Genomic DNA, 144,179 nt, shown 5'->3' with positions numbered 1-144,179 from the left:
GCCGAATTCAGGTCACAGCTAGACCAGTGTACACAGTCATAGCGTTTCTCAACAACAAGGTTCCTTGGTTTCTGTTTCAGATGCATATGTTAATTTGATCCTCCTGTTGTTGCATGAATTTTACTGCAGAGCAAGAAATGCAGCCATGAAGTGTATTCAACGTTTAAAAAGCCATGTATAATTTTGAATCTACATAACAAGTCACATTTCCTGTTGCTGAGGGAATATTGTTGTGTTGTGAGAAACTGCTGCATCTGTTGTTACACAAGTACGTACCTAACGACAATATATTATTTCTCATACCGGGAATTGAAACCTGGCCACCTGGGTGAAACCAGGAATCCTTAACGCTAGACCATATGGGAAGAAACATACTTAAAATACACATCACAGTCAAATCTTTAAATGTTGACATTATGCCTGTTTGATTTAAAAGCTACATCTTTTTTTAATAGAGTATCATTCCCTGCTTGAAGTTTCAGTCAATTAAACAAAGTATTGAGACAGCCAGAGTCAAACCTAGAATCTTCTGATCCGTAGTCAGACACGTTATCCATTGCGCCAGTGGCACCACATCTAAGCTGAAGTCAGGTCACAGCTAGACCAGTGTACAGTCATAGCGTTTCTCAACAACAAGGTTCCTTGGTTTTGTTGTTTTCAGATGCATATGTTAATTTGATCCTCCTGTTGTACTTGAATTTTTACTGCAGAGCAAGAAATGCAGCCATGAAGTGTATTCAACGTTTAAAAAACGTTATATAATATGAATCTACATAACATGTCACATTTCCTGTTGCTGAGTGAATATTGTTGTGTTGTGTAGCACTGCATCTGTTGTTTACACAAGTGAGTACCTAATGACAGTTATTCTTTCCCATACCAGGAGTTGAACCCGGGCCACCTGGTGAAAACCAGGAATCCTAACCGCTAGACCATATGGAAGACATATACTTAAAATACACATCACAGACAAATCTTTAAATGTTGACATCATGCCTGTTGGATTTAAAAGCTACATCTTTTTCTCAGAGATGTTGGGGAATGTCCAGATGAAATCCATCTAAAATGTGTTTAAGTGAGAACAATTAGAAGCACTGAAAGGTATACAGTATCATTCCCAGCTTGATTTCAGTCAATTAAATAAACTATTGAGGCAGCCAGGAGTCCGAACCTTGAATGTTCTGCTCTGTAATTAGACACATTATCCATTATCCACAGCTAGACCAGTGTACACAGACATAGTGTCTGTCAACAACAAAAGGTTCCTTGGTTTTCAGTTTCAGATGCATATCTTAATTTGATCCTCCTGTTGTTGCATTAATTTTACTGCAGAGCAAGAAATGCAACCATTAAGTGAATTCAACGTTTAAAAGCCTTGTATAATTTGAATCTACATGACATGTCACATTTCCTGTTGCTGAGGAATATTGTTTTGTGAAACTGCTGCATCTGTTGTTACACAGGAGTGCGTACCTAACGACAAGTTATTCTTTCTGATACCGGGAGTTGAACCTAGGCCACCTGGGTGAAAACCAGGAATCCTATTCAACGTTTAAAAAGCCTTTGTATAATTTGAATCTACATAACTTGTCACATTTCCTGTTGCTGAGGGAATATTGTTGTGTTGTGAGAAACTGCTGCATCTGTTGTTACACAAGTGGGTACCTTACGAAAAGATATTCTTTCCCATACCACCTGGGTGAAAACCAGGAATCCTATTCAACGTTTAAAAACCCTTGTATAATTTGAATCTACATAAAATTTAACATTTCCTGAGGAATACTGTTGTGTTCTGAGAAACTGCTGCATCTGTTGGTACACAAGTGCGTACCAAACGAAAAGATATCCTTTCCCATACCGGGAGTTGAACCCGGGCCACCTGGGTGAAAACCAGGAATCCTAACCGCTAGACCATATGGGAAGACACATACTTATAATACACATCACAGACAAATCTTTAAATGTTGACATTATGCCTGTTTGATTTATAAGCTACATCTTTTTTTCATACAGTATCATTCCCAGCTTGATTTCAGTCAATTAAATAAAGTATTGAGCCAGCCAGGAGTTGAACCTAGAATCTTCTGATCCGTAGTCAGACACGTTATCCATTGCGCCACTGGCCCCACGTCTAAACTGAAGTCAGATCACAGCTAGACCAGTGTACACAGTCATGCCGTCTGTCAACATCAAGGTTCCTTGGTTTTCTGTTTCAGATGCATATCTTAATTTGATCCTCCTGTTGTTGCATGAATTTTACTGCAGAGCAAGAAATGCAGCCATGAAGTTTATTCAACGTTTAAAAAGCTTTGTATAATTTGAATCTACATAACATGTCACATTTCCTGTTGCTGAGGGAATATGGTTTTGTTGTGTGAAAATGCTGCATCTGTTGGTACACAAGTGCGTACCAAACGAAAAGATATCCTTTCCCATACCGGGAGTTGAACCCGGGCCACCTGGGTGAAAACCAGGAATCCTAACCGCTAGACCATATGGGAAGACACATACTTATAATACACATCACAGACAAATCTTTAAATGTTGACATTATGCCTGTTTGATTTATAAGCTACATCTTTTTTTCATACAGTATCATTCCCAGCTTGATTTCAGTCAATTAAATAAAGTATTGAGCCAGCCAGGAGTTGAACCTAGAATCTTCTGATCCGTAGTCAGACACGTTATCCATTGCGCCACTGGCCCCACGTCTAAACTGAAGTCAGGTCACAGCTAGACCAGTGTAGACAGTCATAGCGTCTGTCAACAACAAGGTTCCTGGTTTTCTGTTTCAGATGCATATCTTAATGATCCTCCTGTTGTTGCATGAATTTTACTGCAGAGCAAGAAATGCAGCCATGAAGTGCATTCAAGTTTAAAAGCCTTATATAATTTGAATCTACATAACAAGTCACATTTCCTGTTGCTGAGGGAATATTGTTGTGTTGTGAGAAACTGCTGCATCTGTTGTTACACAAGTGGGTCCAAAACTATTGTTTCCATACACAGTTGAACCTAGTCTACCTGGGGAAAAACCAGGAATCCTAACCGCTAGACCATATGGGAAGACAAATATATATGAATGAGTGATGGTACAGAGCTGCATACAGTAGATGGTATCGAGTACAGTATATACATATGAGATGAGTGTAGACAAAGTAAACAAAGTGGCATAGTTAAAGTGGCTAGTGATACATGTGTTACATAAGGATGCAGTCGATGATGTAGAGTACAGTATATACATATGCATATGAGATGAATAATGTAGGGTAAGTAACATTATATAAGGTAGCATTGTTTAAAGTGGCTAGTGATATATTTACATCATTTCCCATCAATTCCCATTATTAAAATGGCTGGAGTTGGGTCAGTGTCAATGACAGTGTGTTGGCAGCAGCCACTCAATGTTAGTGGTGGCTGTTTAACAGTCTGATGGCCTTGAGATAGAAGCTGTTTTTCAGTCTCTCGGTCCCAGCTTTGATGCACCTGTACTGACCTCGCCTTCTGGATGATAGCGGGGTGAACAGGCAGTGGTTCGGTGGTTGATGTCCTTGATGATCTTTATGGCCTTCCTGTAACAACGGGTGGTGTAGGTGTCCTGGAGGGCAGGTAGTTTGCCCCGGTGATGCGTTGTGCAGTCCTCACTACCCTCTGGAGAGCCTTACGGTTGAGGGCGGAGCAGTTGCCGTACCAGGCGGTGATACAGCCCGCCAGGATGCTCTCGATTGTGCATCTGTAGAAGTTTGTGAGTGCTTTTGGTGACAAGCCAAATTTCTTCAGCCTCCTGAGGTTGAATAGGCGCTGCTGCGCCTTCTTCACGACGCTGTCAGTGTGAGTGGACCAATTCAGTTTGTCTGTGATGTGTATGCCGAGGAACTTAAAACTAGCTACCCTCTCCACTACTGTTCCATCGATGTGGATAGGGGGGTGTTCCCTCTGCTGTTTCCTGAAGTCCACAATCATCTCCTTAGTTTTGTTGACGTTGAGTGTGAGGTTATTTTCCTGACACCACACTCCGAGGGCCCTCCCCTCCTCCCTGTAGGCCGTCTCGTCGTTGTTGGTAATCAAGCCTACCACTGTTGTGTCGTCCGCAAACTTGATGATTGAGTTGGAAGCGTGCGTGGCCACGCAGTCGTGGGTGAACAGGGAGTACAGGAGAGGGCTCAGAACGCACCCTTGTGGGGCCCCCGTGTTGAGGATCAGCGGGGAGGAGATGTTGTTGCCTACCCTCACTGGCACCACGTCTAAGCTGAAGTTAGGTCACAGCTAGACAAATGTACACAGTCATAGCGTCTGTCAACAACAAGGTTCCTTGGTTTCTGTTTCAGATGCATATCTTAATTTGATCCTCCTGTTGTTGCATGAATTTTACTGCAGAGCAAGAAATGCAGCCATGAAGTGTATTCATCGTTTAAAAAGCCTTGTATAATTTGAATCTACATAACATGTCACATTTCCTGTTGATGAGGGAATATTGTTGTGTTGTGTGAAACTGCTGCATCTGTTGTTACACAAGTGGGTACCTAACGAAAAGATATTCTTTCCCATACCGGGAGTCGAACCCAGGCCACCTGGGTGAAAACCAGGAATCCTAACACTTAGACCATATGGGAAGACATATACTTAAAATACACATCACAGACAAATCTTTAAATGTTGACATTATGCCTGTTGGATTCAAAAACTACATCTTTCTTCTCAGAGATGTTGGGGAATGTCCAGATGAAATCCGTCTAAAATGTGTTTGAAGTGAGAACAGCCAGAAGCACTGAAAGTTATACAGTATCATTCCCAGCTTGATTTCAGTCAATTAAATAAAGTATTGAGCCAGCCAGGAGTCGAACCTAGAATCTTCTGATCCGTAGTCAGACACGTTATCCATTGCGCCACTGGCCCCACGTATAAGCTGAAGTCAGGTCACAGCTAGACCAGTGTACACAGTCTTGGCGTCTGTCAACAACAAGGTTCCTCGGTTTTCTGTTTCAGATGCATATCTTAATTTGATCCTCCTGTTGTTGCATGAATTTTACTGCAGAGCAAGAAATGCAGCCATGAAGTTTATTCAACGTTTAAAAAGCTTTGTATAATTTGAATATACATAACATGTCACATTTCCTGTTGCTGAGGGAATATTGTTGTGTTGTGAAACTGCTGCATCTGTTGTTACACAAGTGGTTACCTAACGAAAATATATTCTTTCCCATATCAGGAGTTGAACCCAGGCCACCTGGGTGAAAACCAGGAATCCTAACCGCTAGACCATATGGGAAGACACATACTTAAAATACACATCACAGACAAATCTTTAAATGTTGACATCATGCCTGTTGGATTTAAAAGCTACATCTTTTTTTTCTCAGAGATGTTGGGGAATGTCCAGATGAAATCCGTCTAAAATGTGTTTGAAGTGAGAACAGCCAGAAGCACTGAAAGGCATACAGTATCATTCCCAGCTTGATTTCAGTAAATTAAACAAAGTATTGAGCCAGCCAGGAGTCGAACCTAGAATCTTCTGATCTGTAGTCAGACACGTTATCCATTGCGCCACTGGCCCCACGTCTAAGCTGAATTCAGGTCACAGCTAGACCAGTGTACACAGTCATAGCGTCTGTCAACAACAAGGTTCCTTGGTTTTCTGTTTCAGATGCATATCTTAATTTGATCCTCCTGTTGCATGAATTTTACTGCAGAGCAAGAAAGGCAGCCATGAAGTTTATTCAACGTTTAAAAAGCTTTGTATAATTTTGAATATACATAACATGTCACATTTCATGTTGCTGAGGGAATATTGTTGTGTTGTGAGAAACTGCTGCATCTGTTTGTTACACAAGTGGTACCTAATGACAAGATATTCTTTCCCATAACGGGAGTTGAACCCGGGCCACCTGGGTGAAAATAAGGAATCTAACCGCTAGACCATATGGGAAGACACATACTTATAATACACATCACAGACAAATCTTTAAATGTTGACATCATGCCTGTTGGATTTAAAAGCTAAATCTTTTTCTCAGAGATGTCGGGAATGTCCAGATGAAATCCGTCTAAAATGTGTTTGAAGTGAGAACAGCCAGAAGCACTGAAAGGTTTACAGTATCATTCCCAGCTTGATTTCAGTCAATTAAATAAAGTAATGAGCCAGCCAGGAGTCTAACCTAGAATCTTCTGATCCGTAGTCAGACACGTTATCCATTGCACCACTGGCCCCATGTCTAAGCTTAAGTCAGGTCACAGCTAGACCAGTGTACACAGTCATAGCGTCTGTCAACAACAAGGTTCCTTGGTTTTCTGTTTCAGATGCATATCTTAATTTGATCCTCCTGGTGTTGCATGAATTTTACTGCAGAGAAATAAATGCAGCCATGAAGTGTATTCAACGTTTAAAAACCCTTGTATAATTTGAATCTACATAACATGTCACATTTCCTGTTGCTGAGGAATATTGTTGTGTTGTGAGAAACTGCTGCATCTGTTGTTACACAAGTGGATACCCTACGAAAATATATTCTTTCCCATACCGGGAGTTGAACCCGGGTCACCTGGGTGAAAACCAGGAATCCTAACTGCTAGACCATATGGGAAGACACATACTTAAAATACACATCACAGACAATTCTTTAAATGTTGACATTATGCCTGTTTGATTTAAAAGCTACATCTTTTTTTAATACAGTATCATTCCCTGCTTGATTTCAGTCAATTAAACAAAGTATTGAGCCAGCCAGGAGTTGAACCTAGAATCTTCTGATCCGTAGTCAGACACGTTATCCATTGCACCACTGGCCCCACGTCTAAACTGAAGTCAGGTCACAGCTAGACCAGTGTACACAGTCATGGCGTCTGTCAACATCAAGGTTCCTTGGTTTTCTGTTTCAGATGCATATCTTAATTTGATCCTCCTGTTGTTGCATGAATTTTACTGCAGAGCAAGAAATGCAGCCATGAAGTGCATTCAACGTTTAAAAAGCCTTATATAATTTGAATTTACATAACAAGTCACATTTCCTGTTGCTGAGGGAATATTGTTGTGTTGTGAGAAACTGCTGCATCTGTTGTTACACAAGTGGGTACCTAACGAAAATATATTGTTTCCCATACTGGTAGTTGAACCCAGTCTACCTGGTGAAAACCAGGAATCCTAACAGCTAGACCATATGGGAAGACACATACTTAAAATACACATCACAGACAAATCTTTAAATGTTGACATCATGCCTGTTGGATTTAAAAACTACATCTTTTTTTCTCAGAGATGTTGGGGAATGTCAGATGAAAATCCGTCTAAAAATGTGTTTGAAGTGAGAACAGCCAGAAGCACTGAAAGGTATACAGTATCATTCCCAGCTTGATTTCAGTCAATTAAACAAATTATTGAGCCAGACAGGAGTCAAACCTAGAATCTTCTGATCCGTAGTCGAACCGTTCTCCATAGCACCACTGCCCCACGTCTAAGCTTAAGTCAGGTCACAGCTAGACCAGTGTACACAGTCATAGTGTCTGTCAAAACAAGGTTCCTTGGTTTTCTGTTTCAGATGCATATCTTAATTTGATCCTCCTGTTGTTGCATGAATTTTACTGCAGAGCAAGAAATCCAGCCATGAAGTTTATTCAACGTTTAAAAAAGCTTTGTATATACATAACATGTCACATTTCCTGTTGCTGAGAGAATATTGTTTTGTTGTGTGAAACTGCTGCATCTCTTGTTACACAAGTGGGTACCTAACGATAAGATGATCTTTACCATACTGGTAGTTGAACCCAGGCCACCTGTGTGAAAACCAGGAATCCTAACCACTAGACTGACATATATGAAGCCAATCCATCATCAAGAGTTATAGTACCTGCAATGAGTAGCTGGGTGTCCTACCTGTCTTTTGTGATATAGAGGGATGTCATGAGGAAGAAGAGGCCCCCTAGGACCTCTACGAAGCAGCATAGCCTGTCTGTGGCCTGTCTGTTAGCTTGCACAATCCTTGCCATTCTCCTTCAACCTCTCATCAACAAGATTTTTTCGCCCAGGATTGCAACGGGATGTTTTTTGTTTGTCGCACCATTTTCGGTAAATCCTAGACACTGTCGTATGTGAAAAGCCCAGGAGGGAGGCCGTTTCGGGGAAACTGGAACATACCATGCTCAAAGTCGCTTAGGTCAGTCGTTTTGCACACTTGTTCAATTGAACTGTAACTGAATGCCTTGATGGCTCCTCTGCCTGCTTTATACAGCAAGCCATGGAACAAACAGTTTTCGTGATGGCAGATCACGAAATGCTCAATCACGGCATGCTCAACAATTTTTGGGGGGTGCAGGGTTGGAAAGGCAGATCAACTTTGTTACACAAGAACACAGGGGCGCAACTTTGGTTTTAGAAGTGTGGTGGGGGGGGCATAACTATATATTTGTAGATATCCAGTTATATAAACACACCAAACAGCCTACCTGGCCGCTCGGAGGCATCGTTTGGTGTCACATTCCAATGATAAAACTGGGTGGGGGGCCAAAAATACTATTTCAAAATGTGGCCCCTGCAAGAACTTATGGCTAACTCACTGAAACTGACTGGTTAATGCATTTTGATATCGTGTGACTCTTCAAATTGCAGTGAATCAAACTCACCAGGAGGATATCAGCTAGAATGGCCCAGTTCAGTGATAATATAGGCTCTCCCAATGACCCCCCGAACAATATTAGACATTTCAGGCATCAAAAACAACATATGGTCAACATAATGCTTGTTCAAATGTGTTTTACTAAGCAGCTCCTCTAATGAGAGCAAGATGAGAGCATCAATCAATCAAATGAAGAACCCAAAGAGCAAACGAAAAAACACATTTCATACATAAGTGGCAGTAATCAAATCAAATCAAATTTTATTGGTCACATGGTTAGCAGATGTTAATGCGAGTGTAGCGAAATGCTTGTGCTTCTAGTTCCGACGTGCAGTAATATCTAACAAGTAATCTAACAATTTCACAACAACTACCTTATACACACAAGTGTAAAGGAATGAAAAAGAATATGTACATACTGTATACATATATGGATGGTCGTGCGGCATAGGCAAGATGCAGTAGATGGTATAGAGTACAGTATATGTATATGAGATGAGTAATGTAGGGTATGTAAACATTATATAAAGTGGCATTGTTTAAAGTGACTAGTGTGGGGCCCCAGTGCTGAGGATCAGCAGCGTGGAGATGTTGTTTCCTACTCTCACCATCTGGGGGCGGCCTGTCAGAAAGTTCAGGACCCAGTTGCACGGGGCAGGGTCGAGACCCAGGGTCTCTAGCTTAATGATGAGTTTAGAGGGTACAATGGTGTTAAATACTGAGCTGTAATCGATGAACAGCATTCTTACATAGTTATTCCTCTTGTCCAGATGGGTTAGGGCAGTGTGCAGTGTTATTGCGATTGCATCGTCTGTGAACCTATTGGGATGGTAATCAAATTGGAGTGGGTCTAGGGTGTCAGGTAGGGTGGAGGTAATATGATCCTTGACCAGTCTCTCAAAGCACTTCATGATGATGGAAGTGAGTGCTACAGGGAAATAGTCGTTTAGCTCAGTTACCTTAGCTTTCTTGGGAACAGGAACAATGGTGGCCCTCTTGGAGCATGTGGGAACAGCAGACTGGGATAGGGATTGATTGAATATGTCTGTAAACACACCAGCCAGCTGGTCTGTGCATGCTCTGAGGACGTGGCTAGGGATGCTATCTGGGCCGGCAGCCTTGCGAGGGTTAACACGTTTGCTGCGGTGAAGGAGAGCCCTCAGTGGTACTGTATTGTCCTCAAAGCGACAAAGCAGTTGTTTAGTTTGTCTGGGAGCAAGACGTCGATGTCCGTGACGGGGCCGCTTTTCTTTTTGTGAGTAGTAATTGACTGTAGACCCTGCCACATACGTCTCGTACCTGAGCCGTTGAATTGCAACTCTACTTTGTCTCCATACTGACGCCTAGCTTGTTTGATTGCCTTGCGGAGGGAATAGCTACACTGTTTGTATTTGGTCATGTTTCTGGTCACCTTGCCATGATTAAAAGCAGTGGTTCGCGCTTTCAGTATTACGCGAATGCTGCCATCAATCCACAGTTTCTGTTTGGGGAAGGTTTTAATAGTCACCGTGGGTACAACATCACCGATGCACTTGCTAATAAACTCGCTCACTGAATCAGCATATACATCAATGTTGTTGTCTGAGGCTATCCGGAACATATCCCAGTCCATGTGATCGAAGCAATCTTGAAGCGTGGAATCAGAATGGTCGGATCAGCATTGAACAGACCTGAGCACAGGCGTTTCCTGTTTTAGTTTCTGTCTATAGGCGGGGAGCAACAAAATGGACTCGTGGTCAGATTTGCCGAAAGGAGGGAGAGGGAGGGCTTTGTATGCTTCGCGGAAGTTAGAGTAACAATGATCCAGAATGCTGCCAGCCTGGGTCGCGCATTCGATATGCTGATAAAATTAAGGGAGCCTTGTTTTCAGATTAGTTTTGTTGAAATCCCCAGCTACAATAAATGGAGCCTCGGGATATGTGGTTTCCAGTTTACATTGAGTCCAAGGGCCGTTGAGGTGTCTGCTTGGGGGGGATATACACGGCTGTGATTATAATCTAAGATAATTATCTTGGTAGATAGCACACATGACCAATATCCACAAACATCTTACCAGTTGTGCCACAAGAATAGCTAGCTATTAGGCAGCATAAGTGGGAACCCTTCAGGCTGGTTCCTTGGAAGTTGTGGGAATGTATGTTTTTGGTTTGACATTGTTTGTGGGAATGAAGCCATACCGGTATAACAGAACGTTTTTTTAAAACATTATGAAAACAGAAAGGAACATTTAGCCTGTTCTGGAAGTGCTTGTTTTTAGTTTGCAGGGAGGTTCTGCGAATGTTTTAGTCTGGTTCCTTGAAAGTTTTCCTGGGAGGTTTTATTAATGCTGAGAACGGAAATCATAGGTTATTTGGAGGTTTTTGAATAACTTCCTGAAAACGTTCACTGAATATTTCAGTAAGACTTTTATTAACATGGCTAGCTGTTTTGAGGTTAACTTTACAGAAAGGAAACAAGCACTCATTAGATCAGGTGTGGCCAATTAGTGATAGCTGCCGACAAACATGAACACACTTAACAAGATAGAGAATAAAAGGAGTTTTGTTGATGCTGAGAAAAGAATGTATATGTTTTTAAATAACATTCTTAGAACGTTCTCTGAACGTTACTAAAGTTTTGTTGTGGTTTTTACAGAACGTTTTCTTAATGTTCTGAGAACAGAATTTAAAGAACTTACTGATGTAATGTGTAATTTAAAAAAATATTTTTACATTCCTAGAATGCCAGAAACTGGAAGTTCTGAGAACATTGTTTTCAGTCACACCTTTTTTTAAAACTTTCCCAGAATGTAGAAAAATATCAAATGAAATCAAATTTTATGTCACATGCACCGAATACAACTGTGAAATGCTTCCTTACGAGACTTTCCCAATAATGCAGAGTTTAAAAATAATAATAAAATAGTAACACGACGAGGAATAAAATAAAATACTCAAGAACAGATTAATGTGCAGAGGAATGAGGTATTTGAGGTAGATATGTCCATGAAGGGAAGGTAAAGTGACTAGGCATCAGGATAGATAATAATAAGAGTAAAATAAAGAACAGAGTAGCAGCAGCAAATGATGAGTGTAAAAGTGTGTGTGCATGTAGTCTATGTGAATGTGTGTGGGTTTTGTGTGGGAGTGTCAATGTAGTATGTGTAAGTGAGTGTGCATATAGTGTAGTCTAGTGAGTGTGCGTAGGGTCAGTGCATGATAGAGTCAATGCAGATAGTTCGGGTACCATTAATTGACTATTTAGCAGCCTGGCTTTTTAGCGGTCTTATGGCTTGAGGGTAGAAGCTGTCTCGGAGTCTGTTGTTCCGAGAGCAAATGCTCCTTTGGCTGGATGGTAGGAGAGTGAACAATCTATGGATTGGTTGGCTGAAGTCTTTGGCAATTTTTCGGGCCTTCCTCTGACGCCGTCTGATATAGAGGCTCTGGATGGCAGAGAGCTCAGCCCCACCACCCTCTGTCCACACCACCCTCTGTAGTGGTCGAGGACGATGCATTTGCTATACCAAGCGGTGATGCAGCTAGTCAAGATGCCAACTATGGTGCAGCTGCAGAACTTTATGAGGATCCAAGAGCCAATGCCAAATCTTTTCAGCCTCCCGCCCACTTCACGACTGTGTGGGTGTGTGTGGAACATGTGTCCTAAATACAAATGCACCCCCCTCCCCAACATATTTTTTTCTCTCTTCACATTACCCTCCCCTTGTACTGTAAAAACAATTGCCTAACCTTCCTCTCACAGAATTAACTCTAAATAATGTTCACAACCACAAATAACAATAACTGTAGCAACCCTGTGTTTATAAACATGAATATCGACTTTGCCACTTCAACATGCTTTTGTAGCACTGTCGATGCCACGCAGGGCTACGGGCCAGAACGTTGAGGGTTTGCTGACCACCACGAACAAGCACACTTTTCCTGCCTTTTTCATTAGTTCAAAGTTGGAAATCAGATTTTTTTTACATTTTCATAACATATTTATAATTCTTTAACATTTTTGCAACAAATTTTCCACCAACAGGCTTCTGTGCCAGTGCACCACACAACCAATAAACAAGCATTCCAACTTTTGGCACCTCAATATCATGGTTTGTGTTTTTAACACCACCCTAAATAGACCATGTCAATCTTGACAGACAGAAAATACATCCCTCCCTACCTTATAGGCCTACCCAGTAATGAAGGCTTGAAGGCTCTCTGAATGTCATTAACGTTTTTGGTATTTTGCAACAGATGTCTCCTTCCATTCATCCAATGGCCGCTGCACAGTTTGGATTGATTGATTGATTGATTTGTCAGTTAAAAAACATACATTTACACACAGCACAAAATATTATTTTAAGTGACTAGGATTCCACAATAAAGGCGGGGACTTAATCACTGCACAGTTGCATCACAACATAGTTGAAAAATACATGGCAAAAATAAATCCAAAATGGATGATGTTGAGAGATAGATGGGAGGGGTTGAATGGAGCTGAAGGGTGGGACTAATAACAAGATAACCAATGTAAAACATACGGGGTCTGTAAAATGTTTATAGGTTCAGAAATGTTGTGAAATAGCACAGTTATAAATAGAAATCAAACTTGATGGACATCAGAAATAGAGGAAGGACTAAAAACAAACAAAATATAACTATTGTCAAATAGATTGTGTCTGTAAATGTGTATAAAATGTGTAAACTAAAGTTAGAACCCTAAGTGTTTATTAGTTTACTCCAATTGGGGGAAGGGTGGTAGGGTTTGCAGGAGGAATAATAAAGGTATATTCTTTTAAAAGTATGTATATCTATATGGGTATGTATATGTATATATGTGTATAAGTATGCATACGTGTAGGTATAAGGATATATATATATTTACCCCCAAAATATATGGGGGTTTGGAAATGATGTAGACAATTGCATTGATGGAAGCAACCATCTTTCTGCAATATTAAGCTGATCCACCCCTTAAAAGAAGTAAACTAAATAATGAAATGCAATTAAAATTAAATTAAATAAAGGCTGGGACTTATTTTCATTGTGGCCCCTATTTTTTACATTAGAAAAGAAGTGGCTTCCATCTGGCCACTAACATAAAGGCATGATTGGTGGAGTGCTGCAGAGATGGTTGTCCTTCCAGTAGGGCAGTTCTCGATCAGGGGCATACACAGACCTTTCAGGGGGCAGGTGCTCAAACTGAAAAAACGTTCATAATTCACATCTCAAAATGTACAACATATACACTGCCTCTAGTGAGCATTTTTACTTTTTTGAGCATTGAAGTGTTGCAACTGTGGTGAAAATGAGGTTGTCAAAGTCAGGGCCGTCCAGAGGATTTTATATGCAGAGGCTGTCAAAATTCCACCTGAAGAAGAAGGTGATGTCACAAGTGCTGTTGCTTGTACTGATAATTGCCTTCACGCGGCTTTACTGGTTTTTTTTAGTGCGCATGTGCCCCAAAATGAGAATGTTGAGCAAAACAGACTAGAAAAAAAGCACTGGCATTATTTATTGAAAGTTGCTAGCTAATTCTCTCACCTCGCAATATTAGCTAGCTAACATTTTAAAATCCAAATTGTAAAACATGACGGAGCCTCAGGCAGCACTGTTACTCAGGAGACAGCTGGCAGGTAATTTATAAACTGGTGGCTAACGTAGCCGGCTAACGCGCTGATTGCATGTCGGGTTGCTATGCTAGCGAGCGAACATTAACTAACTAATCTTTGTTTCGGGTTTTATATACTGTCATGTATGGACTATGGTGTGAAATGTCATCTTTTGATTACTTAATTTTGATAGTTTAATACATAAAGTAAGCCCACCAGTGGCAGCGAGCGAGGCAGTTACGAAGCTAGCTACAGACAGTTGATATAGGACATTTTTGTAGCTATGTTTCCACAAAGTTTCGGTTGATAAAATAGTTCAATGGCTAGCCATCTAACGCTAGATGTATGTTTTGGTCATGTTTTAGGAACGTCTACATTGGTTTTGTTCTGTGGACGCGAAACGATTCACCGGTAGCTTACTAATTACACGTTTGTTACCCCTTTGTTTTGAACGTCATTTAGACGTCTAGCTAACATAAGCGGACACATGTCAACTGTAGCCATTGATGCACAATTGTCAGGTCTTTATATTAACATTGGCGAAGACGGAGCGGTGAGTTTAGTTAACGGCTGGTTCAGTTAAGTGTGTTCAATCTGTTAAGTAACGTTATTTGACTTGTGCTACGATAGTCCATCTTTTTTACGAAATTGAATCCATACAGGGGACCTTTGGAGGAAGGACTTTGAAATATGACGGTTGAATCGCAAATCACAATTGAGAAAAATAATTAAATATAGTTGGAACATTTGTGCTCCCGAGAGGCGCAGTGGTCTAAGACACTGCATCTCAGTGCAAGACGCGTCACTGCAGTACCTGGTTCGAATCCAGGCTGCATCACATCCGGCTGTGATTGAGTCCCGTAGGGTGGCACCGGGGTAGGCCGTCATTGTGAATAAAAATGTGTTCTGAACTGGCTTGCCTAATTAAATAAAAGTTACATTTGTGGCATTTTGGCTTTACCCAGATCTAGATTATACCCACATCTAGATGATGGCCAGAGTTTACCCATGACGTTGCACAACCATTTAAATTAGTAAATCGTCGTTTTAGTCAAAGTATGATATTTGGGCTTGAAGTGACAAATCCGAACTGCCCACTTCGTGAAAATCAGTGTGTGATATCTTTTCCTATGATATGACATACAAATTATTTTCAACCTGTTTTGTTTAAGGGCTGGGTTTTATTTGAATGTTACCACCTGCATTGGTAAAGGCAATTAGACATTGTTAATGTTGTAAATAACTATTGTAGCTGGAAATGGCTGATTTTGTACACTTATGTAGATGTTCAATTCAGAGGCCCATTATCAGCAACCATCACTCCTGTGTTCCAATGGCATGTTGTGTTAGCTAATCCAAGTTTATCATTTGAAAAGGCTAATTGATCATTACAAAACCCTTTTGCATTTATGTTTGTAAAGCTGAAAACTGTTGTTGTGATTAAAGAAGCAATAAAACTGGCCTACTTTAGACTAGTTGAGTATATGGAGCATCAGCATTTGTGGGTTTCATTACAGACTCAAAATGGCCAGAAACAAATAACTTTCCTCGGAAACTTGTCAGTCTATTCTTGTTCTGATAAATGAATGCTATTCCGTGCGAGAAATTGCCAAGTGAAGATCTCGTACACCATGGTACTACTCCCTTCACAGCGCAAACTGTCAGAATAGACTAGAATGAGGAGTGTGAGGCCAAGTACATTAGTCTAGTTTGAGAAACAGACACCTCACAAGTCTTCAACTGGCAGCTTCATTAAATAGTACCCGCAAAACGCCAGTCTCAACATCAACAGTGCAGAGGCGACTCCGGGATGCTGGCCTTCTAGGCGGAGTTACTCTGTGTCTGTGTTCTTTTGCCCATCTTAATATATATATTTTTTGGCCAGTCTGAGATATGGATTTTTCTAAATCAATTTCTCCAGACATCTCCTGATGTGGTTTAAATGTTGTTGCGGACTTAGAACATCCCATTTAGTTTGGTTTTCTATTATACCAGGTGTAATGCTGAGAGTGAAAACCGGAAAAATAGAAGGAAATGAAAACTTAGAAAAGCAAAACGGAATCAGGCAGAAAATAACAGATTTTACAGGACCCTAATACTGCGGCTCCTTGCCAAGTTCTCAGCGGAGGGAGAACACCTCCTTCTAAAGCCCTATGTGGCTGTGCAAAATAATGAAACATTTGCTTGAATAAATCCGTTGATATGATTTTAAAAGTAACTATGAAAACCTAAACGCACTCTTCAGGGTTGCTTTTGAAAGGGTGTGTAACCTACTACTGCAGTAGCCATTTAACTCCTCACTCACCTCCATCAGCAGCATTAGTGGTCACTGCTCCTGTGCTTTGAGTTGGAGGTTGAGTTGCACAAGGCCTGATCAAGTTAGTGAATATTTGCTTCCCAATGCTTCACCAATTACTTATACAGTTAGAGGTGCATTATTGGGACCATTCACATGTCTCTTTTAGTAGACTTCATTTTTTAAATGGTTGTTTCGAGAGGAAATTAAATGGTTGGAAACCACACGCAGTTGATTCTTTTAGGACCAGAGCCCATGGTGTGACAGATGGGTGCAGTCCTTTGACTGTGCTGCTGTTTTAGCACATCAGGGGACTGGCTGCCAGAGTGACAGCACATTTAAACCTCATTGCACTTTTGAGTTAGCAGTTTGAGTTGTTTAAATTGCTACTTAATAATAGGGAAACAAATGATTTAAAGGTTAACAGATTTATGTTCACAGAGAGGAACATTTAAATCTGAGTACTGAATCCAGCATTCCAACACAACTGATTTGAGAGATGTACTTCTTACTTTATTGACTGGATGAAGTTCAAGAGTCAAATATCACAAAGAGCCATTTATTTTTGTATATTTATTTCTGATGAAAACCAAATTATGTTAAAATGTTTTCTCTTTATTTACCAGAGCTGAATAAGAACCCAGTGGAAGGATTCTCAGCAGGCTTGATAGACGATAATGACCTCTACAGATGGGAAGTCTTAATCATCGGCCCACCAGACACATGCTAGTAAGTCTGCCAGCACAGTTCCACTCTGATTTTGCTGTGTGGGTGGGTTGATAAGCCAGCTGGGGAGTATGTGGATGTGAGGAGGAATTTTCTATTTGTCATATACAGCAGTTGTCCGTTCATGTAAATATTTTGGGATCTTTTCAACTATTTTAAAATTGAACGTTTAAATGAAATTGTGATCTGAAAAAAAATACTATTTTTTGCTACTTTATTAACTGGAACTGTGCGGTATGCATCTGTGAATGATGAGGGGAGCAGGGAGGGGGAGAGAGGGCAACCAAGTTGATTTGTGCTGGTAGACGACCTTATTGCTAGTTATTTATCATCTCATCTGATTACATAGTATTTTGTGTTGACTGCATCAAACTGAGAGAAACTAGCTAGCTAACGTCAGCTAGACTAATTAAAACGACAACTATAACTGTCCTCTTCCAACTCCAGCATAGATAATAAAATTTTCTCTAGAACATCTGCAATGTTCTTTATTTTTTATTTCACCTTTATTTAACCATGTAGTCCAGTTTAGAACAAGTTCTCATTTACAACTGCGACCTGGCCAAGATAAAGCAAAGCAGTGCGACAAAAACAACAACACAGAGTTACACATGGGATAAACGAACGTACAGTCAATAACACAATAGAAAAAAATCTGTATACATTGTGTGCCTGTAAAGTAAGGCAATAAATAGGCCATAGTGGTGAAGTAATTACAATTTAGCAATTAACACTGGAGTGATAGATATGCAGATGAGAATGTGCAAGTAGAAATACTGGTGTGCAAAAGAGATGGGAAAAAGAAATATGGGGATTAGGTAGGTAGTTGGTTGGATGGGCTATTTACAGATGGGCTGTGTACAGCTGCAGCGATCGGTAAACTGCTCTGACAGCCGATGCTTGAAGTTAGTGAGAGATATATAGGTCTCCAACTTCAATGATTTTGGTGATTCGTTCCAGTCATTGCCAGCAGAGAACTGGAAAGAAAGAGGCCAAAGAGGTGTTGGCTTTGGGGATGACCAGTGAAATATACCTGCTGGAGCGTGTGCTACGGGTGGGTGTTGCTATGCTGTCCAGTGAGCTGAGATAAGGCGGAGCATTACCTAGCAAAGACTTATAGAGCCAGTAGGTTTGGCGACAAATATGTAGCAAGGACCAGCCAACGAGAGCATTCGGGTCGCAATGGTGGATAGTATATGGGGCTTTGGTGACAAAACGGATGGCACTGTGATGGACTGCATCCAGTTTGCTGAGTAGAGTGTTGGAGGCTTTTGTAAATGACATCGCCAAAGTCAAGGATCAGCAGCATAGTCAGTTTTACGAGGGTATGTTTGGTAGCATGAGTGAAGGAGGCTTTGTTGTGAAATAGGAAGCTGACTCCAGATTTAATTTTGGAATGGAGATGCTTAATATGAGTCTGGAAGGAGAGTTTAGTCTTGCCAGACACCTAGGTATTTATAGTTGTCCACATTCTAAGTCGGAACCATCCAGAGTAGTGATGCTAGGCGGGCAGGCAGGTGCGGGCAGCGATCGGTTGAAGAGCATGCATTTAGTTTTACTAGCGTTTAAGAGCAGTTGGAAGCCATTGAAACTTGTTTAGAGGTTTGTTAACATTGTCCAAAGAAGGGCCAGATGTATACAGAATGGTGTCGTCTGCATAGAGGTGGATCAAATCAACCCTCAGCAAGTGCGACATCATTGATATATACAGAGAAAAGAGTTGGTCCGAGAATTGAACCCTGTGGCACCCCCATAGAGGCTGCCAGAGGTCCGGACAAAATGTGATCATCACGTGGAATTATAAATGTTCTTATTGTTTTAACAGAAAAATATATATTTTTAATTGCTGTTTAAACGTTAGACTTTTTCCATTTGTCACATATTCCAACCCCTGATATTTGACTATAATGAACCATATTTCTCTCTGCTACAGTGAAGGCGGTGTGTTTAAAGCACATCTCACGTTTCCCAAGGACTACCCTCTCAGGCCCCCTAAAATGAAATTTATCACAGATTTATGGCACCCTAATGGTAAGTATGAGTGTATTGCACTGGGTTTGTTTTCTCTTGAAATTATTTGCACTATTTTTGTCTGTTTACTTTTGGGGAAATGTAGGCTATCCCTCAGGAGGATCAGTAGTGTTTCTCAGTAAAGTAATACTTTTTTGGAACCCACCAAAATCCTTTACTCTGGCAGTTATTTTCACACAGTTACATGCATGCACACAGAAATAAGAATATAAATCTGTTCTAATTTCATGTCTCTTATCCTGTTTGCAGTTGACAAGAACGGGGACGTATGTATATCTATTTTGCACGAGCCTGGTGAAGATAAGTATGGCTATGAGAAGCCTGAGGAGCGCTGGCTGCCCATCCACACAGTGGAAACCATTATGATTAGTGTTATTTCCATGTTGGCGGACCCTAACGGAGACTCTCCTGCCAATGTAGACGCTGCAGTAAGTCTCATTTTCACCTGAGGGGCCAAATCAGGGGTTTGAGCTCACTCTGATTATGGTTCTTTATATATCGACAATCTGTGGATGGTTAATTAGGACAAAAGGAGTTCAAGGCCCAGTGCAGTCAACATGATTTCCTGTGTTTTATATAAATTTCCACACTGACGTTATAATAATATTGTGAAAATGCTGATGATGCCCTTTTCGTGTAAGAGCTGTTTGAAAAGACCACCTGAAATTTCAACCTGTTTTGGTGGGATGGAGTTTGGTACTTAATTGTGACCCAGAAATAATTTGATATTGAGTTTAAAACGACTGAATTGGACCTTTTAATGGTATATTTCATCCTATAGTGCACATAATTCTGAATGTTCCATGTTCCCAAGCCGAATATTTGCCTTTGGAGAGCAAGAATCTGTCATCTTTCAACTAAAATGTTTTCCCCCGTCATTGTTCCCCCTGCAGAAAGAGTGGAGGGAAGACCGACATGGGGAGTTCAAAAGGAAAGTGGCCCGTTGTGTAAGAAAGAGCCAAGAGACTGCCTTTGAGTGATTACTTATCAAGAGGCATCTTGCTTCACTTTTTCAGGGTAAGTGTAGTGGACTTTTGCCCCTTGGATCTTTTATAAACCAAGTGTTGTGATTTTGAGGAGGTCTCAATGCTATTATATGGCATCTGAGTAACTTACTATACTGTTCACACTTCAAATGAAATATGTAGATGGTTCATTCATACCTGTTGAAGTCTCTGAAAGTCTATGCCGGAAGTTTATTACAGTATATCCAATATGTGCTAAGTTGCCTGTTCTTGTCTTACACAGGTCTCCAATTGAGAAACAACAAAGCTATGTTTTCCTGCACTCTACCACCCTATTGCATGGCTGGTCTTCATTGACTGTCAGAAACCGTCTGGCAACAATAGGCTGCAATAGAACATAACAGCTGTTACCAGATCCTGACTGAAAACCGCCAAGCAAGTGCCAACAACAAAGCAAAAGATGAATAACCAAGTTTTTTTTTAAAAGTCTATGAACTGGATTTCAGGAAGATATTGTAAAGACCTGTATATAGCACAGACATAAAACTGGATAATATATCAATTGTCCCTATCCCATCCAGCAAGACACTTAGTACCAAATAAATAGTGTTTCTGTAGGTAGAATCTGAGTCCTATAGATTCGTATGTTTTTATTCCACTTCTTCAACATCTGCTCTAGTGTGCATGAGTTCAGTTCTGTTACAGGTTGCTTTACGAACAGGAGGCCTTGTAGGGAGCAGAATGGTAAGAATGCAATGCTGTTGTAGAATCCCTCTATTGGAGGAGAGCTGCTTTGGTTCTAGAATGACCGAAATATCAGGCCGGATTTGCATTTATGGCAGATGGACATAAGGGTGCATTACACATACTGTAGCTTGCTTGTCATGTTGGGTTCATTCACCTCAGCACTTCAGGAAAAGTTGCTGTAAGTCAACATTTAACATATGATCCAATTTGTCAAGTTCAGGTGTGTTTCTTCGGAGATGGACATAACCATTACAAGTCATGCATGCACAAATTGAAGTCATACGTGTAAGTTTTTAATTATAATTTTTTTCTCAAAAAAGTGCCTCCTATTAAATTGCTTGGCAATTGCCCCCTGTATTGAACCAGAGTTTCAGAAAAATATGAGAAATTGCTTAACACCCTGTAAGTTTGTACAACATCAGCACAATGTGTAATTCAAATATTGGTTAAATTTGGTTTTGCAATAACTTTCCCCTCTGTGTGGTAAACCGACTTATTTATAAAAATAAAAAAAAATCTGATTAGGGTGATGTGGAGACCTATTTCTCTTGTATTCACCATGATAAAGGAGATAAATTGTGTTGTGTCCTAGGTAGGATTTGTTATGCATGCTTTTAACTTGAGGTTTTCTTGCTGGTAGTTTTGGGGTTTTGATTTAAAATGTGTGAAAGAGTGTGTGCCCGTGCCCTTTTTTCTTTACCCTCTATTCCCCTGATCCCTGATTTTTCCCATGGTTTATTATTTTATTCTGTCTGATGGACTATTGCAGTTTACTTGCCTAATGTACAAAGACAAAATACTTATGTATATTTTCTGTGTTATGTAGTGAGTTCTTCTAAAATAAGATCTATGTTCCCAATAATTGCTGGTGTTTTTTATTTTTAATGAAATTCATATCCGCAGTGTTTTCTCATAGAATCAGGCATGATTGATACACACATTATCTTCTTTCCTAGCATGTCATTACCTGGTCCTGACCAAAGCTCCCTGCCTTTTATCATGTGGTGTCTGACCCCTAGGTGAAACATATCATGTACTTGTCATGCAATACATTACGCTAGATTTAACAAGTGTTAGTGATAGGATACTGTCATTTGGCACAAAGGTGAGAATATTATATGGGTCAAGTGTATTCTGTGTACAGTAGTGCCCCATATTCAGAAGAAAGCCATGTAACAACATTACACCAAGTGAGGTGTTGGTGCTTTGATTGCCACAGATTTATGCCGCGTTCAAGAATACTCTGAAATTACTGACTTGGAAACTCATGGAAAAATTTGTTCAGTTTCAGAATCAATCAATAGGAAGCTCTATGTAAAAAAAAAAAAAAAAAGTACATTTTAACTGAGTTTCTGAGTTGTCTCGCAATATCCCTATCTCCCGTGAACAATTGGCCAGGCAGAGATCTTTGGAGAGCAGATTTGTCTATTTTTGGATGGGTTTCAGGGAGCTGTGCCAAGAACAGGCTCCAGTCTAGACTTGGCAAGACCTGCAAATGTCTCCCCCTCTGCAACCAACCATGTATTATTACGAAGATCATTTATAACATGTACGAGTCAAAAGTTTGGACACCTACTCATTCAATGGAACTCCTTCAAGACTGTTGGAAAAGCATTCTTCCTGAAGCTGGTTGAGAGAATGCCAAGAGTGCTGTCATCAAGGCAAAGGGTGGCTACTTTGAAGAATCTAAAATGTATTTTGATTTGTAAAACACTTTTTTTGGTTGCTACATGATTCCATACGTGTTATGTGGTCCTTCTGTAGCTCAGTTGGTAGAGCATGGCGCTTGTAACGCCAGGGTAGTGGGTTCGATCCCTGGGACCACCCATACGTAGAATGTATGCACACATGACTGTAAGTCGCTTTGGATAAAAGCGTCTGCTAAATGGCATTTTATTATTATGTCATAGTTGTCTTTACTTATTCTACAATGTAGAAAATAGTACAAATAAAAATCCTGGAATGAGTAGGTGTGTCCAAATGTTTGACTTGCACTATCGCTAAACTCCAAATGTGTGTATTTCTATAACTCTGAACAAGTGGAACTGATCTGAAACAATATTCAGGGTGGAGTATTAATATTTCCGTTTTGAGTCTTTAAAAAAAAAAATACTATCTTTATCCATCCATTCAATATCAACCCCTCTATCAATGTTGATAACCACTTTTATTCTCACACACAGCCAATGAAGATTAGGCACCTGTGTATTTCACAATGCATTTCAGCCAAACAGGGCTCCAGGCCTAAGCAACATCAGCGGTTGCTTTGGGCCCCTGGCTGCTAGGGAGCTTGTCATGCCAAATAATGTCCCTCTACGTCACAATGGGATTCGATAAACTATTCGTGTCTGTTACTATAGCAATGGTGTGATGACCTAATGATTAGAATTTTAGATATCATTACAGCCTAAATTATGTCATTTTCATCATCGCTACAAGTTGTTTCAATAAAATGAAAACATTTCTAACTACTTTTTGGTACCTTGTTAACATTACAACATGAAATCCATGTTTTAAAAGTTGCTGTTTCGGAAATTGCAATATTTTGCCCGCGCACCACAACCAAATCTGACCCTGCATTCAAAGATGCCAGTCACTTTTTAGAGAAGCCCTGACCCCGCCCAGCACACGTTTTTTTATTTGTGGATGCTTTCCAGACAGACAAGTGATGGGCAGAGGGGAGATCGTATTGCTCAGTGGGTTCGCCTAGGCATGTTGAATTTTAAAACATTACATATAGAAATTCCATGAATATAACTGACATGATTCCTTAGAATCAGAGAGGCATGTTTGTTCTACGTCAATCTTTTCTATCTGAACTTTGGTCCGTCCTCCTGCTGAACGCGGCCCTGGTATCCGCTCTTCCCTATGTATGTGAAGGTAGCCACAATAACGATTAGCAGTAGTAGTGGAATTTGCGGTTCGCCTTCTAAATAAAAGTCTGTCAAATAGTGGAGTCGTGCCATATATGGACTAGATAATAACACACAGGTCAGAATATTGTTACATAATTTAAGATTAAATACAATAATGAATTAGTTTGACAATAAACAGAAAAAAACTGTTGAAATCCTACTGTGGATGTATTTGACTGCATAATTCCATACATATTTTGTGTTGCAGCCTGAATTTAAAATGGCTTAAATTGAACATTTTTGTCACTGGCCTTCACACAATACCCGATATGCTCAAAGTGGAATTATGTTTTTTATGTTTACAAATTAATTAAAAATTAAAAGCCAAAATGTCTTCAGTCAATAAGTATTCAACCCCTTTTAATGGGGTTGATTGTCCTGGTACCACACTGACAGGTCTCTGACCTCCTCCCTATAGGCTGTCTCATCGTTGGCTGTGATCAGGCCTACCACTGTTGTGTCGTCAGCAAACTTAAAGATGGTGATGGAGTCGTGCTTGGCCATGCAGTCGTGGGTGAACAGGGAGTACAGGAGAATAAATAAAGCACGCACCCACTGTATTGAGGATCAGCATGGCAGATGTGTTGTTGCCAACCCTTACCACCTGGGGACGGCCCACCAGGAAGTCCAGGATCCAGTTGCAGAGGGAGGTGTTTAGTCCCAGGATCCTTAGCTTAGTGATGGGCCTTGTGGGCACTATGGTGTTGAATGCTGAGCTGTAGTCAATGAACAGTATTTTCACATAGATGGTCCTCTTGTCCAGATGGAAGAGGGCAGTGTGGAGTGCGATTGAGATTGCGTCATCTGTGGGTCTGTTGGGGCGGTATGAAAATTGGAGTGTGTCTAAGGTTTCTGGGATGATGGTGTTGATGTGAGCCATGATCAGCCTTTCAAAGCACTCTATGGCTACTGACGCGAGTGCTATCGGGTCTGTATTAATTTAGGCAGGTTATCTTCGCTTTCTTGGGCACAGGGACTATGGTGGTCTACTCGAAACATGTAGGTATTACAGACTCGGTCAGGAAGAGGTTGAAAATGTCACTGAAGACACATGCCAGTTGTCCCGCTATGTTCTGAATACACGTCCTGGTAATCCGTCTGGCCCCGCGGCCTTGTGAATGTTCAATTGTTTAAAGGTCTTGCTCACATTGGCTACAGAGAGCGTGATCACAGTCGTCCGGAACAGCTGGTGCTCTCATGCATGCTTCAGTGTTGCTTGCTTTGACACCGCACATTCATGAACTCAGGATTTCTGAATAGGCCTTGAAACCATTCCAGGACAATCAGAAGCACCAGCCCCAACATTAGGTTCACTTACTACAGGTACATCCATGTAATCTCCATCAGTCCGCACTGTACTTCTACCAATCTGTTTTAAGGCCTCTGCATATGATACATCATGACTGATCCTATATTTCTGAGCCTCTCTAGCCTCTCTCTGTACCTGACATCCACCAAATGCGTCACTGTATTATCTCCCACAATTACAGCACTTAACCATCACATTGCTTCCACATTCACCGTAATCATGTGCCCCTCCACACTTGGCGTATATTTTCATTCCTTTACACTGAGCAGCTACATGTCCCATTCTTTGGCATTTAAAACACTGCAGTGGAAATGGGATAAATTCTCTAACAATGAAGCTAAGGAATCCTATCTGTACTTTTTCCAGCAAGCCTGGACACTGATAAGCCTTCACTTCTTTGACCCTCTCGCATACTGATCAACCTTTTGGCCTCAATCACTCTGCCTCCCTTCACATTTTCTTTAATATCATCTATGGACATATTGGAACCACAGTGATGACTCCCCTCAATCTGGCGCCGACAGAGATGGCCGCCTCGCTTTGCGTTCTCAGCAAACTATGCAATATTTTTTTAAATGTATTATTTCTGACATTGTTACCCCAGGAAATCTTAAGTTTTATACATACAGCCGGGAGGAACTATTGGATATAAGAGCAACGTCAACTTACCAACATTATGACCAGGAATACGACTTTCCCGAAGCAGATCCTCTGTTTGGTCTACCACCCAGGACAATGGATCGGAGCCCAGCCGCAGAAGGGGAAGAAGAAGCGGTCTTCTGGTCAGGCTCAGTAGATGGGCACATCGCACACTGCTCCTGAGTTTACAACTCGCCAACGTCCAGTCTCTTGACAACAAGGTAGATGAAATCCGAGCAAGGGTTGCCTTCCAGAGAGACATCAGCGATGGTAACGTTCTTTGTTTCACAGAAACATGGCTCACTTGAGACACGCTATCGGAGTCGGTACAGCCACCTGGTTTCTTCACGCATCGCGCTGACAGAAACAAATATCTCTCTGGTAAGAAGAAGGGCGGGGGGATATGCCATACAGGAACTCAAGTCCTTTTGCTCACCTGACCTAGAATTCCTTACGATCAAATGTCGACCGCATTATCTGCCAAGATAATTTTCTTCGATTATAATCACAGCCGTATATATCCCCCCCCCAAGCAGACACATCGATGAAAACTAGAAACCACATATCCTGAGGCTGCATTCATTGTAGCTGTGGATTTTAACAAGGCTAAACTGAAAACAAGACTCCCTAAATTTTAGCAGCATATCGAATGCGCTACCCATGCGGAAAAGATCCTGGACCATTGTTTCTCTAACTTCCGCGACGCATACAAAGCCATGCCCCGCCCTCCTTTCGGAAAATCTGACCATGACTCCATTTTATTGCTCTCAGCCTATAGATTGAAACTAAAACAGGAAATGCCAGTGCTCAGGTCTGTTCAACGCTGGTCCGACCAATCTGATTCCACGCTTCAAGATTGCTTCGATCACTTGGACTGGGATTTGTTCCACATAGTTTCGGATAATAACATTGATGAATACTCTGATTCGGTGAGTGAGATTATTAGCAAGTGCATCTGTGATGTTGTACCCACAGCAACTATTAAAACCTTCCCCAACCAGAAACCGTGGATTGATGGCAGCATTCATGCAAATTGAAAGCCTGAATCACTGCTTTTAATCAGGGCAAGGTGACCGGAAACATGACCGAATACAAACAGTGTAGCTATTCCCTCCGCAAGGCAATCAAACAAGCTAAGCGTCAGTATGGAGACAAAGTAGAGTCGCAATTCAACGGCTCAGGTACGAGACGTATGTGGCAGGGTCTACAGTCAATTACTACTCACAAAAAGAAAAGTGGCCCCGTCACGGACATCGACGTCTTGCTCCCAGACAAACTAAACAACTTCTTTGCTCTCTTTGAGACACGACACGGCCCGCTAACAAAACCTGCGGGCTCCCCTTCACCGCAGCCAACGTGAGTAAAGCATTTAAACGTGTTAACCCTCGCAAGGCTGCCGGCCCAGACGGCATCCCTAGCCGTGTCCTCAGAGCATGCGCAGTCCAGCTGGCTGTTGTGTTTACGGACATATTCAATCAATCCCTATCCCAGTCTGCTGTTCCCACATGCTTCAAGAGGGCCACCATTGTTCCTGTTCCCAAGAAAGCTAAGGTAACTGAGCTAAATTACTATTGCCCCGTAGCAATCACCTCCGTCATCATGAAGTGCTTTGAGAGACTAGTCAATGATCATATCACCTCCACCCTACCTGACACCCTAGACCCACTCCAATTTGCTTACCGCCCCAATAGGTCCACAGACGACGCAATCGCAACCACACTGCACACTGCCCTAACCCATCTGGACAAGAGGAATACCTATGTAAGAATGCTGTTTATCAATGACAGCTCAGTATTTAGCACCATTTTACCCTCCAAACTCATCATTAAGCTCAAGACCCTGGGTCTCGACCCCGCTCTGTGCAACTGGGTCCTGAACTTCTTGACGGGCCCTCCCCAGGTGGTGTGGGTAGGAACCCCGCTGATCCTCAACACTGGGGCCCCACAACAGTGTGTTCTCAGCCCTCTCCTGTACTCACTGTTCACCCATGACTGCGTGGTCATGCACGCCTCCAACTCAATCATCAAGTTTGTAGATGACACTACAGTGGTAGGCTTGATTACCAACTACGACGAGACTGCCTACAGGGAGGAGGTGAGGGCCCTCGGAGTGTGGTGGGAGGAAAATAACCTCACACTTAACATCAATAAAACAAAGGAGATGATTGTGGACTTCAGGAAACAGCAGAGGGAGCACCCCCCTATCCTCATCGACGGGACAGTAGTGGAGAGGGTAGTAAGTTTTAAGTTCCTCGGCATACACATCATGGACAAACTGAAATGGTCCACCCACACAGACAGCGTGGTGAAGAAGGCGCAACAGCGCCTCTTCAACCTCAGGAGGCTGATTTAATTCAGCTGGTCACCAAAAGCACACAAACTTCTACAGATGCACAATCGAGAGCATCCTGTCGGGCTGTATCACTGCCTGGTACGGCAACTGCTTCGCCCACAACCGTAAGGCTCTCCAGAGGGTAGTGAGGTCTGCACAACGCATCACTGGGGGCAAACTACCTGCTCTCCAGGACACCTACACCACCCGATGTCACAGGAAGGCCAAAAATATCATCAAGGACAACAACCACCCAAGCCACTGCCTGTTCACCCAGCTGTTTCCTCACCAACTTTTTTTTCCATTTCCTCCATTTCGTCCGCACTACTCGCTGTCATTTCCCCCGCCTTTGGGGGGGTGCTTATGTGAAACATAGCATTTAAATGTTGAACACCGTTCTGTCAAACTGAACGCAGCCCAGGCAAATGCAATCGATCAACGCGCTATGTGGCATTGACAACGATAATTCTGGCCAAGTGGGAGTGAGACTTTTGGAGAGAATGGATCCTTGCAGTCTGGAGGATCCATATGTGGTGTCAGATACGGTGGAGAAGAGGTTGGGGACTGTTGAGTTGGTGAAAGTAACTCGAAGTGAACTAGTGATGATGTTTTGTGGTTATACCAGCCAGAGGGAGTGGGCGATTCATACCAAGTGCCTAGGGACAAGTCCTGTTACTTGCTTTGCTCTCCGGAGCAGGGCGCCGTTGAAAGGAGTGATAACTGGAATGGTATTACGTGTTGAGGAGGAGCAATTGAAATGGAAGATTCCCAGTGTCTGTGATGTCCCCAGTTTGCTGTGACGTAAACCTGGTATAGATTGTGGTGAAAAAGAGAAGACATTGTCTGTTTTGCTGATTTTTGTATGCAGTCTTTACCCGGCAAAGTTGAGTTAGGATGTGCCTTGAGAGATTTTGTCCCAAACCCATTACAGTGTTTTAGGTGCCAAGCTTATGGTCATGTTGCAGCAGTTTGTAGGAGGGAGATTCATACATGTGAGAAGTGTGCAGGAGGGCATGAGACAAATGATTATGTAGTACCAGTGGAAGAGATTGTGTGTGTTAAGTGTATACAGTTGCAGTCAGGAAGTTTACAAACACTTAGGTTGGAGTCATTAAAACTTGTTTTTCAACCACTCCACAAATTTCTTGTTAACAAACTATAGTTTTCGCAAGTTGGTTAGGACATCTTCTTTGTGAATTATACAAGTAATTTTTCTAACAATTGTTTACAGACAGATTATTTCACTTATAAATTACTGAATAACAATTCCAGTGGGTCAGAAGTTTACATACACTAAATTGACTGTGCCTTTAAACAGCTTGGAAAATTCCAGAAAATAATGTCATGGCTTTAGAAGCTTCTGATAGGCTAATTGGCATCATTTGATTAAATTGGAGGTATACCTGTGGATGTATTTTAAGGCATACCTTCAGACACAGTGCATCTTTGTTTGACATCATGGGAAAATCCAAAGAAATCAGCCAAGACCTCAGAAAATGAATTGTAGACCTCCACAAGTCTTGTTCATCCTTGGGAGCAATTTCCAAACGCCTGAAGGTACCACGTTCATCTGTACAAACAATAGTATGCAAGTATAAACACCATGGCACCACACAGCCCTCAGCAAGGAGGGCATTCTGTCTCCTAGAGATGAAACGTACTTTGGTGCGAAAAGCGCAAATCAATCCAAGAACAACAGCAAAGGACCTTGTGAAGATGCTGGAGGAAACAGGTACAAAAGTATCTATATCCACAGTAAAACGAGTCCTATATCGACATAAACTGAAAGGCCACTCAGCAAGGAAGAAGCCACTGCTCCAAAACTGCCATAAAAAAGCCAGACTACGGTTTGCAACTGCATATGGGGAAAAATATTGTACTTTTTGGAGAAATGGCCTCTGACAAAAATATAACAAAAATATAACTGTTTGGCCACAATGACCATTGTTATGTTTGGAGGAAAAAGGGAGAGGCTTGCAAGTCGAAGAACACCATCCCAAACGTACAGGGGTGACACGGGGGTGGCAGCATCATGTGGTGGGGGTGCTTTGCTGCAGGATGGACTGGTGTACTTCACAAACTCGATGGCATCATGAGGAAAGAAAGTGATATGAATATATTGAAGCAACATCTCAAGACATCAGTCAGGAAGCTAAAGCTGGTTTGCAAATGGGTCTTCCAAAATGACCCCAAGCATACTTCCAAAGTTGTTGCAAAATGGCTTAAGGACAACAAAGTCAAGGTATTGGAGTGGCCATCACAAAGCCCTGACCTCAATCCTATAGAACATTTGCGGGCAGAACTGAAAAAGTGTGTGCGAGCAAGAAGGCCTTCAAACCTGAACAGTTACACCAGCTCTGTCATGAGGAATGAGACTAAATTCACCCAACTTATTGTGGGAAGCTTGTGGAAGGCTACCTGAAACGTTTGACCCAAGTTAAGTAATTTAAAGGCAATGCTAACAAACACTAATTGAGTGTATGTAAACTTCTGACCCACTGGGAATGTGCTAAAATAAATAAAATATGAAATAAATAATTATCTCTACTATTATTCTGACATTTCACATTCTTAAAATAAAGTGGTGATCCTAACTGACTTATGACGGGGAATTTTTACTTGGATTAAATGTCAGGAATTGAGTTTAAATGTATTTGGCTAAGGTGTATGTAAACTTCCGACTTCAACCTTAAATGCATGAATAGGGAGGAAGTAACCGGCCTCACAGTCTACTACAGTAGGTGGCGGTGTGGGCAACTCACTGTTAATTTCCTCCAATATATATTTTATGAAGAAGTTATTGAGCTAGAATTTGGTGTCCCATCCAACTTTCGGATCTTTAATATCCACCCGCACAGTAGGTGGCGGTATTCACATATTCTTGTTGCGATCGTAATTATACCAAAGAAGAATAAAAGGCTAGCGAACCAAAAGCAACAGAACCAACATGGCAGAAGGTATCTGTATTTTTACGCCCTTTCGTTATTAGCTAGCTAGATGCGAATTAAATGTATTACAGGAGTAGCTGAATGTCTATACGATATTAGATTTAATGGGGATTTGCAGTGTTTAACAAAGATAAACGACTCTCTTTTTCTTGTGCATTTAGCGGCTAATTTTTATTTGCAGCTAGCTAGGGGTCGTAACTAGTTACTACAGTCACAAAGTTGTACACCCCGCCCATTTCTACAATGTATCTTCTTAACATGCTATTTGAAATTGAACCTTAACCACACTGCTAACCAAAACCTTAAATTAAGACCCAAATGCTAAGTTTATGTTTCATGAATTGTTACGATATAACCAATTATAACATAGTACTTGTGCTATCTAGTGGAAACCCTAGCTAGCTGGTAAGGTGTGTGGTGTGATTTGGGCGAAGAAAGCATCTTGCCAGCAATACTTGTGAAGCTAGACACTAAGTCGCGGAGTGTTTGAACACAATTAACTGGATTGGTATATCTAAAGAAAGCCGAATTTGCTATGGGAAGTGATTATACACTTCCTACGTTAGTTTTTCGTCAATATTGTAGTTAAAACTAACGTTAACTGTACAACTCGACCCCCACAAAGAGTACATTTATGTCGAGAATAACGTTAATGTAGCTAGCTAGTTGGTTACTTAACTTGAGTTGCTCAATTTGGTGTTGCATTATTGAACGGTTTTCTTTTTATTGTAGCTAGTGAGCTAAAATTATAGCTGCCTCTATTGTATGAGTGTGGGATAGATGGCAATTAACGTTAATCTCGACTGAAGATAAATGTAACTCGAGTCGCCAACAAATTTACCCGGTTTGACACAGTACAGTGAAAATATTTTGAATAATGTGACTTCCGCCAGTTTTATTTTTTTGCTCATTCAATTGTGTGGCAGCCTTCTCGAAGAGTGCATGCATATACAGTAGGTCTACAGTACATGCTAACTAACTACTCCGTGTCAATTATAACGCTACACCAGCAGGTGTTTGTGTAGCTCTAGCACGTCATGGAGTTGAGTAAACTCAGCTAGTGTTTGTGCTGCCTAAAACTTGCATGGATTGATTTGGTTAAGTATTTCCCGTTTGTCATCCTAAACCAGCCAATATTTTTTTATGAGCAAACGTTAGATTGCATAAGCTTGTCACTCACTTGTAGTCCCAAGTGATGTGTACAGTTGGATAAGGCTGTAGTTTTATTGCCCCTAAAAAGTTTATTCTAATGATGCCTGTAAGTGCTGAGTTGAAGGTAACAAGCTTAAGACATCCTCTCTTTTCAAAATGAATGGAATCTTATGAATGAAGTGTGACAGGTATGAGTGGCACTTGGGCATGCATTTAGATTGTGACTCTGAACAGTTTTTTTGTTCAACAGCTCAGACTATCTTACTTATTACATCAGTGAACCTTTCCTGTGGTCGTTGATCAGTTGGTACCGCCTTACCCATGACTATAGCCAGCAAGCTAGTGTTAGCCTTACACTCTGACTCGAGGGAGGGCAAAGTTATGTGCCGCCTCAGCATTCTGTCGCCACTCAAATTTATGGAGAAAGGGGAAGTAAAGTGCAATGCTGGACTGAGTGGGCTCAGATGTGTACTAAACCCTAATGTGAAACATCCATAGCCTATATCCAGACAGGAAGCTGCCTTGCAAAATACTAGGTCTTCTTTAAACAATACAACCTCAATTAGGGATACTTTGGCAAGAGAAAATAACCATGTATCCATCAATTTTTTTAAGTGAGTAATGTGAGTAACCATATAAAGTGAGTAACCAGATAAATAAAATAAATCACAACCGCTATGATGGAAACAGGAAGTTTTGGTACACGTTTTATAAATGCTGACAGATCATTTGTTCGTTTGACATGGTGGGTTATATTTTTGTGTCTGTAAAATGTATTATGGGAGAAATGGTGACGGAAACTCTTTTATGCACAAATATTTATATAATAACCATCATATTGAATTATTAGGCTACAGATGAAATAAGTGATGATGAACTTCACATGGTGGTGAAAGTGCACGGTATTAACTTGACGCTCCTTTCAAATAAATGTTGAGGATCTTATTCTGGTAACTTGATGATCGACGCTTGACTGCCGCATGACAAATACAAATATTCTCCATAATTTCATTATGTCGGCTAACCTACCTGCAGAGCCTACCCACACTGTATCTGTGAGCTGTTAGCTAGAGCGCACATGCCACTACCAGAGTATGCACACTGCTATTTAACGCAACAGTTTTTGTGACTACTATCGGTAGAGTTTTAAAAAATGTGATGGAAACCCTTTCAACATTAGATTTTTATTCAGTACACTTAAGCAAAAAAAGTACATTTTGTGTACACTATGTCATCACACATTGATTTTTATCCTCAACACGTCAGTTTGTTGGAAACATACCACTTGTGGGAAAATTTGCATATTTGCATATTTGGAATATTCTCATGAAAATCTGTTGCCAATTGGATGGAAACCTAGCTAATGAGACTTTCTTTAATGTGCTGTTTGGTTGTATAACAATTCCTATTTGTCTTAATTTCCTTAACTGGCTAATTAAACAACACAAAGCATTGTGAGACAGAATGTGATCAATGCAACCTTGCTTTTAAGCAGCTTTCTTCTTCTCTTCCCCTCCTTTATCTCTTTACTCTCTCTGTGACAGAGGAGGTGGCCAAGCTGCAGAAGCACCTAGGCCTGCTGAGGCAGGAGTATGTGAAGATGCAGCAGAAGCTGGCTGACACAGAGAGGCGCTGTGCCATGCTTGCTGCTCAGGCCTCTGTCCAGGGCTCCACCAAGGCCTCCGTAGCCGGGTCAGAAGACACCTTCATCAGCCGCCTGCTGGAGATCGTGGCCGAGCTCTACCAGCAGGACCAGTACAGGTGAGGGGAGGTGTGTGTGGGGGCATGTAGTTTGTGATGTATGTAGCGACATACTGCCATGGTAACACCCGGTAAGAGGACCTGCTTTATCATTTCTCCTTTGCTTTCTTGAGGTGGAAAGCCAAGAACAAGAAAATAATTGCACTTGATGTGATGTCATTGTTCAAAATCGCATTGATTATACCAAGCCGGTTTTAGATTTCCTGATTCACAGCTATCTACAGAAATCCTGAGAAATTATGCAATACTTAACTAGTTATTTTAGCGATGAACATATTCTTTCTCACTTATGTTGTGTTTGTTTTCATGTTTGTAGTGATCTGAAGGTGACGGTTGGAGGGACGACGCTCAACGCTCACAAGTTTGTCCTGGCTGCTCGCAGTGATACCTGGAGCCTGACTAACCTGGCCTCAACCTCCAAACTGGACCTGTCTGGTGAGATACCCTCCCTGCTGTCACACTCACATCACTATAACCCAGAATGTAATCTCAGTAAACCCAGAAGTAAAATCTCACATTAATTTGGGTTGCTACGCCATGAACTTGCTGCACAAAAAAGAAGTCTCCACCCTCAAGTCTGTTGTGTTCACAGTTTTGGGAAAATTCACCACAAATGTTTCCTTCCAGCATCTGCATTAAAAGCATTTCATTCATAGTGTAGCTTTAGTTCATTGGCGTTATCTTTCATTCCACTCGGGATAGTTAACTCCGTTTCTCCCATGCTGGGTGTTCCAGATGCCAAGCCGGAGGTTGCCATGGCGATGTTGCGCTGGGCATACACAGATGATCTGGAGCTCAGTGAGAACGATGCCTTCCTCATCGACCTGATGAAGCTGGCCAACCGCTTCCAGCTGCAGCTGCTCCGAGAGAGGTAGGCAGGGGCTGAAACACATTGGCTGTGTTTGAGAGCATCAAATTCTGCTTAGTCACTGATCTGTTACCGACTGTCATCTCATTCACACGTGCAAACACTCTGGGGGTTGGAAGTTGTTCTAAAGCCAAATGGTGTTACTGGTGGTTTACTGCCTAAGGGCACATGTGCTCTTTGTGTTTTTCCTGTCTTCTAGGGCAGCTATAAATGCATTTTCCAATATTTCCAATTGACATCAGTGTTCTCAAACATTACTTTTGTTCTCTTGGAACAGGTGTGAGAAAGGGGTGATGTCATCTGTGAATGTGAGGAACTGTATCCGGTTCTACCAGACTGCTGAGGAGCTGGACGCCACAACACTCATGAACTACTGTGGAGAGATTATCGCCAGCCACTGGGTGAGTCTCAAAAATCAAATCAAATGTTATTTGACACATACACATGGTTAGCAGATGTTAATGCGAGTGTAGCGAAATGCTTGTGCTTCTAGTTCCGACAATGCAGTGATAACCAACAAGTAATCTAACTAACAATTCCAAAACTACTGTCTTATACACAGTGTAAGGGGATAAGGAACATGTACATAAGGATATATGAATGAGTGATGGTACAGAGCAGCATACAGTAGATGGTATCGAGTACAGTATATACATATGAGATGAGTGTGTAGACAAAGTAAACAAAGTGGCATAGTTAAAGTGGCTAGTGATACATGTGTTACATAAGGATGCAGTCGATGATGTAGAGTACAGTATATACATATGCATATGAGATGAATAATATAGGGTAAGTAACATTATATAAGGTAGCATTGTTTAAAGTGGCTAGTGATATATTTACATCATTTCCCATCAATTCCCATTATTAAAATGGCTGGAGTTGGGTCAGTGTCAATGACAGTGTGTTGGCAGCAGCCACTCAGTGTTAGTGGTGGCTGTTTAACAGTCTGATGGCCTTGAGATAGAAGCTGTTTTTCAGTCTCTCGGTCCCAGCTTTGATGCACCTGTACTGACCTCGCCTTCTGGATGATAGCGGGGTGAACAGGCAGTGGTTCGGGTGGTTGATGTCCTTGATGATCTTTATGGCCTTCCTGTAACAACGGGTGGTGTAGGTGTCCTGGAGGGCAGGTAGTTTGCCCCCGGTGATGCATTGTGCAGTCCTCACTACCCTCTGGAGAGCCTTACGGTTGAGGGCGGAGCAGTTGCCGTACCAGGCGGTGATACAGCCCGCCAGGATGCTCTCGATTGTGCATCTGTAGAAGTTTGTGAGTGCTTTTGGTGACAAGCCAAATTTCTTCAGCCTCCTGAGGTTGAATAGGCGCTGCTGCGCCTTCTTCACGACGCTGTCCGTGTGAGTGGACCAATTCAGTTTGTCTGTGATGTGTATGCCGAGGAACTTAAAACTAGCTACCCTCTCCACTACTGTTCCATCGATGTGGATAGGGGGGTGTTCCCTCTGCTGTTTCCTGAAGTCCACAATCATCTCCTTAGTTTTGTTGACGTTGAGTGTGAGGTTATTTTCCTGACACCACACTCCGAGGGCCCTCACCTCCTCCCTGTAGGCCGTCTCGTCGTTGTTGGTAATCAAGCCTACCACTGTTGTGTCGTCCGCAAACTTGATGATTGAGTTGGAGGCGTGCGTGGCCACGCAGTCGTGGGTGAACAGGGAGTACAGGAGAGGGCTCAGAACGCACCCTTGTGGGGCCCCCGTGTTGAGGATCAGCGGGGAGGAGATGTTGTTGCCTACCCTCACCACCTGGGGGCGGCCCGTCAGGAAGTCCAGTACCCAGTTGCACAGGGCAGGGTCGAGACCCAGGGTCTCGAGCTTGATGGTGAGTTTGGAGGGTACTATGGTGTTGAATGCCGAGCTGTAGTTGATGAACAGCATTCTCACATAGGTATTCCTCTTGTCCAGGTGGGTTAGGGCAGTGTGCAGTGTGGTTGAGATTGCATCGTCTGTGGACCTATTTGGGCGGTAAGCAAATTGGAGTGGGTCTAGGGTGTCAGGTAGGGTGGAGGTGATATGGTCCTTGACTAGTCTCTCAAAGCACTTCATGATGACGGAAGTGAGTGCTACGGGGCGGTAGTCGTTTAGCTCAGTTACCTTAGCTTTCTTGGGAACAGGAACAATGGTGGCCCTCTTGAAGCATGTGGGAACAGCAGACTGGTATAGGGATTGATTGAATATGTCCGTAAACACACCGGCCAGCTGGTCTGCGCATGCTCTGAGGGCGCGGCTGGGGATGCCGTCTGGGCCTGCAGCCTTGCGAGGGTTAACACGTTTAAATGTCTTACTCACTCGGCTGCAGTGAAGGAGAGTCCGCATGTTTTCGTTGCAGGCCGTGTCAGTGGCACTGTATTGTCCTCAAAGCGGGCAAAAAAGTTATTTAGTCTGCCTGGGAGCAAGACATCCTGGTCCGTGACTGGGCTGGATTTCATCTTGTAGTCCGTGATTGACTGTAGACCCTGCCACATGCCTCTTGTGTCTGAGCCATTGAATTGAGATTCCACTTTGTTTCTGTACTGACGCTTAGCTTGTTTGTTTCTCCACTGTCCAACTGACTGTTAAATGTTCCCCTGACTATCCAACTGTGGACAAGACTGTCTCCGGGTTCATGGGAAAGTCAGGCCTGGGATTGAAGGGGCTTGAATCAATACACAATTAATTTAATCTCTCAGATGACGTCCCGAAGTGCTCGGCCTGATCATGCATCACTATACTGTGATCTCAATTTACAGTGCTATTGATTATCCTCTAGCTCCCATCTGGATGATCTGTTACATACTTAACTCTCCTTAACCTCATCTAAAACTCTGTTTCAAAACACCTTTAAAGGGAAGATTCCAGGATTAGGTTGCTGTTAAACATTCTAATTGGTTTAATCCTTCAAACTAAAAGTTCCAATGTGACATATCACTTGACAATTGTATTTTTGGGAAAACCGTCTATTTTATGTGAATTTGACCAAAGCCACATCGGAAAATAGATTCGAAAAGTGACGTAAAGAGGAGCAATAAGCAGGAGTGACGCAAACCACTATCTACATAAGATGGTAAAGAATGAGTCCTATTGCTTTTGCAAAACTATTTCGGCACATTGAAAAAAGCCAATCTATCATCTGACCCTATCCTCTAATTTCATTATTCTGTATCGGGGGGGATTCTTACACAGCGCACAGGCTTTTAGCATAGACCCTTTTCCACCCCTGTTGGCTTACCCCCTGCTAGCTAACCACTAGCAGCCTGAAAACACATCACTTATTAGCAGTTCAGCACATCAGTGTTTATTGTACTGTTACAGAAAATCAAGATAAACCTTTACCATCATAGTAGACATTAAACATCTATAACCAAACTGGCTAAAACTCTGTAGTTGGCCAATGGTAGCTATTTCTAGCCACATGCCAACCTCAGTGCTACTACTAGCAGTAGTAAATCCAGGGATAATTACTGACACAAACATTGCCTTCCATGATATCCTGCATGTTATATCGGCCAATAATGACCAGGCAGTTCAGCAAAAGTAAAGACGTGAACAATGACATTGATCCGATTGGTATTTGACCATTATTTTCTGCAAAACGTGCAGTATTCTGATGTAGCTAGCTTTCTATCACCAAACACCATGCTGGATCTGTGTGAGTGGGCCAGTTAATTTTGCATGGTCAAGTGCCAAGTCCTTTTTTATCATCTACTAGTAACATGACAACTCTTTGGGCACTTTACAACCTACTTACCCGATTCAGCTTCATCACTGAAGCCACCCTGTTGTGCTGTAACATCATTGGTGTCAGTGGACTTGGATCCTACAGCTTCATGGGGAATCCACTCTTCCACTATTGGAAGCCCTCATAATCATTTGAGCCCAAACATTTTTTTTTCTCTCCCGATTTCATGGTATCCAATTGGTAGTTGGTCTTGTCCCATCGCTGCAACTCCCGTACAGACTTGGGAAAGGCGAAGGTCGAGAGCCCCGCGTCCTCCGAAAGACGGCCCCCGCCAAACCGCACTGCTTCTTGACACAATGCCCACTTAACCCGGAAGCCAGCCGCATCATTGTGTCGGAGGAAAAACCATACAACTGGCGACCATGTCAGCGTGCATGCGCTTGGCCCACCACAGGGGTCGCTAGAGTGCAATGGGACAAGGACATCCCGGCTGGCTCAACCCTCCACTAACTCGGACGACGCTGGGCCAATTGTGCGCCGGCTCATGGGTCTCCCAGTCGCGACCGCCTGCAACACAGCCTGGAATCTAACCAGGATCTGTAGTAACACAGGAAGCCCTGTGAGCCCCAACTATGACTGAAGGGCCAGGGATTCCCATGACCCAGTCTGCCTGAAGTGGTACAACTTTCTTCTCACATTTCGACCAAATGTGCATGCCGGTGAACAGTGTACTGCCGCCACCACCAGGCCTTTCTTCTCTTGAAGTCAAAGCTGCAATGTACAGTCGTGGCCAAAAGTTTTGAGAATGACACAAATATTAATGATCACAGTTTGCCTCAGTTTGTATGATGGCAATTTCCATATACTCCAGAATGTTATGAAGAGTGATCAGATTAATTGCAAAGTCCCTCTTTGCCATGCAAATGAACTGAATCCCCCCAAAAACATTTCCACTGTATTTCAGCCCTGCCACAAAAGGACCAGCTGACATGTCAGTGATTCTCTCGTTAACACAGGTGTGAGTGTTGACGAGGACAAGGTTGAAGATCACTCTGTCATGCTGATTGAGTTCGAATAACAGACTGGAAGCTTCAAAAGGAGGCTGGTGCTTGGAATCATTGTTCTTCCTCTGTCAACCATGGTTACCTGCAATTAAACACGTGCCGTCATCATTGCTTTGCACAAAAGGGCTTCACAGGCAAGCATATTGCAGCCAGTAAGATTGCACCTAAATCAACCATTTATCGGATCATCAAGAACTTCAAGGCGAGCGGTTCAATTGTTGTGAAGAAGGCTTCAGGGCCCCCAAGAATGTCCAGCACTGTCTCCTAAAGTTGATTCAGCAGCGGGATCGGGGCACCACCAGTACAGAGCTTGCTCCGGAATGGCAGCAGGCAGGTGTGAGGGCATCTGCACGCACAGTGAGGCGAAGACTTTTGGAGGATGGCCTGGTGTCAAGAAGGGCCGCAAAGAAGCCACTTCTCTCCAGGAAAAACATCAGGGACAGACTGATATTCTGAAAAAGGTACAGGGATTGGACTGCTGAGGACTGGGGTGAAGTCATTTTCTCTGATGAATCTCCTTTCAGATTGTTTGGGGCATCTGGAAAAAAGCTTGTCCGGAGAAGACAAGGTGAGCGCTACCATCTGTCCTGTGTCATGCCAACAGTAAAGCATCCTGAGACCATTCATGTGTGGGTTTGCTTCTCAGCCAAGGGAGTGGGCTAACTCACAATTTTGCCTAAGCCATGAATAAAGAATGGTACCAACACATTCTCAGAGAGCAACTTCTCCCAACCACCCAGGAACAATTTGGTGACGAGCAATGCCTTTTCCAGCATGATGAAGCACCTTGCCATAAGATAGCTAAGTGGCTTGGGGAACAAAACATCTATTTTGGGTCCATGGCCAGGAAACTCCCCAGACCTTATCCCATTGAGAACTTGTAGTCAATCCTCAAGAGGCGTGTGGACAAACAAAAATCCACAAATTCTGACAAACTCCAAGCATTGATTATGCAAGAATGGACTGCCATCAGTCAGGATGTGGCCCAGAAGTTAATTGACAGCATGCCAGTGCGGATTGCAGAGTTCTCGAAAAAGAAGGGTCAACACTGCAAATATTGACTCTTTGCATCAACTTCATGTAATTGTCAATAAAAGCCTTTGACACTTATCAAATGCTTGTAATTATACTTCAGTATTCCATAGTAATATCTGACAAAATTATCTCAAGACACTAAAGCAGAAAACTTTGTGGAAATTAATATTTGTCATTCTCAACTTTTGGCCACGACTGTATTGTTGGTATGAGTTTTTGATAAATGTAATTCATATTTCGAAAATAGAAGTGTGTAATATTTGTTGTTCATAAACTTTTGCATAAAGAGCATTTAAATAGAATATAATCTATCTACGCTTTTAGATTTTTGGAAATATATCGTGCAACCCTTTTTTTAAATTAAAATCAATCCAGTCAATAATCTAGCAGCCAAGTTGTACTCAAGAGCTGTTGTGTTTTTAAGTTACCCCGATAGCATTATAACACGGCATAAGCAATGGCAAAATGTCGCATTGCAGGAAATTAGCTTTGAAACTGCAATTTCTTCTCCCAGTCCCATGGCAAATGTGTAGAATTGCAGGAAACCTGCTTTAAAACTACTTTTCTCTGCCCATGGCAAAATGTGTTGAACAGAACATTTGCTTTTAAACAGCAACATTGAAATACTGCTGAAAAAAAAAATCGTAGGGGAAACACTGCAACTGGTCATCTGTTCTGTCTCCTTGTGTCCAGTCTGTGGGGTGTATCCCATATATTTGAAGTCCTGAGCCCATAACTGAGTTATATCTCTGCGTGTCAAGAAGCCCATTTTCTTATAACCTCATTAGTCCCGTGCCTAGTGGCCAGATCCCTGTGATTCTCAAGTTTCTGTTAATGACTAGGACCAAGGAAATTACTTGTCATCTTTCTTCAGTTGACTGACTCCTGCTGCTGCTGACTCTGTCTGACTGACTGCGGTGGGTCCTGAAGCCTCAATTTGCTGTTTCATTATACTTATATTACTCTGGTGTAGGCTTTGATTATAGGGTTGGACTTTTTTCATATTTAAAAAAATAAACTCCCATCTTTGTCTCAACAGGATGACCTAAGGAAAGAGGACTTCAGCACTATGAGTGCTCCGCTGCTCTTCAAGATGATCAAGTCTAAAACAGATTTCCCTCTTCACAAAGCCATCAAAGTTGAGAGGGAAGACGTGGTCTTCCTCTACCTCATTGAGATGGACTCGCAGGTGAGAGAGCTTCACATGTTTTCCTCTGAGAAGTAATTTAACTGAAGACCAATATGCTGTTATCTCAGCTGGAGCAGGACCTGTATTAGGGATGGGCGATATGGCCTAAAACTATGACAGACAAATTGAGAAAAAAATATCAAGAAAATCACACTGTAGGATTTTTAATGAATTTCTTTGCAAATTATGGTGGAAAATAAGTATTTGGTCACCTACAAACAAGCAAGATTTCTGGCTCTCACAGACCTGTAACTTCTTCTTTAAGAGTCTCCTCTGTCCTCCACTCGTTACCTGTATTAATGGCACCTGTTTGAACTTGTTATCAGTATAAAAGACACCTGTCCACAACCTCAAACAGTCACACTCCAAACTCCACTATGGCCAAGACCAAAGAGCTGTCAAAGGACACCACAAACAAAATTGTAGACCTGCACCAGGCTGGGAAGACTGAATCTGCAATAGCTAAGCACCTTGGTTTGAAGAAATCAACTGTGGGAGCAATTATTAGGAAATGGAAGACATACAAGACCACTGATAATATCCCTCGATCTGGGGCTCCACGCAAGATCTCACCCCGTGGGGTCAAAATTATCACAAGAACGGTGAGCAAAAATCCCAGAACCATACGGGGCACCTAGTGAATGACCTGCAGAGAGCTGGGACCAAAGTAACGGAGCCTATCATCAGTAACACACTACGCCGCCAGGGACTCAGTTTGCTAGAGAGCATTTGGATGATCCAGAAGAAGATTGGGAGAATGTCATATGGTCAGATGAAACCAAAATATAACTTTTTGGTAAAAACTCAACTTGTTGTGTTTGGAGGACAAAGAATGCTGAATTGCATCCAAAGAACACGATACCTACTGTGAAGCATGGGGGTGGAAACATGCTTTGGGGATATTTTTTTTGCAGAGGGACCAGGACGACTGATCCGTGTAAAGGAAAGAATGAATGGGGCCATGTATTGTGAGATTTTGAGTGAAAACCTCCTTCCATCAGCAAGGGCATTGAAGATGAAATGTGGCTGGGTCTTTCAGCCTGACAATGATCCCAAACACACCGCCCGGGCAACGAAGGAGTGGCTTCGTAAGAAGCATTTCAAAGTCCTGGAGTGGCCTAGCCAGTCTCCAGATCTCAACCCCATAGAAAATCTTTGGAGGGAGTTGAAAGTCCGTGTTGCCCAGCAACAGCCCCAAAACATCACTGCTCTAGAGGAGATCTGCATGGAGGAATGGGCCAAAATACCAGCAACGGTGTGTGAAAAACTTGTGAAGACTTACAGAAAACGTTTGACCTCTGTCATTGCCAACAAAGGGTATATAACAAAGTATTGAGATAAACTTTTGTTATTGACCAAATACTTATTTTCCACCATAATCCTACAATGTGATTTTCTGGATTTTTGTTTCTCATTTTGTACCTATGATGAAAATCACAGGCCTCTCATCTTTTTAAGTGGGAGAACTTGCACAATTGGTGGCCGACTAAATACCTTTTTGCCCCACTGTATGTGTGTATGTATATATATATATATATATATTAAACTATTTTAAACTATTTATTTAAATAAGCTTTGATTCGCAATTTAAAGGTCAATACGCTTTATTTCAAACAGTTAGGGATATTCTAATGAATTTAGGCCTTGTAAAAAAGACAAACATCTAGGCTAAATATAAGACTTAACCATAAGACCCACTAATAATGACATTATTTTATCAAAATAGTTTAACCTGCTTTTTTTCCCAATAGTCACTGATCTGACTTTCAAGTCTGTCTGTGAAAATGCCCTTTTTGTTCAATTTTTTGCCAGAACCATGCATAATGCACATTCACTAAGAATGACCATAAACAATCTCTCATCACAAGCCCACATGCTAGTCATTAGCCAGCTAATCTTTATATTTAAAGTGTAGCCAACTTGGATCTATTTGCTTGCTAACAAGGTAGAATAGTTGAATTGTTATACACCCTCCTGTCTGTCTCCAACCTCCAACTGTTAGAACAACAGCCTGTTCACTTTGTTTAGATGTTGAAATCAAGTGCCCTACCCGGATAAGAATGTCAATTCCTTATATAAATACATTTTATGCTGCTAGCAATGTGTGACAAACTGAGTGTCATTTTCCACAGTCATCAATACTCTCGTTTTAATAGGGTCTGCTCTGTGCTAAATTTTGGAAGTTGAGACATAAAAGGGTTAAGGGAAGGGAATTAACCGATTTCTGTTGGACCAAAACTCAAATGCAAATAGCGAGTTGAAACTGCTTGTTGTCAGAGTGAAATAAGTTATATTTTTTTGTTTTTCGAGTGGCAGGGGGAGGAGCTTAGTGTCTGCAAGTGGGAAGAAGTGAAGAAGAGACTAAAAATATAAAAACCTTGATTCTTGCGATACAGCAATTTGGAACATGGCGCTAAAAGATTAATTGGATATATCAGGAGTCTGTTGGAGTGCTGATAAAGGATCAGTTTACAGACCAGTGTTGAGAAGCCAACTATACCTTTTTCCCCCATTCTTTATATATATCTTGTATTCTCCACATTTGCAGTTGCCTGGGAAGCTGAATGAACTGGACAACAATGGTGACTTGGCCCTGGACCTGGCTCTGTCTCGTAAACTGGAGAGTATCGCCACCACGCTGGTCAACAACAAAGCAGACGTGGACATGGTGGACCAGAGTGGCTGGAACCTCCTTCACAAAGCCATCCAAAGAGGTAGGGGGTGCCGCACATTCTCTTTGCAGTATGTCACATACTCACGCACCGTATGGCTTCAGGCACATTGCATTATCCACAACACAGCCCTCCCTATGTAAGCTCAATGCTGGGCTAGAGATGAACCGTGTTGAATATTAAGGGTAAAGACACACTCCATTGTGCGTCCTAATTAGAGGTCGACAGATTATGATTTTTTTTTCAAGGCGATACCGATTATTATTTTTTTAAACATTTATTTGTAATTATGACAATTACAACGATACTGAATGAACACTTATTTTAACTTAATATAATACATCAATAAAATCAATTTAGCCTCAAATAAATAATGAAACATGTTCAATTTGGTTTAAATAATGCAAAAACAAAGTGTTGGAGAAGAAAGTAAGTGCAATATGTGCCATGTAAGAAAGCTAACGTTTAAGTTCCTTGCTCAGAACATGAGAACATATGAAAGCTGGTGGTTCCTTTTAACATGAGTCTTCAATATTCCCAGGTAAGAGGTTTTAGGTTGTAGTTAATATAGTATTTATAGGGCTATTTCTCTCTATACCATTTGTATTCCATATACCTTTTGACTATTGGATGTTCTTATAGGCACTTTAGTATTGCCAGTGTATCAGTATAGCTTCCGTCCCTCTCCTCGCTCCTACTTGTGCTCGAACCAGGAACACATCGACAACAGCCACCCTTGAAGCAGCGTTACCCATGCAGAGCATAGAAACAACTACTCCAAGTCTCAGAGCGAGTGACTTTTGAAACGCTATTAGCTCGCACCCGCTAACTAGCTAGCCATTTCACATCGGTTACACCAGCCTAATCTCGGGAGTTGATAGGCTTGATGTCATAAACAGCTCAATGCTTGAAGCACAGTGAAGAGCTGCTAGCAAAACGCACAATCGCTAAATATGCATCTTTAAAAATATATACTTCTTTGTATTGATTTAAGAAAGGCATTGATGTTTATGCTTAGGTACACATTGGAGCAATGACTGTCCTTTTTCCGCGAATGCGCACCGCATCGATTATATGCAATGCAGGACACGCTAGATAAACTAGTAATATCATCAACCATGTGTAGTTAACTAGTGATTATGATTGATTGATTGTTTTTTTATAAGATAAGTCTAATGATAGATAGCAACTTACCATGGCTTCTTACAGCATTCGCGTAACAGGTAGACTCCTCGTGGAGTGCAACAAGAGGCAGGTCGTTATTGCGTTGGACTAGTTAACTGTAAGGTTGCAAGATTGAATCCCCGAGCTGACAAGGTAAAAATCTGTCGTTCTGCCCCTGAACAAGGCAGTTAACCCGTGTTCTTAACTGACTTGCCTAGTTTAAATAAAGGTGTCTAAAAAAAATACATTAAAAAAAAGAAATGGCCAAAAATACAGATTTCCAATTGTTATGAAAACTTGAAATTGGCCCTAATTAATCGGCCATTCCGATTAATCGGTCAACCTCTAGTCCTAATTCTTCACACGTCTCCTGATGTGCGCACTACTACAGCATCTGTACACAGCCAGTCATGGAATGGAAAAGTTTGCAGAATGGAGAGACAGATCATGATTTTCCTGGCCCCTTCTCTCCCTCCGCCCCCGCAGGTGATGAATTTGCCTCCACCTTCCTGATCCGCCACTTGGCACAGGTGAACGCAGCCACGGTCGGGGCGGTAGAAACCCCCCTGCACCTGGTGTGTTCCTTTAGCCCCAAGAAGCACTCTGGGGAGGTGATGAGTGGCATGGCCCGCATCGCAGAGGCCCTGCTCAAGACAGGGGCCAACCCCAACATGCAGAACAGCAAGGGAAGGTGGGTAATACTATATGGCAATCCCTCTGATCCATTGAGCCCATCTGGTGTGATATAGCAACGGTCTATTCAAATGGGAGTTGATGTTTCGACTAATTGTTCTGACTTCAAATCAGCATCTGAACTTATTTAAAAAGAAAATATATATAATTTACCGCTTTTTTTCTCCCCAATTTTGTGGTATCCAATTGGTAGTAGTTACAGTCTTGTCTCATCGCTGCAACTCCCGTACGGACTCGGGAGAGGCGAAGGTCGAGAGCCATGCGTCCTCCGAAACACAACCCAACCTTGCCGCACTACTTCTTGACACAATGCACATCCAACCCGGAAGCCAGCCGCACCAATGTGTCGGAGTAATCACTTTGATCTGTTTGTGTTACATGACGTATTTTTGTCATGATCCCGATACTGTGACTTTATACGTTTTTTTATTTCCCAGAACTCCCCTACATGAAGCGGTGGTGTCGGGGAATGAGCCTGTGTTCAACCAGCTCCTACAGTGTAAAAAGTGAGTTAAAACAGAAAACCATTTACTAAACCAACGACCTGGGTCCTACTCCCCATTGACCTTATTGAAAACAGCCTGAGGAGTAGCCTCTATTTCCTGGTGTAATACTGTCATCTTTTCTCTCGCCCTCCCCCTCTTTCATCTGCTCTTTCTTCCTCACTTCCCTCATGTACCTCTCTCCCGAGGCTGGACCTGGAGCTTAAGGACCATGAGGGGAGCACAGCTCTGTGGCTGGCCCTGCAGTACATCACCGTGTCCTCTGACGCCAACATTAACCCCTTTGAGGACGATGCTCCGGTGGTGGAGAATGGAACACTGTTTGATGAAAACAGCTTTGCAGCCCAGCTCATCCAGAGAGGCAGTAACCCAGACGCACCAGACACAACCACAGGTAGAATTTCTCATTTGAAAGGAACATGCTAAAATGTATACATGTTTATGTATGATTTGTAACTTTGATGAATATGATGCAATAATATAAAGTATTAAACAATACGGAAGTCAGTGCACTTATGTTTTTAAATCTTACTTTCTTTTTCCCTTTCTTTCTCTCGCTTATTCCCTCCCTCCATTCCTCCTCAGAGAACTGTCTCATGCAGAGGGCAACGGGTGTAGGCAGTGAGGCTGCTGCCCTCTTCCTGGCCACACATGGGGCAAAGGTCAACCATGCCAACAAATGGGTATGCAATGATGCACTGCAGGATCACATGAAACATCATACCTCTGCCAGTTCATCACAAATGACTACTTCAGACACTACAGTACAATAGTGAATCATAAGTTATACTGCCTCACAAACCACTACGCCATACAAGCTAACCCCCCCCCCCCCCCCCCCCCCATCCTGTCTGTTTGTATGTCTGACGCTGTGTGTGTCTCCTCTCCTCCCCCATAGGGTGAGACCCCTCTCCACACGGCGTGTCGCTGTGGTTTGGCTGGCCTGACAGCAGAGCTTCTCCATCAGGGGGCTAACCCTAACCTGCAGACGCAGAAGGCCCTCCCCGACGAGGCCCTGGCCCAGGGGGTGTCCCTACAGAGCCCGCTCCACATGGCCATCGTACACAACCACCCCGACGTGGTGTCAGTCATCTTGGAGCAGAAAGGTTAGTGGACAGTGGGCAGCATCTCCATGTCAAGCAGCCCAGGGAGATGAATGAACATGATTGACACCCAGAGTGAAAATTGGAATTGTTACCTGCATACCAACAATTTAATTCCCTGGTCTTTCCAGCCAATGCTCTTCACGCCACCAACAACCTGCAGATCATCCCAGACTTCAGCCTCAAAGACTCCATGGACCAGACGGTGTTGGGCCTAGCCCTTTGGACAGGTAGGCTTCACCAACAACAAAAACCGCTACACTCATCAGATGGGTAGCTACCTAGCTATGTCAGTGTGAAAGAGCCTGCCGACGCTCTATCAATTTAAAATGCTTTTAAAGGGATACTGTGAGACTATGGCCTTTGTCTACATAACCAGAATCTGATTAATTTGTGGACATGATTTGTATCTCTCTGCGTGCATTATGAAGGAAGTTAAAGGTCATTTTGTGAGCCAATGTTAACAAGTGTAAGCGAAATGACTAACTCTACAGGTACGCTAGCATATGCTAATGTACCTGTAGACTTCCAGTCATAGGAAGACTACAGGTACTCCACCAGTTCAGTTCATGGGTAAGTAGAAAGATGACTTAATTGCCAGAATTGTGCCGTATCACTTTAAAAGCAGAGTAGTTTCATGTCCTTGTAGGGCTCACACCTTCACACTTCCTCCTCCTTTTCCAGTCTCGCATGCCATGGATAGCGAGACAAACAGAGGAGGTATGTGCAGCCAAACGTTTCTAGTCATGATAGTCCAACCTAAAACATCGTCCATAGACCAGTGGTTTTCAACCTGTGAGTCCGCACATTTTAAATGTAAAAAAAGAGATTTGTTTTCTTCCTAATTACTATTAATACTTCCTATAGTATTTTAAGCAATTTTTACATTTACTTTTCATAGTGCAAAATGTTAATAATAGGCCTTTCACTGCTAAAATGGACAAAATTTGACTGCCAAGAGATTTTGTTAAAATGATTTTCGACTCTGCAAATGGTGGTCCTCAAGCTTTTGACTAATTTGGTGGTCCCCGAAAGGAGAAGGTTGGGAACCGCTGCTATAGACGTAGTCCACGCTGGAGTCGAGCAGTAGTTCCCTTTACAGATTATCCCAGATTGAGTTCTGGTTCCTGCCATGTGCTCCACTGCTTTGCCTGTGCTTGGCACCTGCTCCTTTTGGGCTTTTCCCCCTCTTAGATAGAGATACAGAACAAATTAACAGTGGAGATGTGCAATTGACAGGATTTTTAAAGGGTAGTTTGGTCTCACGGAACAATGATCTGCATCAGATCATGTGTTCAACCTCACTGCCATTCGGGATCCACAGCTTTCAGTATGTCTGTGTCCTCTCATCTGTCCCTCAGGTATGCACACCATAGCAGCCCAACTCCTGGGCTCTGGGGCGTCCATCAACGACACCATGTCCAACGGTCAGACCCTGCTGCACATGGCCATCCGCAGACAGGACAGCAAGAGTGCCCTGTTCCTCCTGGAGCACCAGGCTGACATCAATGTCAAGTAGGAGGACTCGGATCAGGAGCTTCATAAACCAGCAGATGCATTTCTCAGTTCTTTATTTCCCCTCGAGGGGAATTTTAATTTGCCATCTTAAAAGTCAGATAACGTATCATAAAGAAACTGTGGAGCAGTCTCCCATTTTATACAACAATATATGATCTGTAGTGTTACACATTGGCTGAGTATCCCTGTGAGGTGTTTATGTAAGTAGGTATAAAAAGAAAATCTCTCCCTGCAGAACCCAGGAGGGTGAGACGGCGCTGCAGCTGGCCATCAGTAACCAACTCCCCCTGGTGGTGGACGCCATCTGTACACGGGGGGCCGACATGTCCGTGGTGGACGAGAGGGGACACCCCCCTCTGTGGCTGGCCCTGGAGAACGGTCTCGAGGACATCGCGTCCACACTGGTGAGATTGGAGGAGAGGGGAGGAAGAGGGGGGTAAAGGAGAAAGCGATGGGGGGAGGAAGAGGAAGGGGGTGGTTGTGGAAGTGGGAGCCCACAGATGAATGTAAATAAGAGACTGTTATCCCATGATGGTTGTATGTGAGAGCCTCAAGTGTTCTAGTCAATAACGTGCATGTCATGAGTAGGGCCAGGAGTCATCCAGGTCAGGAGAGGACTTCTGGCTGGTCCATGTTTTGAGTGGGATTGGTATGGGAATGTCTGCTTGTCTCTGCTACTGTAGGTCCGACACGGTTGTGATGCCACCAGTTGGAGCTCTGGTCCCTCAGGCTGTCAGCAGACCCTCCTCCACAGGGCTGTGGATGAGAACAACGAGGTCACTGCCTGCTTCCTCATCCGCAGGTCTGTCTGATCACACTCATCCCTCACAACGCACTCATTCCTTTTGATCAAATTAACACATTTATATATTGGAGCGAGTGTTGCCGACGCGCCTCACCTTCTAATGCACTCATCCCTCAACGGGTGGCTGCACTCAGCCCTTACTGTGGTCTCACAGCAAATTATACTCATCTTTCTTTATAGCAAATATATTAACTGCCTTTTTATATCTGAGAGTGGCACCTCACCTTTGAATGCCCTTATCCCTCAATGTGCCCATATTCCTTGCTTTGCAAGTGCTGTTCTCTACCAACTGAGCTACACAGAAGTGGTTTCCAACATTACATTTTTTTGTGGCATCTTGATGGCATATAAAATTCTGCGGCACACCTAAAAGTTCCCTATTAATTAATTTATTGGTAATGACCTTCTGATCGATACTGCAAATCATCTATTGTCTGAATGATGCTGTCACCCCCGTGCTTCGCAGTTGGGATGGTGTTCTTTGGCTTGCAAACCTCCCCCTTTTCCTCCAAACATAGCAATGGTCATTATGGCCAAAAAGTAATATTTTTGTTTCATCAGACCAGAGGACATTTCTCCAAAAAGTACAATCTTTGTCCCCATGTGCAGTTGCAAACCGTAGTCTGGCTTTTTTATGGCGGTTTTGGAGCAGTGGCTTCTTCCTTGCTGAGCGGCCTTTCAGGTTATTTCGATATAGGACTCATTTTACTGTGGACATAAGTACTTTTATACCCGTTTTTCCTCCAGCATCTTTGCAAGGTCCTTTGCTGCTGTTCTGGGATTGATTTGCACTTTTCGCATTTGTAAGTCGCTCTGGATAAGAGCGTCTGCTAAATGACTTAAATGTAAATGTAAATCTCTAGGAGACAGTGTGTCTCCTTCCTGAGCGGTATGACGGCTGCGTGGTCCCATGGTGTTTTTACTTGCGTACTATTGTTTGTACAGATGAAAGTGATATATCCTTCAGGCATTTGGAAATTGCTCCCAAGGATGAACCAGACTTGTGGAGGTCTACAATTTGGTCTTGGCTGATTTCTTTGGATTTTCCCATGATGTCAAGCAAAGAAGCACTGAGTTTGAAGGTTGACCTTGAAATACATCCAAAGGTACACCTCCAATTGACTCAAATTAGGTCAATTAGCCTATCAGAAGCTTCTAAAGCCATGACATAATTTTCTGGAATTTTCCAAGCTGTTTAAAGGCACAGTCAACTTGGTGTATGTAAAATGCTGACCCACTGGAATTGTCATACAGTGAAATGAATCTCTGTAAACAATTGTTGGAAAATGTATTGTGTCATGCGCAAAGTAGATGTCCTGACTTGCCAAAACTATAGTTTGTTAACAAGAAATTTGTGGAGTGGTTCAAAAACAAGTTTTAATGACTCCAGCCTAAGTGTATGTAAACTTCCGACTTCAACTGTCCATACAAATTATTAGACCAAAGGTGAATACACAACAGTTCACCTGACACAAGACTTAATCCAAACTTTACACTGTTGTGCCTTCTACATTTACTGTACTTTTTGCGACATTTGTTGTAACTAATTCTGAAAATACTCAGGATATGGCAGGGCAATAAGGCCCAAGTATAGTATCACAATATTTTTCAAATCTTTGATGCTATTTCATGTTTTTGAATAATAAAGAATTATACATTTTGCTTTATTAGTTGGGTGGCAACACATACATTCTAAAGGATTTCAATGGGTCTTTCTTCATTCTGATTATTTTATACTGTTCAACATCAATCAATTTCCCTCCCCCTGTATTTTAATCAATTTCTTAATTTCCTGCACTGATTTGAAAGAATTTTCACACTAGCACATAAGGCTGCACGATATGGGCAAAAAAGGCCTTATTTTTTTTAACCTAATGTTGCAATTGCTATTTGACTTGCAATTTAGATCAAAACACTTGGGTGAACTGTTGGAATCATGGAAATTCGTTAGTTAGAATATAAGTCATTGAGGGCACTTTGAATACAGTGTTTGCCATGACAACGAATGAAAATGCCAAGGAGGAGTTATTGTGACTGGGTAGGAACCAAAGTGTTGGTCAGTGGTTTTTCTAAGGGACTCTATAATCTGTAGCTACATTAAATGTTTCTTCATGTTGCCAACATATTCATGCATTGGCTATTCCTCTTTGATTTAGAAGAAACTGTTGCACAAACAATATGCTGATTTAGGCCTACGCCATAACGGGTATCAGGCTGTATAATTCTGATTCAGTAAATTTATTAGGGGGCTAGCAAACATAATTTAGCTAAACTTGCTAAGAAAATAACTATCTGTTTGCAGAAGTAAGAAACACAAACTATTTGTGCAATTATAGAACGCTTGTGGATTTATATTAATAAGCAAAGCCCTAAACATTGTTGCCATCAACATTGTTGCATGTGCTGCATTGACCATGCGGACTGAGCACAAGTCCCTCCCGGTCAAGCAACAACAAATGTGCTCCTTGAGTGACTGGGCAGGGTTAGGTCTGTGTGGAAAGTGGCATTGAGAGAGCGAGTGGAGAGGGATGACTCAAGTAGTGGTGTAAACTATAAAGGTGTACGTAAAACACGGCATATCACATTTTTACAAACCAAACATTCAAATTCCATAATACAAGGTAAAGTAAAAACCCAAACTGGTCCTTGCATCAATACCGGTATATAGTAAAATAAGGTACACCGCTCTGCCCTACCTCTGGATACATTCAGTAACAGGAAACTATTCCTGGAAAATGTGGGCTAGGTGCAACCAAAACATTTACAAGGGTTTGAATGAGGACTAACTGGTGTCTCCAAGTGGGCACACACCTTTCCAAAGTGTGCACAGTTCCTAAGCCATTTCAATGCACTTCTATGACTCAAAGAAGATTCTTCAACTATAAGGTACTTTTTGGAGCTCTCTTAGCTGTGCCGTTTAGGAAATAGAGCAAGCACACTAAGGTCATTTGGAACACATCCCTGTCATCACACAATTACTCTTTAGGCAATCCAAAAACGGTGTATTATAAATCGCAATCTGCGTAAAGGGGGCATAATTTGAAAGTTTATTCTGTTGCCAACATGACTAGCTAAATGATAAAATACGGTCTTAGTGCTAAGCTTTCACAAGGCAATTCAGAGAAATGGATCACAATTTTGGTGCGCATAGAAAGTCATGAGGGGGTCTGACAAAGTGCGCAGAAGCAGAGCGTATCTCCCATTGAGCTATAAAAGAGGGCCGCGAACAGATCTATTCCCTGTGTGATCACTACAGTCTCTCTCGAAATGAATGACTGAGCACAGAATGCACTCCTGCCCTACAAATAGAATATCAGATTTCAGAGCGTGATGTCATATGTTCTATCAGAATGGGTGCTTCATCAAATATCCTGTATGACAGCTGTGAGCAGCCAGTCACATCCCCCTAACCAGCCATTAGCCTACTCAGCTGCTTCTCATCGTCCGTTCTTTCTGCGCATCGCCATCAGTTTTGAAATCTTATTTAGACATGATGGCAAGCTGTGGTGTGCAGACAGTGATGGGGTTTGTTATATTTGTTTAATTATTGGGGTGGCAAACGCTGTGGTATCACTATTGTCATGACTGTCCTGTGAGGATCACGTTCCAATTTGGTGGGATTGTGACAGGAACCAGGCTTCTCTTTCTCCCACAGAGGGGAGAGGGAGGGTGCTGGATGGTTGACCGTTCATACCCGGTCGTAAAGTTAAGCACGAGAGATCTCGTCCTCTCTCTCTTTCTCCGTTTTCGTATCAACCAAAGGAATGCCTTTGTCTAGAGAGACTTTTGCCCACCCAAAGCTCTAATGTCCAAAAAGTGAATATAGGAACAATATTTCTAACAGAAGAATGTGGGGAATGGTCAGTCGGTAGATGTAGAAAACAAACTTGTTTTTTTGACATTTGTGATGTCAGTTGAAATATTGTAACTAGGAAAGGATACCCCCTTTATCTGTCAGGTTTTCATCCAATATGTGGTGCATACACTATGACAAATTATGAAAGTAATTTTGTTAAGATTGGAATGTGAATTTAGGAGTCATAAGAGAACTTGTAATCATATCCTTTGCACATTAAGTAGCCACGCCCCGAGTTTAGGTCAGAGAGCTTGTCACCATGACCAAGAGTGCATAAAGACTTGGAACAGGTTTCAACCTTGAAATGGTTGGCGCTTTGAACCTCAACACGAGGTGAAGAAATGAACTCAACTTCCTTTGGACCAGAGAGACGAAGAGATGTAGCTTATATACATCATTGTCTGAATCCTGAATACCAACACGAGGAGGAAGAGGCGAGAAGCTCACTTCAGACAATCACTGGTACAGCTGATTAGCTGTCTTAAGTCAGATATTGAGAAAAGCGAGTAAAAGTGAGACTATCGTACTACGCTCACCACCAATGGTAACCAATGGTAACTGACGGGTTGCGGTTCGTGTGCAAGTTATATGTTTAATATGAGGACAGTCCTAGAATGTATCCACGATAGAATGTAGCTCCCTCCAAAGATTTTCTATTGGGTTCATGTCTGGAGACTGGCTAGGCCACCTTGAGATGCTTCTTACAGAGCCACTCCTTAGTTGCCCTGGCTGTGTGTTTCGGGTCATTGTCATGCTGGAAGACCCAGCCACGACCCAGAAAAGCATCCCCAAAGAATGATGTTTCTACCTCCATGCTTCACGGTTGTGATGGTGTTCTTGGGGTTGTACTCATCCTTCTTCTTCCTCCAAACACGACGAGTGTATTTTAGACCAAAAAGCTCTATTTTTGTCTCATTGGACCACATGACCTTCTCCCATTCCTCCTCTGGATCATCCAGATGGTCATTGGCAAACTTCAGATGGGCCTGGACATGCGCTGGCTTGAGCAGGGGGACCTTGCGTGCGCTGCAAGATTTTAATCCATGACGGCGTAGTGTGTTACTAATGGTTTTCTTTGAGACTGTGGTCCCAGCTCTCTTCAGGTCATTGACCAGGTCCTGCCGTGTAGTTCTGGGCTGATTCCTCACCTTCCTCATGATCATTGATGCCCCACGAGGTGAGATCTCGCATGGAGCCCCAGACCAAGGGTCATTGACCGTCATCTTGAACTTCTTCCATTTTTGAATAATTGCGCCAACAGTTGTTGCCTTCTCACCAAGCTGCTTGCCTATTGTCCTGTAGCCCATCCCAGCCTTGTGCAGGTCTACAATTTTATCCCTGATGTCCTTACACAGCTCTCTGGTCTTGGCCATTGTGGAGAGGTTGGAGTCTGTTTGATTGTGTGTGGACAGGTGTTTCTTATACAGGTAACGAGTTCAAACAGGTGCAGTTAATACAGGTAATGAGTGGAGAACAGGAGTGCTTCTTAATGAAAAACTAACAGGTCTGTGAGAGCCGGAATTCTTACTGGTTGGTAGGGGATCAAATACTTATGTCATACAATAAAATGCAAATTAATTACTTAAAAATCATACAATGTGATTTTCTGGATTTTTGTTTTAGATTCAGTCTCTCACAGTTGAAGTGTACCTATGATAAAAATTATAGACCTCTAAATGCTTTGTAAATAGGAAACACTGCTGATTTTGCAGGTTATCAAATACTTGTTCTCCCCACTGTATACATAAAGTCGGAAGTTTATATACACTTAGGTTGGAGTCATGAACTTGTTTTTCAACCACTCCACAAATTTCTTGCTTTGGCAAGTTGGTTAGGACATCTACTTTGTGCATGACACAATTGTTTTCAACAATTCTTTACAGATGCATTATTTCACTTATAATTCACTGTATGACAATTCCAGTGGTTCAGAAGTTTACATACACTAAGTTGACTGCCTTTAAACAGCTTGGAAAATTCCATAAAATTGTCATGACTTTATAAACTTCTGATAGGCTAATTGACATCATTTGAGTCAATTGGAGGTGTACCTGTGTATGTATTTCAAGGCCTTCCTTCAAACTCCGTGCCTCTTTGCTTGACATCATGGGAAAATCAAACAATAGCACGCAAGTTTGCAACTGCACACAGGGGCAAAGATCATACTTTTTGGAGAAATGTCCTCTGGTCGGATTAAACAAAATTAGAATTGTTTGGCCATAATGACCATCATTATGTTTGGAGGAAAAAGAGGCAGGCTTGCGAGCCGAAGAACACCTTCCCGACCGTGAAGCACAGGGTGGCGGCGTCATGTTGTGGGGGTGCTTTGCTGCAGGAAGGATTGGTGCACTTCACAAAATAGATGGCATCATGAGAAAGGAAAATTGTGGCTATATAGGTCTTCCAAATTGTGGCCGCAAATGGGTATTCCAAATGGACAATCACCCCATGCATACTTCCAAAGTTGTGGCAAAATAGTTTAAGAACAACAAAGTCAAGGTATTGGAGTGGCCATCACAAAGCCCTGACCTCAATCCTAGAGGAAATGTGTGGCCAGAACTGAAAATGCGTTGTGCGTGCAAGGAGGTCAACAAATCTGACTCAGTTACACCAGCTCTATCAGGAGGAATGGGCCAAAATTCACCCAAATTATTGTGGGAAGCTTGTGGAAGGCAACCTTAAATGTTTTACCCAAGTTAAACAATTTAAAGACAATGCTACCAAATACTAATTGGGTGTATGTAAACTTCTGACCCACTGGGAATGTACTGAAATAAATCATTTTCTGTACTATTATTCTGACGTTTCACATTCTCAAAATAAAGTGGTGATCCTAACTGACCTAGGACAGTTATTTTTTGACAAGGATTAAATGCCAGGAATCACGAAACTGAGTTTAAATGTATTTGGCTAAGGTGTATATAATTTCCACTTTAACTGTATCTTTTGTAACAAGCAGTCATATCTTGTCGGCCCGCTAAGGACCTTTCTCATGTAAAGGGTGTATGTTTATTGTGTTATTATTTAGTAAGCAAATAAATAATTAAACCAGTATGTGTAGTACTGAATAATGATGTAGGCTGGGGTTTTTGCAGATCCAATAAGTTTACGAATGGTCAGAATGATGATAAGAGGTAATAATTATGAAGATGACTGTTTATTGATGAAATAGGACCTTCAAGTTTAATTCGGGAGATGGTAACTCTCTAAACAACTTCTTCTGTGGTGCCCCAAATCCTAATGAGTTAATTGTAACATAATTCATTTAATTGAGTAACAAGTCAACATATTTTGTGGATTAAATAGGTAATTAGATTAATGAAAGTAAAGTCACGACACTATACTACTCGGTATCGTGATACTTAGCCTGGTATCACATTAGTAAAATGTTGGTATTGTGACAACCCCACTCTGAAAATAGGCTATTTTTTTGCGTGTTTCTGTGCTAAATGTCTGTCACCTTTTTGGGCCCTCACAAGTTTGCATCCCTGATTTATAATCCTCAATGCCTCATCTTTCAAAATGCATCGAGTCATCTTAATTTACAGCATTAACCTCACTTGGACAACAAAACATTTCAAATGTTGCCCAATTACCGTGAGGGATGGGGGCACGGTGCTCGTTCAAACCCATATGGTGATGTGACGTGCAGAGCCAGAGCTCTGATGTCATGTTTCGCACGTTAGTGTACAGCCACTACGTTCCAATTTGACCGCTTATTAGTGTATCGTTGTTTGGCTGCTAACTCAAACACTTTAATTACTTTAACACAGTCACCTATAGAGTTTAGCCAACTTTTACACTAGCTGCCATGTTGGCACCTTTCAGCAGTCCCATTTATCCATTCTTTATTTGTGGAGTGATAATTCTCCAGATTCCAGTTGAGTTGAATCTACACTGAACATAAACGCAACAGATAGTGTTGCTCCAGTGTTTCATGAGCTGAAATAAAAAAAATCCCAGAAATGTTCCTTATTTCTCTAAAAATGTTGTGCACAAATTAGTTTACATCCCTGTTAGTAAGCATTTCTCCTTTGCCAATATAATCCATCCACCTGACAGGTGTGGCATATAATAATAATAATAATAATAATAATAATAATAATAATATATGCCATTTAGCAGACTCTTTTATCCAAAGCGACTTACAGTCATGTGTGCATACATTCTACGTATGGGTGGTCCCGGGAATCGAACCCACTACCCTGGCGTTACAAGCGCCATGCTCTACCAACTGAGCTACAGAAGGACCATATCAAGAAGCTGATAAACAGTATGATCAGGACAATAAAAGGGCAATCTAATATGTGCAGTTTTGTCACACAATGCTATAGATGTCTCAAGTTTTGAGGGAGTGCGCAATTGGCATGCTGACTGCAGGAATGTCCACCAGAGCTGTTGACAGAGAATTTAATGTTAATTTCTCTACCATACACTGCCTCCAACGTCGTTTTAGAGAACTTGGCAGTATGTCCAACTGGCTTCACAACTGCAGACCACGTGTAACCAAGCCAGCCCAAGACTACCACATTGGGGGGTAGTATTTCTGTCTGTAATAAAGCTCTTTTGTGGGGAAAAACCTATTCTGGTTGGCTGGCCCTGGCTCCCCTGTGGCTGGGCCTATGCCCTCAAAGGCCCACCCATGGCTGCACCCCTGCCCAGTCTTGTGAAGTCCATAGATTGGGGCCTAATGAATTTATTTAAATTGACTGATGTTCTTATATGAACTGTAACTCAGTAAAATATTTGAAATTGTTGCGTTATTTAAATATTTTTTATTCAGCATAGTTGAGGAATCCATCTTGGTTCTGAATGAGTCAGCAAGAGGAAGTAGTTTCATGATTAACCAGTGTGATATGTGCCTAATGACTGTGTCTAATCTAACCCGGTCTCTCCTCTAGTGGTTGTGACGTAAACAGCCCACGGCGTCCAGGTCTTAATGGAGAGGGGGATGAGGAGGCCAGGGACGGACAGTCACCCCTTCATCTGGCAGGCAGCTGGGGGCTGGAGGAGGTTGTGCAGTGCCTTCTGGAGTTTGGGGCAAATGTCAACACACAGGTATGTCTCACTTACTTACTTACTTCCTTAGACTTTTTATTCTTCTTGGAGCATAGGCCGTCTACTGCAGTTTTTCAGCATATGCAGTCTCACTGACTGTCAATCCACAGGTCAGTTTCACCAGGCAGTCATTCCTTTAAGCACAGGCATCTCCCACTCCTCACTTTTATTAGATTCCTCCACTTTGAGAGTCGTGGTCCAAAAGCATGCTTAATGAGTGAGTGAGGAGTATCTTGTGTCTGTCCCATCAAACCCCGTTTATTGTGGCTAATATGAGCTGTGTCTACCCAGGACGCAGAGGGCCGAGCGCCTATCCACATTGCCATTAGCAACCAGCACAATGTCATCATCCAGCAGCTCATATCCCACCCGGACATACGTCTGAACGCGCGTGATCGCCTGGGCATGACCCCCTTTGCCTGCGCCATGACACACAAAAACAACAAGGCTGCAGAGTCCATCCTCAAGAGAGAGCCCGGGGCTGCCGAACAGGTTAGTGACATACACAGGCATCGGCATTTGAAATTATTTCACTATTCAAATTATATATTTGGGGGGGGTTATATCTGGGTAATCTAAATAAATATTACATTTTATATATATTTTAAACTTAATTGGAGACTTTCTCTGGATAGAGCCATCATTTGAAAGCATGTTTTATTGCCAACATGTTACAAAATACGATCGTAATTTTAGTGCGCCTTGAATAGTCCGGTGCGTTCAAGTCGTGTTCCCTGCCAAATCTTTTAACAATACGACAAACAGCCTCATTCTGTTCAGAATAACCCAACATATGATGCTATGTCATCTTGTAGCTTTACATCAAGCATAGTGATCATAAACATTGACACTGTGTATGACATGAGTTTTATGATCTGGATATGTGAAGTGCACGTTTGGATTGCTTTTTTGACATCAACGCGGTAATTATTATAATCCTCTTTCAAAATACATAGAGTCCTATTTAAAGCAGTTCCCTCACTCCGACGACAAAACATTTGCAATGTCACCCAATTAGCGGGAGTGATGGGAGTAACTTCTTTTCTCGTGGTGTTCAAGTTCAGAACCGCTGTCAGTCAAAACAATACTGCGCTGTGAAGTGGAGACCTTGAGCTCTGACATAATATATAAGGTGTTACTGTACAGCCACTGTGTTCAAATGTAGCTGCTTATCAGTTTTCAAATCTGCTATTTTGAGTCCATATACAGTTACGAGTGTAAAGAGTTAAAAGTAGGCTGAATCCTAACGTCCGTTCGGATATTTAAATAACCGTGCCCATCCCTACTTTGTTACAAACATTGTATGATGAAGTCTAACCCCCACCATCCTTCTCTTTCCTCTCAGGTGGACAACAAAGGGCGTAACTTCCTGCATGTGGCGGTGCAGAACTCTGACATCGAGAGTGTTCTGTTCCTGATCAGTGTCCAGGCCAACGTAAACTCCCGGGTGCAGGACGCTGCCAAGCAGACTCCTCTACACCTGGCTGTTCAGGCTGGCTCGGAGATCATTGTCCGCAACCTAGTAATGATGCCTACCCTACCACCTCACCAGTAGCTAAGTGGCTTTCTCACCAGTGTGAGAAGCTGTAATTGTGTGAATAGCTGTGTCTTTGGGCTCTATCTTAACAAGCCTAAGTCGATCTTGGCGCTCTTGCGTGGCGCTGTAGCACAGTGGGAATTGATGCATTTATAACTTACAGGTGTGACGTGGGCTTGACCACTCACTGGCCAATCAACATGCTCCATGGCTTAATACTGTAACTGTGTGGTGGTATTATCCAAACCCAGCACAATAGAGCCCCAATTGTCTGTCTAGGGTGTTTCGTCATAATTGCAGTCATTGTGTGCAGATGATCAGATTGTGAAGTGTTTTAATGTCAGGAACCACATTTAATATGCTGTTCTGAGATACGCAACTCAAATGTAAAAGAGACAACCTGGAATTGCAACCAATGTCTGTGTGCATGTCTGAGATGCTTGTGTGTCTGATTTCGACTCTTATCTGACTCTTGTATGTCCATTGCAGCTGCTGGCAGGGGCCAAAGTGAATGAGCTGACCAAACACAGACAGACAGCTCTACACCTGGCAGCCCAGCAGGACCTGGCTACTGTCTGCTCTGTGCTGCTGGAGAATGGAGTGGACTTCACCGCTCTGGATGAGAATGGCAACAACGGTACTGACTGAGCCGTAATCTAGGCTGTAACACAAATGGCACCCTATTCCCTATATATAGTGCACTACTTTTGACCAGGGAAGTAGAGATGATTGTGCCATTTGGGACACATCTGTAGATGGGACTGTTTCAGCTTAGATTAATTTTCCAACTCCTGAAATTGAATTAGTTTGAAATTCTGCTATGCAGTGCCATTACCCTGCACTCTCTTGTTTCTTTGTCTCTCATCTCAGTTTAGCTTGTGCTAATACTCAGGTTTTTTCTGTCTTTTCTCAGCCCTGCACCTGGCCGTAATGCAGGGTCGCCTTAATAACGTGCGTGCCCTTCTCACAGAGTCCAACATTGACGCGGAGGCCTTCAATCTCAGGTACACTACCTCAACAGTACTTCAGTTCAAATTGATTTACTTAATGTAAAAACACATTGGTCATCTTTCTTGCTGAAGCTCTTACGTTAAAAACAGCAAGTAAGATCAAGATGTTGAAGGACAAAGGGAAAGGCTTAATGTGTTTGTTCACTGAGCTATTTTTTGTTTTGTAGGGGGCAGTCACCGATGCACGTTCTGGGGCAATATGGGAAAGAGAATGCGGCGGCCATCTTTGAACTGTTCTTGGAATGTATGCCTGAGTACCCTCTGGACAAACCGGACAATGAAGGGAACACAGGTAGGACTGAGTAATATATCACTTTTAATGAAAATGTAATGTTTTAGGGTTATATTCCTGTATTGCAAAAATAATTTTGTTTTTGAGCATTTATGTCCACTTGTTGTCTTTTTGGTCTCATCTCCTTCGCTCCTTCTGCTGTGACTGTACACTTTCCCATTTACACACCAAGCCCCTTCCCCTGCCACTCACAATAAAAATGATTTGAGATCACTTCTTCCTCTCTGACAAGCGGTTTCAACTCACTATTTCAGTTTTGGTCCCACAGTATCAGTCATATGGACACCGAAAGACTTTGAGACATTATTTTACTGTAATAGAGGAGTTAACCTTTCTAATGATACATTTTTTTATGTATCAACTACTCAAATTGCTACTCAAATTGCACGCAGAGCAGAAACTACTAAAACTGGAGTATTAAGAACATTGATTCTGGAAAATTAATTCTCAGTTTGTCGCACATGGCATTGTGGTACCACTGGCAGCATTTTAGCCAAAGACTATAAATGTGCAATAAGCATAAAGCACTATTTATATGAGGAATTGGCAACTCGTTCACATTCCGAGAAATAAGGTAAATTTTAACATCAACAAAGTGCACACGGTAGCATGCTTTACATTCAGTTGGAGACGGACAGAAGTGTTTTCATAACAATTCAACTGTTCTACCTTGTTAGCTAGCAAATGGATCCAATTTTGCTAAACTTGAATTATAAAGATTAGCTGGCTACTGACTAGCACGTGGGCTTGTGCTGAGAGATTGTTTGAGACCTGTGTTTATATTCAATAATTTAAGAAGTAAATCATTATTAGTGAATGTGCATTATGCATGTTTCCGGTTGAAATATTTAACAAAAAGGGTATTTACATAGACATATTTGAAAGCCATATCAGTAATTATTACAAAAATTTGATTAAACTATATTGATCAAATAATACCTTATTAGTTGGTCTTTTGGTTGTGCACGGCTTATATTTGTCCGAGGTACAATTTCACAAGCCCTGAATTTATTAAATTATTTCAGACTGTTTACAATGCATTGTATTTTACCTTGTTCAGTCGTGGCCAAAAGTTTTGAGTGACACAAATATGAATTTTCACAAAGTCTGCTGCCTCAGTTTGTATGATGGTAATATGCATATACTCCAGAATGTTATAAAGAGTGATCATATGAATTGCAATTAATTGCAAAGTCTTTCTTTGCCATGCAAATGAACTGAATCCCCCAAAAACATGTCCACTGCATTTCAGTCCTGCCACAAAGGGACCAGTGGACATCATGTCAGTGATTCTCTCGTTAACACAGGTGTGAGTTTTGATGAGGACAAGGCTAGAGATCATTCTGTCATGCTGATTGATTTAGAATAACAGACTGGAAGCTTCAAAAGAAGGGTTGTGCTTGGAATCATTGTTCTTCCTCTTTCAACCATGGTTACCCGCAAGGAAACATGTGCAGTCATCATTGCTTTGCACAAAAAGGGATTTGCAGGCAAGGATATTGCTGCCAGTAAGATTGCACCTAAATCAACTATTTATTTTATCATCAAGAACTTCAAAGAGAGCGGTTCAATTGTTGTGAAGAGGGCATACGGGCGCCCAGGAAAGTCCAGCAAGCGCCAGAACCGTCTCCTAAAGTTGATTCAGCTGCGGGATCGGGGCACCACCTGTACAGAGCTTGCTCAGGAATGGCAGCAGGCAGGTGTGAGTGCATCTGCACGCACAGTGAGGCAAAGACTTTTGGAGGATGGCCTGGTGTCAAGAAGGGCAGCAAAGAAGCCACTTCTGTCCAGGAAAAACTTCAGTGACAGACTGATATTCTGAAAAAGGTACAGGGATTGGACTGCTGAGGACTGGGGTGAAGTCATTTTCTCTGATGAATCCCCTTTCAGATTGTTTGGGGCATCTGGAAAAAAGCTTGTCCGGAGAGGACAAGGTGAGCGCGACCATCTGTCCTGTGTCATGCCAACAGTAAAGCATCCTGAGACCATTAATTTGTGGGTTTGCTTCTCAGCCAAGGGAGTGGGCTATCTCACAATCTTGCCTAAGCCATGAATAATGAATGGAACCAACACATTCTCCGAGAGCAACTTCTCCCAACCATCCAGGAACAATTTGGTGACGAGCAATGCCTTTTCCAGCATGATGAAGCACCTTGCCATAAGATAGCTAAGTGGCTTGGGGAACAAAACATCTATTTTGGGTCCATGGCCAGGAGACTCCCCAGACCTTATCCCACTTGTAGTCAATCCTCAAGAGGCGGGTGGACAAACAAAAACCCACAAATTCTGACAAACTCCAAGCTTTGATTATGCAAGAATGGGCTGCCATCAGTCAGGATGTGACCCAGAAGTTAATTGACAGCATTCCAGGGCGGATTGCAGAGGTCTCGAAAAAGAAGGGTCAACACTGCAAATATTGACTCTTTGCATCAACTTCATGTACAGTGGGGCAAAAAAGTATTTAGTCAGCCACCAATTGTGCAAGTTATACTACTTAAAAAGATGAGAGGCCTGTAATTTTCATCATAGGTACAGTTCAACTATGACAGACAAAATGAGAAAAAAAATCCAGAAAATCACATTGTAGGATTTTTATTTTTTTTATTTGCAAATGATGGTGGAAAATAAGTATTTGGTCACCTACAAACAAGCACGATTTCTGGCTCTCACAGACCTGTAACTCCTTCTTTAAGAGGCTCCTCTGTCCTCCACTCGTTACCTATATTAATGGCACCTGTTTGAACTTGTTATCAGTATAAAAGACACCTGTCCACAACCTCAAACAGTCACACTCCAAACTCCACTATGGCCAAGACCAAAGAGCTGTCAAAGGACACCAGAAACAAAATTGTAGACCTGCACCAGGCTGGGAAGAATGAATCTGCAATAGGTAAGCAGCTTGGTTTGAAGAAATCAACTGTGGGAGCAATTATTAGGAAATGGAAGACATACAAGACCACTGATAATCTCCCTCGATCTGGGGCTCCACACAAGATCTCACCCCGTGGGGTCAAAATTATCACAAGAACGGTGAGCAAAAATCCCAGAACCACACGGGGAGACCTAGTGAATGACCTGCAGAGAGCTGGGACCAAAGTAACAAAGCCTACCATCAGTAACACACTACGCCACCAGGGACTCGATTCCTGCAGTGCCTGACGTGTCCCCCTGCTTAAGCCAGTACATGTCCAGTCCCATCTGAAGTTTGCTAGAGAGCATTTGTATGATCCAGAAGAAGATTGTGAGAATGTCATATGGTCAGATGAAACCAAAATAGAACATTTTGGTAAAAACACAACTTGTCGTGTTTGGAGGACAAAGAATGCTGAGTTGCATCCAAAGAACACCATACCTACTGTGAAGCATGGGGGTGGAAACATCATGCTTTGGGGCTGTTTTTCTGCAAAGGGACCAGGACGACTGATCCGTGTAAAGGAAAGAATGAATGGGGCCATGTATCATGAGATTTTGAGTGAAAACCTCCTTCCATAAGCAAGGGCATTGAAGATAAATAAAATAATAATATGCCCCATTTAGCAGACGCTTTTATCCAAAGCGACTTACAGTCATGTGTGCATACATTCTACGTATGGGTGGTCCCGGGAATCGAACCCACTACCCTGGCGTTACAAGCGCCATGCTCTACCATCTGAGCTACGTGGCTGGGTCTTTCAGCCTGACAATGATCCCAAACACACCGCCCTGGCAACGAAGGAGTGGCTTCGTAAGAAGCATTTCAAGGTCCTGGAGTGGCCTAGCCAGTCTCCAGATGTCAACCCCATAGAAAATCTTTGGAGGGAATTGAAAGTCCGTGTTGCCCAGCAACAGCCCCAAAACAAAACATCACTGCTCTAGAGGAGATCCGCTTGGAGGAATGGGCCAAAATACCAGCAACAGTGTGTGAAAACCTTGTGAAGACTTACAGAAAACGTTTGACCTCTGTCATTGCCAACAAAGGGTATATAACAAAGTATTGAGAAACTTTTGTTATTGACCAAATACTTATATTCCACCATAATTTGCAAATAAATTCATTAACAATCCTACAATGTGATTTTCTGGATTTTTTTCCCCTCATTTTGTCTGTGCACCTATGATGAAAATTACAGGCCTCTCGACTTTTTAAGTGGGAGAACTTGCACAATTGGTGGCTGACTAAATACTTTTTTTGCCCCATTGTATATATATAAAAAAATTCGGCCGATTTAATCGGTATTGTTTTTTTTTGGTCCTCCAGTAATTGGTATCGGCCTTTTCTTATCACAACTATTAAACAGCAACTGTTTTAAAATCACCAATTGGTCTTATGTTATATCCCTAAGCAGTTTCGTTCCTCTCCTGCAAGTAAGGAAGGACACCTTTATCATTGTAGTGACTGGGTGTATTGATACACCATCCAAAGCCTAATTAATAACTTCAACATGCTCAGCATCTGCTTATTTAAAAAAAATAAAAATCACATCCACCAATTAGTGTCGTTCTTGCAAGGCATTGAGAAACGTTCCTGGACTTTGTGCTTAAATATGTGCTCTAAATTCACCACTATTCACTATTCTTATGTGTGGGGTACAGAGATGAGGTAGTTGCTCAAAAATCATTATTATACACCGAATGAGTCCATGCAACTTTTATAATGTGATTTGTTAAGAGTATATTTACTCCTGAAGTAATTTAGGTTTGCCATAACAAAGGGGTTGAATACTTACTTATTGTCCAAAGGCATTCAGTGGCGTAAAGTACTTAAGTAAAAATACTTTAAAGAACTACTTCATTTGTTTTTTGGTGTATCTGTACTTTACTATTTATTTTTGACAACTTTGACTTTTACTTCACTACATTCTTAAATAAAGTAATGTACTTTACACATTTTCCCTGAGACCCAAAAGTACTCGTTACATTTTGAATGCTTAGAAGGACAGAAAATGGTTCAATTCACACGTTTATGAAGAGAACATCCCTACTGCCTCTGATCTGGCGGAGTTACTAAACACAAATACTTTGTTTGTAAATTATGTCTGTGTGTTTGAGTGTACCACTGGCTATCCGTAAATGTAAAAAAACAAGAACATTTTGCAGTCTGGTTTGCTTACTATAAAGGATTTTTGTAAATTATATGTACTTTGACTCAAGTAGAATTTTACTGGGTGACTCACTTTTACTTTTCATTTTATATTAAGGTATCTTTACATTCCAAATATGTCTTCCAACAAAATTCCACTGACATTGAGGTATTGTGTGTCAATCAGTGACACAATTTAATCGGTTTTAAATTCATGCTGTAACACAACAAAATGTGGAAAAACTCCAGGAGTGTGAATACTTTCTGAAGGCACTGTATATAGTATTGTTAGTGTGCATAGCCACTGCAAGATATAGGGTCAGTGCAGATAGTCCGGGTAAACATTGATCAAAGCTGCAATATGTAACTTTGTGGGCGACCCGACCAAATTCGCATAGGAATGTGATTTATTGATTTGTCATTTATATGAAGGCAAGTCTAAATAGCAGTAGATCTGTTTAATGTGCGCTATATCTATGCTTCCTGTGCTTGTTTCATTTTTGCGTTATTTACTTTTGGTTTTGGACACCAGCTTCAAACAGCAGAAAATATAATGTTTTTGGTTATGGAAAATATATTTCACAGCAGTTTAGATGGTACAATGATTCTCTACACGACTGCTTGTTTTGTCGCATAAATTGAAATTAGGTGAACTATTAGAATTTTAGCAACAAGGAAATTGCTTCACGATTTCTGCACATTCTACCTTTAACTATTTTTAGTAGTCTTATGGCTATTTAACAGTCTTATGGGGATAGAAGCTGTCTCGCAGCCTGTTGGTCCGAGAGCTGATGCTCCGGTACTGTTTACCGGACGGTAGCAAAGTGAACAGTCTATGGCTTGGTTGTCTGGAGTCTTTGGCAATTGTTCTGATCTTACACTTGGACCGCCTGACATAGACGTCCTGGATGGCAGGGAGCTCTGCCCCAGTGATATAATAGGCTGTCCGCACCACCCTCTGTAGCGCTTTGTCGTCGAGGGTGGTGCATTTGCCATACCAAGCGGTGATGCAGCCAAGCAAGATTCTCTCGACGGTGCAGCTGTATAACTTCTTGAGGATCTAAGGGCCCTTCTTGCCAAATCTTATCAGCCTCTTGTGGGGAAAGAGGCGCTGTCATGCCCTCTTAATGACTGTGCGGGTGTGTGTCTACCATGTTAACTCCTTAGTGATGTGGACGCCAAGGAACTTGAAGCTCTCGATCCGCTTCACTACAGCCCTGTTGATGTGGATGGGGGTGTGCTCTCCTCTTTCTTGTTCTTACTGATGTTAAGATGTTATTCTTTAGAACAGTGGTTTCGAACATAAAATGTATTATATTTCCTCACGGTCAAAATGAGCTAAAAGTAGTCCTCTTTCCTTCGCTTTTGGAATTTGATGCTCCCTGACTGTCTAGCTTTCGTTTCGATGACTCGTAGCAAGTCGGACAGAATGAAGACTGTAAATGTAGGTAGATCCATTATCATTTGTACACCGTTTCAATTTGGTTTAAGTAATTTCAATGGCATAAAATAAATGTTTTTCTCAAACCACCCGCGGGATCTGCCCCGTTGGCCATATGTTTGACACCACTGTTCTAAAGAATAACATCAAACATTTTTGTTCCTCAGTTCTGTTGCTGGCCTACATGAAGGGCAATGCTAACCTCTGTCGTGCCATTGTGAGGTCTGGAGCTCGTATGGGCCTCAACAACAACCAGGGAATCAACATCTTCAACTACCAAGTAGCCACCAAGCAGCTGCTCTTCCGCCTTCTAGGTGAGACGTTTGGTCCTGGTGTACTCCTTGAATAGATATGCTATTCGCGGCAATTGGTTTGTTGTACAGTAGTTCAGCATAGAGTACAGTTCATAAGAACACAGTCTGTAGTTTACAGTAGTTATATATCAGTTAAGCATAGAGAAGAGTTTATTTGATCATTTGATCCATGCATTAATCATGATCGTCATGGTGGGTACAATTTTAAGGTATTTTTAAGAAGGGGAGCAATTCTCATTGTGTTTGCTTTCAAATACTCGTTTCGATGTATCGCTAGGACTGCCTTCTCTCTTGGGAATACCTATCAAAAAGAGCCGCTCTCCCACCCTTTGTTTTTTATTGCTTCTCTTCCTCACTACTCTAGCTCTTCTCATATCGGCTGGATACCTGTTTGCCTGCTTAATCTGCTTACAAGTGAACCGTGAAGGATATCGCTGGTTGAGTACTAATCTTAAGGGTTTTTTTTCATGTAGAAATTCATTTTCTACTTCTGTCTCACTGATAGCTATTGAGACTCAGTTAGCCCACGCTGCAAGGCTAACATGGCTAGCTCGCTGAGAGGTAAGCTAACCTCACTAGAATACCCTACCTGCAACATGGTGGCATTGCTAGCTCCCTTCTCTTGTCTAGTTTAACCTACGTTTACTTGTTGCTTTAACTAGACCGACCGTCTCTGCCTCAAGGCTCCGTCGGTCGTGGGAGCATAATCTGAAGGCCAACTCTGCCCCAACGCGGTTTCCTTCAGCCAACACTGAGCTCGCCACGGCATACCTTCACCACAATGTAGCTGCTAGTTAGCTAGCACACCAGCACTAACCACACCAGCATTACTACCTGCAACACAGTAATATCGCTAGCTCCCTTCTCTTGTCTCGTTTAACCTAAGTTTATTTGTTTGTATTAACTAGAGCGACTGGCTAACCTCACGACACTGCAGTCGTGGGAGAATACCTATCCTAAGCTGAACTGCCCCCATGCGGTTCCCTTTGGCTAGCACTATGCTAGACACAGCATTCCTTAGCCACGAGGTAGATGCTAGCACGCGCATTACTATGCTCACCCCAGCTAGCATTAGCCCCGAGGCTTCAAACTAGCTATCTTTCAGTGGCTAGCTTGCTGGAAAGCAGGCTAACCACACTAGCATTCCTACCTACACATACATTGCATTAGCATGGCTAGATAAAGCAGAAACAAGTTCCCTACCTGCCCAGACGGTAGTATTGCTAGCTCCCTTCTCTCGTTTAGTACAACCTATGTTCACTCCTTTGTGTTGACTCGACTGACTGGTTTAGTGTCACGGCATTATGGTTGTGGAGATTTTCAGCCCGATTTTGAACAATGCACCCATGGCTGTTACTTCCGGATAGCACTATACTAGCTGTGGATTACGCTTAGCCTCACAAAGTGGTTGCTAGCTAGCTAACGTCTACACTAGCCTTACGGCTATAGCATTCATACATAGTGCTCACTTCAGCTAGCCATTATCCGCGAGTCATCTAGTGAAGTAGCTCAGGCCTTTCAAGGCTAATTTGCAGCAATGCTGAAAAGCTTCTCTCGTTTTAGTACACCTAACGTTCACTCGCTTTCATTGGCTAAACTGACCAGCTACACCTTACAGTCCTATGGTAAAAAGAGACTCTCAAACCTGAAGAAACAACGTAATTCACTCTGTTGTCTTTGGCTAACGTGGTGCTGGCAAGCTCGGCCATTCAGCAGCTAGGTGAGTGAACATTAGCAAGTAACACCGAAAGCCTCATGGCTAAGCGTTGACTAGCATGCATAACCTGGTTATGTAATGCTTTTCCCTCAGAGTTATGGCCCCTGCAATGGGAAATTCTCTAACTAGCGAGTGAGATTTTACTGAGTACCAGCCTGTGCTTGGCCAGTCTACTAGTACTCACAGCTAAAACAAGCTAGCTAGCTTAGCTCTGGTATTTAGTTTGCCGAGCATTGATTGCGTTGTGCTTAATGAGCCGGCTCTGCTAGGTGGTGATCCGGTCCACGAGATGGCTTGAAACAGCTAGCTAACGGGACAAGGGTGGCTTTACCACTTGGCTGTCTGGTATGGTTCACATAATGTTCAGTTGTGCCCTCTGCACCTTTTTGATTTTCAAACCAAGGCTGTGAGTTATATGTTAGTCGCCAACAAGCACGGTCTCCACTCCGTGCCTAATAGCACAGCCTCCAGAAGTACATATCAGTCATAGCCAACAGCAAAAGTCGCCGCCATGTGGCACAAGTGTGAGATGCGCAAGAAAGGTGGCGAAGTCTTCAACTTCTGCTGCCCTGCAGACCTGGGCCCCTGTGGCAGCCTGTTGGTTCCTGCATCTTGCTCACAGCTGGCAGGGAACAAAGAGCTGGCCTTGGGGGAATGAGGTCCTCTGCAACACAACAGTCTGCCAAAACTCAGGCTAGGCCCCTGAACCAGTTCAAACCTGTTGGGAAGCAATTTTGCACTGCAGCCGCATCAAGGATGCAACCCTCTAACCCTCCTAAGGAAGGTAAGGGTCGGCCAACTTAGGGCGCCGCCCTTGTGGCTGAGGAAGCAAGTGTGCTGGGTCTACCCTACCCTCTTTCTCTTTGGTTTTAACGGTTGCTACTCCTTCCACTCTGAGTTTCGCAGCAGTGGGAATGCAGAGCATTAAGAAAGAAAAAAACTATCTGTGCAGAAGCTCACTTTTATGACCGTGCTCATATGAGAGAATGGAGTAGACACACTGTGTGACCTCCCCCGAGTGCCCGCCTCCCTCAAGCTCTCCCCCCAGCGCCTTCTTAGGTTTTTAGCCAATGGTAGAAGTCAGCATGTCAGCACTCCCTCCGGTCTCCTCGACACATGGAGCAGTAGGGCAATCTCTTTTGCCATCCACTGTGGCTCTTATTCCCCCTTGCCTATGGCCTCTTGCCTCTGACTGCTATGGCGCGGACTGTCAGTCTAGCAGGTTTTGGTATGCACCGCTCCAGTTTTGACAGAGGGCTGGGGAAACCTAATCGTTCTCGTTTCGACTATATCCTGCCTGATCATGGGGACCATTTATATTTATTTATAATGGCAAGGGTGATGGCCTTCGGAGGGGCTTTGAAGAGTGCACTCCTGCAGACAAATTTACCTCTTGTGCACTGTTTTTGTGCGGCATGTACTGGGCTTCCTTCACTTTTTAGTTTTTTCCCCGATGGGTTGTGTCCCTGTACCTTCTCGGTGCATACTCCTATAGTTTTGGGACCTGAGGGGTGCTGATGTTGGGACTACCCTGGTTTTTGGAGAGGATGCTTTGCCAAACCGGAGTAGGCCATATCACCACGTGTATTTGAAAGAGAACTTAAGGTTATTTGCGTAACCCCGGTTCTTTGATAATGACTGAGATGTATCCCGCATTCTCCTGTTTGCAAGAGCGTGAGAAAGAGAAGCATGCTTGAGGATAACCAGAGGATGGGAAAGTGGCTCCTTTTATGGAAGTGAGGGTGTCTCCTCATTTGCCGCTACCAGTCTGTTTATGACAGAGAAGCATTTGATAGGTACTTCCAATAGAGTAGCAAACCCCACATGATACATCTCACTCATATTAACAGATAACCAGGGTTACGCAGATAACCAGGGTTATGCAGGTGACCTTACCTTTTGTGTGTTTTAGATATGTTGTCCAAAGAGCCCCCGTGGTGTGATGGCTCAAACTGTTATGAATGTGCTGCCAAGTTTGGAGTCACCACAAGAAAACATCACTGGTAAGAACCGGAAAAACAGTTTCCTAATAAAGACTGCTTCAGTCCTTTTTAAAGTGGCAATCTGCAGTTGCGACAATTTTTATTAACTTATAAATGAATGAATGGTATCACCATTGATCCTTGAGTAATATAGCACGATTAATTCCTCCGTGAGCTTGGTTGAACTTCAGAACCCAAAATATCAGCTTATTTTACTCCAATGTTTTACATTGTAAATATAAACAAATACTTTATAGCAGGGTTCCCCAACTGGCGACTCGCAGGTGATTGTATTATTTTTTTTTTATGGACATAAGACTGTAAAAACACCAGCAAATCAGTTCCATGTGATTTAATCTCTTCCAAAGTATTTCCACAAGGTTTGAAATAGTTTTTGTCAAATATTATATCTGAATTTGAGTGGTTACATTTTTATTTTATTTTGCCAAAACAGTGGCGGGTGGTGCTTTTATCATTAGAACATCTGATTGCCCCTTAAGTGAAGTGAAAGTCTGCCCTGTTGACCTTTAATACCTAACTCTCTGTCTCCCCCAATCTGCTCTTCTTACTCATCTCCTTCCGCTCCCCCCTCCCCTTGCTCCCTGTCTCCACCCAGCCGTCACTGCGGCCGCTTGCTCTGCCACAAGTGTTCCATAAAGGAAATCCCCATCATTAAGTTTGACCTGAACAAGCCTGTGAGGGTCTGTGACATCTGCTTCGACGTGCTGACTCTGGGTGGGGTGTCCTAACAGCACCGGACAGCATGCCCTCCATCCATCCGAACCCCTCTCCCCCTTCATCTTTCCGTTATGGGGTGCCAGCCGTGCCTGGCTCACCACCCTGGCACTGTGGGCTGGGCAACACCAGGCAAGGTGGCGGCGCGGCAGTAGGAGCCAGGTCTAACTTCCTGGAAAGTTATTGGACAGAGTATCGGACGGACCACAACCTCTGTACTAGTCATTCCAGTCTATACAAATATGTTAAAGTTCTAGCAGGACTTATGAAGTAGAATTTATAAAACATGTTTTTTGAAATTGGATTAAATGAAACGCTTGCTTGCTGGCTCAGTGACTCCAGGACCGGGCTAGTTGGGGGGGAGGGGAGATGTTCTTCAGATTGTCTTACTAAGGACTGATCATGGTTTTGACCCAAGATAGAATTTATCAAGTGTTTGAAGGAATCATGAGAATCAGTGATGTGTCAGTGTCAGATTGCAGGAGCGGTTAGACAGTATTTCTCCAGTAGCAGCCACTCACTGGTCCACTCATCAAATGAATCCATCACTGCACTGTGCTGCTGAAACAGAAAGCAAAACACCTGCTGCTCTCCAAGACCTGCCCTGCATCACAATCTGTAATTTATCCCGACTTCCCTTCATGGATTTTAAAGAAAGGATTGCTATAAAAATTTCACCGGTGCCCACTGATAGAAATAACACATTATTGTGATGCAGGGCTGGGTTTACCCCCTCTGTTGTAGTGTTTTCAGGTGTTCATCTCTGTTCTACTTCTGTCAATTTAAGATGATCACTTTGTTTTGCCCTTGACTTTTTACTGTTTGCTGTGTGGCTGGTTCTAATAAGAATCAGAGGCCGGTGTGTTGGATTTTAAGGGAATAGAGTTGAGTTACTATGAAGCAGATCATGTTTTTTGTTGTTGGGACTACAGCTTTTTCACACACAAAATAATAGATATTCTTTAATCAATGCTTCAACATTACATTTTTGATTCAATGATTAAAATATTAATGAAACACTCAATTTGAACTCTGTCACTGGTTAAAGAAGTGAGCTCTGCTAGTAAAAAAAGAAAAAAAGAGCTTGTATTCACATGATTTCAATGTAACTGCATAAAACAACCTCATAAGCCTTTATAGACCACCACTTAATCGGTAAATGGGACAAGACACTCAACTACTACTAAGTGTAATCAATGTATTTTCCATGAGAACTGGGAAGGCTGAGAACCTTTACCATTTAAGGTTTTGTTAGTCCCAAATGCAAAATAATCCTTGCTATGAAATTATACGTTTGATAAAATGCCTGTCTATGCATGTCATTTAATTTGTAGCGTATACATTTTTTATTATTATATCATAGTCCTCATGAATTATGTTTGCCACCCAGATCGCTGACATGTACATTCCATTTAATCCGGGCCTATAGTACGGTCCTCTTGTTGGGGATTTGTTATATGTAACAATTGGTATTGCCTCAATTCAGGTGTTGTCTTGACCTACCAGTCTGGTTTCCCCGGACCAGATTAAGCAAAGTCCTTGACTAAAAAGCAATTTCAATGAAAATGTTGATGCCTTCTTCAAATCCAGAACTAGGTTTATTAATCGGTGTCAAGAAAACAAGGCATTTATTATTATTTTTTCTGATTCTTGATTTCAAAACCTAACAGGTGCACTTTATCAAGATTACATGTAATTTCTGATCATAAGGGGAGAGAATGTGAGAATGAGTTGGTGGTTGCCACTGGCCTGTCAGTGGTCTGTTAAATTGTACAGATAAATGTATAATATTTTTGACCACTACAACTGTTTTGTACTTAATGCATTTAGCTTTTTTTTGTAATTGTGACAACTGAAATATTTGCCTCTGTTAATCTTTTATGCACATTGTTTCAGTATGCTCAGATATCTAGCCTGTTTCTTCTTTGCGAAAGGGAGGACGAGTTTACATAAAGGTCATCAAATAAGAACAGGATCTTGTTTTTGGCTCTGTACTTTAAATACAAACATGTCCAAGACTAGCTGCTTTTAGCAACGTGAGTGTATTTAGCATACACTAGCATTTCTCTCAATTGTATTGGGTTGCACAAAAACAGTAAGCGGGAAACCAGAAGTTAAATACAATTCCATTTCAACTTACTATTCCGGTGGGCAGGATGATTGGGTTCATTTGAGAAAATATCTAAAGGATCGTATTATCAAAAGGACTTTCCAATCGTGTGTTTCTTGTTGACCAACTTCCATTCTGCTTACGTCATGTCAAAATAAAAGTCCTATACATGTGCCATGTGGACAATAAAGGAATACATTTTGGGGGCTTTTATTTTTGACAGTTTAGAGAGGAAGTGGGTCTACAACAGACCCACGTTTGGCAAGTTTGTTTCATTTTTTAAATATATATATTTTTATTTGACCTTTATTTAACCAGGTAGGCCAGTTGAGAACAAGTTCTCATTTACAACTGCGACCTGGCCAGGATAAAGCAAAGCAGTGCGACAAAAACAACTTCATAGCACATGTTCGCTCCTGTCCTTTGTCTTAACCACAAATTATTGTCCTCTGACAATTACCATTTAGATGAAAGTACAAACGTGTTTTATAAAACATGTTTCTTTGTATGTGGGGTCAATTGAAGAAAAATATAAACGCATGACAATTTCAAATATTTTACTGAGTTACTGTTCACATAATGACATCAATTGAAATAAATAAATTAGGCTGTAATCTATGGATTTCACATGAATGGGAATATAGATATGTGTCTGTTGTTCAGACCCCCCCCCCCAAGAAAATACAAGCATATCACTACACAAGCATTAACATATGCTCTCCATGTATATGTGACCAATGCATTTTTATTATCTGAATTGAAAAGAGGGACATGGCTCAGAAATCCAGTCAGTATCTGGTGTGGCCACCATTTGCCTCATACAGCGCGACATATCTCCTTTGCATAGAGTTGATCAGGCTGTTGATTGTGGCCTGTGGAATGTTGTCCCACTCTTCAATGTATCTGCAAATAATATTGGCGGAAACTGGAACATGCTGTTTATCCAGAGAATCCCAAACATGCTCAATGGATGACATGTTTGGTGAGTATGCAGGGCATGGAAGAACTTTGACATTTTCAGCTTCCAGGAATTATGTACAGATCCTTGCGACATGGGGCCATGCTTTATCATGCTGAATATGAGGTGATGGCGTTGGATGAATGGCGTGACAATGGTCCTCAGGACCTCGTCACGGTATATATGTGCATTCAAATTGCTATCAACAAAATGCATTTGTGCTCATTGTCTTTTGCTAATGCCTGCCCATAACATAACCCCACGCCAACATGGGGCACTCTGTTCACAACGTTGACATCTGTAAAACGCTCGCCAACAAGATGCCATACACGTCTGCGGTTGTGAGGCTGGTTGGACGTACTGCCAAATTCTCTAAAATGACTTTGGAGGCTTATGCTAGAGAAATGAACATTCAATTCCTGCAGTCAGCACACCAATTGCATGATCCCTCAAAACGTGAGACGTCTGTGGCATTGTGTCATGACAACTGCACATTAATGGCCTTTTATTATCCCCAGCACAAGTTGCACCTGTGTAATGATCATGCTGTTTAATCAGCTTCTTGATATGCCACACCTGTCAAGTGGATGGATTATTTTGGCAAAGGAGAAATGCTCACTAATGGATTAAATACACATTTTTGCACAAAATGAGAGAAATACACTATTTGTGCAAAGAACATTTCTGGGATATTTTATTTTAGCTCATGAAACATGGGCCCAACACTACATGTGGCATTTATATTTTGGTTTCGTGTAGTATAAAACATTTCCCTTCTATTCCTAATTATTGAGTGTACAGTATTTGGCCATTTGCACTTGCAATTAGTTAACATATTGCATATGAATTAAACTAAAATGTACATGCATAAAGAACAGAAACCATTCAACAGAGGTTATCTTCAAACTGACAATCAGATACCCAGTCATTCTAATTTAGAACTCTTGGGAAGTTTTAGATAACAGTATATAGGCCCTTGTAGATAGTCCGTGTGTGAGGTGGCCCAGCCTTCACAGAGCCCCCTTTTGTCTAACCTCACCCTCTACTCTCTGACAGGACTCAGCGTGAGCGGGGGGCAGCCCTCATAATCCTGGATGTTAGGGTTTTTCACTGTGGAGGAGTTCTGGACACATACACAGTGAGAGCTGCCCGAGCCAGGAGAGAACAGTACCCTCGGTACGCCGGCCTAGTCTCTCTGCACTCCACCACTGAGGAGAGAAAAGAACAGTCCAATCAGAGCTACATGCTTAAAAATACACTTCCCTAGTAATGCTTCCAGAGCATAGACTGATCTCTATGATGGCTGTGAATGCTTCTATCCATACTAGTTGATAGGAGGCAACGATTAATGTTATTTAGGCTTGAGTTAGCGCCCCCTAGTGTATGATATCATTCAGCATGTTAGGGCCAGCACACATTGCCACCATCAACCTTAGGCTAGTAAATACAATGGCCGTGGTCGAGAACATCAAATCCATGGTATATTGTTGATTGTTACTGACTGATACAAATAATAAAAGAGTAGTTACTTTTGATTCAGGGTGATTTGTAGATCAATCAGTCGGTAGTTGCCTGAACTTCCGACTGCAATGTCAAACATGCACAAAGTTTCTCTGTGCACCATGATGTCAGTTCCTCTTGGTGGAGCACCAGACCCGTCCTCTCCTGGCAGCACTCCACTCTGAGTTGCTGGCTGGGAGGTGTTACTTCTCAGCCTGGGCTTGGTCCTTGAGTGTCTGCTGCTCCTCCAGGGCTGTCTCACCCTGCAGCAAGGCCTACAGGCATTGATACCCACCCATAGGCTTGTAGTCCTTGTGATAGAAGGTCAGCCAGTCTTACAGGGACACCACCTGAGTAGAGGTCAGACTGGACACATCATCAGTCAGATCTGTAAAGTCCCCAGTGACAAAGGCCAGAGGGGGAGCATAAAATGAATTCACAAGTCTGCCAAAATCTGTATCTTTTTATTTTTTATATTTCACCTTTATTTAACCAGGTAGGTAAGTTGAGAACAAGTTCTCATTTACAATTGCGACCTGGCCAAGATAAAGCAAAGCAGTTCGACACATACAACGACACATGGAGTAAAACAAACACAGTCAATAATACAGTATAAACAAGTCTATATACGATGTGAGCAAATGAGGTGAGATAAGGGAGGTAAAGGCAAAAAAAGGTCATGGTGGCAAAGTAAATACAATATAGCAAGTAAAACACTGGAATGGTAGATTTGCAGTGGAAGAATGTGCAAAGTAGAAATAAAAATAATGGTCTGCAAAGGAGCAAAATAAATACAGTAGGGAAAGAGGTAATTGTTTGGGCTAAATTATAGGTGGGCAATGTACAGGTGCAGTAATATGTGAGCTGCTCTGACAGTTGGTGCTTAAAGCTAGAAGTGTATTTTTTTAAGTGTCCGCGGCATTTTGAAGTGTATTTGCAATATAATATTGTACATGTTTTCATGTACATTTAATGCTTGTTCTCACTGCAGGTCTTAAAGCTCAAATCATTTAAAAAAAAATCAGTTTTGGTATTTAAATCCGTTTTGGTAAACAGCATGAGATAAGTGACCATTTGGATTTGCATGTGTTTAGACGGCAGTCAGTTGTCATAGTAACAACGGGTGTGCGCTCAGTGGTGTAGACTGATTGCTGGTGATGCTCAGGGTTCCTATCACGCAAGAAGTTATGTTGCAAGCTAAGGTGACAACAATGCCTGCCACGGATGCGTCCCAGTTGCCTTGAATGTTCAAAAATCAGTGTAAGAACACTTCTAAAGCCTTAAAGGATAAGATGATGCAACTTTCAAATGGAGTCCTCTTTTGGCTAGCCAAATCAGTCAACTAAGTTAGCTAGCTAGGTAGAGAAAACCACCTGTAAAGAAATTATAACCACCGCTAGGTCCATAGTGCTTCATCCCTTTTTCTACATCGAACAACGTTTTGCAGATGTTATTGCGGGTGTAGCGAAATGCTTGTTTTTCTAGCTCCAAACAGTGCAGTAACATCAGTGATCAGTGATCATTGATATTTTGATGCCAAACCTTCCTATTTTCTGTTCTATCTACAACAAGCTGCATTGCAATTTTTGTAGACCTTTTAGCTACGTTTTCTGTCACGAGTTGATATAGGACCTGCTCTGTGCAGTAACATCTAACAATTTCACAACAATACACACACATTTAAAGTAAAGGAATGGAGTTAAGAATATATACATATTTGGACGAGCAATGTCGGAACGGCATAGACTAAAATACAGTAGAATATAATATATACATATGAGATGAGTATGTAACAAAATATGTAAACATTATAGGATGGACAGGTAAAGGCCCTTGCTGTTCTCTCCGTTGTACAGAGATAACTCCTCTTTGGTTATGCGCTGCTCAGGTGGTGCATCGTCAGTGATATGGGCACAGTCCTGGTGTAGTGATAGTAAAGATGTTCTCAACTGTGGTATTAGTATTGCCACTAATACACAAATAAATGAAATGATAAACCCTAGAATTATGTCGAAGCCTTCGCAGCTCAGCTATTCCTTGTCATGTGCCGTTACATGTTTGTCAATTAATTAAACATGTTTAAAAATAATCGCCGTTTATGTATTTTTATTTCCGGGTATGCGTTTAATCCACAGCGCATGCTCACATCAGTGCAGAGTTACAAACCACATAGTTTATTTAGCTCCCTGGTTTGGCTTGGTGTCCGCACGTTCAGCAATGCACGGTATAATCGTGAATCGGAGAGTTGTGTACTGCAGCTATATCATGAATACTTTTATATAAGAATAGGCCTACATCAAATATTGTTTTCTATATGCATCTACGCTATTTCATGATCCGGGCCTAGAACGTACACTTCCGCCCATTGGGTCCAAAGTTTCTGATGACGTAGCGAGCGATCGAGTAGGGCACGTACTGAACGTCAATGCGGTAGTGGAACGAAACGGAAGAACACAGGTTGGAAAGGGCTGTGGATTTTTCAATCCCGTTTACAAAACTGTCTCCAACCGGACCTCTACGAATTTTAGGAAAGCCAGAGGCCGCTATACAACATGGGAAACGCAGAGAGCGGCTGCGGAGGTGGTAGTGGGGACGAGGAGGATGTCGAAGCCGAGAGCCCCGGGTTCGCGGAAGGCAGTCCGGCCTCTGCGGCCACGGGCGTCGGCGTTGCTAACAGTGGAGGCTCTGGTTCTGGAAGGAGTGGAAGAGGATCGAATAACCCTCCAGTGCCGGGCTGCGGACCACCTACCCCAGGGGTGCTTTTAGAGCAGGTCAAACTGAGGGAGGCGGCGGCCCGCATTAGCGACTCGGGGGTCGCCATTCCTGAGTCGGTCCTGGCCGGGAATGAGGGCGTCCTGGTGCGGTGGCTCGAGGACCGGTTGAGCCGGGGAGAGGAGTCTGTAAATGTGGAACAATTTTGCGAGATGCTCGAGAGCCGAGACGCTCCGCGAGATGAGTGCGAAGAGGTACAGTATTTCCGCGATAACTACCATAATATAAAGCCCACAATATTTATTATACCTCAATGTTATCATAGGAAGAGCGAGTGTCTACCATTATGTGATTCGCAGCTGAGTGGCAGAAAGTGTTTTGTTTACATTGTAGGCCTGGTTACATGTCCTCTGACTAACCCATGCCAAGCAATAAGTGTGTCACGACACCACGAGCCATAAAGGGACATTATGTGCTGTCAGACCTTTACGTTTGTCAGTGATCATTGATATTTGGATGCCAAACCTTCCTATTTTCTGCTCTATCTACAACAAGCTGCATTGTACTTTGTGTAGACCTTTTAGCTACGTTTTCTGTCACGAGTTGATATATGAATAGGACCTGCTCTGTAATGAATAGCTTTGCCTTTATCTCTGTCAATGTAGGACATTGTGTGCCTATGGCAGGGTAGGCATGCTTCAGAATGCTATGGAATCCTGACTCACAGTAACATCCACAATCCATAGAAACAGTATACCTGTCTGGTTTGACAGAGAGACACAAACAAATTATAGTGTAATCTCATAACAGATTATCAGCATAGGCAGATATCAAATAGCTCCATGTTTTGGTTCTAGGGTCTGTGTCACTTTTATCCAGAGCTGACAGTTGTCGGGCCTTTCCTGGGAAGTTTGTTATAGAGGCCAGGGGGGGTCAAGGCATTGGCAATGTGTCCACCTCAGGTCAGTGTGTCAAAAATATTAGCTTCTCTCCTAACCCCATCACCCAGGTGACGTCCTAGTGTAGACTGAAGCAGAGGTGAACAACCTGCGTAGTTGAATGTCTATGTCCCTATGAGTGTATTTCCTCATGCTTCTCTGTCCCTGCCCTAGGCCTTTGGTCAGTTTGACGCAGAGGGAGATGGCGTGGTGGACGTTGAGAACATGCTGATGGCTCTGAAGAACTCCAACGGGGCCAATCTACAGGGAGAGCTGAGTCACGTGATCCGACAACTCCAGGCATGCACCCTAACCCCAGGTAGGAACAGACCCAATGTGATACTGATGTATGTTATAGGTTAATGGGGAGTTATGTTGTGGTGGGTGCTCTGTACATTGTGGAGAGTTGCGATAGGAAGACTGGGGCAACGACAGAGGGATAGGCAAAGAAAGGGATTTCTGTGTTCACCAACAGCATGATACATCTGATATGTGTATCTTCCTTCTTTATTTTAGGATTCGTTGACATATTCTCCAAGTCCAAAGACCGATTGGGAGCGCACGCCTCAAAGATCCTGAAGTTCCTCCACAGGAACCGTATTCCCAGTAGTGCCATCCCTTTCCCTGTTCTAGAGGGATACAACAGCATTTGTACCATGAGGTCTACCGTGGTGCAGGACTTCCTAGAGTTCCTCCTTCAGAAGGAGAAAGGTAAACAAAAGTATTATAAAACATCAATAGAATACCCTCTGGGAACATGAATGTTGTTAAATTAGCACAAGGAGATTTGCCTTGTACTAACAACCTATTATTACACATCAATTACACACATCTTCAGGTCGTGAATGTCATGTAATACTAGTTGACCCTTTATTCACCATGAAACAACACCTCAGCCTGTCTCATTGAGCTGGTTCTCCTCTCTCCCTCCTCCCAGACTTAGACATCCAGTACAGGGCAGAGTTGAACCGGGACCCAGAGGTGGATAAAGTGAAGGTGGTCACACAGTGCTACAACTTCATTGAAGCTTCGTCCAATGCCGCGGACATTCACAAGATGACCAACGGAGAGACTGTGACCTTCTGGCAGTCAGACGGCAGCGCCCGCTCACACTGGATAAGGTGAGAGACAACAGCTAACAAGCATGGCTTTTTAATCAGGGTTAGATCCAAGCCGTTCACATCCAGCTTGAAAGGGAGCTGTGGCTAGCTTTCTAATGTACATCTGTAGTTTATTTATATATATTTATCTTTCAGTACACTATTATCTTTGAGTTCAAATGTTGTTTGATTTCCTTGTGTCCAGGCTAAAGTGTCATGTTTAGGGCAATGAGTTTTACCTGATCAAGTCACATTCTCAGGTTAAACTCGGGGCCCTACTTTTCATTTGACCGTATCGTTGTATTTTCAGGTTGAAGATGAAGCCGGACGTGGTGCTGCGTCGCCTGGCCATCGCCGTGGCATCCAACGACCACAGCTACATGCCCCAGCTGGTGTCAGTGGCCGTGGGCAAGAACCGGCGATCGCTGCAGGAGATCAAGGATGTGCGCATCCCCTCCAACGTCACAGGTTACGTGGCCCTGCTGGAGAACGCCAACATCACTCACCCCTGTGAGTCAGTCGCTGTCTGCCTGCCTGCATGTCACTAGGGCCTTTCACTCCAGAAAAGAATGATGCAGATCGATGTGGGTGCAATCCACCCGGATCATGAGTCTAATGTGAAAGCTCCTACTTTATTACACACTACTCAATTCATCTAGTTCCTCCAGTTAGTCTTTTGGGGAGGCTAGAAGTCTGCATCTCCAGTTAAGCTTCTGTTTGAAATTGATTCTCCCTGGAATTTGAATACAGTATACATCAGGGGTCAGGAAACTTTTTGGCTCAAGGGCCACATTGGGATTTTGAAATTCATTGGCGAAAAAGAGCAGTTATTTCAAAACATATATTCATGATATTTTCTGCTTACTTTCTATCTAGTTTTAGATGTGTTTATTTATTTTATTACTCAATTCATCAGGCCGTAGACCACCCCTGGTGACAGAGTTTTTAGTTTAATACGTTTTTGTTCGGTGTGCCAACTAAAGACATGTACCCTCTGGGATTAGTCAAGAATTCCCGTCCGATCCTATCCCACGCCATTCAAATCATTCCGCTCTGTGGCCTCCAGACATCCAGATCAACATCAAGCGGTGCCTGAGTGACGGTTGTGACACGCGGATCCACGGGCTGAAGACCCTGGGCTACCAGATCACCAAGAGTAAAGAGGTGTCTGTGTCTGATGCCTCGGCTATCTGGTACCTGTCACTGCTCACCTCCCTGGTCACAGCCTCAATGGAGACCAACCCTGTCCTGGCACAGACTGTCCTACAGAGCACACAGTGAGTACCAACTAGAGACAGGGTCATGGAAGGGTGCTATGACATGCTTATTTAGGGGTCTGGGTAGGAGTGCTGATCTAGGATCAGGTCCCCACCTGTCCCTATATATTCTTATTCATTATGATCTAAAAGGTGAAACTCCTACTCTGAGAGGCTTTGTGGATATGGGCTCTGATGTTATGAATGGGTCTATTGCATGCGTATGAAGGGCCAGGAGTTTTTTTTTTGACCACTTGACCTAACCAGGAACAACTCCTAGATGTCAAGATTATGAAGAGGTTCTGCAGCATTTCACCTTTGTCACCAGTCATTGAATGCTTTGACTTGACTTTTTGTTGTGGCACTGTGTCTGAGAGCTTGGTTTCTTCTGTTCCCTCCTCGTAGAAAAGCCTTAAAGCACATGCCACCACTGTCCTTAACGCCATCGTCCACCGAGTTCCCCAAGTTCTTCTCCATGAACATCCTCGAGGAGGTGGACGGGTTCCTGCTCAGAATAGCAGAGTAAGTCTATAGTAGTAGTAACTATATAATGAGTATGACTGACAATAAAAACATTCAAATGAGAATAGCAGAATAATGCTTAGATCCTGTGATTAAATCATTACACTGGCCTCACCTATGCTGATAATCTCGGAGCCTACCATGTTTACATGATTATGTTGACATTTTTTATTTATTTGATTTATTATGGATCCCCATTAGCTGCTGCCAAGGCAGCAACTACTCTTCCTGGGGTCCACTGACATCAAGGCAGTTATATACAATTACAAATATTACATGACATTACATTTCAGAACACTTTTCACAACACGTTAAGTGTGTTCCCTCAGGCCCCTACTCTACCATCACATACTGTATCTACTATACAAAATTCATGTGTATGTGTGTGTGAGCATGTGTATGAGTGTGTCTATACAGATATCAGCACATTGATTGAGTGGTGATATTCTCTGTATTAACTTAACTCTTTGTAAATACTCTCTCACTATCTATTTCTCGCGTGTAGACATGCACACACGCACCCCCCCCTCTCTCTTCTCTCCCCCCCACACACTATCTCGCACCCGCTTACTCTCTTTCTCTCGTCCACTCTATCTGACGTATATCTCACACCCACTCACCATCTTTCTGTTTGTCTTTACACTCAATCACTCTCAGCCTCACACCATTTTCCCCCCCTCTTTCTCTCTTCATCCCCCTGTAGTTGCTGTGTGACCCCTGATGCAGAACTGACCCTGTTGGCCTTTGCCCTGGCCCGGGGCAGTGTGGCTAAGATCCTCCAATCCCTGTCTGGTATCAGTGAGCACCTGGAGGCAGAGTACAGAGCCTCGTCCCTCATCTCCTCGATGGCCACAGTCAGACTGCGCCTGCTCTATCGCAACGGTAACCTCAACCAACCCCGCTTACAGTATCCTTCTCCCGGTCTACAGCCAACCCCACTTGCCTTATCCACTATGTCCCCCATGCCGTATGGCTGTAGTAGTTGAGGCAATGGGCTGCTAACCAGACAATTCTGGCGATGGTGCTGTGATTATGCTTTAGATCAGTGTTTCCAATATGGTGGGCCAGGATCAAGCCTGATTCTTTTTGAATCGCGTGTAGACACTAGTTCCTGGATAGAAACGTATTTGTGGGACACAAGAAAACTTTAGGGTTACAAAGAATTTGAGGATTCTGGAATTTCTGGTTGGAAGATTACGGATTTCCTGAATATTCCCTCCTGATTCCGGGAATCTTCCAACCAGGGTTACTAGAAAACCTGTGAATTTGGGGAAATTTACCAGAATTTTGCAACTCTAGTTAGATTACAAATGGTTTGCGACCATCGCCTTTAGATCTGGCTGTTCTGAAGTGATTGCGTGTCTTGTGCCCTACTCTAGGGAAGACCCTTCAGTTGCACCTGCAGGCCTGTGATGTGAAGGGCAAAGAGGAGAAGTCGGGACCAGAGAACATGCTGACTGAATCCGCCGCCACTGGAGACGGTATAGTTACTGCAGTCTCTGTCTCTTTCTCTCTCTCGTTCACGCTCTAAGTATGTGCATGTTTGAGTTTGCATGCTTAATCAGTTGCTCTAATGTTCTGTACAGGGTTTCTTACAGAAAGTGGTAAGAAGAGAGCTAGTGTGATCCTGTCTACAGAAGACCAGAGCAACTTCCAGGTCACTCAGATGAAGGTTAAAGTGAGTGTGTGTGTGTAGTGTTCATATCTTGCAATAGTGCATTGGTGTTCACAGCAATGGGGTTCTCATGAAGTATTAAGCATCCTCTATCAGTGTATTTGTGGCATAGTGTGTGTTTGCACTTTTGCTCCCTACCATTTGCTGTGTTTTTCAACAGGTCCGTAAAGGTGCCATTGGAGCAAAGTGTGGCCTGGTGTTTGCCTACAGTGAAGGAGACACCTTTGATGCAGAAAAACACTTCAAGAGGTTTAAGAAGTATGACTCCTGGAACTACAAGGACTACAAGGAGTTTGTGCAAGACAAGTAAGGACCTCCCCGGAGTGGTACCTGTTGAACCGCGATGAACTGCCTAGTCGTCTCATGCACCAGACATCCTACCCATGTTTGTAAGGTCTGGTATAAAACGAGGCCTTGAACTAGAGTCAGTATAGTGACCTGTTCCATATGAATGAATGAATGAGACAGTTCCATATGAATGTCTGACCCCTGGTTTGTCATGTGACCTACCTTGCAGTCTGAGGATTCCACTGCAGGCGGAGGATGAGCCCATTGGCTGGTTTGAGCTGGAGGATGACTGGAACGATGTGGAGATCAAACTGCAGACTTGTCGCGTTGCAAAGGTACTCAACACTCTTTCGCACTCTCTATCGCTCTCTCTTTTCTAGTTTTACAATTTCTCTCTGCCCTGTCCATATTATTGGTTCTCCCTCCTCTCATTCAACCACTCTTCAATACTTTCTCTCTCTGACACTCAACTCCCCTGCTCCTCCCTCTCCTCCCCATCTACCAATCAAATAAGAGTATCTATGTGCAGAAATCACATATTACTATGTTTCCCAATATGTATTGATAATCGTGTGAATCCATCAATTAGCAGTGTAAGAATAGTCCCACCATCCACATTTATGTAACACTCATACTGATAACTGTGAAGTGACTCTCCCCCCCCTCCCCCTCTCCCCCAGTTCCTGATGGTGAAGTTCCTGTGTGCGCGGCAGGACAGTGCAGAGCGTCTGGGCGTCCAGTCTCTGTCCTTCAGTGGGTACCTGTGTCCCGGGGCCGAAAGGCTGGATGATCTGGACGACCTGAGCCCACAAGGAGATGGCTCAGAGGGGGACATGGTCACTGGACTCACCCTGCTCAAGAAGACCCTCTTCTTCATCCAGCAGCTCACACGAGACATGGTACCCACTGTCAGTAGTACCATCAGTCATTATACTGTAAGATTTGATTGTATTTTATTGTTCGAGTGTTATGCATATTAGCGCCACACTGGCAGTCACAAGTTATGACCACAGAAAAATTACATTTGACCCTTGATTTGCGATAACTAGGCTTCTCCAAAACTGTGATGCCACTGATAGTCATTAGTAGCCTACCAAACTTGCTAACAGCTAGCGCTCTATTGTCCCTCTAATCATTCTGACATCAATGCAAATACAATCGAAAATCGAATCAAAAACTTCATGAGAGCCCTGGCATTCAGAGTTTGACCGGAATAGGATCACCTGTTGCACAGCGAGAACCAGCTCCTTGTAGCTGGTTGATTCATGGAATGAAATAAGTGTTCCTATAAGCTCGTGTAGCACAACATTTCTATAGGCTATTGTAAGTCGCTCTGGATAAGAGCGTCTGCTAAATGACTTAAATGTAATGTAATGTTACGAATCCCTTTTGGCCCAACAGTCTAGGGGGGATGGTAATGAGACCCGTAACATAACTCATGCAAATTATTATTGTGACAACGTAAAAGTGTGCACGAAATAACCACGACAACAGAAATCTACCGTCAAACTCTAGGTTTATTTATAAACACACGGTAATGGGGGGAGCAGGAAAAGGGGCTGAGCTGGACCCAAGGAAAGAAACAATAAATATACAAAAACACACCCCTAAGCTAGACTAGCCTACTTTAACAACAACTAACTAACCAAAAATACAATGGGTGGTCCGCCCAGTTCTAACTAGTGTATTTAACAAAGTTCACCTACGGGTAGTGTATGCCCATGGGAGACTTGTCTTGGTTTCCCCCTTTTCCCACCAGCAAACAAACAAACACCATAACCAAAAACAATACTCACAGGTGATGACAAAGTGCTATGGAGGTGCTTTAAACAAAAGAGAGGTTAAGACACAAAGCGAGAGTGAAACACAGAGACCTACAGACATGGCATACAGAGAGATTAACCTGAGCTGAGCTTTAGAACAAACAAATGATGGGGTTTTTAAACCATGGGGAAGGAACTGTGATAGGTCAGGAAATAGGAAGAGGTGTGTCTTCTGATTGATGATTGATTGTTGACTGATTGGGGAGTGATGGTTTTCACCTGTGAGGGGAGAAGGAGAGAAAAGAAACACACACACAGGATACACACACACACACAGGATAACTGTATCCGTAACAGCTATGCAATTGCGTAAGAATACAGAGTTTTGATGGCCTCTATTAAAAAGGATCCCATCAGCTTTCTATAGGCTTGTTATATTTATATACATTTAACTTCAGAATAGCCTACCTGGCTGGCATGAAAATTAACCGCAGAAAAAGCGTCTGCCATTCAAGTGCATATGGATTACATGTCTTTTTCTAAATCTGCTCATTCCATGACAGACTGACTAGGTGAATGGGCAATACAAAATATTTACGTGGCTGTGAACGGGGTATGGTAGTTGGTGCCAGGCGAACCGATTTGAGCGTGTCAAGGACTGCAATGCTGCTGGGTTTTTCACACTCAACAGTTTCCTGTGTGTATCAAGAATGGGCCACCACCAAAAGGACATCCAGCCAACTTGACACAACTGTGGGAAGCATTAGTCAACATGGTCCAGCATCCCTGTGCAACACTTTCAACACCTTGTCGAGTCCATGTCCCGACGAATTGAGGCTGTTCTGAGAGCAAAAGGGGTTGCAACTCAATATTAGGAAGGTGTTCCTGATGTTCTGTACACACAGTGGCAAGAAAAAGTATGTGAACCCTTTGGAATTACCTGGATTTCTGCATAAATTGGTCATAAAATATGATCTGATCTTTGTCTAAGTCACATCAATAGACAAACACAGTCTGCTTAAACTAATACACACAAACAATGATATGTTTTCATGTCTTTATTGAGCACACTGTGTAAACATTCACAGTGCAGGGTAGAAAAACTATGCGAACCCTTAGATTTAATAACTGGTTAACCCTCCTTTGGCAGCAATAGCCTCAACCGAATGTTTTCTGTAGTTGCGGATCAGACTTCACAACGGTCAGGAGGAACTTTGTATCATTCCTCTTTAACAAAACTGTTTCAGTTCAGCAATATTGTTGGGATGTCTGGTGTGAACCGCTCTCCTGAGGTCATGCCACAGCATCTCAAATCGAGTTGAGGTCACTCCAGAAGGTACATTTTCTTCTGTTGAAGCATTTATGTTGTTGATTTACTTCTGTGTTTTGGGCCGTTGTCCTGTTGCATAACCAAACTTCTGTTGAAGCTAGCCTAACATTTTACTGCAAAATGTCTTTATAAACTTCCAATTAAATTTTTCTGTCAATGATAGCAAGCTGTCCAGGCCCTGAGGCAGCAAAGCAGCCCCAAACCATGATATTCCCTCCATAATACTTTACAGTTGGGATAGGGTTTTGATGGTGGTGTGCTGTGCCTTTTTTTCTCCACACATATTGTTGTGTTCCTTCCAAACATCTCAACTGTAGTTTCATCTGTCCACAGAATATTTTGCCAGTAGCGCTGTGGAACATTCAGGTGCTCTTTTGCGAACTTCAGATGTGCAGCAATGTTTTTTTTGGACAGCAGTGGCTTCTTCCGTGGTGTCCTCCCATGAACACCATTCTTGTTTAGTGTTTTACGCATAGTAGACTCATCAGAGATTTGACCATGTTCCAGAGATTTCTGTCAGTCTTTAGCTGACACTCTAGGATTCTTCTTAACCATTGAGCATCTTGCACTGTTGTCTTGCAGTCATCTTTTCAGGACGGCCACTCTTAGGGAGAGTAGCAATACTGCTGAACTTTCTCCATTTATAGACAATTTGTCTTACTGTGGACTGATGAACATCAAGGCTTTTAGACATACTTTTTAAAACTCTTTCCAGCTTTATGCAATTCAACAATTCTTAATCTTAGGTCTTCTGAGATCTCGTTTGTTTGAGGCATGGTTCACATCAGGCAATGCTTCTTGTGAATTGCATTTTGAGTGTTATTTTATAGGGCAGGGCAGCTCTCACCTACATCACCTGTCTCATTGATTGGACTCCAGGTTAGCTGACTCCTGACTCCAATTAACTTTTGGCAAAGTCATTAGCCTAGGGGTTCACATACTTTTTCCATCCTACACTGTGAATGTTTAAATTATGTATTCAATATAGACAAGAACAATTACAATACTTTGTTATTAGTTTAAGCACACTGTCAATTGTTGTGACTTAGATGAAGATCAGATCAAATGTTATGACCACTTTATGCAGAAGTCCAGGTAATTCCAAAGGGTTCACATACTTTTTCTTGCCACTGTATATTATTTAGTATATGTAAAGACCAGACTAAATTGAGAATAGTCTGATGGGTGTATTATCTAGTGCTTGTCAAATTGTGAATGGGAGACTGAAGTGTGTTTTTTTTTTCAAATCATTATTAGTTGCAAAATCTAAATATATAGCCTAACCTTTGTATTCCAACCAAATGTATATAAATAAGTCAATTTGGCATGTAGGAGTACCTGTTAACCGCTCAACATAGAATAGCCACTCTCCCTCAAATCATTTGGAGACAATATCCTTTCTCTTTTATTCAGCTATGTTTATTGTATTGTTTTTACTATAAAATAATATAAAATATTACCACTGGAATTATAAGCAAATCTTGCCGGCTAAATCAACTAGTATAGCCCACAGCCATATGGCATACCAGATCAGGACCTAACATAAGGATGACTCAGAATAGCCTATTCTATTCTTATCAAATAGGCAACTTTTTTTTAATGTCATAATGTTTATTTAGATCTACCTAAAATAAATGTGGATTTATTGTGAAGGTGTAGGCTATATTAAATGGATTTATTATACTTTTTTAGATGTTTCAAAGGTCTGCATCAGTGGCTTGTAGGCTATGCGCGGAAGCCGGAGATGCTGAACGTGTTTGTTAATTGTTGGCGGAGAATTGACCGCGAGACCTGCAGTTAATTGCATGACAATCACCGGCTGAGAAAATGTAATGACCGCAACAGTCATAGTCATGCGTCTTTAATAATGCCCAGCCTAAATGTGCTTATAAGACACTATTTGCTGCAGCAAAATAAAATGATTCATTATATTTGCCCACTTATACACTACGTATCTCAATGTGGCCTGTACATGTTGACTGTCTTTTAAGTCCAAGCTCAAGATGGGAGACAAATGAATAAGGCCAATTAAGTGAACTACACTGAACTTAATTTAGGTCCGTCAGTTCTCAATACAGCTGTTGTATTCGTTTTTAGCTCTCAGATTTTAAATGGTGTAGTCGAATAACATTGCTTTGACAATGATGTTATTTGATGATCATGTTGATTGCCTGTGCATCATATAGCTCGATAAAGACGTGATATATCTCCTCTGTATCTAACTCTGTAGGATGTGTCCCTGTTCAAGCAGAAGTTTCTACTGGATTTCAGTGGCCTCAACCTCATCCTGTTCTGGAGCTTCTATAACAAACTCCGGGAGATGTGAGTACAGAGAGACATTCTACACTAGATGTGAGTCATGATTACCTATTCTGTCCATGGCCCTTCCTGTATAGATAAAGTGAACGTTTGTGTTGGTTTAATTATGGTGTGGTCATTGTGGTTCGGGATGAAGACATCTCATCACACGGTCACACATGGGACTGCTGCTTTTGTGGTCTGTGGTTGGAGTATGGTCGGCTTATGACATCTGTCTAACCAACCTTCTGTCGCTTTTGTCTTCCCAGTGAGGGAGAGGAGGTGATGAAGAGCAGAGTGCTGGTGCTCCAGCTGCTCCAGAACTGTTTCGCCGTGCTGCCCAGCCCCAGCTCGCTGGAATTCAGGGGCCTAGAGGAGAGCAGGGGGACTGCTGATGGAGCAGTAACCTCAGCATCAGCCTCCGCATCCCCGTCCACATCCAGCAGTAGCGATCCAGACTCTGCCAGGGCAGTGTGGGAGCTCTACACCCACCTCTGTCAAAGTAAAGGCCTTGTACATCTATTAGACACACAATGGTACCGCTGTATCAGTAGTTTCAGTGTTACGTTTCGTAAAATGCAATGTGCTCTTGGAAGGCAAGGGAAAATATAAAAAATGATAAAAAAAAGCTACTGGAGACTGGTATAAAGAGTATTGGAAGTGGAGAAGGTTTAAAGTCGTGATTTGTGTTGTTGTGTTGAGCAGTTGTAGATGGTCCGGAAGCTGAGGGGACTGTGGACAAAGCCCTGAGGAAGGAGGCAGTGAAAGCCGTTCTGAACGGAGCGGCCATCTTCTTCCCAGACAAACAAAGCAGAAGAGACAAACTTTTCCACATGATGGTGAGTGACTGGGAAAGAGCTCCATCTGCTGCTTGACAGACCATTGGCATTGGGGGAACTTTGTGCTGTTTCTGTTGCTGTTATCAGCTATACACGATATTCTCTTTTTAATTGTTTCAGAAAAACATCACAGAGGAGGATCAGCCAGAGTCTGTGAAGTTGACGTTTGAATCGCTTTGTAATTACTTCAGGTAATAATGTGTGTATACACACACACACACACACACACACACACACACACACACACACACACACACACACACACACACACACACACACACACACACACACACACACACACACACACACACACACACACACACACACACACACACACACACACACACACACACAACTGAGCTTTAATTCACCAATTATCTTCCCTTCCTCTGCTACAGTGACCAGGATCCCAGTGGCCTTCTCCTGCTCCCTCCTAAAGGAGCTCCTTCAGACTTTGACATCAGCCCCATCCTCAGTGTCATGGAGACCTTGCTACTGGTGGCCACTCGGGAAGTGAGTCCCCTAGTGGAGCAAATGGCCTCAACAGTGCACCTGTTTTGGGCAGTTTCCTTGACCTCGTTCCAAACTGTAATGACAAAATGTTGTGTTAATTAAGGTAATCTCTTCTGTATGTGTCTCTCTCTCTCTCTCTCTCTCTCTCTCTCTCGCTCTCTCTCTCTCTCTCTCTCTCTCTCTCTCTCTCTCTCTCTCTCTCTCTCTGTCAGTGTGAGGTGATGATGGTGGATGTGAGTGGCGGGGCCAGCAGGAAGGTGCTACTGTCTCTGTTCTGGGCTCTGCAGGGCAGCCTGCTCTCCTGGTGTTACCTGCAACTCAAAGGAGGGGCTGCTGCAGCCCCCACCGCTGCAGACCTGGCCAGAGATATTCTCCTCAAATGTAAGTGTCTCACCAATATGTCTGACTTTCAGTATCCCTGTGTACAGGCTCTCCTAGTTAGTTGAAGTGGAATAAATGAACAGCATGTCATTGATTTGTTGTTACATAGGACAATGCTGTCAATGGATGCTGGAATGGGTCATTCAAGGACGGATTAACTTTTTTTTTAACCAAGTCAACGTAAATAGCTTATTACAGTAGGGCTCAAACACTTTTTTGCAATTGAACTTGGTTTGGGTGAAACTTATCCTACCTGCAATAGACTTCCTCATTGCTTGTTCTGCAGTATGGAAGCCACGGATAAACATGAAGAAAGGCTCCAAAGGCACCCAAATACATCCTCTTAGAAATGGCAAATGCTCCCATGTGGAAATGTAACGCTGAAGTCCACCAAAACGGAATAAAACTTTGTGGATAATTCCATATGTGCAGCATCTAAAGACCCGCTAAGAGGTTTGCAGTTTCTTAAAAGAAAATACGTATTTGGGTATTTTTGGATGTTTATCTGTAGTTCCCATACTGCAGAACAAGCAACGAGGAAGTATATTGCGGAAAGGTACGTTTCTCAAAACCAAGCCAATTCCTCCAAAAAGTGTCTCTAACATAATAATAGGGATTTTGGGAGGGGAAAAAGGTGAACCACCCCTTTAATCACACTTGGTGAGGTTGAAGGGCATCTGTAAATGAATTAAATTACAGAGATCCACAGCGAATAAAAAGTGTGTCTCTTCTCCCTCCCTGTAGATGTGGATCAGTTCCTGGGCAGCACTAAGACCGTGCTGGGAGACCTGCTGCAGAGATACAGTGGAGCTGAAATCACTGACAAACTCAATGGATCCATCCTGGCCATGGCCACCAGACAGATGGTACACTCTCTTTGTTTCTATCACTGTGGACCCCCCCCCTGCCTCTTATCACTTACTGCGTGCTATGTCAATCATTCAATAGTCAGTTCTGCGAATCTGGACATGTAGTAGTTGCCCAGCAGTTTGTAAAATCCACCTGTCGCATGTCTGGCCTTTATGTTCTAACTAAACTGAACGAGCTAACGGTGCCATCACACTGAATCAGAGAGATGCTCATGCTAACCTTGTCTGTCAGATGTTAATGCTAATACCAACCCTCTGGGTCTGTCTCTGTCAGATGATCTTCTTGTTGGAGCTGTGTTTCCTGGACATCCCTCACTGTATTCTGCTCACCAGTTTCTCCTCTCTGGTTGTGCTGCTGAAAAACCTCTCCAGTGAAACGGCAGACATCTTCTCTAAGGTCAGTCAACCTTCATACTACCGTAGAGGACTGGGACTGTTTGATGTCATGAAGAACTGTATAGTTTATGTAAAAGGAACCGAATGAACCCATATGCTGCTTTTGGCTGATTTGATTACGATTGCAACATTCCAGCAACTGTCCCAACATGAGAGAATATGAAGAAAATCTTGGAATCCTCCAACCAGGATTTCTGGAAAACTGCAGAATTTTAGGAAAGTTACTGCAATTTTGCAACCCTAGATGTGACGTTAATGTGATATGTGTTGTGTCCCTGCCAGGTGGACCTGGAGAGCTGCCAGCAGCCCCAGCAGCCGGTGGTCCTGAGGACCTGGAACATGGAGTCTCCTCATAACTACGAGAACAGCAGACACGAGACCACGATCTTCGCCTGCCCCGGGGCCACTTCCTTCGAGGTGGAGTTTGACGAACGCAGTGAGACAGAGAAGAGGTGAGCATAAGAGCCACACACCATTCTGTCTCTATCTTTATCTCTGTCTTCCTGTCTCTTTTCTTCCTCTCTCTCTCTCTCTCTCTCTCTCTCTCTCTCTCTCTCTCTCTCTCTCTCTCTCTCTCTCTCTCTCTCTCTCTCTCTCTCTCTCTCTCTCTATATATATATATATTCTGTTCTTTTCATTGAACATTATACCTTATCAGATACACTTATTCTTAGCATATCTGATCAACTGTTTGCGTGCATGTAATTATTTGAATTCCTCTTCATGTGACATAATATCATCAAGAGATTAAGGAAATCTCTTTACATTTCCATTACCTCATGTAGCGTTCTCTTGAATCCTGGCAGATACGACTACCTAGAGTTCACAGACGCCAGAGGAGGGAAGGTCCGCTACGACATGAAGGTCGGGACTGAGAAATGGCCAAAGGTAGGTAACCACGGCTGAGATTAGGGCACTGGGAAGGTAGGCCCCTAAATGGCAGGTAATCCAAGACCAGCAGGCGGCCAGTACTTTGCAATAAACTTTTAGTGAACAATAAACAGAAAATATTTACAAAAGAATACATATAGGAGCAGCTCGGCATTGTACATGAGGACGCTCAACTGCAGGGTGTTTCTAGAAATAGAGGCGGGGACAAGTAAATGTCACATGACAGGAAAATTAACTATATACCTAACATATATGCTACATTTTCACATCAAAGATGAAAAATAACACGCATGAATATATTCGAAGGAAGAGCGTAAAGAACAGTACAGGCACTGGTGCGCAAAACACGTTAAAAAAGAGACTATCGCGATTATCGAAAACTCCGATAAACAAGGAAAATCCACAAGGCTATACTAGTCCGTCTAGATTTACTAGAAACATGTTTAGTTCTAGTTGTTTGTTTAGTCCGTGGGGAGCAAATGTATATTTTTGTAGAAGAAAACGGTCAAAAGCAGCACCTCTCATTCCTCTGCATTTTCTCTATTGCCCAGAACTGTAGTTCATTGACTGTGTGTTAGTGCAGGATGAAGTGGGCTGCTAGAGGGTAGTTGTCATCCGTACGTCTAATAGAGCTTTTGTGTTCTGTGATCCGTGTTCTCAGTGCGCGTGTGGTCTTCCCGATGTATTAGGGCGCTGGATAGCCTTGATGACTCCTTCAGAGGAGCATGTAGTCAGGCTCTTCAGGGTGATTGGCTTGTTGGTTTTTGGATGCGGATATTGTTTCAGTTTTTGTGACTGTGCGTACCAGGAACAGTGTGCGCAGGTAACCATGGCTACCCGAGACCTTACCGAAAGTACTAGGTGTTTACTAAGAAAACACATGGTGAATTGATAATTGGACAGTTATAACCTATGAATTGTCATCTTGTCCCCTGTCTGTGGTAATGACAGTTCTCCATTGTGTCGTTTGCTCCGCAGAAGGTGACGTTTGAGGCTGGACCCCAGCTGCAGTTCCTGTTCCACTCAGACAGCAGCAACAACGAGTGGGGCTATAAGTTCACAGTGACGGCCCACGGCCTGCCTGATATCACTGTGTCATGGATGTCAGACCTACAGCTCCTGGTGGCCCGACTCATGGGCCGCCTGGCCTCCAGAACCATGGCCCTCAAATCGCCCCACGGTGAGAGGGAGGGATGGGGAGAGGGATTTAGAGGGGGTGGAAGAAGGGAAGGAGTAGGGGGTTAAAGGGCGATGGAGACAGAGATATTGAGAGAGAGAAAAATCTCCCCATTTCTGTTCTTTCTCTGCACCCAAAATATTACCCTCCCTTGTATGTGGTTTTTGATCATATGTTGTCATCAGAGATCCGCAGTGTGAAGGAGCTTCCTGCTGGGAAGATGGCCCACGTCCTGTCCTCTCCTCTGTGGAAGCCTGTCTTCAGACACGGACTCGTTGAATCTCCCCACGTCCACACAGATGAGGTATGGTGTACGAGCACTGAGTCAGTGTTTATATTTGTATATACCTCTCACTCCATAGCTGAATGCCAATGCATAAATGCAGGTCACATCATATTGTTGCAGCCACAGAAGGAAATAGAAAAGTATTTGATTGTATATGTGTGGTTACTGCACTTTCTAATATTCTCTCTTGCTCTGTGAATCAGGTGAAGACATGCCAGCCAGGTTGTTCTGATTGTTTCATGAGATTCTGTGACGACTTTGGTCACTGGAACCCGACAGAGGAGCCACTAGACAGCAGGACTCAGTTGATGAAAAGCCTCATGCTGGCCTGCAAGAAGCAGCCAATTAGGAACGAGATAGTTGCGGGGTGGAAGGCTGACATGGCGGTGAATGCCATCTTTGCAGCCATGATTTACCACACGCCAGCCCTCAACCAAGCTCTCAGGATCTATGGTAATTGAATAATTAGATTGAGTGATTCATTTAATTGATTTGATAATTACAAAAATGGCGCCCTGTTAACCTCACCCCTATTCACTTTTTCTAAAGCAGGATGCCTTTTCACATTTTCTAAATGTCCATATAATCTTCTCGGCATTGTGCTACACAATAAACTTACGCAAAATGTGCTGTGGCATTCGAACATCTCAAAGCTGCGTTATGTTTCTTTCAATGAGAAAAGCATTTCCTTTTAGTCTGTTCAACAGTATTGAGACTCTATCACAGAACTTGATTGATAGAGCCATGACTCTGGGAACGACGCAGTACCTGCAGTGAGAAACTGTCAAGAGCTTGAGGTGCTCAACATCAGCTTTTATGCTGGTGTTAAGGCCCCCATTAATCTGAGATTGATCCATTATTTGAAGAATCTCACTCAAATGATACACAAAAGTATTGCAGGTCTGACATCCATGACACAGTGATATCAGGCAGGCCGTGGGCCGTCACTGTGAACTTATAGCCCCACTCGTTGTTGCTGCTGTCTGAGTGGAACAGGAACTGCAGCTGGGGTCCAGCCTCAAACGTCACCTTCTGCGGAGCAAACGACACAATGGAGAACTGTCATTACCACAGACAGGGGACAAGATGACAATTCATAGGTTATAACTGTCCAATTATCAATTCACCATGTGTTTTCTTAGTAAACACCTAGTACTTTTCAACAGTCCTGTCACATGGCTGAAAATACTTTCTTCGTGACGCTTTCAGATCGCAGAAATCCCCTCAGAGCAGTTCTGTTGCTGGATCTGGAACGGTTGGAATGATATCACTATTGTGGACTTTACATTTAAGTGACATTTAAGTGACTTCCTACACCGAATGACTAACAAGGTCTCTCAGATTACAGAGAACAGATTCTTTGGGCTGCAAAGGTTAGAGACCCTAACGTTGGAAAGTAATCCAATCATAAACATGGGAAGATTCTGCATTCGTCCATCTCACCTCCCTGAAGAACAGCCAGGGGACAGAGTCATGTCCACGTCATCTTTTGGCTAAACAGGGAGGTGGAGATGACGTGCAAAAATGAAAATGGTGGGCCTTCCGAGTGGCACAGCGGTCTAAGGCACTGCATCGCAGTGCTTGAGTCGTCGCTACAGACCCGGGTTCGATCCTGGGCTGTGTCGCAGACGGACGCGACATTTAGAGTTTTCTTTCCTCTCGACTAAGTTCCTTCCTCCAACATAACTACCTTTTATTACAAGAGGAGTATTCTATATTTACAGACTTGGGGTGAAAAACGTATTTATTATTATTATGATTATTTTTTAAACATTTTGTTCTGTGCTATGCTCTTATATGGATGTTCAGAAAGCGGGATAGGCGTACTGGTGGCCAGTGAGAATAGGACGCTAATCCCTATCATGGTTGTTGTTGAAATCCACTGTTTTAACGAGATTCACATTTGTTTAATTTGGGTAGTGAATTGACTAAAATGTTCCTTCACCCCCCCCTTTTCTGTACTAGTAGCCAACCAGGGTGGTCAGGCGAGTCTGAGTGAAGAGTTTGTGCAGGTCTTCTCACTGGCTGAGAGCATCAAAACATGGATGGTGAGTGTCTTTTGAGTGAATCATTAAACTCAAATGATCCCTTTGATTGGTTCATTGGCTATACAATTTAATAAGGCAATTTAATTATATTTCTATGGGAAATGAACCTAGAAACTGCATATACACACAGCCACACAGAAGAAAAATAACACACAATCAAAGTCCCCCATCAGTGATGTGAGTGTGTTGTGTTCTGTTGTTTTCAGTTGGAGATGAAGCAGCGGTATCTGGTGGGCAAAATGAATGTCTCTGAGGAGGAGAAGGAGGAGGGCCACTGTGAAGTAACCATGGATGGTCTCGGTGAGCACTACAACCCTTCTGATTTGTATTTTAAACATACTGATTCAAATATCTTAACTAGAATCATGCATATTTATGGACACATGCTTCAAATCTCTCCCTCCTTTTTTATTATATTTACTTCCTCCTTTAGCTGAAAAGGTCCTTGGGAAGGCCAATCTTTTGTTGAGATTCCCCCCCAGTGGCGCTTCTTCTCGCTTGGACACCGACTTCTCCAGGGTAGCAGAGGGCAGCGCTGTCCTCCTCCGCTCCACCTCCATATCAGAGGGGGACTTCCAGCCGAGCACCTCGTTGGGAACCCAGTCCTCCCAGGCAGCAGGCTCTGAGGTGGGGGGCTGTGAGGCAAGGTCTGGAGCTGTGGGCCCAATGCCTGGACCAGGCTGCCCTCATTCTTTCAGGGTCCATCCCCAAGGTTCGACAGCTTCTGACCCAGGGCCGGGCCCATCCAGCCAGGGCCTCCTGGGTTCCACAGAGAGCCTGTCTTACCAGCCAGGGGCAGCAGAGCCTGCCTCCCCCTCCACCTTCCCCCGGAAGGCTCCCTCGTTCAGCCGGGGCCGCCTCCGCCTCCTCTCCTTGCGCTCCGTAGAAGAGCCTCGCTCTGCCCCCTCTATCAAGGAACGCTACCCTCTCCTCAAACACATCATCAACTTCATGAAGGACCAGACACTGACTACTGTCAGGTATGTGTCACTGTCATCCACACACTGGGCACTGGAAGGCTTAATTGTTTGGCTTTGTTGATTAGGAAGCAGTGATTTCCTTTTACTCATTTATAGATGTGTTATTATATTGTCATTCTTAAACTATTAGATTGAACAGACTTGCTCTCTAGAGCCAATGTTGTGATTTATGTTTTGCTAAGCCTTTTGTTTTTGTGTGCGTATTTATATTTATCTACCTGTGCAGTGTCCGGCAGACGCTGTCCTTGAACAAGGCCCAGGCTCAGAGTGTGTGTAAGGTACTGGAGACGGTGCAGCAGTGTTTACTGTCCCTGGGGAAACCACACCTCTTCCAGGCCCCCTGCATTCTGTTCCTACAGGAACTGCTGGCCTGCCAGAAAGACTTCACCAGGTCCGTCTGACCCTATCAAGACTGATTTTATCATGTGTAATGTAGCTGTCATAAAGGCTTCATGATTGCATGCATAACGGTCTGATTGAGATCCACTGATTTGTATTGATATAATGATCTATTCCCACCTTATTTTCCTGTTAAGACACTCATTCAGGGTTTGTTTTCCCTGGGCAGTTATTTCTCCCAGTTGTCTGGAAGTGGGCAGGAGCTGAGAGAGAAGGTGAGGAGGTCCTACCATCGACTAGTCCTCATGCTGGTGGAGGCAGTACAAGGCTTCAGCAGTCTCAATGAGAAGTATGTATTCACTAATCCCTGTTCAGTTGAAAATCTGCTGCATAGAGAGACATAACGTGTCATAAGCCTTTGTTATAAGAGTTGTACTGGTCGGCTGTGTTGCTGTGTCAGTTATTACACAGCGTTTGTGAGTATAGAGAAAGTAAGTGAAACCCATTCTGCTCTCTCCTCCCGTCTCCCATGAAATGTGCTGATTGATGACTCATTTGTGTTCTTCCCTTCCCCTCCCCAGGGTCCTGCTGCCTGCCCTTTCCTGTGTTCAGACATGCCTGCTGCATCTCCTGGACATGAGCTGGGAGGTGCAGGACCTCCCCCTGTTCCTCCAGATCAAACTACCTGACCTCCTCCTCACCATGTCCCAGGAGAACATCAGCGTGCACGACATTGCCATCAGGTACTGTCCGAGGAGAGCGAGAGGAATGGTGCCAACTAGTGGTGTGGAGTGGTGGCGCTGTTTACTAGCATTTCACCAAGGGTTCAACTACTCTATCTTCATAATATATGCCACATAACGTACATTGTCTTGCTTTAGACACAACCGCCTTCTTCATGCGCTACAAGACTGAGTGTTGTGGCCTGTAAAGAATATCTACTATCAGTTTTTATTTGAAGACCATGCTCCGCTAGATATTAGCCAGACAAAAAGGGTAGGATATCACCTGAAGGTAACATGTTACCTAAATGTGACAAAATGGCCGCCTCATCTTCCACCCTGTCTGATTTTTGTCCCCAGTCAGTGGACGGAGGAGGATGAGATAGCAGACTACAAGAAGAACCGGGACTGGATGGACGAGTGTGTGGACGGGATGTTTGAGAAGTGGTATGACAAGATCGACGAGGAGGGTTCTATGGAGGACAGGAGAAAGGTAGAGTGGTCTCGGACCTATTAATCCTTAATACTCAATCCCTAGTCCCTACCCCCTCGGCACCTGTGTCGATCTGAGAGTATTGGATAACGTCGTTCCATTTGATTTCCATCACTTTTTGGCCGCTTTTGATTTGAACAAAACGTTTTATACGTATTTGTCAATGGATGTGGTCAGAAAGAGACTTTCTGGAGCTCAATGCCAAAACATTTAAAAGATAAATGGTTGAGTTAGATATATAATTTAAAAGCCTCGGAACACGGTTGTCAAACGGGGTGGGTGTCATGTGTGATAAATAACATGCATGACAAACGAAAATACAGACTGGTCAATTCAATTCCACTAAATTATGCAAATGTGACTATTGACCGATAAGCATGACTGGTCAAATTGAACTGTTAACATCCCAACTGCGTGGTCATGTGCTTAGTTCCTTATTTGAGTCAAATAAAAACAGACAACACCTTCTGTCATAACCTCCCGTGAGAGTCTGAATTTTAAGGTGGCAGCTGATCCACAAAAACATCCGGGATCTCTGCAGTCTGAATAATTCTTTGGCAAACATTTACTCAGTCTTCTTCTGAAAACCATCTCCTAATCTCTGATATATTATGTGGTCACTTGTAAAATAGCAAGGGAAAGTTGCTATGTAAAGAATACGTAGCTGGTGTTACACATTTATCCTGAACTGGGTTCTTTCAGGACCCCAGAGAAAAAGAATGGCCATGATGAGGAAGTTAGGAATTTAACAAAAATTCTAATTACAATCTTGTCATTGAAATGCATTGAGGACAATTGGAATTAGAATTTCAGTTTACCACTTGAATTGAAATGGAATTGACCCCAACCATGTCCATGATATTGTCCAAAAGCTTGAGGTAGTTAACCCCTCCCTGTCCTCAGATGCACATGTTCATAGCTCGTTATTGCGACCTGCTCAACGTGGTGATCTCCTGTGATGGCTGTGAGAGGATGGCCCCCTGGCACCGGTACCGCTGTCTGCAGTGTATGGACATGGACCTGTGCAAGACCTGCTTCCTCAGTGAGTACACACACACTCCCATTGCGCACACACACACACACACACACACACACACACACACACACACACACACACACACACACACACACACACACACACACACACACACACACACACACACACACACACACACACACACACACACACACACACACCCTACCTGTGTAGAGCTGGACCTGAAGTGTCTTGTTTAAGCTTCAACGTGAGAACGTAAAACAGTTGCATCTTTCCTCAAAACTACCTGAACCGTCTCTGTGTGTTTCTAGGTGGTGCCAAACCTGAGGGTCACGAGGACGACCATGAGATGGTGAACATGGAGTATGCGTGTGACCACTGCCAGGGCCTCATTGTGGGCAGCAGGATCAACTGTAATGTCTGTGAAGACTTTGACCTCTGCTTCGGCTGCTACAATGCCAAGAAATACCCCGACAGGTAACATACTAACACATACTAACACATTTTTGTTTCGGAAACCCTTTAGGTATAACGTTAACAGCATGTATGAGGCTTTATAATGTCTTTTAATGAGGCTTATTATATGTTACGTCTCTATCTAATCGATCTAAAAACCTGCTAAAGCTGATACGTCTTCCTCAGTAGAATTGACTGCGGCGGTAATGCACAGGTACTGCAGCAGCTTACCGTCTCTCACCCTGCCTCTCGTTTTTCCTTCATGTCGTCCTCCAGTCACCTCCCGACCCATCGGATCACCGTCTGTCCCATGGTGACCATCAGGATCAGTGACCGCCACCGTCTCATCCAGCCCTACATCCACAACTACTCCTGGCTGCTGTTTGCTGCCTTGGCCCTGTACACCTCAGGTAAACGTGCTCAACTCTTATCCTCTGGCATAAAAATGAAAGGGAGCTTCAAGTCAATAGTCTGTCACATAACAATGACAACATGGGACCAGCACTCAACTTGATGGAGTTGCAGTTGTCATTGAAAAGTATTTGTTTCTTTTTCTTTCCACCTCAGACCTGAGCAGCGAGAGACAGCAGGAGGGGGAGCCTCTGGGGCCAGACACCCTGACCCAGGCCTCCGCCCTGCAGACACGCTGCTCACAGCTCATTACCGAGTGCCTGCTCAAGGGACAGACTGGCAAAGGTAGGCCTGTATATCTTGTAGTGATGGGGAGGGAAATTATACAGTTACATATCGCAACTTGTTACGGTTTCTATTGAATCATTCCATCCCTGTGTATGTGCAGGTCTGCGGTCCTCTGCCCTGCTGTCCCTGCTGGCCTCTAATGAGTCAGAGAGTGACCTGTGTCCTGAGTCACCCTCCCAGGAGCTCAGCATCAACACCACCACAGAAGACACATCCTCTCTGCCTGGCTCCACCACTGCTATCTGCTCACCACTGCCCTCTAGGGACAAGGTGAGTTAATTGACCCTGGCCCGGAGCCAGGACTCGCCTTCCATATTGTGTCCCTACTCCTTGTAAAATGTCTGTTTTTACCGATGTGATTCTGCTTCAGAATCCATTTCCCCCTGCAGCTGTTCACTTCTACTGCTTCAATACACCACCACACACTGACGATCCTTCTTCTGTTTGTTCATCAGAGAAAAGCCCAGGGGAAGGAGAAGGAGGTGCTGTCTCCCCCTGCTGCCCTGGAGGTGTGCTCCACGTCAGAGGGAGAAGGAGGACAGGAGAAGGGGAAGAAGAAGCTGGTGAAACAGGACACCCTAGACTCGTCCAGCCTCAGCCAGACCCCGTCTCTGTCCAGCGAGGGAACACTCTCTCCCGTGATCAGAGGTGAGGAGGGAAGGACCAGCCTTGTGCTTTTCTAATCACCCCCCCCCCCCGCCACCATGGAATTTAGTAATCTCTTTGAATTGAATTCAATTGAATGTGTGTCAGACCATTGTTAGCTTTCATCACCAATTGGTGAAATGGTACAAGAATGTTGCGCATATCTTATAGCTGAATTGAATGTTGGTTAAGTCATCCTGTCCACCGACCTGTTTGAATGAGTGTGTCAGTCGGTATCACAGCATTCATCCATCCATCTTTGTCCAAGACTGCTGCGCCTAATCTAGTCTGGAGATGAAACTAAGTTAACCTTTGCCTGTTGCCCTGTATCCCCCAGCTCCAGAGTCGGTCTCAGAGACCATCACCTCTCCAACGCCTGAGGACATAGAAGAGATGAGAGAGATGATGAAGGAGAGGGATGAGAAGATGGAGAAGATGGCCAAGGTGCCCATCCAGGAGCATGTGTTTGCAGAGTGCTCCAGAGAGAGGATCCTGGGGCTGCTAGCTGCCATGCTGCCTCCAGCCAAACCGGTAAGATGGTTGTACTACAAGATAGCAGCAGAAGCTAGGAAGTCCATACTGAGTCTATGAAGTGCCTTCAGTTGTATTGTTCTGAATAGCCAAGGGTGCTCAGAGCCAATACACCGTTCTTTAAGTTCAAGCGGTCACTTAAGTTGCCCTGTGTAACAACACAGTAATAACTAACAACGGTTACTATGCAAGGCAATATTGTTACTACAGTTATTACTGTGTAGTTACCGCTGTAACTATTTATCCATTGACCTCTGACCTCTTGCATCTCCCCCCTCCCCCAGGGCTCCACCCTTGCTCTGTCCAGCCTGAGCCCCATCCTGCCCCAGCTCTTCAGGGTGGTCATCTCCAATGCCGGGTGTCTGAACGAGACCTACCACCTGACCCTTGGTCTCCTGGGGCAGCTGCTGCTGAGGATACCACCCCTGGAGGCGGACGTGGCCGTCAGAGAGGCCCTAGCCGATAAGTACGAGCTGCTCACCCCTGGAGAGGGGGCTGCCTCCGGGGCTGACACACAGGGCTGGAAGACCACCCAGCTACTTTTCAGCCTGGGGGCTGTCTGTCTGGACAGGTAAACAATGGCACCATAGACATGCATTCGCTGTTTTGTGTTTATATATGAGTTGTGAACCGGAGAGTGGAACAGGACATCCAGTAGATCTAGATGTGCATTCAACTAGGGAAATAGTTTGCAAACGTTAGCTAATTTTGGCTAACATTTGTTTTGTGTTACCCGCCAACATTCGCTAACATTAGCAAACAATATAGAAGGTAGTGTGTGGCAAATGTAAATGTTTGTTTCGGTCTAAACTGACGCTGTAAATAATCAGGTGGCCATGTAGGCTGTCTGTTACATGTAGTAGGAATGGCAAGGTCCTAGAATATTGCCACAAAGCAAATCCTTACAAAAATTAGTTATTTTGCAGCTCACAGTTACATTTTCAATTGTTAATTCGTGTCTTTCAACTGATATTTTCCTACCTTTGCCGCAGATTTCACTGTGTTGCTTGACAATTATTCTAACGCCATTGTTGTAAAGACATCTCTTCTCCCGCTCTCTTCTTTGTTGTCATATAGGACACATCTAAATCTGAAGAGGTTGCTTGACAGTCATTGTTATGATGAAGTCACTAGATATATTTTCTCTCTCTTGAAATATAGTCGTATAGGTCTGGACTGGGCGTGTTCGGTGGCTGATATCCTGCGGAGCCTGAACACCTGTCCCCAGTGGAGTGTTGTCATAGCAGCCTTCACTGACCACTGTGTCCGGCAACTACCACAAACGCTCAAACGTACCAACCTCTTCACCCTGCTGGTGCTGGTCGGATTCCCTGAGGTACTGACTAATTCAGCTACTATTTTTATGGAATAGGTTAGGTAGTTTAGACAGCACACTACAGCTCACTATCGCGTCCACATTCCATTCCCACAGGGGGAAGCAGCAACCTTGTCCAGGTGCTGAGCCTGGTTGATAAGCACATAAGGTGCTGCCAATTAGGGTGATCATCTGTTCGTGTCCCAGCTTGCAAGCCACGAGGCTGCTGGGTTTGTTTGTTGGCTGTGAGGCCTTTTATTCAATTTTATTAGCCTGTTTTGTAGTTTTCCTGTATCTGTATATTTGTTTCCGTCACCATCTGACCATAAGAATCTGCTTGGGCTCGCAGACTCAAAAGAGTCAAGACAAAGCTGGCCCTGGACTTAAGGTAAGGTTGCTGTCTCCCTGGGCACATGTGCATCCAACACGGTCCTCAAACGTTGATTTCTCACATGAATTCCAAAATGTATTCAGGTTACAGACCAGTTAACTAGGCCTAAGACTCCTGGACATAACAAGTGCAACAATATTAGCAGGCTATTTAATCGGTGTTCTAAGACTTTTTGGATAAAATAGGCCAAAACAAACTGCAAATGCATCCAATGAGTTTGTAGTCACAAGCTTGATGTGGTCATTATGTGAAAGGATGATGAATATAGGGTGTAATCATTAGTCCAACAGTTTCTATCTATCTACAGTGAGGGGAAAAGAGTATTTGATCCCCTGCTGATTTTGTACGTTTGCCCACTGACAAAGAAATGATCCGTCTATCATTTTAATGGTAGGTTTATTTGAACAGTGAGAGACAGAATAACAACAAAATAATCCAGAAAAATGCATGTCAAAAATGTTATAAATTGATTTGCATTTTAATGAGGGAAATGAGTATTTGACCCCTCTGCAAAACATGACTTAGTACTTGGTGGCAAAAGCCTTGTTGGCGATCACAGAGGTCAGACGTTTCTTGTAGTTGGCCACCAGGTTTGCAGTAGATCTTGTCCAAGTCATTTAAAATTTCGAGGCTGACGGTTGGCAACTCGAACCTTCAGCTCCCTCCACAGATTCTCTATGGGATTAAGGTCTGGAGACTGGCTAGGCCACTCCAGGACCTTAATGTGCTTCTTCTTGAGCCACTCCTTTGTTGCCTTGGCCATGTGTTTTGGGTCATTGTCATGCTGGAATACCCATCCACGACCCATTTTCAATGCCCTGCCTGAGGGAAGGAGGTACTCACCCAAGATTTGATGGTGCATGGCCCCGTCCATCGTCCCTTTGATGCGGTGAGTTGTACTGTCCCCGTAGCAGAAAAACACTCCAAAGCATAATGTTTCCACCTCCATGTTTGACGGTGGGGATGGTGTTCTTGGGATCATAGGCAGCATTCCTCCTCCTCCAAACACAGCGAGTTGAGTTGATGCCAAAGAGCTCCATTTTGGTCTCATCTGACCACAACACTTTCACCCAGTTATCCTCTGAATCATTCAGATGTTCATTAGAAAACTTCAGATGGGCATGTACATGTGCTTTCTTGAGCAGGGGGACCTTGCGGGCGCTGCAGGATTTCAGTCCTTCACGGCGTAGTGTGTTACTAATTGTTTTCTTGGTGACTATGGTCCCAGCTGCCTTGAGATCATTGACAAGATCCTCCCGTGTAGTTCTGGGCTGAATCCTCACCGTCCTCATGATCATTACAACTCCACGAGGTGAGATCTTGCATGGAGCCCCAGGCTGAGGGAGATTGACAGTTATTTTGTGTTTCTTCCATTTGCGAATAATCGCACCAACTGTTGTCACCTTCTCACCAAGCTGCTTGGTGATGGTCTTGTAGCCCATTCCAGCCTTGTGTAGGTCTACAATCTTGTCCCTGACATCCTTGGAGAGCTCTTTGGTCTTGGCCATGTTGGAGAGTTTGGAATCTGATTTATTAATTTTTTTATACAGGTAACAAGCTGAGATTAGGAGCACTCCCTTTAAGTGTGTGCTCCTAATCTTTGCTCGTTACCTGTATAAAAGACACCTGGGAGCCTGAAATCTTTCTGATTGAGAGGGGGTCAAATACTTATTTCCCTCATTAAAATGCAAATCAATTTATAAAATTTTTGAGATGCGTTTTTCTATTCTGTCTCTCACTGTTCAAATAAACCTACCATTAAAATTATAGACTGATCATTTCTTTGTCAGTGGGCAAATGTACAAAGTCAGCAGTGGGATCAAATACTTTTTTCCCTCACTGTATCTAACATGAGTTTCTATTGGACAAATTCAGGTATGGCTATCCCCGTTTTGTTTCGTTTGCTTCTATTTAAGTAAAGTTTTTCAACAGAATCGCCTGTATGTATACACCCCTGATCACATTCAAACACAGTTCACTTTCATAGCAGCCACATACAAACAGCCCTATGACTGTTTTATAATTCCTTCTCGCATCTATGCTCTCTTCTCCTCTCACCTTTTCCCTTCACGTGTGGACAGTGCACAACACATCATCTGTTTGTGACCAGGTGCAAAAATTTTCCAAGCCAAACCTTTATCATAATCGCTACACACAGCCTACATCGTTGTCACCCTATTACAGTCATAGTCAACATAGCTACTTGAACTAACGCGTTAGCAAACCCGATACAATCATGCAGTACAGTGTACAGTCAGCAGCAAGCAGTTTAACAGCTACAGCAGGGGGCCCCGGTGGCAATAAATTAATAAAACCAAAAGCTTACTTTGACTTGGAAGAGTTCCATTGTTGGATAGCCATATCCCGCTAACTAACACAACATTCCTCTCTGTTTGAGCTGAGTGTTTAAGTAGGCTGAACTAGCTCGCTGCATTCGCTAGCTAAGTAAGTGAAATTGTGAAAAATACAACAAAGTACAGCTAACTCTATTGCTTCTCCTTCATTTTTGAAGAATTTCATTTGTTAAAAACGGTTCAACTGTCTTTCAACTACTCACCACATTTTTTTGCACTGTAGTGCTAGCTAGCTGTAGCTTATGCTTTCAGTACTAGATTAATTCTCTGATCCTTTGATTAGATGGACAACATATCAGTTCATGCTGCAAGAACTCTAATAGGTTGGAGGACGTCCTCAGGAAATTGTCATAATTACTGTGTAAGTCTATAGAAGGGGGTGAAAATTACGAGCCTCCTAGGTATTGTATTTAAGTCAATGTACCCAGAGGAGGACGGAAACTAGCTGTCCTCCAGCTACATAATGATGCTACCCTACAGAGTGCTGTTGAAGCTACTGTTGACCTTCATTGCAAACAGTGTGTTTGAATCAATTATTTGGTAGCTTAAATACAACTAATATATAAGTAAAATACAAACAGCATGATATATATATATACATATACATATAGAAATGATAACTTTTTTTATGTTTCACTATTTTCATTTTTATGAAATCCACTGGAGATGATGGTCCTCCCCTTCCTCCTGAGGAGCATCCAATGCTATATACCTATATACTATTGACAATTTACTGGAACTCAATCTAACATTTATTTTTATTCCTTGCATGCTTTGTAAACAACAGGTGTAGACTAACAGTGAAACGCTTACTTTACGGGCCCTTCCCAACAATGCAGAGAGAAAGAAAATTGAGAAATTATAGAGAAGTAATAACACGTCATAATAAATACACGATGAGTAGCGATAATATTTCTATATACACGGGGTACCAGTACCGAGTCTATGTGCAGGCGTACCAATGTAATTGAATTAGATATGTACATATAACTATAGAGTGACTATTGAGTGACTAGGCAACAGGATCGATAATAAACAGTTGCAGCAGCAAACCGTGTATTCGGGATGTATTCGGACCACTTGCCTTTTCCCACATTTAGTTACGTTACAGCGTTATTCTAAAATGGATTAAATAAAAACAAATCCTCATCAATCTACACACAATACCTCATATTGACAAAGTGATAACAGATTCTTTTTGCAAATTTCTTAAAAATAAAAAAGGGGGGGGGGGACTATTTAATCCTTTTTAGAATAAGGCTGTAACGTAACAAAATGTGGAAAAACTCAAGGGGTCTGAATACTTTCCAAATAAACTGTATGTGATGAGTCAAAAGTTAGTCAGTTTTTAGGGCCTTCTTCTCGAGGTCCTGAATGGCAGGGAGCTCGGCCCCGGTGATATACTGGGCCGTATGCAATACCCTCTGTAGTGCCTTTGCTGTCAGATGCCAAGCAGTTTCCATACCAATCGGTGAGGCAGCCAGTCAAGATGCCCTCATGGTGAAGCTGTGGAACTTTTTATGGATCTGAGGGCCCGTGCCAAATCTTTTCAGCCTCTTGAGCGAGAAGAAGCGTGCCCTCTTCACGACTGGGTTGGTTTGTGTGGACCATGATACAATCGATCTTTAGTGATGTTGACACCGAGGAACTTGAAGCTCCCGGCCCGTGCTCGGACCTCTGTTTCCTGTAGTCCACGATCACCGCGATTGTCTGGCTGACATTGAGGGAGCGATTGTTGTCCTGGCACCATACTGCTAGGTCTCTGACCTCCCTATAGGCTGTCTCGTCGTAGTCAGTGATCAGGCCTACCACTATTGTCTTCAGCAAACTTGATGATAGTGTTGGCATCTTCGTACTGCATCACTCAATCTGCTGCCGTCTCATCCACTAGTCCACCATTCAAGGGGCTTGAAGACCTTCTGCCCTGCACTGTTGTGCCCTCTGTCTGACCCTGGCTGTTTCTGCTATCCTAGGTGCTGTGTATGGGCACCCAGTCAGTGTTCATAGACAATGCCAACGAGCAGCATCATATGATCCTACTCAAGCACTTCACCGAGAAGAACCACGCTGCTGTGGTGGATGTCAAGACCCGCAAGAGAAAGACAGGTGAGAGGACGGACTGTCACAAAGTTAATTTCATACATTTTGCTCATGGTTTACATAGTAGAGCTGTATTTTAAACCCTCACACATTTGTGTGTCTGTTTTGATGTTTTTATACTACTGCAACCAAATTGCCCAGCAACGGGACAAAGATTTTCTGAATCTGTATGCCACCCCTCTCCTGTCCTTACAGTGAAGGACTACCAGCTGATCCAGCCGCAGGACTCCAGTGCTACAGGCTCCCACAGCCCAGGGTCCCAGGTCCAGGGCATAGGTCAGGGTCAGGGACCCCCCCAGGCCCAGCTAACCCGCTACCTCAGTAACTTCACCTCCATCATCAGCCACCTGCTGCAGAGCAGTCAGGACAGCAGTACCCCCGACGCTGTGGAGGCCTCCTGGGTCGTCTCACTGGCCCTCAAGGGCCTCTACAACACACTCAAGGTACCTCAGAAACAAAGCCACCTTTTGGTTATCATCACTCAACTTCTACAGTATGTCCCTTTCTCTCTCTTCAATATGACATTTTATGTTAATCACCTGTGCTGTGTCTTTCTTCTAGATTTTTTGTCTTTTTTATTGAATGTCCATTTCCGTCTTCTAGTGGTTGACCTTGAAGACTTTGTCTAACATTTCCTGTTGTGTTCCTTCCCTGTAGAAGCACGGCGTTGCTGAGGCCCAGGAGGCCATCCAACAATCCGGTCTGACCCAGCTCCTGGTGAGGAAGTGCAGTAAGGGGACAGGCTTCAGTAAGCTGTGGCTGCTCCGAGACCTGGAGATCCTCTCCATAATGCTCTACTCCTCCAAGAGAGAGATCCACAGCATGGCCCAGGGTCAGGACGGGGAGAGGGAGGAGAAGGAGCAAGACAAGGAGCATGACTCGGACCACTCTAGTTGTTGTACCGACGACCCCGACCCCAACCGGCCTGACCCACTGGAGGGGCTCGACGAAGAGACTAAGATTTGCTTCCAGGTCAGCAGGGATGCCCACATCCTCATTGTACTGTTGAATTTTTTAAAATCCTACTTCTGACACTAATGTATCGAAGGGCGACAGCCCCTTGGATCTCCGGTCTCGAACCCGGGTTTCCAGTCGGTAGGCAAGCTTGTTTACCACTGCTTTAATAGCACTAAACCACTTGGACGAGAAAGTAACGATATCTCTCTCTCTGAATTGTAACAATCTCTCTGAATTGTGTCTGTTTCAGATTACCCATGATGCCTTAAACGCGCCCCTGCACATCCTGCGGGCCATGTACGAGCTGCAGATGAAGAGAACGGACTCTTTCTTTCTGGAGGTGCAGAAGAGGTGAGAATTGGATCACATTCCTGTCATACATTCCTCCATACAAATCAAATCACAATTGAATTTAACAGTCACAACACACTTTACAGAAATAAACAAATATATGCTTCATAAAGAATGTGTTTTGAATACCATTGCACCAATGCCATGTTCATGCCTTACTTGTTTAGCTTTCATCCATCCCAGACAATGTTCTGCTATGACGTTGCATGATGGTGGCTGACTTGGTTGATGTCCCGCAGGTTTGATGGAGACGTGATCAAGACGGACGAGACAATTAGGACGCTGGCTCAGAAGTGGCAGCCCACCAAGAGACCTCGCTCTGAGGAGAGGAGCACCAAGGCCGTGGACACTGACATGATCGTCGTGCCCTGTGTGGTGAGCACTGCATTACATTTGACGTAGTTTGAAGAATTGGTGTCAGTAAGATAATAGAACCAGTTGATAAATAACCCACTCCCCTTCCCCCTTCCTCTCCCAGTCCAAGCCCAGTCACTGTGAGAAGGCTACGGAGGAGACCACGGTGGTGACTCAGAAGCTGATCACCAACACGGAGACTGACCTCCAGCTGAGCTACGCCAAGCAGCGCCGCACCAAGTCCTCCGCCCTGCTGCACAAGGAGCTGGACGCCCGCAGCAACCGCTCTGTCAGACAGTACCTAGTCAAGGTAGGTGGAGGCGGAGGTCCTGTCTGTCTGGTTCAGTTGGTACTGTAAGAGCATGGCACTAGCTAGCAATGCCAGTGTTATGGGTTCGATTCCTGCAAGGATCACGTTTACTAAACAGGCTTGTTTCCCGGACACATATTAAGCCATTGAACATGCTTTTTTTAGGCCAGGACTTGTCTTAATCTGTACCTACTCAAGAAGTATGCAGTCGCTGTACTGCAAGTGGATTTGGATAAAATGGTCTTCTAAATGACATGATGATATCAATATGTTCAGGTGAACCAGGCCATCGCCACCCTGTATGCCCGCCACGTGCTGGCGTCGCTGCTGGCTGACTGGCCCCAGGGGGCGCCACTGAGTGAGGAGGCTCTGGAGCTGAGCGGGGCATCACACATGGCCTACATCCTGGACATGCTGATGCAGCTGGAGGAGCGACCACTCTGGGAGAGGGTAAGCGTGTGGAGGTGGTGTGTGTGTGTGTGATGTCTTCACACAGGGAGTTATTGAGCTTCCACTCTGGAAACGGGTGAGAGGGGGTGCACAAAATTGTGTGTGAGTGAGTGGTATAGAAATGTGTAGGGTGTCTACATGTTGATGTGGGTTAACTCATTCCTTTGGTCACCAGATTCTACAGAAAGTGCTGGTTGGCTGCAGCCAGAGCATGCTGGGTAGTTTGTCTCTGACAGCGTGTCAGTTCATGGAGGAGCCTGGCATGGCCGTGCAAGTCCGGGAGTCTAAACACCCCTACGACAACAACACTAACTTTGAGGTGGGTACCACATAGATCCCCACTGAGAACTCTTTTTACCACATCTCACTTTCCACATGCACACTAGAAGGTCTACACGTTTCTAAATATAGGAGATACAGTTGAAGTCGGAAGTTTAGATACACTTAGGTTGGAGTCATTAAAACTCGTTTTTCAACCACTCCACAAATTTCTTGTTAACAAACTATAGATTTGGCAAGTCGCTTAGGACATCTACTTTGCGAATGACACAAGTCATTTTTCCAACAATTGTTTACAGACAGATTATTTCACTAATAATTCACTGTATCACAATTCCAGTGGGTCAGAAGTCTACATGCACTAAGTTGACTGTGCCTTTAAACAGCTTGGAAAATTCCAGAAAATGATCATGGCTTTAGAAGCTTCTTATAGGCAAATTTACATCATTTGAGTCAATTGGAAGTTTACCTGTGGATGTATTTCAAGGCCTAACTTCAAACTCAGTGCCTCTTTGCTTGACATCGTGGGAAAATCAAAAGTAGTCATCCAAGACCTATCGACATGAAAGGTCCCTCAGCAAATGAAGAAGTCACTGCTCCAAAAACACCATAAAAAAGCCAGACTACGGTTTGCAACTGCAAATGAGGACAAAGATTGTACTTTTTGGAGAAATGTCTTCTGTTTGGTCATAATGACCATCGATATGTTTGGAGGAGAAAGGGGAGGGTTGCAAGCCCGAAGAACACCATCCCAACCGTGAAGCACGGGGATGGCAGCATCATGTTGTGTGGGTGCTTTGCTGCAGAAGGGACTGGTGCACTGCACAAAATAGATGGCATCATGAGGTAGGAAAATGATGTGGATATATTGAAGCAACATCTCAAAACATCAGTCAGGAAGTTAAAGCTTGGTCGCAAATTGGTCTTCCAAATGGACAATGACCCCATGCATACTTCCAAAGTTGTAGCAAAATGGCTTAAGGACAACAAAGTCAAGGTATTAGAGTGGCCATCACAAAGCCCTGACCTCAATTCTATAGAAAATTTGTGGGCAGAACTGAAAAAACGTGTGCGAACAACGAGGCCTACAAACCTGACTCAGTTACACCAGCTCTGTCTGGAGGAATGAGCCACAATTCACCCAACTTATTGTGGGAAGCTTGTGGAAGGCTACCCAAAACGTTTGACCCAAGTTAAGCAATTTAAAGGCAATGCTACCAGATACTAATTGAGTGTATGTAAACTTCTGACCCACTGGGAATGTGATGAAAGAAATAAAAACTTAAATAAATCATTCACTCGACTACTATTCTGACATTTCACGTTCTTAAAATAAATTGGTGATCCTAACTGACCTAAGACAGGGAATTTTTACTAGGATTAAATGTCAGGAATTGTGAAAAACTGAGTTTAAATGTATTTGGCTAAGGTGTATATAAACTTCCGACTTAAACTGTATATCAGTATCAATGAGCATTTGCAAGAAAATGATACATAACTTCAAATATAAGCATGTGGAAGTGGTTTTCATTCTTTTGATATTAAGATAATTCCACGCCAGATATGTACTGTGGCTTTCTTGTGTGGCCTACTGGAGGAAGCATGCGTTGGACTAACTGTTCTGCAGCCGATCAATGATTTTGTAGAGCTTCTTCTCTCTCGTTCTCTCTCTCTCTCTCTCGTTCCCTTGTTCTCTCTCTTTCTCTCTCTCTCTCTGTAGGACAAGGTGCACATCCCAGGGGCCATCTACCTATCTGTGAAGTTTGACTCCCGCTGTTACACTGAGGAGGGCTGTGATGAACTTATCATGGGCAGCAGCTCTGACTTTCTCCAGGATCTGCACAACTTCAGCGGCTCCCCACAGAAATGGACTGACTTCGAGATCCCTGGTGAGGGGACAGTCGCATGGAGAGAGGTGGCTGGGAGAGGGACTGTCTGGGAGAGAGGGGGTTGGGACAAGGACTAATGGCAGGGAGAGAGAGAGGGGGCTGGAAGAGAGGGGACAGGGAAACTAGGAAAGAGAGAGGGGGGTCTAGGCGAGGGAGAGTGGACTAGGAGTAAGTATGCCACCCAATTAATTGAATTGCTTTGGGGTTGGTATTAAAGATGTTTCCACAATGTGGTTTCTATCTATTCTATCTACATAGTTTCACCACGTGTCTGTGCATGTGTAGTCTCAGGATGTGTTGATTACTGATGTGTGTTGTGTGTTTTCTCCACAGGGGATACTCTGCACTACAGGTTCATCTCAGACATGAGCAACACAGAGTGGGGATACAAATTCACTGTCACTGGGGGACACAGGGGCCGCTTCCAAACAGGTCGGTCTACACACATGCATGTACACACACTTACATACACACATTGCAGCGGCATTGGGAGAGTGAGACTGATGAACGAAGTGGGCCGGGGCTAGCATCAGCTGAGGACCTGTCACATTTGGTTAAGCTTTTATAATGGGAGTCTAATGCAGCTGACTGAACACACACACACACACACACACACACACACACACACACACACACACACACACACACACACACACACACACACACACACACACACACACACACACACACACACACACACACACACACACACACACACACACACACACACACACACACACACACACACACACACACACACAAGAAGAAGTGCTACTGAGTGCTTTGTCTGATCATAGAGGGAAATAGTTTCTATCCTTTCACGTCTAAATCTCTCTTTGTCTCTTCCTCAAACAGGTTTTGAGATCCTAAAACAAATGTTGGCTGACGACCAAGTGCTCAGCCACCTCCCATTGGCTGACATCTGGGAGTGGCAGGTGGGCGTGGCCTGCCGCCAGACCGGGAACCAAAGACTGAAGGCCATCCACCTGTTGCTCCGCCTCCTGCAGTGTCAATCACAGAGGTGAGACTCCGTCCAATGTATATATATGCCATTTTAGCAGACGCTTTTATCCAAACCTGTCCCTCGCATCCATCTTGAACGCATGCACGCACACACACACACTGTATATCCACACAGTACACACACTGTATATCCACACAGTACACACACAAGTAAATACGCACACACACACCTCATTCTGTCACCTGCTCAACGCTTTCAGGACTTCAGGCACTACTTAGCCTAGTTTAGAATCAGGTACCTAAAGTAACAAGCTGGATTCACACTCCCAAACACACGACTCAACCGCACTCTTTGCCTACTAGAACCATAAAGCAAACATGTCACAAATATTGGGGTACACTATTATACTTGAGACTTTGGTAAAAAACCTACTGATTAGCAGCTGAAACCATTTAATAGTTTCCTAAGGCTCAGTATGAAGATTACAAACACATCTGTATCCTCTGCGTCTGTGTTTCCCCCTAGAGCTAGAGAAAACAGTTTTTGCTTAGAGTATTCCAGAGAAGCCTAATGTCCTGATAGTTGCCATGGAGATGAGGTCACATATCTATTGGAGGATTTGCATATTTTCCATGCCGCTGGCCCCACCTGGCCGTAGTGACATCACCCTGACTAAATAGAATACACAATGTGTTATTATAATAATATATGTGATTTAGTAGACGCTTTTATCCAGAGCGACTTACAGACATGCGTGCATACATTTTACGTATGGTTGATCCCAGGAACCGAACCCACTATCCTACAGATGTATGATGTCGCCTAATGGTGAGAACTAAGGAGCTTAACTTGACCCAATTTGCAGGTTCACATCTCACTGAAAAGACACCAAACCTGTGTATTCTAGTCTCTAACTCTTTTATCTGTGTGTGTGTGTAGGGGCTGTGAGCTGACTCTGCTGAGGCCTCTATGGCAGCTGTTCATGACCATGGAGAGCGGTCTGAGTCAGGACCCCACCAGTATCACTGTACTGCTGCCCCTACACAGAGCACTCACGGAGCTCTTCTTCATCGCAGAAGACAGGGCCATGGTGAGAAACACATACACACAGACACACTTGCTGCTGTCCAATTAGAGGACATAACGTTCTATGATGGGAGGGTAGTAAGTAAAAGGTTGTACAGGTTCATGCGTAGTTTACTAATACCCAAAGAGCTCGTCCTTTTTATCAGACATGTCAATGTGAAGAACCAGTTACCAGTCTATGGAAAGTGCTGGCACTCTAGATGTGTTAATGCACTTCTCAATATGTGTGTGTGGTAATCAGTGTTGTCAGCTAGCCTGCCTGTTTCCACCTAGGAAGGTTAATATAGCACTGTCACAAAGCCCTGACCCCTCAGTGTGTTATTCAGCCCACCTGTTCACCTGCTGGGCCCAGTCCAGGCCCAGAGCAGCAGGTCTGCCATCTGTCACACAACACAGCCCCTGGCACCTGCTGCCTGGCTGGCACACCACTATTTATTATCTCTCTAGCTTGATGGTGGAGAGAGAGGGATGGAGCCTGGGAGGGGGAGAGACAGAATGAAAGAGAGGGTGGAGGGAGAGAGAGCGAGAGGAGAGATGGCGAGGATGAAGCGAGAGAGAGCTGCCCACCTGAAACCTTCAATAGGTGTGTGGGTGACCAGTTGCTCTTTAACCTGCCTTGAATTAAGGAAAGACGTGCGCTTTGCAGTCCAGCAGGAAATGATCCTTCCAGCTTGGTGTCCCTTAAATTGAGCCAGTCACGTCTACATTGTGTTCTGACAGGTAGAGACATTAGTTCATCTTTTAATTTTTTCTTAAAATGAGCTAGTTCAAAGCGGAACTGTCACGTCTACTTATTTAAAGATAGATACCCATTCAACCTGACTGGCTATAAAGGCTCTCGACTAGAGTAGTTCCCTCTCCTCTTCCCACTGAATGAATGCGGCTTAAGCTGCCAGTCCAACAGTGAAATTACTGAAATTACTGATCTGTTGACTTGTCACAGAGATGGATCGCCACCGCTGGCTGCTGGGGATATGAGATGAAATGAGTCTGTCTGGGTGTCTGTCTAGTTTGAAATGATGTCTGTCTTGTTGTTGTTGTTGATGTCTGTCTGTCTTCTGTCTGTCTGTCTGTCTGTCTGTCTGTCTGTCTGTCTGTCTGTCTGTCTGTCTGTCTGTGTCTGTGTGTCTGTGTGTGTGTCTGTGTCTGTGTGTGTGTGCGCTTCAAACTAAGGTTGATGTGTTTTCATGTGGGAGTGTTGTGTGGTTCTACCAGCAGGGGGCAGTAGGAGTTCTCACTAGCACTCACGCAGTCACACTGGGTACCATAGTGATGGCCTGAGATCGACACGCAGTTCAGACACTGATTCACCTAAGAGGAACGTGTGTATCTATCCACCGATTTATCCATCCATCCATCTATCTATCTATCTATCTAACTACATACACTACATGACCAAAAGTATGTGCACACCTGCTCATCGAACATCGCAACCGAGAGCAGACGGTTGTTATGCGCTTAAGCACTTGGCGGGCCTTGAGCTTGTGTGGCCTACCATTTCGCGGCTGAGCCGTTGTTGCGCCTAAACGGTACCACTTCACAATAACAGTACTTCCAGTTGATTGGGGCAGCTCTAGCAGTGCAGACATTTTACCAACTGACTTGTTGGATATACTGTGTGTATATATACAGTACCAGTCAAAAGTGTTAGAACACCTCTTCATTCAAGAGTTTTTATTTTGACTATGTTCTACATTGTAGAATAATAGTGTAGACATAAACTATGAAATAACACATATCGAATCATGTAGTAACCAAAAAAGTGTTAAACAAATCAAAATATATTTGAGATTCTTCAAAGTAGCCACCCTTTGCCTTGATGACAGCTTTGCACACTCTTGGCATTCTCTCAACCAGCTTCATGAGGAATGCTTTTCCAACAGTCTTGAAAGAGTTCCCACATATGCAGAGCACTAGTTGGCTGCTTTTCCTTCACTCTGCGGTCCAACTCATCCCAAACCATCTCAATTGGGTTGAGGTCGGGTGATTGTGAAGGCCAGGTCATCTGATGCAGCACTCCATCACACTCCTTCTTGGTCAAATAGCCCTTACACAGCCTGGAGATGTGTTTTGGGTCAATGTCCTGTTGAAAAACAAATATTATTCCCAAAGTGCAAAACAGGTGGGATGGCGTATCGCTGCAAAAATGCTGTGGTAGCCATGCTGGTTAAGTGTGCCTTGAATTCTAAATAAATCACAGTCCGTGTAACCAGCAAAGCACCCCCACACCATCACACCACCTCCTCCATGCTTCACAGTGGAACCACGCATGCAGAGATAATCCGTTCACTTACTCTGTGTCTCACAAAGACACGGCGGTTGGGAACAAAAAATCTCAAATTTGGACTCATCAGACCAAAGAACAGATTTCAGCTGGTCTAATGTCCATTCACCTGGTCTAATGTGTTTCTTGGCCCAAGCAAGTCTCTTCTTCTTATTGGTGACCTTTAGTAATGGTTTCTTTGCAGCAATTTGACCATGAAGGCCTGATTCACGCAGTCTCCTCTTGAACAGTTGATGTTGAGATGTGTGTTACATGAACTCTGTGAAGCATTTATTTGGAATGCAATCTGAGGTGCATTTAACTTTAATAAACTTATCTTCGGCAGCAGAGGTAACCATGGGTTTGCCTTTCCTGTGGCGGTCCTCATGAAAGCCAGTTTCATCATTGCGCTTGATGGTTTTTGCGACTGCACTTGAAGAAACTTTCTTCAAAAAGTTATTGAAATGTTCCGTATTGACTGACCTTCATGCATTAATGTAATGATGGACTGTCGTTTCTCTTTGCCTATTTGAACGGTTCTTTCCATAATATGGACTTGGTCTTTTGCCAAATAGGGCTATCTTCTGGTTACCACCTCTACCTTCTCACACCACAACTGATTGGCTCAAACACATAAAATAATATCCACAAATGAACTTTTAACAAGCCACACCAGTTGTTCATTGAAATGCATTCCAGGTGAATGCAGCATAAAGCTGGTTGAGAGAATGCCAAGAGTGTGCAAAGCTGTCATCAAGGCAATGGGTGGCGACTTTGAAGAGTCTCAAATATAAAATATATTTAGATTTGTTTAACATCTTTTTGTTTACTACATGATTCTGTGTGGTATTTCATAGTTTTGATATCTTCACTATTATTCTACAATGTAGAAAATAGTAAAAAATAATGAAAAACCCTTGAATGAGTAGGTGTGTCCAAACTTTTGACTGATACTGTATATTTTATACTAAGTCATTCAAACAAGATACTAAGTGGTTTGAATGAGATACTTAGTTGTTAAAACAATAATTCCAAGAGTAATTGTTTTATAAAAATAATTGGGCTTCTGTACTTCCATAACATTCCTTGTATTAATCAGAGAGAAAAATGTCATCCTGAAAACTATGTTCTCTAGCACTCCGTTGCTGATGCGACATGTACAATGTATTTGAAGGAAAGCATCAGCCTATTTATTGCTAATACACTCACATGTCTGCTTATTATGTTGTGAACCATGTTGTGATACCATTTTGTTCAGTAGTAGATTCATACACTCTTTAACAAGTTATATTTTTCCTTTCTTATTTGGTGTTTTCAGTACGTGTAGGTGTGTAGCATTCAGATAAATGTCGGGGCCCGAGGGGGAAAACATTAGAATCCAGAATCACACATAGACCTGCTGTCTGATGTTTTCCCATTTCTCTGATGGTATGATTCTTCCCCTTTCTCCAAACAGCGAATGTTTGTTCTCTCTCTATATAATCAACCCACAGAAAAATACTTTTTTTTTTACAAACACTCTCACAAACACCTAAATGTGTTTGTTTGCTGCAAAGCCTATTTACTGCTGACTCACTCTCCATATCTGAACTGGTGGGTAGTGAAGTGTTGTGTTCTGCGAAAGAACAGAGGAGGAGGGGCATCCCAGAGGTGTGCAGGGCCTTGTCATACATATTGCACACTACTGTGTCCCAAATGACCCCCACTATAACCTTGCCACCACCACTGAAAAAATCAGAGGGGAAACACTGACCATAGCCTCAGCATGCACTAGTCTGTGTGTGTGTGTCTAAACCTTAGACAACCCTTAGACTCTGTTCTACTATGACACACACACACACTTAAACAAAGAGAGATCGACACACTCACACCCTGACAATATATTATACAGATGTCTATGCTCAGACCAGACTACAGGAGTTGTAATAGATATGTCATCATCTTTGTCCTAAAAATAATTATGAGCATTGAATCTACTTTGTCAGTGTGTTGACGAATGGGGCAGTTCCCAGTAAGGTGATAACATACAGCGTAGTTCACAGTTCCATGTTGACACCTGATGCCGCGAGCGCGGCGTGCTGTTGAACATGTTGACGCGTCAGGTTTCAGAGCCTTTACTTTTATTAGATTTTCAAAAAAAAGAAATGAGGACCAAGTACATTATGTAAGCCTCCACAAATAGCACCCTACTCATATTTGAGGTTAATTTGACAGAAACAATAGACATGAATCAACATTTCTGTTAATGTGCCAAATAAAGCCAGCTTGGCTAGTTGTCAACTGTAGCCTGTCTGGTCCCATCTGGTGCAGAACTTTCATCCAGAACCAGTAGACATACTGTATGAACTGCCAAGGCTCAGTGGTTAATATACAGTCACTTCTGGTGCATCCCCAAACAGTGTCTTATGTAGGGTCTCGTGACAGAGCGGGCATGGGAGATGTGGGTCTGGTTTCCCAACTTCCGAAACGTTTGTTCTATGTGCATGAGAGCACCTCGGGAAGATGTTAATCTCTAAGACATAGCCTGCATCCCAAATAGCACCTTTTTCCCTGTGTGTAGTGCACTACTTTTGCTTTTCAAAAGCAGTACACTATGTAGTGAATAGGGTGCTATTTGGTACGCACACAATGTACTTCAGACAGGAAGTGACTTGTATAAAGGCGTTTCTAACATCATCAAATGGATCCTTTAGTTATATTCGCCTATATCTCCTGAAGTATACATGTCAGGGATTGTCGCGCACTGTCAGCTATACAAATAGTCCAAGATATTACCTTAGTATAAACAGCAGGCTGGGACAGGGAGAGTGAGGATATGTCCCAAAATACACTTTATTCCCTATATATTGCACTACTTTTGACCAGAGCCTTATGGACCCTTGTGAAAGTAGAGCACTAAATAGGGAATAGAGTCACATTTAGCAGCTTGCGAGACTGACGGATGGAGGTATGAGGGTCTGGATTGTGTCTCCCTCTCCTACTAGCTACACCATAAAAGCTCCATTTGGCCAGTCACAGTCTTATCTATATTGTGGAACTCTTCTCTCTCTCCACGGTTACATAATAACAGGAACACCAGACCTGCCTGGGTTCAACTAGGATTTTTTTTTTTTAGTCTAATTCCAAAGTGGGGTTGAGCCTGTCTGGACTGCCAGGTGGGCGAGGTTTGGAGTTGCACTTCTGGGGACTATTACATTAGTTCCATTGCGCCAGACAAGCTCAATTAAGCGCAGCGGAAGTATCTGACAGAAAACTAAATGCTATTTGAACCCAGGTCTTCATGGCAGAGTTATTCTTTCTCAGAATTGGCTTCTTCTGCTGGAAGCTCTATTGTATTTGTTAGTAATTTTGAAGGATTTTCCTACGCTAAATTCTACATACCACAGAAAGCTGTTCTCAGTACTCTTGAGGTAAGTGGTCAGAAACTCTCCCAGTGACAAGTGAGATTGTCTCTGGAATGTTTCATGAACTCTTTCCAGTGAATGTACTGTAGGTTGTATGGGCACTTTTGGCAGAAATCGATGATTTGAAACCCATAGCATATTCACTGTTTGTACCTCAGTTTTATTGCTCAATGTATGTTCTGTGCGTGGAAGTCACAGTGTAGCAAGCATGTAAGGACGGATGAGCAAGGTGTTATTGAGAAGGATGACAAACCATTGTCTTTGTTTTCCAGGAGGAAGGCATTCTCCAGGAGTACCTATTAGCCCTGACCACCAATGAACAGCTCCTAGCCCGCACAGCACTGGTAAGAACTTAGTTAGACTTGCACCACTTTGTACTTGGTAATGTTGAAGACGGGGATTGACCACCAACATCATGATGCTAGCAATGTAGAAAGTGACATTCTTTTTTTCATCTCATTATAAAGATTTAGAGCTGTAACTACATATTCTACTCACTCGGGATGGTAATGCTTGGAAGATATTTGAAATAATAGTTTCTAAGTACTTACACTTTGCCTAGGACTACTCTGTGACCTAGATGGTTATCAATATCATGAATGATCCATCTTGGAATGTGGGCTCAAACATATAGGTTAGATAACATTCTCACTGTGCCTCCAGACCCAGATCTCCGTAATATTCCAAAACATACTCCATCCATGCAATACAAACGACGTTGACATACCACTTTTAAGACTGTTGTCAATACGGAAGTGGTCAGACGACGCGGATGCTATGTTACAGGACTGTTTTACTAGCACAAACTGGAGTATGTTCCGGGATTCATCCAATGGCATTGAGGACTATACCACATCAGTCAACGGCTTCATCAATAAGTGCATCGACGACGTCATCCCCACAGTGACTGTACATTTCCCAACCAGAAGCCATGGATTACAGGCAACATCTGCACCGAGCTAAAGGCTAGAGCTGCCGCTTTCAAGGAGCGGGACACTAATCTGGACGCTTAGAAGAAATACTGCTATGCCCTCAGGCGAACCATCAAACAGGCAAAGAGTCAATACAGGACTAAGATTGGATCCTACTACACTAGCTCTGATACTCGTCTGATCTGGCAGGGCTTGCAAACTATTACAAACTACAACGGTAATCCCAGCCGCGAGCTGCCCAGAGACGTGAGCCTGCCAGACAGGCTAAATGCCTTTTATGCTCACTTCGTGGCAAGCAACACTGAAGCATGCATGAGAGCACCAGCTGTTCCGGACAACTGTGTGGTCACTCTCTCCGTAGCCAATGTGAGCAAGACCTTTTAGACAGGTCAACATTCACAAGGCCGCGGGGCCGGATGGATTACCATGGCGTATACTCAAAGCATTCTCGGACCAACTGGCAAGTGTCTTCACTGATATTTTCAACCTCTCCCTGGCCGAGTCCGTAATACCTACATGTTTCAAGCAGACCACCATAGTCCCTGTGCCCAAGAACACAAAGGTGACCTGCCTAAATGACTTCAGCCCGTACCACTCACGTCGGTAGCCATGTAGTGCTTTGAAAGATTGGTCATGGCTCACATCAACCCCATCATCCCGGAAACCCTTGACCCACTCCAATTTGTACACTGCCACAAAAGATCCACAGATGACACAATCTCAATCGCACTCACCACTGCCCTTTCCTACGTGGACAAAGGGAACATGTGCGAATGCTGTTCATTGACTACAGCTCAGCATTCAACACCATAGTGATGAGCTTTGTGGGCACTAAGCTAAGGATCCTGGAACTAAACACCTCCCTCTGCAACTGGATCCTGGACTTCCTGGCGGGCTGCCCCCTGATGGTAAGGGTAGGCAACAAGACATCTGTATGTTGATCCTCAACACGGGGGCCCCTCAGGGCTGCATGCTGAGTCCCTTCCTGTACTTCCTGTTCACCCACGACTGCGTGGCCATGCACTACTCCAACACCATAATTTAAGTTTGCTGACGACAGTGGTAGGCCTGAGCAAGATGAGCAAGACTAAGGAGATGATCGTGGACTACAGGAAAAGGATGGCCGAACACTCCCCCATTCACATCAACAGGGTTGAAGTGGAGCGGGTCGAGAGTTTCAAGTTCCATGGTGTCCACATCACCAACAAACTATCATGGTCCAAATATACCAAGAAAGTCGTAAAGAGGGCACGACAACGCCTTTTCCCCCTCAAGAGACTGAAAAGACTTGGCATGGGTCCAAAAAGTTCTACAGCTGCATCAAGAGCATCCTGACCGGTTGCATCACCGCCTGGTATGGCAACTGCTCGGCATCCGACCGTAAGGCACGACAGAGGGTAGCTTGCACAGCCCAGTGCATCACTGGGGCCAAGCTTCCTGACATCCACGACCTACGTACTAGGCGGTGTCAGAGAAAGGCCCAAAAAATAGTCAAAAACCAGTCACCCAGGTCATAGACTTCTCTCTGCTTACCGCACGGCAAACGGTACCGGAGCTCCAAGTCTAGGTCCAAAAGGCTCCTTGACATCTTCTAGCCACAAGACGACTGAACAATAAATCAAATGACCACCCAGACAAATTACATTGACACCCCCCCACCCCCCTTTTGTTTTATGCTGCTGCTACTTGCTGTTTATTATCTATGCATAGTCACTTTAGCCCTACCTACATGTACAAATTACCTCGACTAACCTGTATCCCCGCACATTGACTCTGTACCGCCACCCACTTTATATAGCCTTGTTAGTTTTTTTTATTTTATTTTTTACTTTAGTTTATTTAGTGAATATTTTCTTAACTCTATTTCTTGAACTGCATTGTTGGTTAAGGGCTTGTAAGTAAGCATTTCACAGTAATGTCTACACCTGTTGTATTCGGCGCATGTGACAAATAATTTGATTTGATCTGTTTTCCCGTTTGTCAATCAGGGTGTGATGAGTCCCAGAGTGAGAATACCGGTGGTCTTTAGTTATAATATTCAGCTGTTCCTCATTTCCTCCACTAATGGTGAATCATAATGCTAGTGACACATAACAGACTGCACACACACACAAACCCCCTACCGGTGCTTTGTATGTGGGCTGCTGCTGCATTCTGTACTAATGTATCTGGTAATTACCTCTCGTTATCAAGCGTGGCTTAGCGAACATCATCTCCGTCCCGCTCTGCTGTGATCCCGACAGAAGGGCAGAGGTGCAAGGGGGCATCAGGCAAGGGAGGGGGGATTCTGGGGTTGGGAGATCCACGATTAAAATGATCATGTCTGATTGTCAGAGCTGAGAAGGGTTTACCTGTCTAAAGATGTCTAAAACCTCATTGATCTTAGTCTATTATCGGCATTGGTTGAAGCTCAGTGTTCAATTCAAATCTCCCTACCATCATATCCATGCCAATATTACACCAATCTTGATTAAAATTCGCAAATCAACTTGATTGGAGGTACACAATACACTCCCGGTCTCTCGTCATGACCCGTCGGTCGTTACCGAGAACCACATACCAGATTTTTTTGACAGGGTTGTTAGCAATTCCCTTTTTAAGAGTTTTTCTTGCGCCTACCTAGCTCAAATTTTAGACATTGGATTAAAATAAGACTATAGCCCCCTTAAAGTGACAATTGGACTGAAATGCCGGAATGACTACATTTGTAGGTGCAACAGTTTTTATTACATTTACAATTTATTGCTCTCACGTGCTCATTTATGTACATTAAAAAGCAATTATGTGCAGCTGCTAGCACCAAGCTGAGGTTAATCAGTAAATGCAACTATATATTTGGATTAGCTAGGTAGGTACACTGGAAGGTTATACAGTGCATAAGTATTCAGACACTTTACTTAGCACTTTCTTTGGCAGGGATTACTGCCTTGAGTCTTCTTGGGTATGAACCTACAAGCTTGGCACACCTGTATTTGGGGAGTTTCTCCCATTCTTCTCTGCAGAACCTCTCAAGCTCTGTGACGTTGGATGGGGAGCGTCGCTGCACAGCTGTTTTCAGGTCTCTCCAGAGATGTTCAACCGGTTTTTAAGTCTGGGCTCTGGCTGGGACACTAAAGAACATTGAGACTTGTCCCAAAGCCACTCCTTTGTTGTCTTGGCTGCGTGCTTAGGGTCGTTGTCCTGTTGGAAGATGAACCTTTGACCCAGTCTGAGGTCCTGAGCGGTCTGGAGCAGGTTTTCATCAAGGATTTCTATGTACTTTGCTCTGTTCTTCTTTCCCTAGATCCTGACTAGTCTCCCAGTCCCTGCCGATGAAAAACATCCCCACAGCATGACACTGTCACCACCATACCTGACACTTGGTGATCAGGCCAAAAAGTTCATCAGACCAGGTTTCATCAGACCAGAGAATCTTGTTTCTCATGGTCTGAGAGTCTTTAAGTGCCTTTTGGCAAACTCCAAGCTTGCTGTCATGTGCCTTTTACTGAGGAGTGGCTTCTGTCTTGCCACTCTATTGTAAAGATCTGATTGATGGAGTGCTGCAGAGATGGTTATCCTTCTGGAAGGTTCTCACATCTCCACAGGGGACCTCTGGAGCTCTGTCAGTGTGACCATCGGGTTCTTGGTAACCTTCCTGACCAAGGACTTTCTCCCCCGATTGCTCAGTTTGGTTGGGCGGCCAGCTCTAGGAAATGCTCCATTTTAGAATGATGGAGGCCACTGTGTTCTTGGGGACCTTCAATGCTGCAGACATATTTTGGTACCCTTCCCCAGATCTGTGCCTCGACACAATCCCGTCACAGAGCTCTATAGACGATTCCTTCGACTTCATGGCTTGGCTTTTGCTCTGACATGCACTATCATCTTTGGGACCTTGTATAGACAGGTGTGTGCCATTCCAAATCATGTCCAATCAATTGAATTTACCACAGGTGGACTCCAAGTTGTAGAAACATCTTAAGGATGATCAATGGAAACAGGATGCACCTGAGCTCAATTTCAAGTCACATTTCCAAAGGGTCTGAATACTTATGTAAATAAGTTTTAAAAATACATGTTTTTTTTTGCAAAAATGTCTAAACCTGTTTTCGCTTTGTCATTATGGGGTGACGTGTGTAAATTGATTAATCAATTTAATACATTTTAGAATAAGGCTGTAACGTCACAAATGTGGAAAAAGTCAAGGGGTCTGAATCCTTTCCGAATGCACTGTAACTCTTCTCTCCCTGCTCAACTCCTCCCCTCTCACACACTCTCTCATCAACACCTCTTTTTCTCTCTCTCTCTCTCTCTCTCTCTCTCTCTCTCTCTCTCTCTCACTCCCACATCCCCTCCTCTCTCACTCACTTGCTCATTCATTCACTCACTCTCCTCTCTTTTTTTTATTTCTTTTTTCTCGCAGGCTCTGAAGAACATCGCAGCCATCAGTCTGGCTATCAATTATCCCAATAAATCCACCAAGCTGCTCAATACATCCCCCTGAGAATGGAGAGAGAGAGACGGAACAGTGGAGAGAGAGGAGGAAAAAAAGAAAGCTAGCGACTTGGGGGGTGGATATCCTCACATCCTGTCTCTGCCAGCTCTGAAAGAGGGATGAAGGGGTGGATATCCTCACATCCTGTCTCTGCCAGCTCTGAAAGAGGGATGAAGGGGTGGATATCCTCACATCCTGTCTCTGCCAGCTCTGAAAGAGGGATGAAGGGGTGGATATCCTCACATCCTGTCTCTGCCAGCTCTGAAAGAGGGATGAAGGGGTGGATATCCTCACATCCTGTCTCTGCCAGCTCTGAAAGAGGGATGAAGGGGTGGATATCCTCACATCCTGTCTCTGCCAGCTCTGAAAGAGGGATGAAGGGGTGGATATCCTCACATCCTGTCTCTGCCAGCTCTGAAAGAGGGATGAAGGGGATGGAGAGAAAGAAACACCCTCTGAATGTCTTCCTACAACAGCAGAACTGTAAAAGGGATTCACTCCTTCCTTCCCTGCTTCTATTCTCTCTCAATCCCCATGTCTATCCTCTCTCAATCCCCCTGTTTTCCCTCTCCATCTCTTTATACTATTTTTACTGACTGGGGAGAAGGGGGGCTAACTCGACAACAACACATCACTCTATCACAATCCTTTTGCCTTAGGTGAATACAATGTATCAGCATCGTGTGGGTTTCAAAGAAAGAAGATAGCCTAGCCGTGTCTCTTTGTTTCGGATTAAGATGCTGTAGAAGCCCCTCTGCTAAAGCAAATTAAGTGTGCCAAATTTGTCACCTTTCTGTGGAGAAATAGAAGTTTATTTTCTGTTTATTCTTTTTATTTTTAAACAAAAGCCACCTTGGTTTTAGAAAATCGGTCGCTCATGGAGAAAGCGGGTCACCTTGCCTAGCTCCCCGAATCCATGTCTCTCTGTGGACAATGTAGAGCAGAACTAAAAATACAGCTACAGCCCAGAACAGGAGAGAACATTTCTGTTTAGGCTCCTGAGCCTCAGATTTGTCACCATGGGGAGAGAGAGAACTGAGCTCCGACCTAACATCTCCACTGTGTTTTCTCCACAGCTTCCTCCTTTTTGTGAACATAGAGGACAACTGTTTTTGGCCCCAGTGTCATATGTCTATATCACAGTACTTCATTTAGGGGGTCATACGGGGTTACTCTGGAAATAGTCTCATGTTGTCATACTTTCTAGTCTCATTCATTTGGGAAACAGAATGGGAGATTTTGAAATCTAGGTTCCTCTATATATTGGATTTCAGTATATTCACACAGTATATTGGATTTCAGTATTTTCACGCAGCGACATAATGGGATACATTTTCATCTAGGTTCCTCTATATATTGGATTTCAGTATATTCCCAAGGTATATTGGATTTCAGTATATTCACACAGACTATAGGTATATGCACCTGTTGACATGGTAAAATGACACAGTGCATGGACATGGCACCAATGTGGTTAACACGAGAACTCACTTTTGTCGACAGTCACTGGTGTTGGCTAATTATGACACGAGTGAAATGCTCGACCACCACGCACCACTGTAGAGTTGTCTGCATGACAGTGGTCATCTATTGATGGGGGTTATATTATATATTCACACTCTGGCTGTATACTGTACTGTAGCTTCAAAGGACACACATGAGGGGAAAGTGTGTTCCTGCCATTTCTGTTCAAAGGGAGAACGGGGTTAGTCAACTGTGTGATATGAAGCCCATTGTACAGCAAACACACACACACACACACTGTATAATGTGGCTAGTTTATTATAGTAGCCTGGCGGTCCATGCTTAATGTGCCATAACCAACCTCTAGCTTGTGTTCCTTCATTGTCATGCTAAAACTACTTGAGAATTGGCTATAACACATACAGTATGTGGACCTCTCTATTAAATAGTGAGTATTACCTCCACATATCAGAACTATGGATATTTGACCTGAATGACATGCCAAATTGAGATATTGATGCGGGCATGTGATTGGTTGTGGTCAGATAGGTGTGTGAGCTTTCTGGAGTGTTATTGGTTCTCATCAGAAACATATGAACTTCTTATGTTTCATGATCACATGTAGAATTAAATTGTTTTTGTTTTAGTTCTTTAGATCTTTTTTTTATTTGTATTATTATTCCTTTTTTCCCCCTTTTGATAAATTCTCCTGATCAAATAGATTAAAAGACAAATGCCCTTTATTCTAAAACAGCTTCCTTGGGGTGAATTGGATCGACGATTCTATTGCAGTGTTATTTAGTACGGTGATGGAAATTCATTGCAATATTCAGAGTTGTATTTTTGTTTGAAGTTTTATGTGTGTGGCATAATTGAATAGGGAAGACGACGGATGCCAAAGAATACCCCTTTTGTCAAATCATTAAATGTGTCTGATATGATATCTCTTCCAACCAGAGCACTTTATGGCTGTGTTAACATAACAGCTCTGTATTGTGTGGAAATAGGGGGGGGGGGGACTATAAGAGATGTGTTCTTTTTATTTTGGAGGTCCTGTACTGTTATTGAGATCAGGTTAGAGAGGGTTAGCTGGGTGCTAGCTGACGATGACACAGGCTGTTGGGTCTCCAGTGTTTTTGTTTACATGAGCGTCAGCCAGTGTTGAGCATCTAAAAACGGTCGTCACATGACCACCAAGATGACCCCCAACACGGGCTTCTCTTCCCTCCCGGAGAATCCAGTTCAACAGCGCCTCACGTATACTCCCCTACATCTTTATTTGGACAGGGAAGCTAAAAGTTAAATTTGTCTCTATATTTACGCATTATGGATTTGAGATCAGATGTTTTATGAGGCGACAGTACAGAATATCCCCATCTGTTTGAATTGATTTTCATACATATCTGTTTCATACACTTAGTGTATTAAAGTAGTCAGAAGTTTAGTACTTTGGTCCCATATTCCTAGCACTCAATGACTACATCAAGCTTGTGACTCTGCAAAAGTGTTTTGGATGCATTTACTATTGGTTTGGGTTGTTTCTGTTGTGTCCAATATAAATGAATGGTATAAATGATTAATTACTATATGAGTAATGAATCCACTTGAATTGTAAATAAGAATAGAGTAGGTTTCTGAACACACTTAGGTGGATGCTACCATGCTTACGGATAATCATGAATAATGATGAGCGAGAAATTAGAGGCATCAATATTATATGCCCCAAAAAAGACTAACTCCCCTTTTGTTGGTAATGGTGAGAGGTTAGTTTGTTTTGTTGTATCCTCTGTTATTGGTAATGGTGAGAGGTTAGTTTGTTTTGTTGTAGCCTCTGTTATTGGTAATGGTGAGAGGTTAGTTTGTTTTGTTGTAGCCTCTGTTATTGGTAATGGTGAGAGGTTAGTTTGTTTTGTTGTAGCCTCTGTTATTGGTAATGGTGAGAGGTTAGTTTGTTTTGTTGTAGCCTCTGTTATTGGTAATGGTGAGAGGTTAGCATGTTTTGTTGTATCCTCTGTTATTGGTAATGGTGAGAGGTTAGTTTGTTTTGTTGTAGCCTCTGTTATTGGTAATGGTGAGAGGTTAGCATGTTTTGTTGTATCCTCTGTTATTGGTAATGGTGAGAGGTTAGTTTGTTTTGTTGTAGCCTCTGTTATTGGTAATGGTGAGAGGTTAGCATGTTTTGTTGTATCCTCTGTTATTGGTAATGGTGAGAGGTTAGTTTGTTTTGTTGTAGCCTCTGTTATTGGTAATGGTGAGAGGTTAGAATGTTTTGTTGTAGCCTCTGTTATTGGTAATGGTGAGAGGTTAGTTTGTTTTGTTGTATCCTCTGTTATTGGTAATGGTGAGAGGTTAGTTTATTTTGTTGTATCCTCTGTTATTGGTAATGGTGAGAGGTTAGCATGTTTTGTTGTAGCCTCTGTTATTGGTAATGGTGAGAGGTTAGCATGTTTTGTTGTATCCTCTGTTATTGGTAATGGTGAGAGGTTAGCATGTTTTGTTGTAGCCTCTGTTATTGGTAATGGTGAGAGGTTAGCATGTTTTGGTGGTATGATCTTTGTTCCTCTGTAACTTTGTCGCTCATCATTATTAACGATTAATTTACGATTATCCTTAATCATGGTCACATTCACATTAATGTAGAGGTGTTCAGAAACATTTATATTCTTATTTACAATAAAAGTGATTCCAAAATCACAGATTACATTATTTACATTCATTTCTCTTGGCCAAAATCAACTGCAAATGCATCCAAGAAGTTTGATGTAGTCATAGCTTGATGTAGTCATTGCATGCTAGTAATATGGGACCAAATACTAAGACAGGAAATGACTGATAATACTTTAACATGACATATTTGATAAATTCCCCATCGTTTTATACACTATAAATACAAAAGTATGTGGACACCCTTTAAAATGTGTGGATTCGGCTATTTCAGCCACACCCATTGCTGACAGGTGTATAAAATTGAGCACACATCCATGGTATCTCCATAGACAAACATTGGCAGTAGAATGGCCTTACTGAATAGCTCCGTGACATTCAACGTGGCACCGTCGTAAGATGCCACCTTTCCAACAACTCAGTTCGTCAAATATCTGCCCTGTTAGCGCTATCCCGGTCAACTGTAAGTGCTGTTATTGTGAAGTGGAAACATCTAGGAACAACAATGGCTCATCTGCGACGTGTTAGGCCACACAAACTCACAGAACGGGACCGCTGAGTGCTGAAGGGCAAAATGCGTAAAGATCATCTGTCCTCGATTTTAACACTCACTACCGAGTTCCAAACTTCCTCTGGAATCAACGTCAGCACAAGTACTGGTCGTCTCGAGCTTCATGAAATGGGTTTCCATGGCTGAGCAGCCACACACAAGCCTAAGATCACCATGCGCAATGCCAAGCGTCAGCTGGAGTGGTGTAAAGCTCGCCGCCATTGGACTCTGGAGCAGTGGAAACGCGTTCTCTGGAGTGATGAATCACGCTTCACCATCTGGTAGTCTGGGTTTGGCAGATGCCAGGAGAACGCTACCTGCCCGAATGCAGTGCCAACTGTAAAGTTTGGTGGAGGAGGGATAATGGCCTGGGGCTGTTTTTCATGGTTCAGGCTAGGCCCCGTAGTTCCACTGAAGGGAAATATTAATGCTTCAGTGTACATTTGTAGACAATTAATGCTTCAGTGACATTGTAGACAATTCTGTGCTTGCAACTTTGTAGGGAAGGCCCTTTCCTGTTTCAGCATGACAATGCCCCCGTGCACAAAGCGCGGTCCATACAGAAATGGTTGGTCGAGATCTGTGTGGAAGAACCTGACTGGGCTGCACAAAGCCCTGACCTCAACCCCATCGAACACCTTTGGGATGAATTGGAACGCCGACTGTGACCCAGGCCTAATGGCTCAACATCAGTGCCCGACCTCACTTGCTCACGACACAGACATGACACAGACGACGCTGGATTCCTTTCGAGCAGATGGTTGTAAATAATATTTTATTACGTTGAAATGACTCTCCGGTTAAGTAGTGATGCGTGACATATGCCTAGTTTCCTGAAATTAGTCATACATAGCTGTACGATAAAGAATGCGACCTACACACTTCCTTAAACCTAAAATGAGTTCAAACGTTTTTTTTTTATGTCAAAAACCGACACAAAGCACATCAGTAGGACAAATAAAAATGGATTTTTGCAGAGCATCTCCCCTTGTTGATACGGAGGACGCATGCCGATTAAATGGCCAAAATGTTGGTAAGACATCACTAATGTCACAATATTTTGGGTAAAAAGGTGACATATTTTGGGTAGATGTTCCTAAAACTGATTAACTGTATAGATGGCTTATAAAGTATGACAATTATTGTTTATTGACGTGTCATGAATTTACTGTGATGTCATCATATTTGTATATGGCTTATTATACTTTTATGTACTACTAGATCATATGGATTGAAAAGTTGTAAAAATCATTTAAAAAAGCCAAAGGCCATACATAGCTTTCTGGGTCGTCTTGCTAGATTGATGAATACAGCCATAGTACAACAGTGCAAAGCTAAAGAGTACACTGTAAGTGATTTTGTCCAAATACTTATGTCCCCTTCAAATGGGGGCACTGGATACATAAAGTGCTTTCATTTATGAACTGTAAAACAGATATGTAGGATAATACTCTCAAAAAGGTGACGTGGCCTCATTTTAACATTTAATCTCAAATCCCAAATGCTGGAGTATAGAGCCAAATTAAACGTTTTTAGCTTCAATGTCCAAATATGTAGGGGGGTGTATCTACAATGTGCCTACAGTAAAATAAAAAATGAAGAAATCATAATTGAACTCTCATATTATTGTAAATGTCTTCAATTATATTTTTAAATATAAATATATTGTTTAATTTGAGCTTTTTTCTATCTTTTTACTTTTAAAGGTTTTTGTTTTTTTGTTGAAGTTTATTTGAAACTGACTTAGGTTTGAATGTACATAGTTGTGAATATTGTTAATTGCACATAGTAATAATAATGCAGGGGAAAAAGAGGAAAGTATTTCATATCAACCCCCATACAAAGAAGAATTATAATATATTCTATTGTTCTCTAAAGACGAGACAATTTGATTCTTTTGATTTTGTATGAGTGGCACATTGGAGAAAGGGGGTTGGGGGGGTGGGGGAGTACTGCTTGGATTGAATTGTTATCCGTTTTGAATTAAAACACCATTTTGATGCGGTACGTGTTTGTCTCTGTCGTCTTTTTTTCTGTCTTAGATGTTCCTACTCAATAGGGACTTATTTTGAAACTAAACTTTTAAATATTTTCTTGATAAGTCAGACTCTGCAGCATTAAATTGGAGCTGTCATACCACATTATTACAAATTATTATTAATTTGTATTTTATTTAACCTTTTATTTAACTAGGTAAGTCAGTTAAGAACAAATTCTTATTTACAATGACGGCCTACCAAAAGGCCTCCTGCGGGGACGGGGGATAAAAAATATATACACTACCGTTCAAAGGTTTGGGGTCACTTACCAGGCCAAAGACCCCTTAGAGACACCAATACTCCTTAGCCGGGCCCACAAGAATGGAATGGTCTACTGTATCAAAAGCTTTTGCCAAGTCAATAAAAATAGCACAACATTGCATAGAATCAAGGGCAATGGTGACATCATCAAATTTGATTTGTCACATACACATGTTTAGCAGATGTTAATGCGAGTGTAGCGAAATGCTTGTGCTTCTAGTTCCGACAATGCAGCAATAACCAACAAGTAATCTAGCTAACAATTCCAAAACTACTACCTTATAGACACAAGTGTAAGGGGATAAAGAATATGTACATGAAGATATATGAATGAGTGATGGTACAGAGCGGCATAGGCAAGATACAGTAGATGGTATTCAGTGCAGTATATATATATGAGATGAGTATGTAAACAAAGTGGCATAGTTAAAGTGGCTAGTGATACATGTATTACATAAGGATGCAGTAGATGATATAGAGTACAGTATATACATATGAGATGAATAATGTAGGGTATGTAACATTATATTAGGTAGCATTGTTTAAAGTGGCTAGTGATATATTTTACATCATTTCCCATCAATTCCCATTATTCAAGTGGCTGGAGTTGAGTCTGTGTTGGCAGCAGCCACTCAATGTTAGTGGTGGCTGTTTAACAGTCTGATGGCCTTGAGATAGAAGCTGTTTTTCAGTCTCTCGGTCCCAGCTTTGATGCACCTGTACTGACATCGCCTTCTGGATGATAGCGGGGTGAACAGGCAGTGGCTCGGGTGGTTGTTGTCCTTGATGATCTTTATGGCCTTCCTGTAACATTGGGTGGTGTAGGTGTCCTGGAGGGCAGGTAGTTTGCCCCCGGTGATGCGTTGTGCATACCTCACTACCCTCTGGAGAGCCTTACGGTTGTGGGCGGAGCAGTTGCTGTACCAGGCGGTGATACCCGACAGGATGCTCTCGATTGTGCATCTGTAGAAGTTTGAGTGCTTTTGGTGACAAGCCGAATTTCTTCAGCCTCCTGAGGTTGAAGAGGCGCTGCTGCGCCTTCTTCACGATGCTGTCTGTGTGTGGGTGGACCAATTCAGTTTGATGTGTACGCCAAGGAACTTAAAACTTACTACCCTCTCCACTACTGTTCCATCGATGTGGATAGTCCACAGTCATCTCCTTAGTTTTGTTGATGTTGAGTGTGAGGTTATTTTCCTGACACCACACTCCGAGGGCCCTCACCTCCTCCCTGTAGGCCGTCTCGTCGTTGTTGGTAATCAAGCCTACCACTGTTGTGTCGTCCGCAAGCTTGATGATTGAGTTGGAGGCGTGCGTGGCCACGCAGTCGTGGGTGAACAGGGAGTACAGGAGAGGGCTCAGCACGCACCCTTGTGGGGCCCCAGTGTTGAGGATCAGCGGGGTGGAAATGTTGTTGCCAACTCATCCAGAACGCCGCAGCCCGTCTGGTGTTCAACCTTCCCAAGTTCTCTCACGTCACCCCGCTCCTCCGTTCTCTCCACTGGCTTCCAGTTGAAGCTCGCATCCGCTACAAGACCATGGTGCTTGCCTACGGAGCTGTGAGGGGAACGGCACCTCAGTACCTCCAGGCTCTGATCAGGCCCTACACCCAAACAAGGGCACTGCGTTCATCCACCTCTGGCCTGCTCGCCTCCCTACCACTGAGGAAGTACAGCTCCCGCTCAGCCCAGTCAAAACTGTTCGCTGCCCTGGCCCCCCCAATGGTGGAACAAACTCCCTCACGACGCCAGGACAGCGGAGTCAATCACCACCTTCCGGAGACACCTGAAACCCCACCTCTTTAAGGAATACCTAGGATAGGTTAAGTAATCCCTCTCACCCCACCCCCCCTAAGTTTTAGATGCACTATTGTTAAGTGACTGTCCCACTGGATGTCATAAGGTGAATGCACCAATTTGTAAGTCGCTCTGGATAAGAGCGTCTGCTAAATGACTTAAATGTAAATGTAATGTAAATCTCAGCCTATGCCTCCCTCCAGTCCCTCGACTTCTTGGCACTGACGGAAACATGGATCACCACAGACAACACTGCTACTCCTACTGCTCTGTCTTCGTCCGCCCACGTGTTCTCGCACACCCTGAGAGCTTCTGGTCAGCGGGGTGGTGGCACCGGGATCCTCATCTCTCCCAAGTGGTCATTCTCTCTTTCTCCCCTTACCCATCTGTCTATCGCCTCCTTTGAATTCCATGCTGTCACAGTTACCAGCCCTTTCAAGCTTAACATCCTTATCATTTATCGCCCTCCAGGTTCCCTCGGAGAGTTCATCAATGAGCTTGATGCCTTGATAAGCTCCTTTCCTGAGGACGGCTCACCTCTCACAGTTCTGGGCGACTTTAACCTCCCCACGTCTACCTTTGACTCATTCCTCTCTGCCTCCTTCTTTCCACTCCTCTCCTCTTTTGACCTCACCCTCTCACCCTCCCCCCTACTCACAAGGCAGGCAATACGCTCGACCTCATCTTTACTAGATCCTGTTCTTCCAGTAACCTCATTGCAACTCCCCTCCAAGTCTCTGACCACTACCTTGTATCCTTTTCCCTCTCGCTCTCATCCAACACCTCCCACACTGCCCCTACTCGGATGGTATCGCGCCGTCCCAACCTTCGCTCTCTCTCCCCCGCTACTCTCTCCTCTTCCATCCTATCATCTCTTCCCTCTGCTCAAACCTTCTCCAACCTATCTCCTGATTCTGCCTCCTCAACCCTCCTCTCCTCCCTTTCTGCATCCTTTGACTCTCTATGTCCCCTATCTTCCAGGCCGGCTCGGTCCTCCCCTCCTGCTCCGTGGCTTGACGACTCATTGCGAGCTCACAGAACAGGGCTCCGGGCAGCCGAGCGGAAATGGAGGAAAACTCGCCTCCCTGCGGACCTGGCATCCTTTCACTCCCTCCTCTCTACATTTTCCTCCTCTGTCTCTGCTGCTAAAGCCACTTTCTACCACTCTAAATTCCAAGCATCTGCCTCTAACCCTAGGAAGCTCTTTGCCACAATCCCCTCCCTCCTGAATCCTCCTCCCCTCCTCCCTCTCTGCAGATGACTTCGTCAACCATTTTGAAAAGAAGGTCGACGACATCCGATCCTCGTTTGCTAAGTCAAACAACACCGCTGGTTCTGCTCACACTGCCCTACCCTGTGCTCTGACCTCTTTCTCCCCACTCTCTCCAGATGAAATCTCGCGTCTTGTGACGGCCGGCCGCCCAACAACCTGCCCGCTCGACCCTATCCCCTCCTCTCTTCTCCAGACCATTTCCGGAGACCTTCTCCCTTACCTCACCTCGCTCATCAACTTATCCCTGACCGCTGGCTACGTCCCTTCCGTCTTCAAGAGAGCGAGAGTTGCACCCCTTCTGAAAAAACCTACACTCGATCCCTCCGATGTCAACAACTACAGACCAGTATCCCTTCTTTCTTTTCTCTCCAAAACTCTTGAACGTGCCGTCCTTGGTCAGCTCTCCCGCTATCTCTCTCAGAATGACCTTCTTGATCCAAATCAGTCAGGTTTCAAGACTAGTCATTCAACTGAGACTGCTCTTCTCTGTATCACGGAGGCGCTCCTCACCGCTAAAGCTAACTCTCTCTCCTCTGCTCTCATCCTTCTAGACCTATCGGCTGCCTTCGATACTGTGAACCATCAGAACCTCCTCTCCACCCTCTCCGAGTTGGGCATCTCCGGCGCGGCCCACGCTTGGCTCTGTCATATCCTCACATGGTCTCTCCTATCATTGTTATGCAGACGACACACAATTAATCTTCTCCTTTCCCCCTTCTGATGACCAGGTGGCGAATCGCATCTCTGCATGTCTGGCAGACATATCAGTGTGGATGACGGATCACCACCTCAAGCTGAACCTCGGCAAGACGGAGCTGCTCTTCCTCCCGGGGAAGGACTGCCCGTTCCATGATCTCGCCATCACGGTTGACAACTCCATTGTGTCCTCCTCCCAGAGCGCTAAGAACCTTGGCGTGATCCTGGACAACACACTGTCGTTCTCAACTAACATCAAGGCGGTGGCCCGTTCCTGTAGGTTCATGCTCTACAACATCCGCAGAGTACGACCCTGCCTCACACAGGAAGCGCCGCAGGTCCTAATCCAGGCACTTGTCATCTCCCGTCTGGATTACTGCAACTCGCTGTTGGCTGGGCTCCCTGCCTGTGCCATTAAACCCCTACAACTCATCCAGAACGCCGCAGCCCGTCTGGTGTTCAACCTTCCCAAGTTCTCTCACGTCACCCCGCTCCTCCGCTCTCTCCACTGGCTTCCAGTTGAAGCTCGCATCCGCTACAAGACCATGGTGCTTGCCTACGGAGCTGTGAGGGGAACGGCACCTCAGTACCTCCAGGCTCTGATCAGGCCCTACACCCAAACAAAGTCACTGCGTTCATCCACCTCTGGCCTGCTCGCCTCCCTACCACTGAGGAAGTACAGTTCCCGCTCAGCCCAGTCAAAACTGTTCACTGCTCTGGCCCCCCAATGGTGGAACAAACTCCCTCACGACGCCAGGACAGCGGAGTCAATCACCACCTTCCGGAGACACCTGAAACCCCACCTCTTTAAGGAATACCTAGGATAGGATAAGTATTCCGCCCCCCTTTAAGATTTAGATGCACTATTGTAAAGTGGATGTCATAAGGTGAATGCACCAATTTGTAAGTCGCTCTGGATAAGAGCGTCTGCTAAATGACTTAAATGTAAATGTAAATGTACCCTCAACACCTGGGGGCGGCCCGTCAGGAAGTCCAGTACCCAGTTGCACAGGGCGGGGTCAAGACCCAGGGTCTCAAGCTTGATGACGAGCTTGGAGGGCACTATGGTGTTAAATGCCAAGCTGTAGTCGATAAACAGCATTCTCACATAGGTATTCCTCTTGTCCAGATGGGTTAGGGCAGTGTGCAGTGTGGTTGAGATTGCATCGTCTGTGGACCTATTTGGGCGGTAAGCAAATTGGAGTGGGTCTTGTTTGTCAGGTAGGGTGGAGTTGATATGGTCCTTGACTAGTCTCTCAAAGCACTTCATGATGACGGAAGTGAGTGCTACGGGGCGGTAGTCGTTTAGCTCAGTTACCTTAGCTTTCTTGGGAACAGGAACAATGGTGTCCCTCTTGAAGCATGTGCGAACAACAGACTGGGATAGGGATTGATTGAATATGTCCGTAAACACACCAGCCAGCTGGTCTGCGCATGCTCTGAGGGCGCGGCTGGGGATGTCGTCTGGGCCTGCAGCCTTGCGAGGGTTGACACGTTTAAATGTTTTCCTCATGTCGGCTGCAGTGAAGGAGAGTCCGCATGTTTTATTTGCGGGCCGTGTCAGTGGCACTGTATTGACCTCAAAGCGGGCAAAAAAGTTATTTAGTCTGCCTGGGAGCAAGACATCATGGTTGTGACGGGGCTGGTTTTCTTTTTGTAATCCGTGATTGACTGAAGACCCTGCCACATACCTCTTGTGTCTGAGCCGTTGAATTGAGATTCTACTTTGTCTCTATACTGATGCTTAGCTTGTTTGATTGCCTTGTGGAGGGAATAGTTACACTGTTTGTATTCGGTCATGTTTCCGGTCACCTTGCCCTGATTTAAAAGCAGTGGTTCGGGCTTTCAGTTTCACGCGAATGCTGCCATCAATCAACGGTTTCTGGTTTGGGAATGTTTTAATCGTTGCTATAGAAATGACATCTTCAACGCATGTTCTAATGAACTCGCTCACCGAATCGCAATACGAAACATATCCCAGTCCACGTGATGGAAGCAGTCTTGGAGTGTGGAATCAGATTGGTCGGACCAGCCTTGAACAGACCTCAGCGCGGGAGCTTCTTCTTTTAGTTTCTGTCTGTATGCAGGGATCAACAAAATGGAGTCGTGGTCAGCTTTTCCAAAAGGAGAGCGGGGCAGGGCCTTATATGCGTCGCGGAAGTTAGAATAGCAGTGATCCAAGGTTTTTCCAGCCCTGGTTGCGCAATCTATATGCTGATAAAATTTAGGGAGTCTTGTTTTCCGATTAGTCTTGTTAAAATCCCCAGCTACAATGAATGCAGCCTCCGGATAAATGGATTCCAGTTTGCATAGAGTCAGATAAAGTTCGTTCAGAGCCATCTGCTTGGGAGGGAATATATACGGCTGTGATTATAATCAAAGAGAATTCCCTTGGTAGATAATGCGGTCGACATTTGATTGTGAGGAATTCTAAATCAGGTGAACAGAAGGACTTGAGTACCTGTATGTTGCTATGATCACACCACGTCATGTTAACCATGAAGCATACGCCCCCGCCCCTCCTCTTACCAGAAAGATGTTTGTTTCTGTCTGCGCGATGCGTGGAGAAACCAGCTGGCTCATTGAGGACCTTTTTAAGGTTGCAGTGGCATGTCCATAACCTGAGCTGAAACCAGATTGCATATCGGAGTGAATACCTTAGACATCAAGAAAGCCAGTCAGTTGATTATTGACAATGTTTTCCAACACTTTTGATAAACAGGGCAAAATAGAAATAGCCCTAAAACAGTTAGGATCAGCTTGATCTCCCCCTTTAAATAAAGGATGAACCGTGGCTGCCTTCCAAGCAATGTGAACCTCCCCAGGGGCAGCAACCTTAAACCTTAAAGAAGGACCTAAACCATCTGACCCAGATGTTGCTAAATGACTTAAATGTAAATGTATTTTTGGGGGTCAAGTTTCAGCAACTTCTTTAGCGCCTCGGACTGTGTGAATGCCTGCAGGGCAAAACTTTGTAGCGGGGCAGGGGAGAAAGAGGGAGGAGCATCGGGGATAGTCGCATTAGAAGAGGTGGAAGATGAGGAAATGTTGGATGGGCATGGAGGCGTCAAATAGGAATCCTTACTTAAAGATCTCAGCAATGTGCTTCTTGTCAGTAACAACCAGGTAAATTGGTTAAGAACCAATTCTTATTTACAATGACAGCCTAGGAACATTGGGTTTGTTCAGGGGCAGAACAACGTATTTTTACCTTGTCAGCTGGGGGATTTGATCTAGCAACCTTTCGGTTTCTGACCCAACACTCTATCTAACCACTAGGCTACCTGCCATTCCCTAAAGTAACTAAGTTTGGCCTTTGAGATAGCCTGAGTGCACTTATTTCTCATTTTCCTTAACAAGAGCCAGTCAGCCTGAGTATACGTGTGCAGAACCTTTCGCCAAATGCAATTTTTGAGGTGAAATCAGAGTCGAACCAGGGGCTGAACCTGTTTTTAATTCTAATTTTCTTTATCTGGGTGTGTTTGTTAACAATACCACTTAAAATTTAAAAAAGAAGGTCCAAGCGTCAGAGGCCAGTTCATGCTCATTAATTTTTTTTAGCAAGCGTCTATGACAAATCAGGACAGGTAGTTTCACTAAGCAGCAATTATGAATTGAGGCTGTAAAACAGTGATCACTAAGGTCATTACAGAAAACACCAGACTGATACCTATCAGGATTGTTTGTGAGGATAACATTAGGAGAGTAAGTAGCCTTTTCTAGGTGTTTGGAGTCATACCTTGTGGGATTGGTAATAATCTGTGAAATATTTAGGGAGTCCCATTGCTTTAGGACTTAAATTAGGTGGTTTAAGCATGTCCCAGTTTAAAGGTCACCTAGCAGGACAAATTCAGACTTAGTGTAAGGGGCCACGAGAGAGTTTAGGGCAGGTAGGTAGGGTACATGCTGGTGCTGATGGAGGACGATAGCACCAAGCAACAGTCAACAAAGAGCTATTTGAAAGTTTCATGCTTAAAACCAGCAAATCAAATTGTTTGGGGATTCAAAACACTCTTCCTTAACCACGTCTCAGTAATGACCAACACATCTGGATTGGAGCTGTGAACCCACACTTTCGATTGATCCAGTTTAGGTAATAAGCTTCTTGTGTTAACGTGCAGAAAACCCAGGCTTTTACGAGAGCAGAAATCAGTAAAGCAAATATCAGAGCTCAAGTCAGAATTGGGGTTAGCAACTGTAGATGGGCCAGCATGTACATGCACATTTTCAGATTTCATCAACAGTAATACAATGCACAGCAGTGCTGATTTATGACATCTGAATGTGCATCAGATGGCAACAAGATCATATTGTACAGCAATTTCATCAGGTAACATGACTACAAAGCCGCGAGAGGTGGTTATAATAGGATGGGAGGCAATGGCAAGTAATTGTGAAAAAAGGACTAACAGGTAGACTCGATATGACGTAGATGTAAAAAGTAAGCAGCATAGTATAGTGGGTCAATTTCCACAACAACTAAGAGCGTTGAAGCGCAAGGCTCAACTTCTCCGCTGTTTTGATGGCATTGCAACCATGCTCTGAACCAC

The 144,179-nt window shown here is 43.4% G+C and overlaps 3 protein-coding genes and 1 non-coding gene across 8 annotated transcripts; 3 read left to right on the top strand and 1 right to left on the bottom strand.

Annotated features, from left to right (window-relative positions):
• Positions 1 to 5,481: 5,481 nt before the first annotated feature.
• Positions 5,482 to 5,554, bottom strand: trnac-aca. The gene has a single exon. It is a non-coding gene; the product is annotated as a tRNA-Cys (tRNA).
• Positions 5,555 to 14,013: 8,459 nt separating this feature from the next.
• Positions 14,014 to 21,823, top strand: LOC124000476 (ubiquitin-conjugating enzyme E2 G1). Its single transcript, XM_046306851.1, has 6 exons — positions 14,014 to 14,220; positions 17,119 to 17,221; positions 19,152 to 19,249; positions 19,499 to 19,677; positions 20,143 to 20,266; positions 20,498 to 21,823. Exons 1-5 carry the CDS (start codon positions 14,175 to 14,177, stop codon positions 20,227 to 20,229), a joined length of 513 nt encoding a protein of 170 aa, XP_046162807.1. The 5' UTR covers positions 14,014 to 14,174; the 3' UTR covers positions 20,230 to 20,266; positions 20,498 to 21,823.
• Positions 21,824 to 30,981: 9,158 nt separating this feature from the next.
• Positions 30,982 to 75,276, top strand: LOC123999087 (rabankyrin-5-like). The gene is made up of 25 exons (XM_046304471.1): positions 30,982 to 31,112; positions 33,800 to 34,016; positions 34,333 to 34,451; positions 34,752 to 34,887; positions 35,162 to 35,285; positions 41,693 to 41,842; positions 44,391 to 44,556; positions 46,165 to 46,369; positions 46,809 to 46,877; positions 47,063 to 47,268; positions 47,460 to 47,557; positions 47,773 to 47,980; positions 48,109 to 48,207; positions 49,339 to 49,492; positions 49,731 to 49,899; positions 50,179 to 50,297; positions 59,058 to 59,214; positions 59,506 to 59,706; positions 60,560 to 60,736; positions 61,241 to 61,388; positions 61,665 to 61,755; positions 61,929 to 62,053; positions 68,721 to 68,867; positions 72,497 to 72,587; positions 73,183 to 75,276. The coding sequence occupies exons 1-25, from the start codon at positions 31,103 to 31,105 to the stop codon at positions 73,313 to 73,315; spliced, it is 3,519 nt and encodes a 1,172-aa protein (XP_046160427.1). The 5' UTR covers positions 30,982 to 31,102; the 3' UTR covers positions 73,316 to 75,276.
• A 4,798-nt stretch (positions 75,277 to 80,074) lies between these two features.
• On the top strand, positions 80,075 to 131,293 carry zzef1 (zinc finger, ZZ-type with EF hand domain 1). 5 transcript variants are annotated; one of them, XM_046304454.1, is made up of 56 exons: positions 80,075 to 80,835; positions 81,694 to 81,838; positions 82,036 to 82,230; positions 82,457 to 82,640; positions 82,930 to 83,129; positions 83,686 to 83,896; positions 84,281 to 84,397; positions 85,101 to 85,279; positions 85,777 to 85,878; positions 85,984 to 86,075; positions 86,233 to 86,378; positions 86,590 to 86,695; positions 87,041 to 87,259; positions 91,705 to 91,775; positions 92,021 to 92,253; positions 92,457 to 92,590; positions 92,711 to 92,781; positions 92,989 to 93,103; positions 93,316 to 93,484; positions 94,229 to 94,350; positions 94,628 to 94,750; positions 95,032 to 95,201; positions 95,556 to 95,637; positions 96,619 to 96,820; positions 97,003 to 97,121; positions 97,307 to 97,556; positions 99,069 to 99,151; positions 99,358 to 99,451; positions 99,585 to 100,131; positions 100,358 to 100,522; positions 100,700 to 100,819; positions 101,052 to 101,213; positions 101,553 to 101,685; positions 102,589 to 102,727; positions 102,994 to 103,159; positions 103,415 to 103,548; positions 103,706 to 103,834; positions 103,938 to 104,107; positions 104,293 to 104,485; positions 104,820 to 105,013; positions 105,298 to 105,584; positions 106,175 to 106,349; positions 111,047 to 111,179; positions 111,369 to 111,616; positions 111,831 to 112,145; positions 112,381 to 112,481; positions 112,721 to 112,856; positions 112,960 to 113,145; positions 113,422 to 113,595; positions 113,771 to 113,914; positions 115,595 to 115,763; positions 116,097 to 116,195; positions 116,619 to 116,784; positions 117,667 to 117,817; positions 123,753 to 123,824; positions 128,815 to 131,293. In XM_046304454.1, the coding sequence occupies exons 1-56, from the start codon at positions 80,422 to 80,424 to the stop codon at positions 128,893 to 128,895; spliced, it is 9,237 nt and encodes a 3,078-aa protein (XP_046160410.1). In that variant the 5' UTR covers positions 80,075 to 80,421; the 3' UTR covers positions 128,896 to 131,293. The 5 variants fall into 5 exon arrangements, with proteins under 5 accessions (XP_046160410.1, XP_046160408.1, XP_046160409.1 ...); XM_046304452.1 differs by having other exon boundaries at positions 91,684 to 91,775; XM_046304453.1 differs by having other exon boundaries at positions 87,041 to 87,268.
• The last annotated feature ends 12,886 nt before the right edge of the window (positions 131,294 to 144,179 follow it).

The sequence above is a fragment of the Oncorhynchus gorbuscha genome, linkage group LG16 (assembly GCF_021184085.1).
Source record: "Oncorhynchus gorbuscha isolate QuinsamMale2020 ecotype Even-year linkage group LG16, OgorEven_v1.0, whole genome shotgun sequence".
In the NCBI taxonomy this organism is placed as follows: Eukaryota; Metazoa; Chordata; class Actinopteri; order Salmoniformes; family Salmonidae; genus Oncorhynchus; species Oncorhynchus gorbuscha.
This window is presented reverse-complemented; position numbering and strand designations above follow the sequence as displayed.

Coding starts and splice junctions, on each gene's coding strand:
- LOC124000476 (XM_046306851.1), top strand. CDS start 14,175: ATGACGGAGCCTCAGGCAGCACTGTTACTCAGGAGACAGCTGGCAG. Junction 17,222..19,151: donor GGCCCACCAGACACATGCTA/GTAAGTCTGCCA, acceptor TCTCTGCTACAG/TGAAGGCGGTGTGTTTAAAG. Junction 19,678..20,142: donor CTGCCAATGTAGACGCTGCA/GTAAGTCTCATT, acceptor TTCCCCCTGCAG/AAAGAGTGGAGGGAAGACCG.
- LOC123999087 (XM_046304471.1), top strand. Junction 35,286..41,692: donor AGATTATCGCCAGCCACTGG/GTGAGTCTCAAA, acceptor TTGTCTCAACAG/GATGACCTAAGGAAAGAGGA. Junction 47,558..47,772: donor TCAACCATGCCAACAAATGG/GTATGCAATGAT, acceptor CCTCCCCCATAG/GGTGAGACCCCTCTCCACAC.
- zzef1 (XM_046304450.1), top strand. CDS start 80,422: ATGGGAAACGCAGAGAGCGGCTGCGGAGGTGGTAGTGGGGACGAGGAG. Junction 99,452..99,584: donor AGTAACCATGGATGGTCTCG/GTGAGCACTACA, acceptor TTCCTCCTTTAG/CTGAAAAGGTCCTTGGGAAG. Junction 103,160..103,414: donor GCCAAGAAATACCCCGACAG/GTAACATACTAA, acceptor GTCGTCCTCCAG/TCACCTCCCGACCCATCGGA.